Source organism: Buteo buteo, chromosome 2 (genome assembly GCF_964188355.1).
Source record: "Buteo buteo chromosome 2, bButBut1.hap1.1, whole genome shotgun sequence".
Lineage (NCBI taxonomy): Eukaryota > Metazoa > Chordata > Aves > Accipitriformes > Accipitridae > Buteo > Buteo buteo.
The window spans coordinates 78321005-78443933 of record NC_134172.1 but is presented as its reverse complement, the minus strand read 5'-3'; the positions used below and the strand labels follow the sequence as shown (position 1 = coordinate 78443933).

Here is a 122929-nt window from a genome sequence, read left to right as displayed (position 1 = left end):
CTTTAGGTTTTATTTTCTGTACTGAAGGGCAGCACTGGGGTGGTCCTTCACATCTTCACCACTAACCGAGATGCACTGCACCGTCCTGCTAGAGAAAGCAGAGACACCAAATATTCAACGGGGGGGAACAGCAGGAAATGCTCTCAGGTCTGTAAATACTTGAGGGGGTGAGAGATGATGTTCATGTACAAAATATTTGACCAGCCGCATCCCACTGACCTCCTTTGGTGCTGCTCTTGAAAGGGATTGGCCGGAGTCAGAAATGGTTGATCTTTAATGCTCCAAAAATACATTCCCTTTCAAAGCCTCTCAAGTGGAGAAGCATCCAGGCTGCCAAATTTGGTCCCCACTCCCAACTCCTCATGGCCTGGCTGAGTGCAGCTCTGGGGTGTTCGTTTAGGTTCACCCAAAGCTATAGAAGACAGTAAGGATGAAAGGTGCCAGGGCCATGGCACAGGGGGGTGACGGAGCGTGTGTAGGGGGGACAGCAGCAGGCTCTGTCCCCAAACCTTCTCCTAGCTGCTCCGTCCCCACTGTCCCCGGCTTGCTGCCCCGGCTCCGTCTCATCTCTCGCCTGCTCTCTTCCCTGGGGTGGCCCAGCAGCAGCCAAACCCTGGTTCTGCAGACCCCGTCGGGAGCCTGGAGCCCACCTGGGGCACCTTCCATTCCCACCCAGAAGCCGCTGGTCACTTCGGTGCTGGTCCTAGCTCAAGCAGATCACTGTGCTACACTGACATCGCCCTCCTCCTGCAATAAAGGATCTCTGTTTCCTTTTTGTGAGCTTGGGCTCTTCTTAGGGTTGCTTTCTGCTGTATTTTACATCGTAGTGCTCTGGTACTTCATCCCTTTAGCAGGTTTCCTCCTTTCCCAGCTATGGATCCGGAGCAGCTCACCAGTCTGCGTTTCGGGTGGTACTCTTTAACCAGATCTTCTTCTTTTGCAGCTCTTGGCTGATGTTCGCCTCTGTACGTCTGGGAAGAGCCAGTGCCTGGGCCGTGCTTTCTCCCGAGACCAACAGCACAACATTGGCATGTTTAGAGTAAATTTTGATCCTTCCTCCTCCAGTATCACCGTCCTTCACGCCTGCAGCCTTTCCTGGCCATTACCCAGGGCTCACACCAGCCCCTTTAGAAACAGGCAAACCCATTTTTCTTTTCAGTAAGACACAAATAGAGACATTCCCACAGTGCTGGTCCTTCAAAGTCTGATTTAGCTCTCAGTTAAGCTCAAGCCTTTTTGCTACAGCACCTCAAACTACTCAGCATTTAAGAGAGATTTAGCTGAAATAAATCCCTCTGTTTGCAAAGGTTTTGTTTTCTTCAGAACCCAAAGAAATTGCAGGGCTGCACGCAATTCCTTTGTTTCATGCAATCTGTATAAATAGTGCGTGCAATGGAGCTACGCTTGAAAAAGGGAGAAGCAACAGTGAAAATATATATAACTACTGAAGTCTGGGAAGTGTGGTTTGGGGTTTAGTCAGGCAATTGGTAGTTGTCTAACGATTCAGGCCACATTCGAGGTTTAGCTAGGTTAAATACGGTAAGTCAAGTTTTGCTCTCATTTATGCGGAGCTCGGGCTGACACTCCAGCGGGCACAGTCTGGCCCTTTCTTTCTGGGTGAATTAACCCCACCTCTGTTCCCGTCCCCCTCGGCTCGGGAGGGATGGAGAGCTCGCCTGTGTTTTGCTCCTGCTCCAATGCTTCTTTTTGGTTTTACCTCCAATGTCCCGGATTTGCTCAAACAGCTCAAATTTTGGAGTCCCACGCAGGGCAGCGCCTGGAGCTGAGCTGCAGTTGGGGTAGCGGCAGATCTCTGCGATTGCTTCCCATTCGAAAATAATAACAAGGAAAACTAGGAGGACCCTGGCGAAACATTCGCAAAAGGCTCTTAAGTAAATAAGCATCTTGCACGATATTTGAATTTATATTAAATTGCTTGTCGTGAGGAGCGATGAGGCTGTCAATAAATTAGTTTATATTAGAAGCTACTGGAAGGCAGTTAGCAGCGTTTAGCACCACCAAGCCATTCCGTGAGCAGCAGTGCTCGTGACGCCTGGTTCCTACCGACCTGCGAGCCGTCAGGGTCACGCCGGTGGCCGTGCATCGCAGTGGGCAGCATCTTCCTGCTGCGACACCCACGGCTGCCCTTCCCACCTTCCCACCCTTCCCAAAGGGAAAGTGGCTCATTTAAGTGCAAAAACCCTCTTGTTGGTGTCAATGACACATGTATAGGTGATGGGTGTCCACCGTGGGCATTTCACAGTGGTCTCCGCTCTCTCCTCCTGGGTTTCTCCCTGCTCACTCCGACTTTTCTCCTCTGCCCGGAGCAGCCTGGCTGGCTGACGTGACCTGTAGCCAAAATCCCGGTGCTGCCCGGCCCCAGGCAGAGCTCGGCCGCGGTTCCCAGCCCTTCGGTTCCCGCAGGATTTCCTATCTGGGCAGAGCCGGGGTCGGCAGGGAGGGGTCCCGCCGGGCACCCCGCAGCCCCCAGCCCTCGCCCTGCTGCAGGAAGGGCTGCCGGCTGCGCAGGGTGGGGAAAGAAGGGGAGAGGAGGAAAATGGGGAGTCACAGGGGGGGGAGCAGCCAGATATGGCTGGGATGGAAACGTCAGGCGGATGCAGCTCCGGGCCAGGGCTCGGACCTGCGCCCCGGTCACTTCCCTCGTGTCGCCCGGCCAGAGTGGTTATGGGAACCCAGGGATGAAATTACAGCCAGGGAGATCCAGCACCTGAGCAGGGGCCGGGCTGGCTCCGGCAGCACACGGCAAACGGGCGGCGGAAAATCCTTCCTGCAGCCAGCCGCCCTGGGGAAGATGTTTCCTCTTCTCTGAGCAGGCAGGGCAGAGCCCAGCATCGCCCCGGGGCCGTGGCCAGGATGATATCAGGTCCAGAGGAGTGCGGGGGTCTGGGGGAAGACGGGCTCTGTGTCCCCCAGAGCCTGACTCTGTTACCAGGACACCAGCAGTGATGAATGCAGCCTCCTCTCCGCTTGCCTTCGTCCCTCGCGTGTGCTCAGCCCCATGCGGGAGGCCTCTCGCCCGGCCGTCGCGTCTGACCCCATTTCAACCATTGGATGGGAAAATAGTCACTGTCTGGATGAGCCCTGAAGCCCGTCCTGGCCGGAGCTGTGTCAGCAGCACCGGCACCTGCACCCAGGTTTGGGGATGCTCCCAAGCAGAAGCAGAAACATTTTCTTTCCCCCTGGATTTAGTAGTTCCAAACCCCTCCAAAAATGCCCGTGCTCTCTTCTCAGCTCTCTCCTAAACTCAACCCACTCGCTTTTACTACTCCTCCGGGAGTTTGTCCCTGTAATGCATTACCTGCTCCCTGCATTGCCACACCAACCCTGAGCTTCAACTCCTGCCCTCAACTGCTGGAGCCGGCACCGGTTCAAGCAGCCCCGTAGTGCCTGCCCTCTGCACCCCTCGGTCAGATCCTGCTCCATCCTTGCTTTTCCCGGATCTGCCGGCATAACCTCCCCCAGCGCCTGCAGCCGCCGCCTTGCACCGTGTTCCTTCATCCCCAGCCTCCGACGTTTTTTTGGGGTGCAGGGAGCGGAGCTGCCCCGGCAGACGGGAGCTCCCGGCCCCCCTGGGGTCATGCCAACCTCCCAGGTAGGGTGGGAACACCCTGGCCCCGAGCCCCCCCCGGGCATCCCATGGGCACGGGCAGGGCTGAGACCTGCGGGGAACTGGGGAGGTCCTGCCGCTGCCGGACCGGGACCCTCGGAGGGGATGCAAGTAAACCCCAAACCCCGCTCTGTTTTTCCCTTCCCAGGCTTGGGTTAGTGAGCAGCAGACGCTGTGTGGTTTTGGTTTAATCTGCAGGGAAATCTTCACACCTTCCTTTGCTCTTTTCCTTGCCAGCCCCTCCGCCTGCCAGCACGTCACCTTCGCGGGGGCAGCTGCCCATCTGGCGGCAGTTGCGGCTTTTTTTAAACGTTTCCCTCCCTCCCTCTTCCTCCCCCACCCATGCAGCCCCCTCTGCTCCTCCTCTGCTCACCCTCACGGGCACCTTTGCTTTCTCTGTGCATCTCTTGCTGGTGCAGCACCGATACAGCTCAGTGGGACAAGGGAGGATGGAGGGATGCTGCGCCGGTGCCGGTGCCGGCTTGGATTTCAGCCTCCCAACCTCCAGCAAGGACAGTTACATCAGGAGAGATGCTCCCAGCCTTGCACACACGCGCGCAAACCCTGCTTCTCTGCCTGGGGCTGGAGGTGTCTCTCCTAAGGACAGGGTTAAGGCAGCAGACACGTTGCCTCCTCTTTCTGCGAGGGGTTAGAAGGGGTATAGCCTGCATCCGTGCAGATGCGAGCTTGTTTATTCTTACCAGATAGTTTGATGGCTTTATCTGATCACAGGTTTTCCTGAGGAAGGAAGGGTGAGTCTGAGTCACTTGAAAATGGGGGCCCTTCATCTCTGGGTATGACTGGTGGGGCCATGGATACTCACAGAGCCCCGGGGTGAGATGTGCTCCCGGCGCTGGCGGCTCTCCAGCTTTCGCTCCGCCGCGCTGGGTGGGCATTGCCACGGTCATTAATAAATGCGAATCCATTTATTCGCATTATTCGGGAGGGGAGGGGGATGCTGCGGTGTGGGTGTTGGAGGAAGCGCCCAGGACTCGATGCCGCGGAGGGAAGCGCGAGATCATTTACTGTGTCCATGCTGTGCAAGGAGGGGAGCTGCTGACATGATGCCCCCGGTGCAGAAAACACCATCACAAGCAAATTGAAAACAAGAGATAAAATCTAGCAGCAATTGATAAATTCAGCTGAGAGACAGGTTCATGTCCTCCTAGGAGAAAACCCAGATAATTAAACTCCCTTGTTCTGCTAATGCCTTCGGTAAGGGGCTGGAGGAACCAGCCGCTGTGAGCTCATCTGCTCCTGGAGTGCCGGAGGGCAGAGGGGTGCTGGAGGGGCACCGGCACCCGGCTCACCGGGAGATGGGGAAGGGCAGCGGGTGGAAACAGCTCCGGCTCCTTAAAACCAGGGAGCTGGGCTGGGGGCTGCAGCGAGCAGGGGCCGTCCTCTGCTCCCCAACCCCACCCGCACACCAGCATCCTTCCCGGCTGCCTCTGTGTCTCAGAAAACAAATGAATTTTCCATACGGTGCCCTCAAAGCACTCGCATTCTGTATTTTGTGGAAACCTGGGGCTTTCGAACCTTTCTGAGCCCAGCCAGGCTCCAGAGAGGGGAGCGGAGCAGGCGATGCCGAGCTGCTGAATGCACACAGAGCCGGGCCCCTGGGGTCCAGAATTAATAGGACAGAGCAGGGGCTGTTCCCTGCATGTTTTATTTATGGGAATCAGGCCAGTGAAGTTCCCTCAGCTCACCGAAATAGTCACATCGCCTCTGCTTTGTGCTGCCCACAGCCGTGACCTTGATAAATGGGTCAGTGCCCGGTCCCTCCGCCCCGCACGCCCAGGAGGATGCTCGTCCCACGGGGGCTGGCTGGACTCCCTCCCCGCCACCCCCAAAACTTGGTGTTGACGTGTCCAAGCACTTCTCATGAGCACCGGTGCTCCTGCCATCGGCAGCCTGCCTCCACTGCTGGCTGGCTCTGCCCGTGGCAGGAGTGACCCGTGAGAAAGGACCCACGGGAACTCCACCAAAAATCCCCCAAACACCGAGTGGACACCCCCCGCTCCCCCTTTCCCAGAACGGCACACACCAGGAGCCGTAACCCCGGCACCGAGGTGACATTTGCCTCTCGCACCAAACCAAACCCCTGGGGCACTGGCTGGCAGTGAGGCTGGAGACCCCAAAACAGGAACCAAAAGTGGAGCTGTGCTTGATGTCTTTCTTTTTTTTTTTTTTTTAACCTGCATTTTTTAGCCATTTCCTGATGCCAGATTACAGGCATGGCCTCACCACGCTCACCGCCGCGACGGTATCTCCGCCGGTCCCGCTCGGCAGCCCTGGGGCCACCAAAGCATCCCCACGGTGGTACCCAGAGGGGAGAGATGCTGAGCCGAGGGTCAGATCCTGCCGGGGGGGAAATCCGAGCGTGCTCCCCTGATTTATCCCAAGGAATTGCGGGTTTGCATCCCAAGAATGGGGCGGCAGGAGGAATGCTTCACCGGGCAGCACCTTTGGGTGCTTTCAGCGCAAAGGTGGGCAGCGCCGGTGCTGTGCCGCAGGAACGGGCAGGGGTAACCGGAGAGGAAGCGGCAGCCGAGTGGCACCCATCCCCTCCCCGCTCGCACCCCAGCTCTGCACAGAGCCCTGCTGCAGGCAGCTCAGCACCCTGCCCGCGGCTGGGGGTCTCATCCTGACCCCCTGCCTCCGCCGGTCTCCTCCTGATCTCAGACTGGCTGGGGAAATTGCAGAGTAAAGCCACGGAGCCCAGTGGAAACGCATTAGACTTGCATCAGCGCCGCTCAGGTCAGGATACGGCCGGGCTGGATGGTTCCTGTTAGCAGGGGCTGGGGAGGCCCTGGCTGCCCTTAGGCAGCCGCCTCATTTCCTCCGCCCAAGAACATCAATAAGGTAGAAAATGGTATAAAACACATGATGTGTTTTGGGCAGGCGAGGGTGGGCTTCACACCACGCGTGCAGCATCTCCCTGCTCCCACACCGTCCCGGATTTAACCGGGAGAGATCTGAGGTTCGGCACAAGCGCGGTGATCGCTCCGGGCAATCCGTGTGATTGCTGAAAGCGCCTTATCGATGTCTGTGTTTGGTAATTACGGAGCAAGGTGGCTTTCCCAGGGCTGCCGATGAGTCAGTGGCAGAGCTGGGAGCAGCACAGTTCCTCCTCTCCCCACCCTCCGGCCCCGGCACAGCATCTCCCTCCCCACTTCCTTCCCTCGCCGATAATTAGCCGGGGTTGATTCTCCCGCAGCCTTCGGCTTCGCGGTTCCCAGTGATTTCTCCCGGCACAGCGTTTCCCCGGCCAAGTGCTGGGAGGGAGACATGAGACCCGCACCCACAGCAGCTCCCACCGCGGGAAATGACCACGGGCGGCCCCGGGAGCGGAGAACCGGGAAGGCGTTTCCCAAAAATCCCATGGCTGGGAGCAGTCCGGGCCAAGGGGCAGCGGTGCCCTTTGCCAACACAGGAAATCCTCCCTGAGGCTCCTGAAGCCCAGGGCGTCCGTGGAGCATCTCGGCGGCTCCAGGCTCTGCCCTCCCTGGGTTCCTCAGCCCGGGGCAGCGATGGTGGGTGCGGGCAGGGGGTCCCACTCTGCCATCCCACTCCGGTGGGGGACCAGCAGCCGGGAGAGGCTGCAGACCGGCCTGATGTTTGCTTGCTGTGAAACAAGGGCAGCTCCCAGCTCGGCCGGTCCCCAGGGAGGGTGAGTGGGGACGGAGCCCTGCGGAGCCCGTCAAGGACCTTCGCGTGGCTGCCGCCGGCCGAGGCCAACAAAAGGCTCCGGCCGCCCTTCCTGCGGCTCCCGGCGGAGGGACCGCTTCCAAATTCGCAGCCCCACCCTGACCCCGACCTCGGCCGCTCCGGGTCCTTCACGGCTCTGGGTCCTGTGCAGTGCCAGGACCCCCAGGGCTCGGCTTGCTGGGGCGGCTGAGGCTGGGGCAGGGTGGTGGGATGCCATCGAGCCACTTTGGGATCCCAGGCGCTGGCAGGGTCTGCTCTGCCCCATGCTTTCCCACAGCCCGGATCCGCAGCTGGGGTCATCCCGCTGTGTGCACGGTGCTCCGGGATGGGCAGAGCCCCTCGGCATCCCATCCCACCCAGGAGACATGTGGATGTGACCTTGGCTCTGCCACCTCCCTGAAGATCCCTTCCCGCAGCCCTGTGCTCACAGTAGGATGAGGATGCCGAAGCCCTGCTGCAGCCGCTCTCCGTCCTCTCTGGGCCACCTCCATCCCCAAAAATCTCTCCGATGTGGCACATCCAGGGCCAGGCACTACTGCTGCCTGTGGCTCTGCTTGGCCTGGGGACACACAGAGGGTTTGCCTCCAGCCCCATCAATCCCCTCACTTTGCTGGTGCTAAATTTCCCTGAAAAACAATCGGCAAAGTGTCCTGTAGAATAAAGGGCTGTGGGGGCCAGAAAGGTCTCAATCCCTGGCAGGGAGAGGGGTGAACCACACGACAGAGCATTTATGTTCTCCGTCCCTGCATCCGCCGGTTCAGGCAGGGTGGGATGACCAGGGCAGAGCTCAGCACCGGCTGGGACGGGGGATGTTTCCACCTCGTCCCTCCGCAGCCTCACTCCTCCCAGCTCCCTTCGGGTCCAACTCCATCTCGGTTTCATCGCGCAGGTGGAATATCCCCATTTGGCATCACCTCCTACGGATGCCCAGCGTGCGGTACACGGCACGAGGCTGTTTACCCTTTCCTAAGGAAAAGAAGCATCTGAAGTCTTAAAAAAAAGGCTAAGAATAAATTAATCCAATTAATAAAAGGAGCCCTGTTAGATTATGGAAATTATTTACTGAAAGGGGGAATTTGCCAAGTACAATAAACCTGGAGCAATTTTCTCGCATCTTCACTTCATGGTGGATGGTGTAATTAGCCGTTTGTTATTTTCAGCGATGACATTTTTGTTTCTTAGTAGCTGGGCAGGACTCAGATCACTTCTCCAGGCCCCTGATGTGGGGTTTTGCCATATAACAGCTTCTTCATCACAAGGAGAGGTTTGCCATCCTACAAGCTGCATGCGGGGGATTTGCTCTTGGAAGCGTTGCGGAGATGTGTGTCTACACAGAAGGGATTTCTCCTTCTCTGCTCCAAGCCAGGGTTACATCCTTCCCTGCTGCCTCCCCAAGGACTCGAGAGGCTGTACCTGGAGGTACGTGTCCCCCAGCAGCGTCTCAGGGGCTGGGCAGTCAAATCAATAACAAAAATGATGCTCAGCTCCTATACGGAGCTTTACATCTTCAAAGCCCTTTACTGGCATAAACTCATTAATGGGGAGGAATCAAATTCCTAGTCACACAGGTCCCAAGGATGCAGATCTTGGGGGCAATGGACCGGAACATATTGTAATAAGAAATAGCTGCTGTCGGTGGCCCCGCGTGCAGGAGGGCCCCGAGGAGCCGGCAAGAGCAGATGGAGAAGGGAGGGCTGCGATGGAAACGGTGCCCAGGGCGGGCTGGCAGCATCCTGGCAGCAGAGCCGCTTCCCCTCCTTGCGGCAGCCGGTGGGCTAGGGTCGGGGAGCCGGGCTCCCGTGCTCCCCACGGCTCCCCTGGGTCTCCCAATGCAGCGGAGAAGAGTCTGGCATCATCTCCTCTGCGGCTCCGCTTCCATTTGGGAGCATCCCACCCCTGCCGAGCCCCTCTGTGCCATCCCCGCTGGAGCATCCCGGTCTGCTCCAGTCCCGGCTGCTCCACCCTGAAAGATTTGTTTAACCCAAGCCAGAACGAATGGAAAATTGGGGATGTTCAACCTGGATTGACAGCGCGGGCAGGGATGGGGTGGGCAGGGGGCTGCGAGCAGTGGTGGGGAAGGTGTGGAGGTGAGCGGAGGGCTGCAGCCCTCCACCCGCACTGCATTGCCGTACCCGGCACGGAGCGTGGCGTGGGAGGGGGGGGAAGGCGCCAGGGTGACCCCCTGGGTATTTATTACAACCTGCTACTTCTGAGGTGTTGGGTAGCCCGGGCAGGCTCACGGCTCGGCCAGGTCCCCTCCGCAGCACGTCCCAGCACTGCGGCGTGGGCAGCACCCATGGGTTCTCTCGCCCCGTCCCCCGTCTCCCCAAGGTGGGACCCCCCTCGGGACCCCTGGCACCCCCAGCACTGCCTGCTCGGCCCATCCCACCCGGACAAGGGATGCTTGGGGATGGACTTCAGCCAGGGTGTCCCCTCGGGACTCGGGGTGCGCTCCCACCCGTGGCCCTGGCCTCGTGCCCACGGTTGGGTGGGGAACCACAGCTCCTATTTCTGGTTTTCTCCCTGGGATGGAGGACAGGAACACCCTGACCTGGTCCCCGAGGTCCCCGAGCTCCCGTCTTTGGGATGGGTCGAAAACACCCGTGCCCAGGGGACGGCTGTGCTGGGAACGGGGAGGGGAGGGATGTCCGTCACCTCTCCGCTTCCCCATCCCTCCTCCCTGCGGTCAGGACCCTCCCTGTCCCCATCCCCGTCCCAGTCCCCGGCTCGAGCCGTCGCGGCTCCCACCAAGCCCGTGCAGCAGCGAGACCCCGGGGAAGCTCCTCGGCGTGCGGGGGCGTGGAGGGATGCGGGGGCACGGAAGGATGCGGGGGCACGGAGGGATGCGGAGGCCGCGCTCATCCAGGGTTACCTTGGAAACGGCACCCGAGCCACACGTCCCTGTCACCACCGAGGAACCGAGCCACGGCCATGGCGAGGCCAAACCTTGCTCGCCGGGTCGGGGTGACAGCAGGGGTGTCAGGAAGCCTGTGTCCCCCATCCCGCTCGATGACCGGTGCCGGGCAAGGGGACAAGTGGCCGCAAAGGGGGCTGCATCCTCCCCCCGGGTAGGGGGGCATCGCCCAGCCGCGGGTGGGGGGAGAAAAGCCCCCGCAAGGGCAGCCGGCGGTTCTCCCCGGCAGCCGGATCCCTCCCTGCAGGACAGGCGCTCCCCGCAAAGATGGAGCTTTAAATAAATAACGAGCTGCCGACATCTCCCCGCTCTGCTGGCAGCGCCACACTGGGAGCCCTCCCCAGCGGCCCCCGCGCTCCGAAACGTGCTGGGAATGGGGACGGCGGCTGCTGGGAGCTCAGCCCGGGGTGGGGGGAGACGGGGGAAGGGGGCTGGGGGGACCCTGGCAGGGTCAGCGCTGGCTGACGGCTTCTGCCAACCCTCTCCTCAAAGCCTCCTGTGATGGAGCATCACAACCTCGCATCGAAAATGTGATTTAAATGCTGAAGGTTGGCCGAGGGAGAAGCCCTCCGTGTCTTCTCCAGGGACGCTGGGATGGATGCCGGGATGCGGGCAGGATGCGGGGATGCAGGCAGGGTGCGGGCAGGGCAGGGGGATGTGACCCATCGTTTTTTTTCCCTGATGGAAGATGCTTCATTGCAAACCGGTTTGCACGGTGGAGCGCTCCAGAAGTCAACGCAGGCAGGGGCGCAGGCAGCCGGAGCCTGCAGGCAGGGTTCAGGCAGAGGCCAAGCAACCCAAGCGAGCAGCGCAGGCAGGGAGGAGAAGGACCGGCCAGCGAGCCAAGGAGCCTGAAAGGGCAGCCACAGGCTTCAATTAGCCAACGAGCAACGGCAGGATCCGGCCTTAAATAGAGCCTCCGCGCCTGGCCGGCGGGCAGGCAGGGAACCGTGCCCGCAGGCAGCACTGCCTGGCACCCCACGGCTGCCCGTACCCGGCAGCCCCGGCACCCGGCATCGCTCGCCTGGCCACGGTCCGGGATGCCGAGGGGATGCTGGGGATGGAGGGGCCGAGGGGGATGCGGGTGGGCAGGGGGCTGGCGTGGCCGGGGTGGGGGCTGCCGGTGGGGGAGCGGGGCCGGCCTCTGCTCCGAAAGCAGCCGAGAGGAAGGAAGAAGCAGCTAAAATAAGCAGGTGGGTGGACAGGGAGGAAATAATAGTGAGGCTGATAACGAATTGGCTGGGGAAGGGGGAAAAGAACTCAAATGTCCCCAGGAAATGGGAATCGGCTCCCGGGAAGCAGTGGGAGGTCGTGGGGGGGCAGCGGCACAGAGAAGGCATCCCGAGGGAGGAGGGATTAGGGGGAACCGGGTCTTGTGCTCCCACGGGGGGTGGGTGTGTGGGCAGGGAAAGGGCAGGATGCTCTGCCCGGCAGCGTGGGAAACGCCGGCCAGGAGCGGGATCAGCCCCGGTCCCCCCCTCCCTGCTTTAGGCAAGGGGACAGCGGGAGGTGGGTGCAGGCAGAAGCATTGCGAGCATCCTCGGAGAGTGGGTGGGAGCCCGTGGGTGAGCCCCCCAGGAGGGAAATGCCAGGAAGAAGCAGGCAGCCCTGAGCTCCCGGTGGTTTATGTGCAGGCAGCTGCCAGCTCCGCTCCAGGAATGGCCCTGCTCGGACGTGGCGTGGGGACAGGGACCGAAACCAACCGCCCGGCGCTCAAGAAGCAATTTGGGCTGGACCCAAGGGAGATGGGGCAGGGGGTGGCGGGATGAGAAATACTCTCTCAGGCAGGGTCCTTCATCCCCAGCATCCCGGGGTCTCCCGCAGCATCCCACCTCCCCGCTGTGCAACAAAGAAGGGGGGTACGGGTCCCAGCGAGGGTGTGGGGCCGTGGGACTGGGGTCAAGGCAAACCCAGGTGCTTGTGCGGAGGGGTCGGGGTGCTGGGGGGGGATCTGGGGGGGCCGGAGCCCTGCCACGGGGAGCCGGAGGAGGCGGCTTGGCCGGAGAGCAGGATGCGCAGGGCCGGCTGTCGCTGCTGCCCTGGGAGTTTCCACATTAACCGCACAGTGTTTGCATCTGAGCATTTTCCCCTCGCCAGGGCCGCTGCTGCCGGGGGTTATTTCCTGCCCTTTGCGCTCTCCCCCCACCGCCCCGGCCTGCCCGAGCCCGGCTGCTTCCTCTCGTCCGCCCCGGGGGCTTTCCATGCTGCCAGAAAATAAATCTCATGCTATTTTTAACAGAGGGGAAAACGCCAAGGTCTCCTCCAGCCTGGGTTGCTGTGGTGCTGAGTGCGGACGGGCACCCCCGGAGAGATGAAGGAGGGAGAGGAATGTGTGGGGAAGGATGTGGGCAGGCAGGACAGGCAGGGCAGGCAGGGCAGCGTGAGCCCCGCTTTCATCTCCCTGCCTTCGGGCAGGATTGGGGGGAAGGCAGACTGGAGGGCGCTGGGAGGGGGGCACCAGCTGGGTGCTGGGGGACCACCTTGCCCTGCGCCACGGCCCTTGGCAGCAGAGCCCCCGCCATGGTCCCCCAGCTCAGCACCCTTTATTAGCATCACCCACCACCCCCCCCCCCACCCTGCAGGCAGGCAGGGAGGAGGCAATGGGGGTAGGGGGGGTCACCCCACATCTGCCCCCACCGCCCCAGCTGGGAGGAGATGGGGTGACCGGGAGATAACACCCATGACCGTCCTGGAATGGGGTGGTGGGGGACGATGACACCCATGCAGGGGGGTGGCCAGGGTGCCCACCCTGCACCAGGGCAGTGCCAGCACCCCGAGGGAGCTGGGGACGTCAGAGGGTCCCCTGGGGTCAGGGCTGGGACAGTTGCTGTTTTTAACCCCTGTAAGTGCCTTAGGGAGGCTGCGAGCGGGATCAGCTGGCTAATGCCCGGCAGGGGCAGAGGGGGGCTGGGGAGCGGATGGAGCTGATGATAACTGGAGGGGGGGCACGGAAAGGCTCCCCCCACCTTGCCGGTCCCCGAGGGTGGCTGTTCCCACTGGAGACTGGGATGCCACCGTCCCCTGCCAGCCGTCCCCACGGCTGTAGCAAAGAGAGCCGGGTGAATTGCACTTTCCCATGACTCCAGGAGCTGAGGATTTATTCTTTGCAAGGCTCCTGCTCAAATCTTTTCGCCTGCGGGACCTCCGCCTGCCCCCACACCCCCCAGCCCTCCTGTCTGAGCAGGAGGAGGTCCCTGCTCTCCTTCTCCCACCGGGAGATGTTGTGCAAAGCCCACGACCAGCGGAAACGCGGGAAGAAGAGCAGGGAGAGAAAGAGGAGCTGTTTCCAAGCACCGGGTGGGAGGAGAGCAGAAAACAGGAGGTGGAGGTGAAAATGTCAAATCCAGCTCCCATTCCCCCTCCCAGGGCTAGCTGTGCCAGGGACACGGCAATTGCCGGTGGCTTTTAGTCCTTGCCCCTCATCACGGAGACCACCTTTGCCTCCGGTCCCCAATGTGGCGGTGATGCCCGTGGCCACCTCCCCACCAGTGCCGGTGGCTTCGGCTCAGTGCACACCATGGCGTGGCCATCACCGCTGGCACCCGGGGCTCAGCCTGTGCCGGAGCTTTCTGGGAAAACCTGAGCTCCACGTTCACAGCCCAGGGGCCACCAGCCAGTTTTGATGCCGTTTTCCTACGTTGTGGGGATGAGCAGCGTGGTGCAGCCGGGGTAGCCGGTGGGAAGGGCACCCGTCGGTTCTCTGTGCTGGGAGGAAGGGGGACATGTCCCACCAGTGTCCCCCCAGTCCTGTGGGCATCCCCGGGGTGGCTGGCAGATGCTATGGGGTCGAAGCCCTATGCGGCTGCTGGCGGGGGGCTGCCCGGGGGTGTCCTGCCCGAGCAGGGGGAAGGGGCAATCGTTTTGCTCCGTTTCAGCCCGAGCTGTCAGGGTCAAGCAGCCTTGCCCAAGCTCCTGGGAGAGGGACGGGAGTTTGCAGGGTGTAAAACAGGGCAGAAACCCCCGGGGCTGGCCAGGATGGGGAGGGGGCTGGCTGTGTCCCAGCATCACCCCAAGCTGGGGGTTTCCAGTGCCGGGAGCGGGGCAGCCCCCGTGCCATGGGACACCCACAAAACTTCAGGCTGGGCTTCACCTGCGCCTGCCCCCGGCCGGGCCTGATCCTGCCCACGGGGAAAACCCTGCTCTATGCTCTGGGACTGCCCAGAGCACCCCTGGGGACTTGCCCCGGGAAGGGGGATAACCGGGGTTTGGGGACCATCCCCACCGCAGGGCTCACTGGGATCACCCAGAGTGGGCCTGATCCTGCAGCGGGGACGGTGCTGAGGGGCTTTGCCCGTGGCCAGATGGCTCCGAGGAGCCCTAAGCTCCCCATAATGCCCCTAATTGTCCCACGGCACGGGAGCGGGTGGCCCGGTCCAGCTGGTGCCTGCATCCCCCTGCAGCAACGGCTTTGGGACCTCTGGCTATTTTTAATCCCAGGAAGCTATTTTTGAGGAGAGGCTATTTTCCCTGCCCGCGGCTAATCCTGTCTTGCTTTTCAACCTTACCCAGCTATTTGCCAGGGCTGGGCGATGGGCAGCTCCCTTCCCCAGGGCAATCTGTATCCAGAAGGATCCAGGGCAGGAGGAATTGGGTGGGAAATGCCGGGATGGGGTGGTCCTGCACCCTCTGCCGCGCTCTGCCGGGTCCCAGCGTGGGGCTGGAGCTACTGGGTGCCTGGCATGGCGCTGGGCAATGGCACCACGGTGCCGCGGAGGGGAACGCGCCCCATTTGGGCACACAAGCTGACGGTCCCCCCCCAGCCCTCCCCGCGAGAGCCGGGAAGGCCATCAAAGGATGGGGATGCCAGAGGTGACGGGGCCGCGTGTCCCTCGGGCGTTGCGGGGACCGAGGGGTCCTGGGAGCGCCGGCGAACTGGGACTGAACTGGAAGCAGGTGTCGGGCACGTCCCGGAGGAAAGGAGTTGGCGGGGAGGAAGGGTGGGGGGGTGCGGGGGGCCAAAGGGGGTTGCAGGCCATGGGGGGGGGAAGCGGGGTGCACATCTGGCGGCGGAGGGGTGGCGGGAAGCGTCGCGCTGGCTCGGCCCCCCCTGCCCTGTGCTCGGCCGCCTCGGGGTCCCGGGGGGGCTGTGCTGCTGCCAGATGTTGTGCAGCTGTCTCCGGCGTTTCCTCTTCCCCCACCCTCCCATGCCCCACATCCTCCGGGAAGCTCTCCCCTGCGCTTCCTCGGCGGGGAGAGCAGGGGGGAGACACCCCCCCCCGGCCCCCCGCTCCTCTGGCCCCGGCTTCCTGAGCCGCAGAGTCTGTCTGCTCCCCATTTCGGCTCTTTTGCCGCCGGTTCGTTCCCCCCATCTCCTCTCCCACCTCTCCCCAGCCTCTCGCTCCCTTTTTTTTCTCCTGCCAGCTGCCCCCCCCGCAGCTCCCAGCCCTGGGGGTTCTCTCCCCTCTGCTGCCTCCTGATCCTGGGCCGCATCCTGCTCCCCAGCCTTCTGCCCTGACTGCAGAGCTCGCTCCGCTCCCTGGGGCAGAGAGGAGGGCAGGGAGGCGGAAGCGTCGGGCATCATTTATTGATTTTCTTCCCTCTCGTCTCCAAGTATTTTGCATTTTCCTGCAGCGCAGGGGCTGGGCTGGCTGGATCCTGTCCAGCACCTAACCAACCCCGGCACCACGGGCAGGGAAAAGCCGGGAGAGCCGCAGCGAGCGTGGCCGTGGGCTGCCGGGGAGCGTGGGCTGCGGGAGCCGGGGGAGATGCTCGTCGCTGGCGGCTCACGCCGACTGCGGGACACAGATAGGATTTGGGGATTAAAGCAGCTTAGGGAGCAGGGTTTTTCCAAGCGGCAGATGGTGCTGGATGGATCCCAGGGCGAGGTTAGCAGGGTGGGAAGCAGGTCCCCGAGCAGCCCTGGGCAGGGCAGGGAAAAATCAGGCAGAAGCGGGGAGGAGGAGGAGGATTTTTGCCCAGCCTGTTTCCTGACAGGAGCACGAGGGAGGGCTGGAGGGCCGGATCCTTCCCCCGGCTCCCAGGCATGCTGGCTACCAGCGAGGACATCCCACGCTGATGCCCAGAGCCGCTCACAGCCACGGTGGCAGCTCTTGCACCCCGTGTCTCCCCCCACCGGGAAGCATCCCTTGTGCCCCAGCCAGGCTGGGAAGCTCAAGGTCCCAGGGATGGGACGTGGCTCTGTCACCCATTTGGTCCTTCGGCTCCACGTGTCCCCTGTCCCCATGACTGTACGTGTCCCTGTCAGTGTGTGCACGCTCCCAGGTCACTCTGTGAGTGCACGGGAAGTCCCGGGACCAGAGGCTTCCCCACAGGAACCCCCACATTCCCCTGGGGGGGGAGGTTTGGCCACGGGGATGGGGCTCGTGGGCAGGAGGGTGCTGGCGTGGGGCTGGAGCAGGGCGATCCCTCCTGCCCCAGGGCGCTGGTGGTTCCCAGGGCTCTGCAACGGCCGGAGGTGAGCAACTTCAGCCCAAACGCTGCCAGGGGAATTCCTGGTGACGAGGGTGGAAACGAGAGGCATGAGTTTGGTTCAAGAGAAGATGAGGTGGGGACCGGAGAGAAACCCCACGGCCGGGGAGGCAGTGCTGGCGGCTGGCACGGTGTGCTCAGGCAGCCCCCGGAGCTGCTTCGGAGCTGAGAGCACCCAAAGGAGCCAGGGTAACAAAGCAGAAATTAAGGGACCCATTTCCAGGCGGAGGGGTGCAATGACGGTGCTCCGAGTCTGGCCCCAAAGGAAGCGGGAGGAGGCCAGTTGGATGCGGAGAGGAGTCCGACCTTCCCTGGCTGGGATCTGTCCCATGGCTCATGAGGGCATTTTGGGGGGGAGCAGGGGAAGCCCAGCCGTTGGCCAAGAAGTCACCGGCACTTTCCGGGGAAGAGCGGGACCCAGGCGGGAACCCCTCGGGCAGCCCGTGGGTACGCGGGGCTTTCTGCTCAGGGCAGGGAGGTGGGTTTGGGGACCCCCCCAGGGGATGGCAGGACCCCAACCCACCCCAGGCTGCTCCATGGGACGGAGCCACACGGTCCATGTCTCCGCGCCGAGCGATCCGCACCGGCGGGGAGATGGCAATGTGGGGGATGTTGGGTTGGTCCAGGCAATGAGCGGGGCATCCCGCAGAGGATGCTCCGGATCCGACCCACGGGCCCCACACCTGACGTCTGTCCTCTGGCCCCAGCCGCTGCGCCCACGTCCCCTCAGTTCAGCCCTGCCTGAGAGTCCCCATCCTTTCCCCAGCGGCTCAGAAAGAGGAAGCATCGCCCCCGGCATCCCCCCACCACAACCCGGGGGCTATTTTGGGTTTGGAGAAAAGGGGAAGGCAGCACCGGGCGGGCGGCTGCTGTGGCAGCGGGCAGGCGATACCCCACAGCACGCAGGGGACGGCAGTGGACGGGGAAAGAGGAACGCCAACACCGCCCCGTGCCCCCCGCTCCCGCCCCGGGGGTCGGGGAAAGAGGATCTGTCTCACCTGAAGCGTAAAATGGGTTTTTTTGGGCGGCACGCAAGGGGGGCTTGGGCATCCCCTGGGGTGATGCTTGGGGAGTGACGCTCGTGGGGGACCCCCTGATGTTCCCAGTTCCCAACTGCCACCTTTGTGCTGTGAGACCGCAAGGAGCAAAGGACTAGCCAGGAGGGGCGGGGGGCTGGTGCACACGCCATTTTTGAATGCTGTTTTTTGCTCTTAAGTGTGTGTTTGGTCACCAATGCCCAGGTAAATGCCATCCCGTGCAGCCGCCCAGTGTGGGTGACGGTGAGCGGATGACAGCTCTCCAAGGAGGGGTTGGATCTGTAACCGTGAGTGGGGTCTGGCTCTGCTGGGGAGCCATGGATGGTCGGATGGATGGATGGACAGACGGATGGACGGATGGACAAATGGATGGGCAGATGGACACAGGGATGGACAGATGGATGGACAGAAACACGGATGCACGAACAGACGGATGGCCAGACAGACGGATGGACGAAATGATGGATGGACAGACAGGCAGCACGATCATGCTGCACCCACACTCCGCCAGAGGCCACCCAGCCGTGCCCCTCTCCCCGCTGCACCCCGCGGGCGATGCTGTGCCCCCCGCGTCACCCCAGGCACGGACCCCCTGCCGGGGCCAAGGGGTGGGATACGCTGGGAGCTCGGCGGGGACGGGGGGCACTGCCGTGGGGGGAGCAGGCAGTGCCAAGGGCCAGCCGTAGGCCATCACCGCTGCGTCTGGGTGCCCGTCTGCAGAGCAGAGATAGCCCCACCGGCCGCCCCTCCTGCACGGGGGGGGGGATGCTCCGTTAGAGCCTCGCACCTGGGAATCGCGCTTGGCCGGGCAAAACGCGATAGGGCTCTATCAGTCAGTGCAGGCTGGCTCCCGACGGGGCTAATAGCCACTGGCTTAACGAGCAGGAGCCAGGACTGCTCTGCTGGGCCCTTTCCAGCCGCAGGGAGGGGCGACGGGGAGAGCAGAGCCCTGCCGGCTTTGCAGCGGGCAGGGAAATCTGGGTCAGGGCTTGCTTTAAAAGGGGGCACGGAGCCCAGATCGCGTTGGCTTCCAAGCGAAGCCACAGAGCAGCAGCGCCTGCCCAAGCCCGGCGCGGACGCAGGGAACCGGCGGCTGGGAAACATCGGTGCTCATCCGGAGCATCCCCATCCTGGGAGCTGCGGTGGCCGAGGACACCCATGGGTGCCGCTTCCCACCCACGTGGCCGTTCACGCAATTCCTTGTTTTGCTGGAAAACAGCCGTGATTCGTAACTCGGTCTCTGCCAGGGCTGGAAAATAACATGCTGCCCGGGGACGTGCGCTTTCCAGAGACACGGAACGATGCCCAGGCGCAGGGAGATGCCGTTTGCCTCCCAAACGAGACGTCCCCCCCCTCGTCAAAGCTGGCCCTTTCCCTCCCCTCCGCCTCCGCACGGCTGGAAGGGGATCAGCAAAGGGAACCGGCCCCAGGCCTGACATTTCAGCGTTCGCCAGCAAATGGCAAAAAAAAAAAAGCCCCAACCGAGAGAAAAGCCCAGCAGCAGCAAAAGGGGAACTCGGGGGAGCATGGAGGGTGCGAAGCAGCGGCTGCCAGGGTGAGCGAATGCCTCTGCAGACAGTGCAGACATTTTGCTCCCAAATTACTGCCCAGCCCCGGCAGAGCCGCAGCAGTTTCGAATGAAAGCAATGATCCTCCACAAAGAGAATTTTTTATTATTTTTTTTCCCTTGCCCCAAATGCAGGATTGCTTTCCGCTTCCCAACACCCTACAAGGGCTTGGGATGGGGAATAATTAAGTTGGCAGCATGATGCATTTAATTAAAAGCTAGCACTTGAAGGCAAGAGTGAAATTAGCCGTTGGAGCAGTGGATCTTTGAAGGGCGATCCTCCGTGTCCCCACAAGGCACAGCCTGATCCCTGGCCGTGCAGTGAGGCTGGATTTGGCAGTGGGGTTTCGTGCCTGGCAGAGCTGGCAGAGGCCACCGCAGCTCCCTGCGAGCCACAGCCCTCCTGGCTCCTCCTGCTGCAGCCACCTCTCGGGGCCAGATTTTCAGGAATCCGGGCTCTGGTAAGCCTGGAAAAATCCAGATTTTTCACATGGGCTCAGTGTTCAGCCACTCCCTGGGTTTCCACTGAGCTCAGCTTTGAAATGGGACCTGTGATGCAGCTCCAAACTTCACAATAACCACCCCCCCCCAAAAAAAAACCAAACCCAAAATAAAAAGCTGAGCTGTTGAAATGCTCCCCGTCCTTTCCAGGACAAGCAGACACACAGCGTGGATGGTGGTGATGGGCCGTGACGCAGAAAGGGCATTTCCAGGAGCGCTGGCGAGTGTGAACTGCAAACCCTCTGCTCTGGGCGGCCGAGGCGCGCTGTTGGAAAGGGCTCTGAAAAATTCATGCCCATTTCCCCATTTATATTCGCTTCCCTTTTCACACTTGTCCTGGGCAAGGCGAAGTGACCCAAGTGAAAAAGGCTCTGAAAACGAAAGTAGCTGGAAACGAGACTCCAACCCAGCGGGGTTTTCAACGAAGTGGATTGTAAAATCGATGGAAGCTGAGCAGCCCAGGGCTTCCCCGCGCCCTGACGCGCTTCACAAAACCAAGGCAGAGATGGAGCCGGCACTGCCGGGGGAGTTTTGGCTCCCGCTTCGCTTCCAGCCCCTCCGAAACGACGGGCAGGTTTGTTGCCGAGGGCTGAGCTCTGCCTGCCCGCAGTGGGGAAGGGCGAAACCTCCTTCTCCTGCTATCGCTTCCCCCTTTTCGGTGCCAGCTGCGGGCCGAAAAACTGATTTTTGAGGCGCATCTGGAAGCGGGCGATGACCCCCGTCCCCGTGGCAGGGCAACCGGGGGTGGCCTGGGGGTGCTGGGGAAAGCCCCGGGCACCCCGCAGCCGCCTTCCAACCGAGGCGGGAGCCCCAAAACCAGCGGAGGCCGACGGGTGAGGAGGGCGGAAAGGCCGCGCGGTTCACGATCACGGTGAATTATCGGCGTTCATTAACGAGCTCGGCGGGAGAAGGCCGCCCGGCCGGCCCAGGGGTTACCGGACCCCTCAGCCGGGGCTGACCGGTGGAACCGGGGATCTGAGGGGCCGGTGGAACCGGTCCGGGCCCGGGAGGCCCGTGCTGGTGCTGCCCCCTTCCCTCCGCTCGGGCGAACGGCACCGCCGACCCCCGGTAGGTGCGTGAGGGCTCCCGCCCCCCATGACGTCACCCCCGCCTTGCCGCCCCTTTCCGGGAAGCGGCAGCGGCGGCGGCGGCGGGAGGAGGAGGAGGAAGAAGAAACATGGCTCCGTCGCCATGGCGACGCGGCCGGGTGACGCACTCTCCCCGCGACCCTCCCCGGAAGCGGGTTGGGCTGGGCGGCGCGGCGCTGATTGCGTCACGGGAGGGGGGCGGGGAGAAAGGGTAACGGCGGCTGGACGGGCCTGAGGTGCCGCCATGGAGAGCGCGAACCAGGGTAGGGGCGAGTCTTCGCTCCACACCCCGGGGATGGGTCGTCGGGCTCCGGTGGCCTTGTGGCCGGGGGACCCCGGGGACTTGGCGGGGTGGTGGTGGGAGGCGGCCCGGGGTGCCGCCGTGCGGGGTGGGCCTAGCTGGGGGCAGCGGTTCCAGGGCCCCGCGGTGGGAGCTGGAGGCCCGGTGTGTGTCCCCCCCACACACACCCCCCCCAGCCCGGGGTTTGTAGGTCGCCTGGGCTCTTGTGGGTATCGATCAGGCGGTGCTGGGCCGAGGAGGGGTTTTGGAGGGGCAGAGCTCGGTGCTTCTGTGGCTTGTGATAGATGTTCACGGAGGAAACTCCGCTGGAGGTTTCTCTTCCTCTTTCCGTGAAGCCCCTCGCCTCACCTTTCCCGTCAGACTGCCCAGGTTTGCATAACACGCTTCGCTTGCTGGCTGCTTATGCTGTCTGCCCTTCTGCTCCTTGTCTGTGACAGATATCAACCTTAACTCTCCCAACAAAGGTCTGCTGTCGGATGCCATGACAGATGTTCCCGTGGATAGCGCGGCTGCGGCCAGGACCTCTGCGCCCGAAGGGCTGACTCTTGCTGAAGAGGAGGAGTTGAGATCCGAGCTCGCCAAGGTAACGGGGCACCCCAGGTTTTGTCAGTGGGGGCCGTGTGTGGCCGTAGCTGCTTTCTGCTGGGAAGGAGCAAACAAGAGCAGGACTCGGGGTTGTGGTTTGTTGTTTTTTGTTTTTTTTTTTTTAATTTTGCAGTGGTGTTACCTTTGGACCTCTCAGCCAATTGTTAAAACGCACAAAGCTGGCAGGTACTTCAAACGCTGCGGTATGTTTCGTGCTCTTTCCCAGAACGACTTAATTTAGAGCTCTAAGGAAATAAGTGGGTTTTGATGCTGTGAGCTCAGTCTAGGCTTTTAGCCCCGTTTGAAGCGGGAAAATGCTTTGGGCAAGTGGTGTGTGAAAGAAACTCATTTTTGCTTAGGAAGCTGAAATAACGAGCGCTTAATGTGCTTTCTTTTTCTACCTTTTTCTCTTAAATATTTATGACACTTTAGGCGACTATTTTTGGTGCCTATATGCTTTTGAAGAGCTGAGAGTTTGTAATGTAATATCCTAAATTTTGGGCACCTTTGGGGGTTTAAAGGTCACTTTATCATTTCTATCTGAAATGTAGCTGAAGGTAATTGCAGCTGTTCTTCTGTAGTCCTTTCTTTCATTTGAGAGTCTCGTGGTGGTTCTTTGACTTGCAAGTTTTAGCAAGGGAGGACTTTGCTGCTCTGGGTGGTCACGAAGATCTTGGTAAGCTGCAGTTAAAGCAGAAATGAACCCTCTCTGCCTGGAAAGAACTCCTGAGTACTTTGAAAATGTTGTAAGAAAGATCTCTGAGGAAAAACTCTTTGCTTTAATGACATCAGAAGAAAAGAATCATAAACTAGAAGCCTTAGTCAATAAGGGTTAGCAACTGATTTTTATCTGCTGTTGAAATTACAACGTTAGAAATGAGTTCTGTTAATCTTGGTGCCATTAAGTCACCAGTATGCTGAGTTGTATGGATGTTTTCCCAATTGAAGTCTGAGCTGTAGGCCTCCCGTTCCAGCAACATTCGTGTTGAGTTGAATTGTTCTGCATGCACGTGAAGTTCCTACCTATTCTTTATGTTAACAAAATCTTGCTAGTTTTGAGGAAGGTAGAAAGTTGGCTTAATTTTCAGAATTTTACTAAACCGTCATTTAAGACAAACCTCTGCCTCTCTCTAAGGTTGAAGAAGAAATTGGTACTCTCAGGCAAGTTCTGGCTGCTAAAGAGAGGCACTGTGGAGAGCTGAAGAGGAAGCTAGGTTTGACTCCCTTGGATGGGTTAAAGCAAAACCTGTCTAAAAGCTGGCACGATGTCCAAGTCTCCAATGCGTAAGTGTTGCTTGTGATGCACGTTTATTTAAATATGAGTCTGTAGTAATTATTTCCCAGCAGCATATTCCAGGGCACTTCCAAGTGGCTGGAGGCTTTTGCTCTGATGGGTATAAAGAGTAAAAGGCGCTTGAAAAAATTTAAAAAAAAAAATAAAAAAAATCATTGCTCTTATATGTTAGTGTACACAGAACTTTCCTATCTGTGATCTGAATAAATTGTTGCTGGATGCTTTTTCCCGTGATGTTAGAGATCTAGATCGCCACTTAACTGTTCAGTTTGCCCATTTCTGCCCGTTCTTTGAGGTGTAAGTTCCTGCTACCTCGTTCTGAACTCAGGCTCAGAGAAGCGCAAAAAGCTTAGAGAAGTGCCTGCACTTCCTAGGAAAATGTTCTGTAATATTAGCGTGCATTACGCATAGTCATCTCTGCCTAAAGAAGATCTGAAATTAGACTGACTGTTCCTGAACAGGCATTAAGGGTATGGTCACTGCAGTGCTTAACAGTGCCAAAAGGAAAGTCAAAGAGGTAAGTCTGACCCTGCAGTTGTGCCTGGATGTAAAGGGCTCTCGGTGCCCATAGAGATAGAGATACTGTTCAGTCTAAAAAGTCTTGAGTAACTTAACTGGAATTTGGAATTACTGACAGTGCTACTGCAGAGCAGATTGTTGAGCTGTTCATCTCACTGTTTATTCTTTCCCTTTTCCTCATCTTCCCTCCTGCATCGCTGCCCAATTTCTGTTATTCCTTTGTAACTGAAATCTGTGTCGTTGTCTTCTAAAAAATGAATATTAAAGGTTATATTCATTAACACTTTCTGTTTCTAGTTATGTGAAAACTTCTGAGAAACTTGGAGAGTGGAATGACAAAGTGACACAGTCTGACTTGTGAGTGCCTCGGGCTCCTCAGCAACACCTCCTTGCTCCTTGCTGCATTCCCCGATTTGTGCTGCTACTTGTTCTCACAGGCATTAGGGGTTGATTGGGAGCTGGAGGCGTGGGGAAGCAGGGCTGTTATTAGCAGCATGCCTGGCTTCTTCCAGCTATAAGCATCCCTCAGTTGCAGAGGAGATGAGTAAACATTACTGCTTTCGTCTCTCTCATAGTCTTGTTATCGCAGAAGAAAAATTCCAATCAGTTACCAGACCACATTTTATTAAAAAAAAAAAAAAGGCAAAAAATCAACCACAGTTTCCCTTTAGCTGGTCGTTGGTAGGTTACTCTGTTGTTATCGAATGTCTTATTAGTGAACCTCTGTCTTTACTGTGAAACTATTTCTCTTCTCATCATCAGATGTGGTAGGAATCAGTTTGATTATTGTCTTTCTGTACCGGGAGAGAAGGTGCCTGAAGGCATTTACCTGTAGCTGGAAGCAGGGGCTGTGCAAATGTAAATACATACATCAGCTTTTGAAAGTCACCTGGCTCTTTTCTGTTGATGTATGTGAACCTTTTTGCCGATGTCAGCGCTAGAATGCCATGACTTTTAGTCTTTGCAGTATATATGAGCAGGTAACAAATGCAGACAAAGAACATCTGGCTGCTTTTGTCTCTAGAATATATTCTTTAATTATATTAGACCTCCATTCATATTAGACATGAGTCATTTTGATTTCCTGCTGCATAGCTGAATGTAAGGGAGCCCTTGAATGTGTTCTGCACTGAAGATTCTCTCCCTTCTGTCTTGTGTGGAAGGAGGTGATTATTCAGCTAAGAGGAAGATGTGGATTGGGAGCATCCCGTCATTAGGCAAGATGGCACTGATCTAATTGGGGACAGTTACACTTCTGGGTGACGTGGACTGCCTGTGATCTGCCACCTGCTCTGAGCACTTCTGCATGTTGTCTGAGCTGGTAGCAGACACTTCCTGTAGTATTTGTTCTGTACTTCCAGTGTTAATTCTCACAACACCTAAGGTACTGTTTTGTATGTAGAGAAACGTGATTTATAAAGATTAGAAAATGAAACTAAGTTTAACAGTTTGTTCACATCATGCTATATTGGTAAAATACAGCTTTAGGCGTGGCAGTCAGATTTTTTTGGCCTCAGTTCACTGCTCTGTGCTTTTAATACATAGGTGCCACACAGCGTGTAGGAAGGGAGCGGAAAGTCTTTCAATTCCTGACACCACCTAAACTGCAGACTTTGTTTCTTCATGCTCAGTGTTTGAATGTGCTTAAATAAGAAAGAAACTGGGGCTTAGGTGTTTCCCCGCCTCTCAAACAACAGCTCTTTTCCTTCTGGCTGTGACAGAGAAGGGGGGAAGCTATTGTCAGAGAAATAAAGCCTATGATACTCTTAAGTGTAAAGAGACACTAATAATGTGGAAAGTGTCAAAAGAAACATCTGTCATGAATCTTGGCACCGTATCTAACCTCCATTGTGTTTGTAGATATCTTTCAGCCAGCAGCACACTGGAGGACTGGAATGAAAAATTAACTCAATCAGAAGCGTGAGTGTCTTAACCTTCGGTGTTAACAAATGCTTTCATGACAGTCTTCTGCCACTAATGTCCTGTGCCCCTGCTCACAGTCCTCTGCTTTGACTAGATCTATTTAAACATTTATCTTTTCTAGCTTTCATTCTTTTAACCCAATAAATGCCTCTTCTGGCAGAGGAAGCTTTTCCTCAGGTCAGTATTTGATTTTGTTGTGGTCCAAGTGATACTCTTCAAATGCCTGCCTGCTCTCAGAGGAGAACTGGCTGAAACCACTGGGTAGCTGAGACCTATGCGCCACGCATTGTAGCTTCAGCTGACAAGCTGTGGAATAGCCAGACTGACCTCCTCTTGTTACCCTCAGCGTGCTCTGCAGGGAGCAGGAGCTTTTCTTTCTGCTGTGGTACCTGATGAGAACAAATAGAGCTGTAGTGTCCAAGGCAGTTGTTCTGTCATGTTGGGACCCCAAATGGACTTGAACAGCTTAAACCTCACAGTTGTACTCTAGTTGTTGGCTGCGAAGGTCTCTTAGCCATGTTTTTATTAAATGCCTGAAATTAAATTCTCATCTGGACTAAATTAAGGAAGCATATTGTGGAAGTTGGCCTTTGTCCTTCTCACTGCATCTTTCCCACAGTATATAGGGGAATCCTTTACAGTGATGCAGCGGGAGCAGGTACGTAGTGTCATTTTTTTCTGAACTGATTTAAACCATGGTAAGGTAGGTCTTGGGTAAGCCAGCTTTTCCTGTTCTCTGGAGTGGAAATGAAACTTAGTCCTTTCAGCTAGCTTGTTATTGGCAGTGTTTGTGAATAGAAGGTTTTCTTCATAAGGCAGTTGAAAGATGAGCAGAGATAAAAAGTAGGAGTTTTGGAAAAAACTTCCAAGTATGCAGGTCTACTTTCAGTGTTCCATATATGTTTGCTAGATTAAGATAATGTAAATTGTCATTATTTCACTTGCTAAATAGAATGACCATGGTGTTTATGCTTGCTGACAGTATGACTGACTCCAGCAGCGTTTAATCAGAGTTCCTCCCTGGGTGTGCCTGCTAGAATAGAAAACTTCTCGTTATGTCTGTTTCCTTGTACTTAATAAGCGCCAGAAATGTGGCGGAAGCGTGCTTTTGTATAGCACTTGAGGCCTGAGTAGCTGTGGCATGCTAGTTTTCCTGCTTGCTTTGGCACCAGACAGTGACAATTCATGTTAGCAAGGTAGATGCTGATTAAAATGGAGGGGCGAGGGGGATTGAAAGGTAAGATTCCAGCAATGTTTCAGAAAACAAACAGAATTTCTGCTTCCTTTGTGTAACAATCAGTAAGTGCGAAGAGTCAAGTTGAAGAAATCCAAGGATGAGGTTTTATTCATATGTTTTGAGTTTTTTATGCAAATGCGTCCTCTTTCCTGTTTCAGAGCTTCTCTGCATTATAACTAACAAGCATCCTGACTGAACTGGGAATGGGCCTAACTTGTGACCTTATGGTGCTTCTGTGCACTGCTGAATTTCCTGGTAATTGCCATTCCTGACAAGAGACTTGCCCTCTGCAAGCAGTACATAGACAGGACAGAAATCAGCCCAATCTGTCTCTAGCTCCGGTTTCATTGTAACCAGGATGCACGGTGACTTAGATGGTTTGTGTACTTGGCCAGACAGCACAAACAGTGATTGCTGGATAAAGGCAAGTGAGATGAAGCTGGTATTAATGGATAAAGGAGAATTTGAGGGTGCAGGTCTGGCTCCTCCCTGTCAGGGTTTATAGGAGAGGATGCAATGAAATGTTTGAATGCTACAGGATGAACACCACAGGGCAGAGATAATTTCTGCAGCTTCTGCTGCAGCCAGTTGCCTGTTAGTAGAGCAAGGTATTAATCAGAGCTCATATTTATTATTCCCAGATTTTGATTATGCTGTTGTGCTTTGTACTGGTGCTAAGGGAAGAAGGTGAGTGAGTGTCAGTTTATAGCCATGGTAAACCTGGCCGTGTCACTTGCAGGAGAGTAGTTGGGACTTCTAGGTCAGGGCTGGGCATAGTTAAGTTGCATTAAAGTCTTGTATAACCTGATCCATGGTTGTCACAGATGCAGTTCCACATGTGTGTCTGATGGCAGTTCTGGGTTAAAGAGCTTCTCATCTCAGCTGTACTTTCCTGGCTCTGCCTCCTGTGTTGCAGCGGTGGAGCTGTGTACGTGTGTGGGGGAGCTGTGGATGCAGGACTAGACTGGCGATCTGATCTGGCTGCTGCTGTCTTTTTTGTTCTTTCAAGTTTATATTTTAGCCAGATTGTTTCCTTGATCTAGATTACTGTGTCAGCACAAACAGTTGTTCTGGCATCATGGAGGAGCACACTCAGGCAGAAGGAGCAGCACTGGAGTGCTAGATCTTTGGTTATCTTAAGAATACTGCTGTCAAATGTGGAAAATATAGTTGGGAAATCTCTGGCCTTTATCTGCTGAAGATAGACATAATACCTGGGAGTCTGCAGTGTGCATGGCGTGATGGTGTCCTTTGAGTCTGTAAACCATTCCCGTCATTGCTGCTGTGGTGTTCAGTGCTGATCTCTGAGAGTTGAGTGCCAAGTAGACGTAGAGTCAGCATAACATACTTCCGTAAGCATGGGATCTTTGATGTTTCTGTTAGGCAGCTGTAAATCAAATCCCATGACAGGACTCAGTCAGCCAAGGAGAGCCCTGACTGCTGAAGGCAGGGATTGAGATCCTTCTCTTCCAAAGCAGCTTTGTCCCTAGGGTTCAAACACAGTTACTGCGATAGGAAGGCATGTGTGTGAGCAAGCAGCACTGATGCTGGCCAATTCACTCCTAAATTGTCCTGAGGTGACTGCTTCTTGCAAAAGATTGTGCTGTGGAGAAACAGTATTGAGGCCTTGCTGTTGGGGCACACTCAGATTCCTTTGGAGTCACTAAATTCTAGAGGAATTGGTCTGAAAAATGTGTAGGTTATAGGAATTTTCTTTGCGGGATGAGGGAGGGTAAAGCTGATGTGGTTTTGCCCTGTTCTGCATAAGTCTTGTGTACACTCTTGATTCAGAAATACTTGGCTGTGGTCTTAAATAAAAAAACCCCAACAAACCAACACGTAATTCAGATGCTGTGGTGCTGTCTCACGCACTTCTGTCTGTAGAGAGAGAGATGTAATTAAGTCGGCTGTCATCATGGTGCTTCTAGCCTTGGGATCTCAGGCATGAGAGAGAACATTAGGCTGTTTATAATGCCCCTCTCCTAAATATCCTAGTCAGGCAAAAAAATAATCTCAAGCTGAAATATTTGGAATAAGAAAACTTGGCTTAAATTGTTGAACTTGTTTTCCAGCCTGAGGCTTTTTTTTTTTTTTTTTTTTTTTTTTTTTTTTTTTTTTGTAATTTGAAGAATGCCATAAATCTAGATGTTAACCACCAACTGTGGAATAGCTTAGAGAGGATGAGTTAATGAAAGTGGCTCAGAGAATCATTGTTCCTGAGATTAGTCTCATCTGAAGGAAACAAAGGTTCTCAAGTGTCTGTCTTCTCCAGCTCTGGTATAAACTCAAATGTAATCAGCTGACAAAATACATGCTGTCAGACTTCTTATGTATTGTGGTTAATGGTAACTGATAGGAAACTTCTCTACCAATTTATTTCTAAACCGCAGTTGTAGAGATAATGCTGATTCCTGCATTTCTTTTCTATAGAGTGGTGTTAGTCTTGCCTCTTTCCTCCATAACCTAACGCTACAACAAATGCTTTATCTTCTTCAAGGCTGCAAACATGTTATGGAATAGGTTCCTAGGCTTACTTTCTCAAGGAGACCAAAAGATAGTTATAGAGGAAACAGGATACAATGCTGTGGTATTAAGAGTTTTCACATGGAAAATTGGGTGGTTTGGGGTTTGTTTTGGTTGGGTTTTTGTTGTTGCTGCTGTTGTTGTTGTTGTTTTGGTTTTTTTGGTTTTTTGTTTTTTTTTTTTTTTTTTGCAAATGTTTGTCAGATTTAAGATTGCATGGTCAAAATGGTAAACTGAGTGTATGGAAAGGTTAATCCTACACTTGCTGTTTTTTGAAAACTTCCAGTCTTTGATTATATGCAAGACTGGAAGGGGTTCTTTCAGTGAAGTCAGGGCAGCTCACTAACCTAGCCTCTTTCCTTTAATATGGGTTCCTTTTTCAAAATGGGGGGGGATGCTTCTTGCTTTCAGATACGACCTGTTCAATTTATGGTGTTTTTTTCTATTTAGTTATAAGAAGACCCAGGAAACCCTTTCCCAGGCAGGACAGAAGACTTCAGCAGCACTTTCCAATGTAGGTTCTGTTATCAGCAGGAAACTTGGTGACATGAGGTAAGATTTCTGTTTTGCTCTCTGGTGCTTTGATCTTGGTTTCAAACAGTAATGAGACTTTAGACAATAACTAGGCTCTTTTCCATTTTTCTGCTTAGTTGGCAGCACATTGCTGTTGATAGGCTACCCTCTTCTGTGTGGCCCTGTACATTGTAGTTTAGGACAGATTAAACACTTATTAGAGACTTGTTGATGGGATAAAACCTGTTCTAAGGCATTTAAGTTTGATTTGGCTTAGGGGAACTGGCAGAACGTTTTTAGGAGCCTCCCCCCTTTTACTGTCATATGGTTTTACTGCAGCTTTTACATCATAAGTAAGAAACTAGTATTAAAGTTTACCTTCTCCGTTCATTACTGGATTATACAGGTGTGCCTTCTCAGTGTTACTGCTAAGGATTAGAAGGGGGTCATCACTCCTGTGCTCTGTTATGCTTTAAAATGGGGTAAAGTCTGGATGCTGCATTTCGTGCAGTTTCAAGCCCTGTGTGTCGACTTTCTGTAGAGAAGGGCAGTATGCCTTCCAGGCACAGTTATGTCGCGTTGATTGGAAGATATGAATTGATTCAGAAGATCATGACAACGTTAAAAATTCCTTCTTGTTAGTGGTGGTTATCTAGATTGCTGAAGCAGATGACTGCTGAAGTAATTGCAAATTTAAACCTCTCTGAATTGGAAAGTGGAGGGCTCGTTCCCTTGGTTGCTGGCTGAGGTTCTTGCTCTGTGAGTTTCTCAGCTGTACAAAATTAAAGGCTAGAATTGGTGATTTACTCGCTCTTCAGAAATTTAAGCTAAAGATTGCTTCCCCATTAATGGTGACATCCAAGTTTTTCATGCAGAATACCTTGACCATGTTTTTCTTGGAATTGAGAGCTAATTCTGAATATACAACCTGTCTAGGCTACTAAGGAAGTATTCTTAGAGCTTGTATTTAACATGATTTATCAGACCTTGGATTGAATGGGTAGCTGTCGTTCTTTGTAGGGAATTTCCTATTCCACTGTGGCTGGGAGTATCCAAGTGGTAAGAACTTGTTGGCCTCTGATCACATAGTACTGATTTATTCTACTTCTATCCTCAGTGAGTTATTTACTGTGTTCCTGGAGGGTAATTTTGGGTGTTTTCAGTAGCTCACTTCTCTGAACTTGGCGGAGGACTAGTATGCTTCCTACCCTTTCCAGTATTCAAGTTTTAACTTTTCTTTGCTGGAAACTACCTAGTCTGCTGGAAGAAGAGATTTACGTGTAATCACAGCAGATTACAGATACTGGCGCACCATGTGGTGGTAACACATTTTGCTAAACCGATAAGTAAATTTGGTGCCTGACTTCGGCAGTCTGGCAAGGCTGTTGTGGCAAAGGGATAGGAACTGTGGTTTTTGGACCAAATGGGGAACTCGTGAACCAAAGTTGCCACCAGAAGAAGCTGTTTTGGCAGGCTTGGTCCTGCCTGTTGTCTTTTGGTTGGGAGAATCCAGTTCACCATGCAGCTGCAGAAATGTTTGTGCCATCCCAGGAACAGATGATGGAGGGAGGGGATGAATGGCCGAGTGAAGAGTGCGCCTGTTACTCCTGGTGACAGAGCTGGCCTGACATAGTCGTAGTGAAAATGGGCTGTGTAGTCTGCTGGCCTGCAAACAAGTCAGACCTTTGCAGCAATGGTGTTGCTCAGCATTAATCACCAACTTAAACACCTGCATTCCTTTTTATAGCTAATACTTTGGGTGATGTATTATGAAATACAGGCAGCTTCTGTCTTGTCACCTGGGAATCCCGGCCAAAGTTATTTCAGCAGGATTTGCTTCGTATATGTGGCCCTGTGGGGGAACACAGTAATGATTTTTTTAAGACTTTCAGTTTTTCTGTGTGTATATAAACAGACTTCTGTCTCCTGTGCTGCATTCACGTCTTGATATTTCTGATTCTGAATAAGGTTTAACTCTGAGCATAAGTTTCTGCAGGAACTGTCCCACTTTCCACCCTTGCCAGGTGGAACTGTGAATGGTGATCTCTGATATGTGATCAGAGCTGACGAGGAGTGAAGTCTGTTGTAGTGTTGTGATCACTTCTCTGAATGGGTGGGGATGATCTCTGTTCCCAGAGAACCTCTGTTACAGGCCTTATAGCCTACACTGCAACCTCCATTACCGTACTTTCTTTTTTTTCCTTTTACACTACAAATTCACTTGTAAAGCAGGTTTATTTTCCATCACTGGAAGTGTTGAGATAACAGAAGGGATTTCCGTGTTTAGTCAGCCTTCACCGGTTGATAAATGCAAGGAAGGCATGATGAATGGGACAAACGCCTCCGATAGACAGAGGGCGTAGTCATAATTCCATTAAAAATACTTGGACCAAAATGCTATGAAATACAAGTAATGCGTCCCTGGGTTAAATCTTTAGGGTTGCTGTATTCTGGTCAAAATAATTTTAAATGTTATAGCTGTGGATTGTAAGGAGACATGGTGAACTTAATGCGGTAACTGTGTGCTAACTGTATTAATGCTGTTGCTCTATTAGCTTGCCTTGAGGGGAGAAAATGTAGCTTAATTAGTGGGTGGGATTTTTTCAAATCTTGGCCAATTCAGCTTTTTCTGTTATCTCCACTTACAGTTAAAAAGTAAATTGGCTTTTAGACGTTCTGTTCCTGCATTTTACTGAGTCCAGTAAACTGCAAAATTGAAAGTGTTTTCTTTTTGTTGATAACAGCTTGCTTTGTGGTTTTGTGTCCCCCAATACACTTCATGTTGTCTGATGAAGGTTGCTGCTGTACATAATACTACAAGCAAATTCATTATGAAATGTTAGCCCGAGCCCCAAAGGTGCCTGCAAATTCCTGAATTTATGTAAACTTTAAATCCTTATGAGAGGAGGAAAAGAGTTACTGCTAGGTCCAGGCCGAGATACTGAACAAATGAACCAGTGCTTGTGGTATTGCATACAGAGTAGCATGGTGCATGGACATGTGTTATCTGTGTTCTTCTCCTTTAAGCAAGAGTAAGTGGAAAGTTAATTTATTTCACATGCAAAGACAGCATTTCAAGGAGTCTGCCCTGCCAAAGAGCTGACTTGGATGCATGGGGAAATGAAACCACAAAGCCTAACGTCTTCGCTCTGGCTGTAAGGAAAAGCCCTTGTACTCCTTGCCAAGTACTTCAGATCCTACTTGCTGTGACTGTTTCCTGCTGCAAAGACAAAAATTATACTGAAGTGGAATAGAGCACTGCTTCTGGTCAGAGAAGTTCCTTTAGAGCATCCTGGTAATCTTACTAGTAGAAGTAGGAAACCTTGGTCTGTTGTTTCAGACTACTGAGGTGCTACTGCATTGCAGAATCACACATGGAAATCTGGTAACCTGGTGGGGGATAGTTTGCCTCGAAACCTAAAAATGGGCAACCAGGTTATAGAGTAAACATGATACCTTTTATCCAGATACTCTTATCTTTATTACGCTGAGATGTTTTGTTCTCTGAGCTGTAACTTTGAGATCTGCAGGCTTGGCAAGAAAGTGTGCAGGTATCCATTGCATGTTCCTGTTACAGAAGTTTTCAGCCAGAAGTCCGAGCAATGCTGTCTTTGTATGAGAGCTTGTGGGGGGAAATGAGGGAAGGAAGTGTCTTTGCCAAATTAGGTAGTGCTTGGTAAAACCCTCAGTTTAGGAAAACATACTCTAGAAAAACAAAATCACATGAAAGCAATGGATAGGAGTAGGTAAAATGTTTTAGTTTGTTGTTGCACACCCACTCCTTTCCCTCCCCAGCACCCTGGTTCTAAGTTGCTGTAGGTGCTGTTATTATTCTCTGAAAAATGTCTTAGCTTGGCTTGAGTTAATGAAAAGCAATTGATTTTTGCTTGCTTCTGTAATTTATTTTGAGAGGCTTCCTCCTGGGTAGTTGACTTTGCTGTCCCATGATCCTATGACCATGTGCCTGCTTCGCTGCCCTGAATTTAGTGTTTAGATCTGCACAAGTATCTGACCATTGCTTCCCTTTTCTCTCTGCTGTCCGTGGCTTTTTCCAGGGCTCACCCCTTCTCGCATTCCTTTAGGTAAGACACTCTTCAAGGCTGCTAAAAGAGCATTTGTTTCTAGGCCAGCCCTTGCACATGTTAAAGGGGAAACTGATTATTTAAGCCTTGCCTACCCTTTTGACACAGATTGAGAAACCTTCCACAAACCAATGCCCTGTAATTGACTTTTGTATCACAGTTGCATTTTGCAGTTAATAGCAGTTAAATACTCGTGCTTACAGTCCTGTGTCTGGAAAACTAGTTTTGGGCTGCAGCTGTTAAATAAGGGAAGAGAGGGCTGGCTCTTACCGCTTTGGTTGTCCATAGCAGCCTGTGTGTGGACTGTAAGTGCTTAAGAACCAGGGGTATGCTGCTTTTGCATGGTATCAGTATAAAATTGTCATTAAACTTTTTCCTCCTTATTCTGAATGCTTCCGAGTAGCAGCTACTCCATTCGCCACTCGATAAGTATGCCAGCGATGAGGTAATGTAGCAAATACCCGTGTCTCCTGAGTGGGGTCGGTGGGAGAGCACAGCTGACTCTGTCATTACTGGGTTTTTTGTTCCGATTTGTACAACTGGTTCCCTTCTTAAGCAGACCCTACGCAGAGTATGGGGTAACCACGTCCTGCAGTTTGAGTAATTCAGGGTGGTTTTTTTTACCCAATCTCTTTTTATGGTTATTAGCACCTGTGTTGTTCTTGGACTAAGTGCAGTGTTGCAACTGTACCAAAGTCTAATTGAAATTTGCAGCTTTCAGAGGTCCCTGAAGGGCAGGGATTACAGTCCTCCTCTCGCAATGTACAGCATGGCCATTGCTAATACTGAGAAGAATCCTAACTTGAACCCTCTGTCTCCAGTCTGGAAGCTCAACGCCCTGCCCAGCGTGCCCTCATGGTGCATTAGGTGGTGATCCCCTTGCAGAAGAAACAACTGCCAGGGCTGGATGAGATCCACAGAAGCCCCCTCTCTGTTCATCCTTGTTCCAGATTGATGGAGGTTATTTTATGGGCACAAATATAAAGCGATTCTTTGGAACGAAAATAACTGAGATGAGACTAGTCATCTCCCAGCTCCCAGTGCTCCCACAGCCTAGCCTGGGGAGAGCAGCTCTGTATGAGTAATTACCTGGTCTGCATGCTTGGTACAGAGCACTCCCGTGGAATCGTTCACCAGCAAAGCAGCTTGTCAGGTTATCAAACAATTGATGTGGTTATCTTGCTAGAAATATGAAATCCTCTGATTAATTTATTGCACTGCGTTTATGAGCATTTCCTGATGCAGATGATCACTCCTGTAGCAGTAAAGCTACCCATAGGTACAGGCACGTGGCCCTTTGCCTTCCTGCCTGTGGGATGTGATATGGGAAACTGAAGCCTTTGTTTTAAACCCTTTTCAGCTTTTCCTTTCCATTATTTAAGACAGTGTGCTTTTAGTTGGAAGTCTTGTAAAACTAAGAGCTAGTTTCTTCTCTACTTACCACGCATTGATTCCCTAGTGAACTAGGACTTGTTTCCATCAACATTTTAGCTTGAGCAATTGAGTGGATTGTACATGGTATAAATGTTTTCCTTCAGAGTTTGTATGTAATGTTCTTGTCTGGTGTGCCTGAGAGATTTGTGCCAAAGGCTGTGAGGAGCTGGAAGTGTTCTGGGTACTGCTGTCACTGCATGGGAATAGCCAGAGAGCCCAGTCACGCTGTGCGATTTGCTTTAGTTAAGAACTAACTTGTCTTAATTTGTTCTTTGTTTTTTTCCTCTCCTTTCTTCAAGGAATTCTGCAACCTTCAAGTCATTTGAAGATAGAGTTGGGACCATAAAGGTAACAGTCTGCTTTGTCTTGTAAACATATAGTGTGAAGCCTTATGCAGAAACTTTAATTTCTGCAATGTTTTTCTTGTAGACTAGTATTCGGGCAAATGGCCTCTCAGATATGTGAAGTCTTTGCTACAGTAGGTGACCTTGACAAGGGGGAATTGACTTGGTATTCTCAGTGCTGCTTTCTTGTTATCCTAACTCTCTTTTCTCCTTTCAGTCCAGAGTGGTGGGCAGCAGGGAAAATAGCACTGAAGGCCTCCACTCCCCCTCGGGAGCTGGAGACAAGCCTCCACAAGACAACGCTCCTTTCTAGACCTGCGATGTGGCTTTGCACGGCTGTGCACAACTGTAAGAGCGAGCCCCCGCCCTCCCAAATCTTCACAACAGCAACAACATGCGAATCCAAGAAGGGGCTGAGAGCCAGTCTGGAGAGATCCATCATTCATTCATAGACACTGCTGCTGGATCCAAGTCAAATAAAGAGAATGCAAAGTTTTGTACACAAATAATATTTTACACTAAAGTTTGTAGATTAAATGTATCACTGCTGTCCTTTTGGGAGAGCATGTAAGATGGAGTTTCCTTAAAGCAGCTCAGAAATGCCACTGTTGCAGATGAGAACAGTTTTCCCTTGTCTGACATAACTTGGAACAGATACGTTGCCCTGAGCAGTGTGAGGAGGGCAGCTACTGGAGAAGCCAAGTGCATGGGCTTCTTAGCTTCAGCTTCTGGCTATGTTCTCTGTTCAGGGCATGCCATGCAGCTACTCGGTGAGCTCCCAGGCTTCTCCCGTTACTGTTTTCTCTGGCTCTCATTGGAGCAGTCTTGTAAATGGGGTAAACAGTTGGGTTTTTTTCTGGGCTCCCAAAAGGAAAACTTCACTTAGCAGCTGCCTCGTTGTTACACTAATGCTCTAGCTTTAACAAAACTAAAAATCTTTATTTTTAAATGCAATGAACTTTAAAGAAATAAAGCTTAAAAAAAAAAAAAAAAAAAGGAAGCTTCGGCATTATATTAGGGAAATGCTCCCTTGGACTCTGAAACTGAATTGCAAGCCTTACATCACCTTATGCTTTACTTGTTTATGATTTTTTTTTTCTATAGAGAGGACTGTAAGGGTTATAAAGCTGGATGTTGAGCACTGGAGTTTTGCATCATACAGTAGTAGCAGCATGCTTATAAGCCAGTTCTTGTGTTAAATTCAGTGGTGCACTCCATTTCCTGAGTGTATGAAACTTGCTTCTCCCTTCTCAGTTTATGCCTTCGTTCTTGGAGGAAGAATTTCTGAAGGCTGCTAGCAACAGGGCCAGGTTAAAAAGGCCAAAGCTGTCTCTAGCAATACGGACACTATGTTGGAGGGACTCTGCTCTGCTCTCTGTGGGCTCCTCCATCTGGTACATCTGACTGTGACTGGATGGGTTTTTTCAGTTGAAAGCCCCAGCTCTAATCTTGGTTTACAAAACTGGCAGAGAATCACGGAGCTCAACCAGTTCCCCCAGGGGCTGGATGTTTTACTCTTTTGATGTCCAACTTCATTGCTCAGGAGCTGCAAAATTCCAAGTTTTCTTCTAGACGCCTGATCTTATTCTAGGCAAGGTGCCTCCACATAGAAATACCTAGAGTGAGCAGTTCTGTGCCTTGGAGGCGAAGTGGCACTTACTCAGGTCTTTAGACTTGCTTATGTACATATCTGGGTAGTTTTAGTGGTTTATCACCCTGGAGGGACTGATCCGTCTCTGACCCTTCTTTAGAGAAGCAAGTTTTGACACTTACCTGCTGATTAATCTCCGTTTCCCCCACCCCTGCTCCCCTCCCTCTGCAGACCTGGGGACGCGGGATGAAATATTAGAAGGCAGATGTACTAGGCAGTAGATGGAGTGTAGAGTGTCATTTACTGGCACTCCTTGTTTGACTGAAACTGGCCTCCCTGCGAGGAACAGAGCCAGTGAAACGGGGACTGCTGGAGCTTGGGTATTGAACTGTTTCTCTATATGGATAAATAGTGAGGAAACTTGTCAATAAAGCGTTCCTTTGGGAGAAAATGGGGTGAATGTTCTTGTCTTTGTTCTGTTTAACAGTACTGGAGTCTGCTCTTGGGTGCGTGTTCTGAACTTGTCAGGCAAATACCAACTGCCTGCAGCAGCTTGAGGCGAGAAGCAACTCAAATATTCTGTTCTATCCTATCCCTCTGGCTTGTTTGTCCATTGGCTCTCCGGATGCTTTCTTGTGAAGGGATGTACTAAGTAATATTTACAGTCTGATGTTTCCTTTACAAGAACACCAGCTGGTTCCCCAGACTTACCTGTGCTCAACCAAGGGCTGGGGCGTCGCAAGCTCACGTTTATCCTCCAAGTACCATCACGTTGCTCCCTTCCCAACCGGTGCCGCAGGTGAACCAGACGCGCCTCGAGCTTCCTCACGCTGTTTTCCTGAGCTCGGAGCGTGGGACCGCAGTCACAGCGGTAACCTTGGCAGTGGGGGCTGAGGCTGGAGAAACTTGTAATGTGGAAAAGCAGCAGCTGTGGTGCTGGCTCGGATTTACGGTGTGATACCTCAGGGAATTGGTTTCTTGGAAGCTCTGGCCATCGCTACTGATTTAAACAACATGGTGCAGGGGTATGAGCGACTGTATGGCTGGAGCTAGGAGCTGCTCTCTTAAATTTAAAAGGGCAGCGGAGAGCAGGCAAATAGGTTGTGAGAGAGGCCAGCAGAGCTCTGTAGCTGCTTGGTGTGCTGTGCTTTCAGAGGAAGGATGCCTGGCTAGGTTTGAAGCATCTGCTTGGTGGTGAGGGTTTGGCTTTGTGGGGTTTCAGGGTTGGTTTGTTTTGAATGTTGGGGTTTTTTTGCTACTGCACTTCTGTAGGTAAAACTACATCTCTGCAACTGGTCTGAGAGCAAAGGGGTTGGTATGATACCTGATCCTGGAGGAGAGATGCTGCAGGGAACCCCCCAGGCTGTGGAGCTGGGGCTGTGAGCTCCCCTGCAAGAGCCTCAGGGCCGGGGGGGATGCTTTTCCATCTCCCTAGTCCCTTCCAGTGAGGGATCTTGGGTTTTTTGAAGGAAGGTTAATTAAGCCTTCCCTTCCTGGTTACAGGCTTGACAGTGGTTTTGTTAGTTCCCAGTTTCTAAGTGTGCTCCTGGCAGCTCTCATGGGTGCAAACCCCCAGTTTCCTTCGGGGCTGGCTGGGGACTGCAGTGTCCCGTGCAAAGGATGGGGGAACACAGCTTCCTTCCCTGCAAAAACCCGGGACCAGGAGCATATGAAGCCCCGGCAGCCTCGTGAGCACCCACCTGCTCTGTTGTAACCGGGGGAGACAGCTTTGACAGCAATATTCCTTTTCTGTTCATCCCCTGCCAACAGCCTCGGAGGGCCAGAGCTGTTCAGAGGGGCTCAGGGGCAGTCGGTGTCCCTGGATGGCTCTCCTGCTGCCTTGGAGCCTGGAGTGGGTTTGTCCTGCAGCTTTCCCAGAGTCACTTCTCTCTCCTCCCTCTTTCTCCTGTTGCTTCCCTTAAATGAAACATCCTGGTATTAAATCTATGCTAACTAGGCCAGCACACGAGACCCATCAGAGTTGGGATCTTCGCAGGCAGCAACAGAGGCAGCAACCAAAACAGCGTCTCTTTCCTGCTCCTCTGGTTTTACCGCATGATTTTCATTTTCTTTCCTTATCACTGAGGACTTGCTGGGCCTCCTCTGACTGCTGCCATGTGTCGGGGGGGGATCTGTGCTGAGCAGACGTTATCAACTGGGGACGTGGTAGCTGACGAGAGGCTTTTCCCACAGTGGTGCCTCTGGTGCTGCCGCCTCCCCAGGAGGATGCTCATCTCTCCCCAAAGCTCCCGCTGCTGCGGTTTGTCTCTCCCAGCTCCGTGGTGTAAAGTACAGGGCCAGGTGAAGCAGACAGCCCGTTTCCAAGCCAGGTGCTCATGCAGCAGCATCTCCGCATGGCCAGATCCCGCTGCTGGCCTCGGCTGCTGTGGCAGTGGGCAGGGCTGGATGGGTCGGGGGGGATAATTTAGGTCCATAATTGGGTGAGTACCCAGCAAACAGGAGGGAGCTGAGATTCACCAGGGAAGGGAGACCAGCAGGTGCTCCTGAGGAAGCCCGAAGCCACGTTTTGGGGTGTGGAGACACATGAAAGACTCAGCAGTCATCATCCTCCCCTGCCAACAAGCACCCAGGGACAGGCTCACCCTCTTGGCTTGAAATGAAAACTTCCCAGGGGATTTGGGATGTTTGTCTCCTGCCCATGAGGGAGAGGGTAGGAGCCCTCGTCCCAGCAAAGCACCAACTCCTTGCTCCTGCATCACTGGGAGTTTCCTAAACCCCAAAGTTTAAGGTGACGTGCGGTGGCCAGGCAGTGCGGCGTCCTGTACACTTGCTCTCAGTTTGCATGCCGTAATCGCCTAGCTTGGAAAGGAGAGTTGGGAAAGTCCAGCGTGGGGCACTGGAATACCTGAGCCATCAAAAGGAAAGCTGCATCACTTTAAAGGAGAGGGTGAGCACCTACACCCAAAGACGGGACAGCTCGGGCAGAGGAGTGCAAGGTGTGGAGGCTTCATCGGGAGCATTGAAGGTGGCAGGAAGCCAGATCGCTCCATCCCACAAAGTGGGAACAAGCAGATAAAGAGCAGAATCAAAAAGCAACTGACTGCAAAAAGTTATAGGGAACAATTTTTCCATGCTGGCACCATGTCGCGACTCTCAGCCGAAACCATGGCAAGCATTTTTTAAGGAATTTGACATTTATGCTCGTTAGAGGGGTTGCACAACTGCTCCAGCGGCCAGGAGCCTGCGCTCATCCCTGGCTGAGCGGGCAGTGTCCGGAGCCAAGCTCTGGCCCAGGGCTCCCAGCCTGGGACCACTTGCTGCATCCCTGTGGGTCCAAGCAGCTGGGGCTGGCCCTGCATGGGTGCTGGGGCGGCTTCAGCATCTCTTCTTGGGTGCAGACTCTGTGCAAGGCCGGCGCCGGGGACCCCCACATGTAGCCGGTGTTTTGGAGGGGGAAAGGTACCTGCTGTCCTCTGGAGCATTGGTGCCGGAGCAGGGCAGGGGATGGCGACTCGGCAGCCACCGATGGAAGCCGGGGCTTGATTAACGCACGGGTGCATGATTAACGGTGATGACTCTTGGCAAATGGGATTCATCTTTGGTCATTTCTTTGAACGTGAGTCAGAGGCGGCAGACGGGAAAGGCTGTTAGAGCAGCGCGGGGAGGTCACAGGCCAGCGGGGCCGTGCCGGGGCGGTGGGAGGGATGGCTGGGATCAGCTGCGGTGCCCGGGCAGCGTTCCCACACCGGCACTGGGGTCACCCACTCCGGGATGCATTGGATGAGGGGGAAGTTGGCTTTTCACCCACCGGTGGGAAACAGCAGCGTTCCCCAGGGAGCACCTAGGAGCACCAGGAAACTTGAGCAACTGGGAAAAACACTCAGGCTCTAGATAAAAAAAACCTGTTTTCCTCTAATTGTAAGTGCTTGTTTGTTCATTAAAAGGAACTGGTACCGTGCTCCCGGGGCACGCAAGAGCCGGCAACCCGCCTGGGGTTGTGCAGGTGGCAGGCTGTGCGCAGCACCCCAAGAAAAAGCCCAGGTGATGAAGGTGCTGCAGGCACCCGATTTAAAACCAACGTCGGAGCCCGACCACCCCGCACACAACTCAGAAAGCCAGCAAACTCCCAAGTCTGCAGCCCAAAGGCGATGTCCTGGTCCTGTCTACTGCCCTGCTGCAGCCTCCTCAGCCCCGCTCCAGCCCCTCAGCCCCACTTCAGCCTCACTTTAGCCCCCTCAGCCCCACTTTAGCCCCCTTCCAGCTTCCTCAGCCCCGTTCCAGCTTCCTCAGCCCCGTTCCAGTCCCTCAGCCCCCTTCCAGTCCCTCAGCCCCGTTCCAGCCCCCTCAGCCCCGCTCCAGTCCCTCAGCCCCGCTCCACCCCCCTCAGCCCCGCTCCGGTCCCCTCAGCCCCCTCAGCGTCAGCGCGGGAACTGCAGCAGCCTGGAACCTTCCTTCATCACTCCCTGGTGGTCTAGTGGTTAGGATTCGGCGCTCTCACCGCCGCGGCCCGGGTTCGATTCCCGGTCAGGGAAGCTCTGTGTTTTTTGGTTTTTTTTTTTTTTTTAAATTATTTTTAATTTTCCGCCGCGCTCTGCCCGCTTTTCGCCGCCCAGCACCCCCTAGGGCCGCCCCCTTCCCCTCTCCCTCCGCCCACGTTGCGCGCTCCACGCACACCGCGCTGCGGCCGCATGCCCGCGCCCCGCGGGGGTGGGAGAGCTGCGCGCAGGCGCGGTGCCTTGGCCCCTCCCTCACCCGCCGTCGGCGTCGCCGGGTCCCGCTCGGTGTCTGGCGGCGGCGGCGGCGGTGGCAGCAGCAGCGGCTGAGGTAACGCCGCCGCGACCGGCGGCCTCTCGACGCCGGGAGGAGCCGCCCCGCATCCTGGGGCCGCCCCCGCCCCGGGGCTGACCGGCCACCCACCCCCACACACACCCCACCCGTGGGGCGCAGGTGAGTGAGGCGGCGGGGCCGGGCCTCGGCGGGCCCGGTCCGCGGGTGGAGGCCAAGATGGAGCTGGTGGTGCCGGCGGGGGCGGAGGGGAACGGGGGGAGGCTGTGAGGGGAACGGGGGGCGGGAGGAGGAGGAGGCCGGGGTGTCCGTCGTCCCCCCCCGCCACGGGAAGCTCCAGCCCGGGGCGGGGGGTGCGTGCGTGGAAATCCCGGCTCCCCTCCTTCCACCCACATGCGCATTCCTCCGTGGTGGTTGAGGGGCTGCGTCCTCTGCCTCTGAGCTGTAAAGATTGAGGGGGGGGGGGGGGAACAAACCTACAAAAAAAACCCAAACCAAACCCCAAACAAAAGGCCTGGAAAGGTGAATTCTAAATGAAAGTCATTCGTCTTATGTGTGAGCCGTGATTCACGATGACTGGGTTTTTTTTGTTTTTTTTTTTTGCTGGAGGGAGCTAGGATGATTTTAGCTTCCCCTTCCTTACGTTGTTCTGCTTAATTTAAAAAAAAAAAAAAAAGATGATTTGTAACTGCTCAGATTCTGATGTGCTTAATGAATGACGTATTAGCAACGGGAAGTAAATCCAGCCTTTATGATGAGAAACTTGCAAAGGCAGCATAATTCTATTTATTTGTGCAGTGTCTTCTGGTTCTCAAATTAAGAATTCCGGTCAGGTAATTCTGGTGATACGGAATGCAACTGGACGAAACGGAGACAGCAAATTCACAGATAATGCCTCACTCTTGCTGTTATGCTTTATCTATATCTTGCTGTTATACACGTAGTGACACAAAGCCGTTGACTTTATTACCGGAGTATATTACACTGATGGAACCGTTTCTCCCTTGGAGAGCAAGGTGAAAGCCATCTGTGTGACATAGAGAGGAAAGCTAAACATTTTTGTCTTTTTTAGGTTTGTTTTTATTGGGGTGTTAATTTTCCTGTGCTGTGAGATGTTGCTGTAGAGCTATCTACGCTTAATATTCTCTCCTGCGGTAAAGCTTAAAAAAAGGCATAGATTTGGTACATCATTTTACACCGGTATGAAATAATATAATTCTCCTAGCCGACGTCTGACTAATGTCCTCATGCTAGCATATCTTAAGGACATGGAAATGTTATATGTGTGTTTAAATACTGTATTAGTTTGCTGCTATTGAAGCAAAAACTTGTAGGCCGCATTCACCCAGTGGCTGACCGGTGGTGTTTCACCCATTTCATTGGGTAAATCAAGCTATCAAAAGTATGCAAATCTGAAAGGATTTCCTTTTGAAATGCGTCAGGATTGTACCTATTTAAATTCTTGAATAGTAGCATCCACTTTTAAGTGGAATTTATTCTTTTGACCGCAATTTCAGTAGAGGCGTTTTTAAGTTCTAAGGCGTCTGTTGGTTTCGGGCTGCTTAGGATCAGTGTTTGCATTTTTGTTTGCTTTTGATAGAAAATGAGAGAGTCCTAATTTGACTAAGAGATCCCGAGAAATAGATGCCAAATTAATTTGCATTAATGAACTAGGTCTAATAATTCAAGTACACTCTGCAGTGGGAGGGAGGAAAGAGGGGAAGCAAAGGCTGGAGTTGAAGAGAATTTCACTTTAATATATAGACTGTAGGATGAAAAGAAGTTTATTTTTATTGAGCAGCTTCCTGTGGTTTTCTTGTCGTGCTCTAAGGACTTTGAAGAAACTTGTCATGATGCTGGCCATGCAGAATCTGCTTTGCAGATAACCCGGCGTTTGGAGATGAGATTTTTCAGTCAAACAGCTTTTTATAAGCATAAATAAATGCTTCTTTCCCTCCCTCCTTTATTTCATCTTAGTGATTGTTCATGGCATTTAAATGAAAGGGGACGTGCTGCAATGTGTGATTTTCCTCCTAAATTTTTGATGTATTGTATTGATAAGGCTGTAGGTTTAAAGCGTTGGTGAAGCCAAAGTAGAGATTTCCCAACTTCGCTGTGTGCTATATTTAACTGTCTTTTATCAGTGAGTGTCTGCAGAAAGTAATGTCTTGGTAGTATGTTTTGTCTCATAGCGTAGACCTTATATCCTTGTTGCTTATTCCCGAGAAGTATAAATACTCTTTCAGTCTTTCCTAAATGCCAAGCAACCCACCTCCTGGTCAGTTGGTGGTGTGCCTTGTTTTCCAGCTGGGTTGCAGTAAGTTGATGCGGTTTGTGGCTGAGGTGGCAAAGGCACCGGCCTGACCAGTTATGAAGTTATCCAAGGCAGTTGGAGCTGGCCAGAGACTTGTTTTGCAGCGGATGATCAGAGCAGGAGTCAAAATACAGCTGTGATACAGACAAGCTTTTCCTACTGTGTCTTATGAAGGCATCTGTCCAGTCAGCGGTGGTGTTTGGATCTTCATACTTTGGAAAAAATTGAGCAGTACCAGCATATGACTTAGGAACCTAACGGTAGGAACGTTGATTTTGAGACTTTTGGCCTGATTTGCAGGTTATGCTGTTAGGGAGGTGGTAGATGTCAGCAATGATGCTGTTAATCATCCTATTTCTTCTCTTTGTGAGCTTCAAGAAGAATTTTGTCTCTGGTTAAGCATTTTGATAGTGAATACTAATGGAAGCCTAACTGGATTACTTAAGAAGTCATGTTTAGGTTAAATGTAAAAGTTGCCAATATGACTTTTTTTTTCTTTTTTTTTTTTGAATTCATGAATTCAGTTGCCAGAATATCCTCTCTGGGAAAGTGGGCACAATTCAAGACTGGGAGGTGGTTCTGCAAATCCTGTCTGTCCATTGAATGACTTGACTTGTAATAACAATGCTGTAACTGGCCTATGATAATTGCTGTATTTCCCTCTTTTGATTGGTTTGCCAGTGTTTTCTCCTTTTTAAGTACCATTAATGTTAATAACCAGGTCAAAAATACTTTTTTGGTGTGTTTGGGAAGGGAAGGGGTTAGCAGAACTTTTTCTGCAAAGCTTATACGTAGGACTGAGTGCTCCAGTACCCTCCCCAGAGCGTGCAAAATGGCATCTGCCAGCATTTTCACTGCTTTCCCATCAAACACATGAGCATGGGGATTAATTTAAGGTAATTTTAATACCCTGACTGATTTCCTTCACAGTTTGACCTCGAGCTGTGCAAGTCCTCTTTGTTTGGCTTTGCTGCTTGCAGTTCTAGCTCAGGGCTCTGCCGCAGCTCTGCTCATGGCCTCTCTTCTTCTCCAGGTTTACCTGCCTGGGTAGAAAACGAAGCAGCGCTAGAGAGGGATTGCCTCTGCCTGGGAAGACGTGGCTCTTCGGTCGCTCTCCACTAGTCTGAGGAAAAGATGTTTTCAAGGAGCGGGTGTGTGCAGTTTGGCGAGTCGCTTGGTTTCTGTGAGGTGACCCCCAACTTGTAAGCAGATGGCACAGAGGGCTGCAGTGGGCCAGTCCGCGGTCTCAGGAAATAGTTGTGTGGCCACCTGTGCTGTCAGACAGATGGGTCATGGCAAAATGCAGAGGGATGAGGAACATGGGTAATGCTGAGGATCAAAGTGAAGTGTGGCACTTTTTTTTTTTTTTTTTTTAACATGAAAAATCCTTGTGCTTCAGTAATGGAAGTAATTTGAATTAAGCAATATTGGTTTAGAAGTGTCCATGTAATATTTTTTGCATATTTAACTCTCTAGCTACCTGTCCTGGCCATCAAAGTTCTTCCACACATTCAGGATGTTTTGGTGACTGACTGGACATTTGCAAAAGGAAAGACCTGGATGATAAAAAGGAAGTTGAGGAGTGATCTTGGTGCACCTGGTCAGTGTCTGCTGTCAGCGGGTTGCCAACACTTATAATCTCGCCAGCCGTTTGTGAATTCTCAGCATTATTTTAATGTATTTTTTATTCTTATAGTTTTGTTACTATGTCAGCTACTATGTGTTGATGCTGGTTGGTTACCCAGTGACTGCTTTTAATCTTGAAAGACAGGAGTTTGAATGGTGTTATATCTTAAGATTTACTTAGAAGTTCAGTTGAAGTATTTTCTTAATAAAAACGTACAAAGCACAATTGTTAGAAAGTACGTGTTTTAGCTTTGGAGGCACTTTGTTTTCTATTTCAGGCAGTGTAAACTGATACAAAAGAACTGCATTCCAGAGCAGACATTCCTTGAAACATTGTTTAAGTATTTTAATGAAGTGATAATAGCTACCAAAAAAGTAACAATTTTTTGTATGTGCATAGAATAGCTAGAAAATAGTAATGGTTGGTGTTAAATTGTGGGGTTTTTAGGGTGTTGTTGATGTGTAGGTTTTTCTTGGGAAAATGTGAATAAGATTGCTTTAGCATACGTTGAAATTTCTTATGTCCTGGCAACTTCTCCTAATTGCACTTACCTTGTATCTGCATTGCACTAAAACGTGCCTTTTTAAAGTCCTTTTCTGCCTTCTTCAGTAATGCTGAAATGCTTTCAGTGCCAGCACGTTGTAGGGCCAACTGTAAAATTTCAGTACGTTTTTCTTCCGGGTGCAAGTTTTTCACCCTCTCATGCACACATTGGTAGAAAACTGCAGGCATGTGGTACGCAATGGTATGGTAGCTCCCACGCAAACAGAACGAGTCTTCTAGGCCCAAGTTAACTTAAATTAGCAGCTGCTATCTCCTCTTTCATAATCTGCTCAAGGATTTTGTAACGAGAATAGAGTTTTTCGATGAAAGATTGTTGTGTTGGGGTTGGGTTTTTTTTTCAATATACTTCAGTACTGTGATCTAAACTTTGGGTGAATGGTTGAGCAAACAAAAACCTAGGGGCATTTAGTTACCTCTTATCAAAGCACTGCTAATGAACATTTTTTTTTTTTTTTTGTGACATGAGATAAGTGTGCTTTCATTAACTGGTATTTTTGTGATGGTCTGATGGCTTCTGACAGATGAATGATACAAGTAAATAGTTCTGACGATTTGATTGCAATGACGGGCAGTATCTAATACCAGCGGGGAAAAGTTGATAGAAGAGCACAAACCAGAGATCGAGCCAGCACCTCCAGCTTCTCCCTGCCTTCCTTCTGAGTTTTCTCTTCCCTCCAAGAATATATATTTCTCTATCTGTCAAGAATCGTATTTTAACTGCTTGCTCTAGGAACACTGGCGTACACCATCCTGCTTTTGCTTTTGTCACATGGGACTTCACAATCCTTACTTGGTTTCATTTGTGTCTTACTAAAGTTGTGTTAGGTGGCAGCGGTAGGGATTCTGGAATGTTTGTGGCTTTTACAGGACAATCTGTAGATAAAGGGAATGTATGGGACCTATACGTTGATAGTATTTTGCAGTGCAGATAGGAAGAGTCCAAAGTTTACTGATGTCATTACAGTAGCCAAATATGCAGTTACATAAAGCAGAAACTTGCACAAGTTTTCTGTTTGCTTCTCCCCTTTTATGTCTCTAAATTTTTGGCTGTATTTCAAATGAAAATGTTCTTTTCCCTTCCATCTGTCACTACGTATTCTATGTCTTAACAGGATTTTCTGTTACTGTGATGGTAATATCTTAGCAATTTTATTTGTGCTCAGAAATAGTTTGTAATTTTGTCACAGTTCCAGTGCATGGTGTGTAATGCAGGCCTTTGCCTAGCCTGGGTCAGTCATTGAAGAATTTTCCTTACGAATCTGCTTCTCATGGCAGGAGGATTTAGGGACACTCACTGTAAAAACATAATTAGGTTTAAAGCTGTTTGTAGAGAGGAGGGGGACTTGGGAGCCTAACTCCAAATGTTTTCATGGGCAGTTACTAGTGACAGTAATGTCACTAGTTACTAGTGACAGTAACCTAGAACATGCCAGGTGCAGGAAATTTATTCTACCACGACTAGATTGCTCTAAGTGAGAGATTGATAATTCCAGGTTGCATCTAGCGTTACTTGATGGTATGCAATTAAGGGATTTTTTTTTTTAATAGAAAATACGTTAAGAAATGTCTTAATTTTTCTTTACTTCTCTGTAGTTACAAGGTCAGCATGAAAGTTGGCAGTCCTGCTTCTGATATTTGGAAGTACGAGAAGGGGGATCAGCGGACAAAATGGGACGTGTTAAGATCCTTGTTCGGATACTGGAGCATGGCAGTGTGTCTTCGGGAGACACGTGACGTTGTGATAACAGCGGGTGGAAGGGGAATAAAATTAATGAGTGTTCATGTGCTTTTACAAAGGGCATACGGGATCCCTGTGAAATCACCTAGTATCTGCACAGGGAATTGAAGCAGTGCTTTCTTTTTTAAGTTCTGCTCTAGTTCAGGTCCATCAGGGACTGGCGTTATTCTGATACAGTTCCAGGTCAGACTGATAACCACTTTGATCTGAAACAGTTGGACTGATCTGATAACGCCTCAACTGACTTGATCTACGTGACGTTTTGGGCAGGGGACCTTGCCACATAGTGCGAGCTCTGGAAGAGGGTGAGGTGGTTCAGCGTGCTTGGTGGGACCTCGGTGGGAGCAGGTGCCTGTTTCTTTTCCTTCTTGCCTGCATGGTTTAGCTTTTGCCGCTCCTAGATACTCTGCTCTTCCCAGCAGTCCACTGGCATCTCCTCGCCTGCCCCTTCTTGAGCAGGAGGGAAGGGACCACAAAATTGTTCGGTGCCTCCATTGAAATCTGAGGTGAGCTGTTTCTTGGAAGCTATAACCAGACATATTTTCTGTTCTAAATTGAGTTAAAAAAAAGGATTCAGTTACTGTTCAGAGCGGCAAATTGATTTAAGTTCCGGGTTAGGAATATTTCCATCTGCTAACTAACAAGCTCTGTCGCACAGGGATGCTGCTTCGCTGCATGTGTACGATTCTGATGTGTGTCTCGAGGAGTTATTCTGGTCTGAGTGGCGAAAGAAAAATAGGATATGAACCATGTCTTTTCCTTAGAAAATTTATTTTACCATCGTTGTGGTTTGGTTTGACAAAACACTAGTAAGTCTGTCATTCTTTTGAAGGCTCTAACTTTAATGTTGGGAAATAACGTTCTTGCTTTGAGTAGACCGTTTTTATCACAGAGTGAAGTAAATGCATATTGAACAGAAACATTTTGCCTCTATGGTAATTAGTGAAAATATTTATCTTCCTTAATAACTGTCTCTTTCTTTTCCTACAAAGTTCCCAATTTCCACACTTGCTTACTTCTTTCTTGTTGCACTTTTAAAAATTGCTTTGGCACACCATTTGCTATTCACAATTAACTTAGGAAAACCAGGGAAACAGAGTTAATCAAAAGGCGTTTGGAAGGTGCATAGTTATAATTTCCCAAGCGTACCTCACTATTTCACTGAGTGGTTTGGATAACAGGGCCAACAATCAACATGACTTTATTTTTCACTACTGGTCCTGAAAAGAAATATATATTGGGTAATGAAAACCCAGCATCTTCTGTAGTTGTCCTATAATGTGTGACTTCTTGCCCTGGTTTCCTGCATCTTATCTTAAAACCACGTTTCTTCCTGTGACTCATTCTCTTGATATCTTCCATATAAAGCCCAGTTAGTCCCTCTTGCATGTTAAAAGTTATCTTTCTATGATGACTTTTAATTTGTCTTTCCTTGCTGTTTTGAGGCTGTTTAAATATGTAGATGTATAAATATTGTTTAAAAATAACCCTAAATGAGGAAAGGTGCTGTTTTGCAACTAATTCTGTTCCTCTTAAGGGTCTTCAGGAAGGCATACTCTTGGTTTGGGGAGTATGTGTAAGAGTAACACTGGCTTAACACTGCATTGGCGGCATCATGTCATGTACACAGGCCATGTATACAGGCATACTGAAGAGATGTGTGTCATGCTCTGGTGTTGTTAATTAAGATCAGAGGGAGGAATAAAAGCATCACAGTCACAAAAACTATACGGTTTTCTGGCTTTGTTCTCAGTTAGTACTTTAGGTGGAAAAAAGACCAAATGTGGTAATTCTATACTTTACACTGAAACTAAAAGGCATGTGTGTTGGGAATGGCAGTGATTAAATTATGCATCAGTATAATAGTGGCCTTTTTGTTGTAAGTCCTCTGAAGTGTAATTCCAGTCTGAAAACTTAGTTTTTAAAATCGATATGCATTTGATGTTCTATTTCTTATTCCAATTATAATGTTAGAAAACTCAGTTACAATTAAAGTCTAGAACATATTTTTTCCTTAAGTGCCAGGTTTGCAAACTAAGTCTACGGTCTGAAATTCAAGCTGTGTCTTTTCTTGTTAATCACTAGTGAGTTAGTGGGAAAATCAGTAGGACAAATACCATTCTCAGTTGCCTTATTATTTCTAAATTATGGGCTGGCTTTTTTTTTTTTTTTTTTCTTTAGGCAGCCACAAAATACTGTTGCCAGACTGAATGGCAGAACTGAGGACATACTTCATCACACAGATTGCAGAAAGTATGCAGAGTGAGAGAACACTGGAAATAAACATCAGTATGGTTTCTGTAGGAGTAGTATAAAATAAATCTTTTTGTTGGTGAAACCACAGTGTATAGTTAGAAAATACCAAAGAGTTTATCTCCTGTAAGAAAATGTTGGTTTAAATTAAAACCACTTTTAATCCAACCCTGTGATTTGTTTGGATATTTCTAGCCAAATGAGCTGGGTGGAGACAATGTACAAAGTCTTAGTCCTGAGCACCTCACAAACCAGACTGACTCACACATGTGGGTTGTATACTGGTTAATATATTCCGGGCGTATTATAAGAATATAGTTAAATTAGTGGTGCATTCATAGTGACTTTCTTCAGTGCTGTGAAAACTTTTGGATCGCTAGGGAATAAATGGTGCCTTCTGCTGTGTTTTACTCTGTGTTTACCTCTGGACATGGGCTCTGTTTTAATTGACCTAAGAATAAAACAAAAATACTTGCATTGAAGGCATGCCCCTCCAGCATTGCCCAGCCTTCAAAAGAAAAGGCATTTTATTGCATTTTCCTGTCAAAACGACAAGTTAAAGTTTGAGTGATACAAGCTGTTCTGGTCAGTTCAGATTTTATTGTGAAAATCATAAGTCTTAACTGCTCTTATGCTTCTAAATGTCCATGTGCTGGGGACCTGAATGGGGCGGATATGGAACTCATCTCTTCATGCCTTTTAAACTGTTTTCTGTAACGTCTGACACTATCCAGTGAGGAGGAGAGTGTTGTATGAAGATGACTGAAGTGTCTTGCATGTCCAAAACATATATACATTTTTGTTGTTGTTGTTTGTATCAATTAGTTCAGCAAATCTATATTTATGACTTGCCATTTCACCTGCAGTTTTTGTCATGTCTATTCTACCGCTATGTGTTTGTGCAAGGATAGTTCTGACTTGCAGAATGGTAGGGTACGCTTTGAGGTTTTGCAATTGCTGTGGGAGTGTCGTCCTTACCTCAGATGAGGCTGGCTGTGGAAAAAGCAATTTGTGGTTTCTCTGGCAGTTGATAAGTTTCATTTGGGGCAGAGGTTTACCTGGGGGCCTGGAGATGGTCTGCCTGGGGGGTTTGGTCTGCTTGGATTTGTGCTCACTCCCTCACAGTGATCAGAGGGTTTTTATCCTACAGCCTGTGCCCCGTTTGTCAGCAGGGGACCGTTATTCCTGGTGATGTCTTGGTTTGGGTTTTTTCAAAGCTTAACTGGATGGTGCAGTTTGGTGGCAGGTAGTACTCATGTCAGTATTGCAGCTTGTTCCCAGCACTTCGGTTCATGCAAAGAGTCTGGTGATCCTAGGGTGGAAAAGAGCATGCAATTTAAAAAATGTTATTGGTGTGATTCTAATTTTAATCTGTAGTTTCTTGAAAGCAGTGGTTTTGGGGGTGGTTTTGAAAGTTGTCAAAAATGTTATTTTCAACCTTAAAACATCTTTTACAACACCGATTGCTCTGTCCTGGCATATTTTTCTTAGCTGCAGGACTGCAGGAGCGACTTCCTCTTGTGTTTGTGATGTTTGACTAACAGGGAATGGTGACAATCGGTGCGTTTACACCAAGGACCTGTCACTGGAAGTTGCTGTAGCTCTGCTGACCTGGATTCCTGAGCTGCTGTCATGGCTTGTAGCGCCTTAACGTGAAGCTGTACCAGCAAATTGCTCGATTGCCAGATCTGCATCAGAAAGGTTATGTCAACCAGTACCTCTTCAGTAGAACAGGATGTTATTAAAACTCGTATTTATTGGCGTATGGATGTCCTTACTAGGCATGACCACTTAGCACAGTGGTTGATCACCAATACAGCTCTTCCCATCTTTGACTGCTGTGCTGGCTTTTCTGGCTGAAGCTTGTGGTGTTGGATGCAGCCTTGTGATTAGGAAAGGAAAATGAGTGGTGGTTTGTTTTTGGAGTTTTTGTTTTGTTTTTAACATTTCTTATTAGTATTCAGTCTCATCTGAAAAGAGACGAATCTGTTGTGCTGGTTTTGCCTTTTTTTCTTTATGATCTAATAAAGAAGTCTTTGAATGTATGTTAGAAGCCCATGTTCTCTGTTTTTTATGGGAGGAAATTAAAATGTTATTTTCTTTGGCAGTTTCTGTGAGGAAGTGAAATAGTGAAGTCTCCTCCCCATGCCCCACAAAACCTGGGGGAATACAGTTAAGCAATTAAGAGAAAGGATTTTTAGATATGCTTAATTTTTAAACTTTTGCAAAAGACAAAAGTCTTTGGAACTAAAGCCTTCACAGCTTGACTGAGTGGATGCAAGTGTTGCTTGAATAATTATGCATCTTTTTCGGCTGGGAGGACCTGATCAGATACATGAGGTAAAAGTAAATTGGGGAAAAAAGTTTCTTTTCTGCCTGTATTATTAAATAAATAAGATTAATTTTTAAATTGTAGATTACTAAAATAATAATCTTATAATTTGGTAGATTACTAAAAACTAATTACGCTGTCAAGTAGAAAGAAAGGCGCTGATGTTACAGAGACAATTACGTTGGATTCCCAGTGGTTGTATAAAGGCATTTTAGCTTTTCTTTTCCTGAGCTAGGTGGCTTGGAGGGTGGTTGTTTCTGGAAACTTGGCTTTATAAATTCTGCTGTTCCGTTCTGCTTATTTTGCTTCTTTATTCATAACTTTTTAAAAGAAAGATTTGTGTGCTTGGTGGGGGAAGAGATAACTATTAAAGAAACAAATGGCAGAGATTAATAACCTGAAAACAGGTAAAGTTTCTCAAAGGGAAACACCAGACCTGATCATTTTAGATCAGGTTGAAGATATGTGAATTACCTTCTGCTGTTGGTACAGCCTGGTCTTCATTTTTGCTTTTTTACCCATTAAAATAAACTATTGATTTCAAAGTCATTAACAAAAACTGTTCATGATTGAAACTGCCAAGAGTGTTTATTTGACAACAAAGCAATTCCAATAATAAATTAGTTGCAAAATGTAGACCAAAATTATTTCACAATTTGTAAAACCATACTTTTACATTATTTAAATTTTGAGGAAGGGGAAGATCCTTATTTACCTTTTTCATCTGCCTCCACAATTGATAGCAAAAGAAGATAGGAACTTTTTTTCCCCTCCATCTCCTGCTATTGCAGATGAGTACAGAGGGTAATCTTCCCCTGCCCTGCCCTTCCAGATTAATTTCTGATAAATCTCTTTTTCTTTCCCTTTGCCGACCAACTTGTAATTTGAAAGATGTGTTCATGTCTGGGAAGGTCATTGCATCATTTCTTTTGCCTCTTGGACTGCTTATATGGCTTTTCTACATGTACTCTGTAACCTCACTTTGCCTGGTCAAAAAGAGGCAACAAAAACTGCCTGTGCTGTAAAAAGCTACTGCTTAGACCAGCATTGTCTCCTTAACCTGTTGCTAAAGTTGTTTTGCTTTCCTGTATGTTTATTGTACAGTTACTGCTTCATGCAACAGAAGACTCATCCTAACCTACCGAAAGTGGCGAAGCATTTGGAGCAGGCTGTTGAGAGGTCGGTGATCACATTTTGACAATTGATCTAGTTTGCTGAACCTTTGTCACATGAGACAATAGGCATTTTTTCTTTTATTGCTGTTTAAAAGCCTTTAGTTGTCTTACCTACAGGTGTGACATAATAGTATAAATCCCATTTTTATGTGTATAAACCCATTTGTTTGTTCCAAGACTTTTTCTATATTTTTAAAGGTTTAATGCTTTGACTATATTGGTGTCCTGGTTTTGGCTGGGATAGAGTTAATTTTCTTTCTAGTAGCTGGTACATTGTTATGTTTTGGGTTCAGTATGAGAATAAAGTTGATAACACACTGATGTTTTCAGTTGTTGCTAAGTGGTGTTTAGTCTAAAGTCAAGGATTTTGCAGCTTCTCATGCCCAGCCAGCAAGAAGGCTGGAGGGGCGCAAGAAGTTGGGAGGGGACACAGCCAGGGTAGCTGTCCCAAAGTGGCCAACAGGGTATTCCATACCATGTGATGTCATGCCCAGTATATAAACTGGGGGGAGTGGTGGCTGGAAGGAGCAGAGGAACTAAGTGGGCATTGGTTGGCAAGTGGTGAGCAATTGCATTGTGCATCACTTGCTTTGTATATTCCAATCCTTTTATTATTATTATTGTTGTTATTTTTTTCTTCTTCCTTTCTGTCCTAATAAATTGTCTTTATCTCAACCCACGAGTTTTACTTTTTTCCTAGTTTTCTCCCTCATCCCACTGGGTTGAGGGGGAGTGAGCAAGTGGCTGCGTGGTGCTTAGTTGCTGACTGGGGTTAAACCACAACAATTGGTATAGTCATTAGCAATATGATTTTATTTTTATTGATACAGTTTATCAAGTATAGCCCACCCATTTGGGCTCCCATCCAAATAGAGCTGCACCTCTGCATTGATGCTTTACAAGAAGTTTAAAATATTTCTTCTCTAGAAGAAATGAGTGACATTAGTATCACTCTACCCACAGTAGTGAATGTTGTGGGTTTTCTGATTTGTTCTAGTGAGTTTGCATGCTATGAGTAGTTACAGCGATTCAAACACCACATAGATTTATGTAGAGAAAAAATTAGAGTAATAATGAGGCAAGCAAACAGAACTACTGTTTTTTCATAAATTTTTAAATAGCTGAGTAAGCAGATGTAGGGGTTTTTTTATAGCCATATGCAGTTTGTAACACATGCACTCTGCCATACAAACTACTGTAATGCCATAAACAATAATTTAATTTTGCTGAAGAATTAAATAGGAGCAATGAAATCCTAAGTAGAGAATCCACTAAAAACCCCAGGGTTTTAGAGAGTAGTTCTTCTAGTTGAGGAGAGAGGATAGAAAATGTGACTATAATACTTTACATTTCTCCCCCCCTCTGCCCCCAATATGGAAAACCTTTGCTAGGTTTGAATCTTACTCTTGTATAGGCTACAAGGTCACAAGTCTTTATAACAGGTTGGTGAATCAGACTTAAATGGCTAAATTTTAATCTGCTAAGCTTATTAGAGAAACAACACTTGTACCACTGTAGTTAAGTTTGTCACAAGTTTCAGTGTAACCTCTGTTTCAGTCTTAATGATGCATGTTAGATCAATTTAGACTTGAATTTAGCAGAGGAGTTGTGTGGTCCCAGATTTCATTTATATAAAAGCTCTGTGTTTCTGTTTTTTTAAAAAACTCAAGAGAATTTAATGAAGACTTTAGCAGTCTTCCACTATTAGAGACCTATATTCTGTTCCCAAGGCAAATGAATTTGGCCATAGTAAGGTTCTTTTTTTCTGGGAGAAAGGTGTATACAGTCGAATTAATTCCCTGGATACTAGGTTACCTTTCCATCAGGGTTTATATGTTAAAACAGAATGGTTTAATGGATATGAAATTTCTCATGTGACCTTTATCAAAAAAGCTAGAAACCGAATAGCAAAACTTAGCTAAAAGGCTTTGTGCTATGATAGAAAAAGTATAAGCAACACCAAAACACTCACTCTTGGATGCTTTAATGAAATAGTAAATGTTAGTGCTTCAATTAATAGGTTAAAAATTAGTATTTCAAGACAGGTAGGGGAATGTTGATGAAGAGTACTTTAAAATAGTAAGTCTTCTGAGTGCACTTATTAGCCAGTTTGCTTTACCTTCAGCCTTTTCACATAATTTTTCCAATACTGATTCATTTTGCAAGTGGTGTGAGCAAGTAAGGCTGTGAAAATAAAGACTTTGGAGTTTCTGTTTTGTCTATTGATTTTTTTTTTTTTAATTTTTATCTTATACACCTTAGTTGCAGCATTATTTCTTTAAATACTTCGCAACTATAATATAGTTCATGTATATGATGGGGATGGATTATGAAGGAAGGTATCCTAAAGATACTTATCTCTTTTTGTTAGCAGCATATGGAGCAGGATGATGACAATTCTGTTAATAGAACTGTTAAATAAAAATGGTTCTCCTGCACCTGTCAGAAGACGTTAGGGTAGACAGAAGAAACAGATGTGCTTTTTATCAAAAAGAATAGATCTGAGAACATGTCTGACTTCTGTAAGGAAAAGGTAGTATATATCTCTTGGTTAGAGGAGGAAAAGGTGCTAAGCACTACTTATGGTCACAGTATATGGGGAAAATACAATATTAGATAAAGCGGATCCAAATTTGCAGGACAACTGAGGCTAAAAGAGCTGGTTTTGGTATGCGCAAAATGGTTGGAAGAACAGGCAAACTTCCTAAGTGTATTTCTTCATTAGTGTTACAAAACTTATCACAATTTTAATGTGTTGCTGAATTTAGTTTGCATTCATGTAGCTTTGCTTGCTTTTGTTACCTTCATCATTCTTTAATCTTGTCTTCTGATTTTCATACTTACATATGGATTCTCTGCCTCTCAAACAATTGCTTATTCCCTTCCCCAGACTTTTTTCTTTGAGTTTTTGTGGTTTTTGAAACAGGGTAACATCCATTAATCTTGATTTTTAAATGCTTCAGTTTGTTTTCCGGCATCTGTCCTTTCATTTTCTCTCCTTTTGTTTGTATTGTGAATATCATGTAATAAGGAGGGGAGATATTTACAAGTAATTACAAGCAGGGTATTATGTAGAGCTCTGGGTCAGTGGATCTGGCCTGTTGAATAATGAGATTGGATGGGTAGATCAAAACATTCCTGAGTCACTAAATTAGAATTGCCAGTTGCAACAGAAACCAAGCAAGCAAAACCCCAGAAAGGCGTGCTGCGGATGGCTACTGTGCTAGGAGGGAGCACACACGGGAGAATGCGGTGAGGAAGGGGTGATGTGGAATAGCTGCTGCGGGTTTCTCATGTACTTAAATTTTTATAAGTAGTAGTTTTCTTTGGAATTTATTTTGGTCTTGTTTGGTTATTTCCAGCTGTAAATCAGGCTTTCTGCTGTTAATGAAACTTTGTAGTGGCATAGCTGAGAGACTAAAGAAAATATTGCTGCTTGCATCCATATTAAGATAAAAATACTTTTCTATATATTCTGAGTTCTATATGTGGCTAGGTATTATATATATATATGGTGTAAAAAGTAAAGACTTTTCTTCTGATGGAATTTTGACAAGGCCTGGGCTGGAATCTTGTATTTGAACTATTTGAAGCTTCTGTCTGCACATCCTTGTATTTTCATTTACTTCATTATATGCCAAATGCTGACTTTAGCAGGATAGCTCTTTTTGTCAAAGGCAAGCAAGTATAATCAAATCTCCGAAGTACATTTGGACTTGCTTTCTTCTCCTGTTTCACTCTCAAATTTCCAGCTGTGTACATCCATAAATTGAGCATACCATGGCTGTTTTTCAGTTTGACTGTCAACATTTCTGAAGCTTAGGTTGCTGTCTGAAACAGAATTAGTGGTAAATTTAAAGGTGGTCTTCATTTAGGTATGAAGGGAGAGCTGATTTAGGAAAAAAATAAAATACCGTGCATCTGAGATTGAAAGAGAAGATTTACAGTGACCACAGGCAAAACTGGTGGACTTGTCCATCTGAATATGTCTGTTCTAGTCCCTGATGTCCTAAGAGCCTGGCCATAATTCTGTTTGCTAACCCCGTTAACCATCCGCAGCTTTCTAAAGATTGCTTTAAAAATGTTCCGTTGATGATTACTTTGTAATGAAGGAAGTGGTGGGCAGGGAACCTGGAAGGTTTTATAGCTTCACGAAATAGGACATTTTGCATCTGAGAGGTAGTCTAGCCTTTAATATTGCACACGCTCTGTCTGAGTGGGAAAGTTTAAATTCTGGCTGTAGCTTGTGCACTCCATGCCTTTTATTTTTCAGGAAAAGTCTTTTGGTGGTATCTACTGAATGAACTAAATAGATCCATCAACAGTAGGCTGATTATTTTCTTGATGGTTGATTCATTCTTACTCATTTATGGATATGCTGCTAAGATCAAGCAGCTTCTTACAGATTGCATAAAACAAATTCTGTGGTTAGTAAAGCCAACAGCTTACTGGGTGTATTCCCAACATCTCTCTTTGCCACACCAAAACCTTCCAAGTTTGTGAAAGGCATACTTTTTAATTGAATGGGGAGTTTATTTCTCAAGTGCATTCAGAGCTTGTTCTTTGGAAACTGTTGAAAGGGTTTGGATGATGATTAAGCGATGACTTGCCGGGTAAAAGTTGCTCCAAAGTTCCACTCACGAAGTTTACTGTTTGGTAATCTAACGCATAAGTGACTTTGATTAAGGACATGGATTTCATGTATCCTATACCTGCTCAGTCAGAAAGATATTTTAATCTGTTGCAGTGATTTTTTTCCCTAAATTTTTCAATAGCATCATCTAGCATTTCCTAGGCTCCTCTTGCCCATTCATTCTCCTCTTTTCATGTGATCGGTGATCCACAGCAATCTGTCTAACTTTGCCTTGACCACTGAAAGAAGGGATTTGTGTTGCTGCGTCATCTCAGGTTCTCTTCCTCCTTGTACACTGAAGGGAGACCTGTTTCTTCTTTGGGTAACCTGCTTCAGGATGAGGGAATGTGCATAGGATAAAACAGTGGGTTTCTTGATGGAAATTTGTCCTGGCAAAATGAGCTGGTATTGCTCTATAGTTTAAGCACAGGAACCAATGTTGATGCCAGGTAGAGTGGCATTAGAAATGGCATAGAAATCAGCTTCTCCATGTGGTTGCATGTCTTAATCTTACTGGCAGTGCTGTTAATAACTTGTGAAGAAAAGTGCTGTACAGACAATACTGTTTTTCTATTGACATTTTTAATAAATGTACATTTATTTGTCACGAAGGCGTCTGGCATTTGAATGCCACTAAACATCTCTGGGCTGTTGTGAAGTCTTGCTCTGCTGTGGTTCACCTTGCCCCGTGCCTGTGCTCGGCTGCAGCCTTGCAGGGTGGTAGAACAGGCTGCGCGCCTGCTGCTCTTGTGCCGGAGCTTGTGGTCTGCTGAATTAGCTAAGCTTCTTTAGCAGTTTCTCTCTAACAACATTACAGATTATCAAGATATGAAAAACACACTTCTCTTGTTTTAAGTACAGATATTTCACAAATGCCTAAGCTGAAAAAGTCCAAAGTCTTAAATAGATAATGGTTATTAGAGTTTCTGTACGACTGGTATCTTTATTTTAGGTAAGTGTGTGCCTTTCACATGGTAAAAGGTTTGGGAAAAGAGGCTGAAGCTACAGATAAAAGCACAGAGCCCTTGTATCTATACTTTCAAATATTTGTTAACTTACTTTGACAGCTAATCAATTCTGAAGATAAATATTTACATTGTGGCAACTTACTCTAGTATAAAATATTTTGGACAGTAGACCCACTTCTGTTTATTCTGGACTTTCACATCAAGGCAGTGTTTGAGTGAAAGCATAATGGAAATACTTGAATGCAGCCTTTAAAATGTATTCTCTGATGCCAGCTGACCGTGTTGTAGGAAAGTGTGTGCCTATTAAATACATCCAGACTGTAGCATGCCTCCCCATTCCTGCTGGCTTCAATACTTACCTGCTTTAAGTGAAAATTCTCTGTAAGTATAGAAAGTTACATTTCTGTTATTTCACTTCCATCTTGCCTTTAGCATATTATGAAGGATTGTCATAATAAAATAATGGGATGACAACTTTGCAATGAGCCCTCAACGTATGAGTTAGTGAACAACTGATTTGCTTTTGTTTTGTCTTTAGGAGATTCAGTTTTACAGGTGTGTGGAGGCTGTTACCTCTTACCTTAGAATATTCAAACTAGATACCAGGTAAGTACTGTATTTTTTGATTTCTTGTAGTGAAAAAAAAAAAAAATCCACTCATTTAAATGCAAAATAAAGCCGAGGAAACAAAGTTCAAAGTTTCTTGTAGAAATCTCTAATGCTTCACGAAGCCAAGCTTAAAACGCCTCATATTTTTCCTGATAATACATTCTTGTTGTCCTGGTTTCAGTTGGGATAGAGTTGATTGTCTTCCTCGTAGCTGGTACAGTGCTATGTTTTGAGTTCAGTATAAGAAGAATGTTGATAACACTGATGTTTTCAGTTGTTGCTAAGTAGTGTTTAGTCTAAAGTCAAGGATTTTGCAGCTTCTCCTGCCCAGCCAGCAAGAAGGCTGGAGGGACACAAGAAGTTGGCACAGGCCACAGCCAGGACAGCTGACCCAAAGTGGCCAACAGGGTATTCCATACTATGGGACACCATGTCTAGTGTATAAACTGGGGGGAGTGGTGGTGGGGGGATCGCCGCTCAGGGACTAACTGGGTGTCGATCGGCAGGCGGTGAGCAATTGCACTGTGCATCATTTGTACATTCCAATCCTTTTATTATTACTGTTATCATTTTACTAGTGTTATCATATCATTATTAGTTTCTTCTTTCCTGTTCTATTAAACCGTTCTTATCTCAACCCATGAGTTTTACTTCTTTTCCTGATTTTCTCCCCCATCCCACTGGGAGCGGGGGGGGGGGGGGGGGCGGGCAGTGAGTGAGCGGCTGTGTGATGCTTAGTTGCTGGCTGGGGTTAAACCACTACACTTGTATATATTTTGCTCCTCTCCCCTTTAAAAATGATTTTTGTCACCCTAGAAAAATACCAGATTGTGAGAACAACTCTAAATGAATCTGGGACAGATGGACAGGATGCAGAGGCCAGTGGTGCTATTCTGTTTTTGTGATAAATCAATATTTACTAAGGCATTTTCTGGCTTGGTGTTTTTATTTAGACTTACTAGTAAACACTGGTTGAGATAGAATAATCTAGTTTAACACCTGTAGTTAACTTTCTGCACTGGAAATCTTTGAAAGGCTAGTAGTCTTAAATTTAACTGACATTATGTTTTACCATGTAGTCAGTAACCAGAAATGCTTTGTGGAATACAAAGCTTTCCTAAAATACTGTAGTGCTTCCTAAAGTTGTACAATAAAGCATCAACTAGACATAATTTTTGTAAGAGCTGGCAAAACATCGTTTCCAAGCTAGGCTCTTTAATCATCTGCTAATATGCTCTTAAAACTCTCATTGCAGAGGGCTTGACAATGTTACAGATAGTTTGTATTAAAGACACTTGCCGAGTTGGTACCTCAGGGGTGTTGGGCTGTGCTAGGAGAGCAGCCTACCTCTTTTCCTGTCCAGCACTTCCAGAACGGCTTTGAGCTTGTCTTTTTCATTCCTCCTGTTTCCTATTTGTCCCTTTTGAGGATTTCTCTATTCTGTGTTACTGGCTACATATGGAAAGACTGGGAAGCTGTTTTGTTCTTCTGGTTTCAACCAAACTTGTTGCAATTTGGATAGAGAGTATCAATTAAGCTTAATGACCTTCCATTATCCTTTGTCTAGTGGGTAAGTATCATTTACCATGTCAGGAGGTGGTGGATTTTGCCCCTTACAGTGGGATTTCACTTTTTGGAACAACTGTTGACAGCCAGATTCCCTACATTGAAGACAGACACTTCACTAAAGTTGTTGTGAACAGCATGTATTTAAAGGTCTGTGCACTGGCAGATGTGTTCAGGACGTGATTTTTTTATAACTTTTTTTTTCTTTTTTAGTAACTTAAACTTAGGACTATGCAGATATTAAGAAAATTAAAATTCTGGTGAAGATTGTACCCCAATGTCCTGCTGCAGTAGTGTTTTTAAAGTTAACATTGTTTGGTTTCCTTTGCCCCTTCTGATTTTTATCAGTGGAGCTGAACAGCCACAACTCCTTTCAAAAGCAGTCTTTCCTACAGTGAGGAAATAAAGTGAGCAGCTGTGCCTTTGTGACTTACATGGGAAAATGTACAGAATTAATTGGAAATGTGAAAAGTGATATTTTAGGCAACTTGGTACTTTACAGTTTCCAGAGGTTTGTTCATGAATAAATACTTAATGCTTCAGCCTTGAAGTGAAATGAAAAGTACTGCTGTTAGCCTGCTTCCGGGTGCTAATGACACTGAAATATTGTTGATACTGTCCATCGAATTAGCTGTCCATCCATTTACTGGTGCAAGGCGGTTCTTTCTAGCAGGGATCTGACTCCTGTGATCCTGTGTTGTTACAAGCATCTGCTTCTTGTGCAAGCAGTGTCAGTAACCTCCACCCTCCATCCTGCCCCACAGCTAAGCAAGTTTTCTTGGAAAAGTTGATCCCCCCTCGCTGCCCCTTTCCAGTTAAATTCTTTGCAGCATCTTGTGGTGGGGTCAGATGAAGTTTTAGTCCTCCCTCACTGCTTCTGGCCACCTGATCTGTTGTCACCCTTTTTGGTGCTGGCATTCATTGGGATGTTCTGTGAGTATTTAATTCCCTAAACTGGCAGAGAACTATTCATTTTTCTTGGCTGTAATAATAGTTTGCCATTTTAATGAGCTAAATGCCACTTAGGAGAGGGTCAACAGACCTGGCAGAAACTTAAGGTCCCACCAGTTCCATGAAACTTGATAGGATTCTTTTGGGAAACTAAAAAGAAAATCAGTCTTTCTAAGCTTCAGTTTACTGTTGGTATATTTAAAATGTTAAGGCTGGCTTCCATATAACCTTTCAGATTTAATCTAAGTCTTTTGAGCAAGGTGGTACCAATTATACTTACCTGGTCATGCTGAAAATAGTTGCGTTTTCTGGTAAAGCTGACTAACGCAGGATGTTCTGGTACACAGATGGTTAAAAACTGTGCTGTTTAATCCCGAGGATTACCTTTCTTCAGAGCCTTCTGACAGAAACCTCTTCAGGGCATCCTGCTTGGTTAGAATATGTAGCAGATGGCTTGTTGCTGCTGAATACAACACTTTTTAAAAATACAGAGCAGCTTTCACTATGGCGAATTAGAGCCACTTGTAAAAACAGTAGGATAGATAATATCCTGGTTTATGAAGTACTCTGAACTTAAATAACTTGCACCTTTATTGTCTGTTTCATATTTGAAAAGCCAAAGGTTGCGTTCCTAGTAATAATACTCTTCTGTTCCCTTAAATAACAAGCTTCCCAGATGAATTCCCATTACCACATTGTCCTCCACTCTTCTGCCAAGGCCAGCGTGTCCATTTCATACCAGTTTTGAAAAACAGACACCCCATTACACCAAACTCCAGATACCCTGAACTGTTCAGATTGAAGCTATTAAAGATTGTAGCAGTGTGGAATTTTATTCCTATGCCTGTCTTTATTCTTGACAGGCAGCCTGCAGACTGATAGACCTCGCCTGGATCAAATTAAATTCATTTTTATTAAACAAATTGGCCCTAATTTAACAGTGGAGATTTTATTAAGCAGAACATAGCGTATACCTGTGATCTGCAGCATCTGTGCACCAAGGGCACGTTGGATTGATATTAAAGGAAGCTTGTTACACCGAAATAGAGCTACAGACTTTAAACAACACAAATGTTCATAATGTCCTCGAAGCTCCAGTTTAAAGCAATGCCTTTGGAAGAGCTAAATTAACATGTACAATCTCAACCAGGATGTTGGTTTTTTTTTTCCCCGCCCCGACTTCAGATTAATCCCACAGGTCCCTGGCAAAGAGCAATAGCGATAGACACACTCCCCTTAGCTGGATGCTGCTAATGAGTGACTGACGTGATAGAGCTGCAGGAGGGTATCCTGGGAGGGCTGCGGAGAAGCGGTGGTGGTCGTGGTTGGAGAGCAGGAGAAGCTGCACGGGGGAGCCAGGGCAGCGGTTGGAGCAGGCCTGTACGATTAGCTAGATTACCAGATAGACGTCAGGATCATCAGTCTTTGACCTCAGCGCTGGGACCGCTTGGGTGGAGGGGGCTGGGAGGCTGCGGCCAGGTTGACCCATAGCTGTGGATGGGAGGAGGCTGCCCAGAGGGTTGTGCCTGGTGTATTCCTGCATGTGGGATTTCTTGCCTGAAATGTATTTTTTTTTTCCCTGTCACTGAGTCAGATTGTGCCCAAATAAATGAGTTGTTTGTATTGTGTCTTGCAGCACTCAATAATTTTCCTCTCACACAGAAAATTTTTGGTAGCTTAACATTATAATTTAAAAAAAAAAAAAATTCTCTCCCTACCCACATACTCACCTTCCAGATTTGGGGTGTATTTTGAATTCTTAGCCAAAGCATTAGAATTTAGACCTATAATTACTATTAATAATAACTTATAGCTTCCTTATTAGGTAGCTTAATTAAACTTACCAGAGCTGCTAAAGACTTCTTGAAGGAAATTAGATGAGAGTTTGCTAGTTTAGCCAGTGTATTCCAATCAAAGAAACTGGACATAGTGCCCAGTGTTAAACTAATCTAAAGTTGCGGAGGCCAAATGCAGAAGAGTAGTTAACAATAGGCTCTGGGATGAACAAGAAAGCTGTAATGCCTCTATCCACATCCTTGCCACCTAGTCACACTTGTACAGGCATGACGATACCCGTGTGTTGGTACAAACAGAACTGTGTTTTTTGTGAAGCGTATCAATGGTATGAGGTCATATCAAGAACCAGGCAGTGCAAGATGTCATGTCTGAGAGTATGTCTTTCAGGTAGCCTTTTAAAAGCTGAAGTTACTAACTTTGTTATATAAGGCAAAGGGTTAAATTAGAAAAGTCTGGTGCTTTAAATATCTTTTTCAAAGACTACATAATCTGGTGTAGGCTAACTGTAATGACATAATCCAAAAATAGCCAATAGTCTTCTCCTCAATGCTCATCCTTGCTGCAGTTCTGCAGCTAAAGAATGGCAAATGCTAATCTCCTCAGGATGTTAGAGGACATAACCGTATCTGTCTGTGACATGGCACAGGAGAGACCTCTAGGGTCTTTCACGTTTGAATTTGGAGCAGGAGGTTAATCCACGTTCAAGTACCATGATTTTAACTAGAATACATGTTAAATGTTTGATCCACAACTTTAAATTTCAAGAGGGGAGATGTCCTCCTCTCTAAGCGGGCAGGCATTCCCTCTTTTGTAGTAGGATGCACAGGCCTAGTCAAACTGGATTTTGTCTAAAGGATTCTGCTTGACCTGGTGTCAGTGATAAGATGGGAGGCTGGGGTTTTGGGAGGTATGTGGAGGTTTGGTTTGTTGGTGGGTTTTTTGTTTTGTTTTGTTTTTTTAATATAACAGAATGTCTGCAATTGAAAATGCATATGAAATCACTTACCCCTATGCAAGTGTGGCGCAAAAAGGCAGCCTCAATGTAACAGCAACCTCTCTGTTGTCGAGTTGTTTTTATAGGTATTATCACTAATAAATAAAACTAAGAAAGAAGATGAAGTAGCTTTAGGGATGTGTTATGTAGTACACAGCTATGCCTCAGCTATTTATTTTGGTTTTTTGGAAAGAAGAGTTGAGTATATACAGTAGTGATTCTAGGGTGCCTGGTGTTGTGCTGAAAATGTAATACTTGTTTTTCGCTGATAATTCACTGAGTTTTGTAACTTTTTAACTTCCGCATATTTTAAGAGCCTTTTCTTTTCAAAGCCATTTAATCCTTATAAAAGATTAATTTTCACACGCAAACTCTGGTTTTAAGGATGATTTGATTAATGAGGTCTGTGTTCTTCTTTGTTTAAGTGTTTCTTAATCTCTTTTTGTCAGGGGCCAGTTTTCTCTTCAGGTTAGTTCAAGATGGCAGACCAGAGGCAACGTTCGCTCTCTACCTCTGGAGAATCGTTATACCACGTGCTGGGGTTGGACAAGAATGCCACTTCAGATGACATCAAAAAGTCATACAGGTAAAGGTTCATGTTTTACACCTGTTGCCCAATAGCACAAATAGCTTTAATTAAGTGTTCAGCAGATTGCCTATTTATGTATAGGCTCGAGTTGATTTATTTAAACCTTTTTCAAGAAAAACTTGTAAGAAAACCAGTGAAGACATGGTTGCTTCTTGCAAAAATTGGTGTGAAAGCATGCCTAGGCTTCAATTCTCAGATGTGCAGCATCATTCTGAAAGGTCTTTATCTAAAGTTGATGTATTGGCTTTGTGTGGCAAGGTTTTGGTAGGGGGGGGCATTACAGGGGTGGCTTCTGTAAGAAGCTGCTGGAAGCTTCCCCTGTGTCCGACAGAGCCAATACCAGCTGGCTCTAAGACGGACCCACCGCTGGCCAAGGCTGAGCCAATCAGTGATAGAGGTAACGCCTCTGTGATAACATTAAGAAGGAAAAAAAAGTTGCGGGACAGACAGAAACGGCAGCTGGAGAGAGGAGTGAGAACATGTAAGAGAAACAACCCTGCAGATCCCCAGGTCAGTGAAGAAGGAGAGGGAGGAGATGCTCCAGATGCCGGAGCAGAGATTCCCCTGCAGCCTGTGGTGAAGACCACGGTGAGGCAGGCTGTCCCCCTGCAGTCCATGGAGGTCCACGGTGGAGCAGATCTCCAGCCGCAGCCCAGGGAGGACCCCACGCCGGAGCAGGTGGGTGCCCGAAGGAGGCTGTGACCCTGTGGGAAGCCTGTGCTGGAGCAGGCTCCTGGCAGGACCTGCGGATCTGTGGAGAGAGGAGCCCATGGAGCAGGTTTTCTGGCAGGACTTGTGACCCCATGGGGGACCCACGCTGGAGCAGTGTGCTCCTGAAGGACTGCGTGCCATGGAAGGAACCCATGCTGGAGCAGTTTGTGAAGAACTGCAGCCCGTGGGAAGGACCCATGTTGGAGAAGTTCTTGGAGGACTGTCTCCTGTGGGAGGGAACCCACGCTGGAGCAGGGGAAGAGCGTGATGAGTCCTGCCCCTGAGGCGGATGAAGCGGCAGAAATAACGTGTGACGAACTGACCGTAAACCCCATTCCCCGTCCCCCTGTGCCACTGGTGGGGGGTAGGTAGAGAATCCAGGAGTGAAGTTGTGCCTGAGAAGAAGGGAGGGGTGGAGGGAAGGTGTTCTGAGATTTGGTTTTATTTCTCATTACCCTACTCTGGTTGATTGGTAATAAATTGAGTTCATTTTCCCCAAGTTGAGTTTGTTTTGCCTGTGATGGTAATTGGTGAGTGATCTCTCCTGTCCTTATCTCAACCCACAAGCCCTTTGTTATATTTTCTCTCCCCTGTCCAGCTGAGGAGGGGGGAGTGATAGAACGGCTTTGGTGGGCACCTGGCGTCGAGCCATGGTCAACCCGCCACAGTTGAACGGAGTTTTAAGACAGTGTGATCAGAGTTAAATTCTTCATGTCATGTAGCCTTGTGTCTGGCTTACAGGGATCACAGATGTGCAGTACTGCCCTTTTGTCCATAGTTTCCAATTCTGGCACAGTGGGCTATAGATAAAAGATGCAAATAGGGATGAAGACTGAGTATCAACAATGACTTTTTTCTAAAAATCCATTCAAAATTTCTTATTCCTTGTGGAGTTACTATTTTAAAGAGGATTTTTTTCTTTATTTCTTTTTTTATAGAGTTAGATGCATGAAGTGACTTCATACTGACCAAATAAAAACAAAAAAAAAAGTCCTGTAACATCTTCTCTTTCCACATTCCCCCAAAATCTGCTTAAAAGCTATTGCTGTTTCACCTTAAGCATGAGCTGCAGTCTTGCAGACTATTTGACTAGTGGCAATGTATTTAACATTACACTAGGGGTCAGTAGTAATCTTTACATGAGGATATTCTTTTTCGAAGTTGTTTTCTTTTAGTCTTTAAAACTTTACCAGAACTTTTTCCCTTTCAAAGTTACATATTAATACTGATGGCAACTATATGGTGAAGTCGATGAATAAACTGGTTCCACAGATTCTCAAAAATAAGCTGTGTCTTCCTAAAACCTTTAAGTGGAAGTTTGAATCTGTAATCTTCAAGCCTTAGCAACTGGAAAATAATTTTACTTTCTTGGGGGAAAAACTGCAACAGTTTTTCCTTTGGAGGAATAACCCAACTAGATCCTAGGGTGAAATGGCGCTGCTTCAAACTTACCTGAACCTGTATCTAATCTTGTTTCCTCTGCTGCACCTTTACAAAAGGAGGACTGACCACCTCTTGTTTTCATTCTATTTGAACATTCTTTGCTGGCCTGTGGGCTATGGGGTTTGTGTACATGTAGCAAACCGGAAATGAAAAATATTTATTTATTGCAGCCTAATAGTAGCTAAGCCCTTCCCTCTAATTATAAAAACTGTAGTTTTCAGACCTTATTGAGGCTACGGCATTAGTGACAGCTGTGGACGTTATTTACTCGAGCAGCATCATTCACAGTTTGAGTGTTTCAAGTGCTCACTCAATTTATTGTTTGAATGTTGTGATATATTTACATGCGCATCCACATGTGTGCTTGCATAAATCTTTATTTTATGTTTGTCTAAACATTTCCCCACTGCAAAGTTGACATGTGTAAACATCTGCAGGCTTCTAGTGTATTTCTCAAATATGGGACTTTGTGGTAATTTTCTGTAGGAGGACAAGTACCTTTTTTGGTGTGGCATACAATTCTGTATCATTTTTCTACTTGGGAGCACATTTTTTCTGTTTATAAGGAGGTGTTGGCCAGTTATTTCTACTGATTTCTATAAATAGCCTGGGCCATGTCAGAACTAGCAAATTTATCAATGCTTAATCTGATTTTTTTTGTGCTATGCTCAAAGACCTCTGGGGACTGTAAACTGCTGTCATTTAGCTGTAAGAGATGTAGCATGATTAGGGGAGGTACGTTGTGATTTCCTGGTATCTCGAAACTCTGAAGTGTTTTCTATTCTAGCAGGCCATGAACTGAAAAGTACTTTGTTCCTGCACAGGAATTGGTGAATTAACCACAAGTGATTGTCTGTTCTATTTTTGTGTTTAGATGCTGCGGATTAGCTGTGGTAGCTTGCTTTTATTTAGTGTTCGCTACGACATCTTAGACTTGTGCTGTGTCTTTTTTCTGTTAGCTTGGCCTTTGCTTTAGCAGGAGCAAAACTTACTGGTGGAAATTGCTGGAGCCGAGGGGTAAAAAAAGGCTACTACTTTCCTTCAATGTTTCTCTTTTTTTCCATTGGATTTCTGAGGGCCAAATCTAACAGTCTGAAGTCAATCCTGTGAATTAAGTTAGACACTGCTGTAGCCTTTTGTTATCATCTAAGGAAGAATCATCAGTGAAGTTGAATCACAGATGAAGGAAACCAACTGGAACTTGAAAGTCTCCCTTGAGTGACAGGCTATGGAATGAAAAAAAAAAATATCAAAAACCAGGAACCCAAATAGCAGTTTTTAATCTATAACGATCTCTTTTCTTTTTCTGCAGGAAACTGGCATTGAAATACCATCCTGATAAAAACCCTGATAACCCAGAGGCAGCAGAAAAATTTAAAGAGATCAATAATGCACATGCAATATTGACCGATGCCACAAAGCGAAACATTTACGATAAGTATGGTTCTCTGGGTCTGTACGTAGCAGAGCAGTTTGGTGAAGAAAATGTGAACACGTACTTCGTGCTATCCAGCTGGTGGGCAAAGGTAAATAAAAGCGCAAAGAGGAGTTATCCTGGATTGGCATTTAAAACTCTTGAAGAGCTTCATTTGATAATTGTTTGTTTCTACTTTTGGAAATTGCTGAATTTCTGACATCTGGTAATTAACCTCTTACTGTGTTGCCATCTCTAGTTCAGAAGTATTTTTCTGTTACCTTTCAGTGATTCAGGCCTAATAAGCAAGACTTATATTACTAAGAGAATCTTGGACCCTTCTAGTGGATTTAAAAGTGAGGAGGATGTAGGGGGTATTCTTTCTGGTAGTATCTGCTAAATGATTTTGCAGAACAAGTCCTGACTGTGAACTTGAGCTAACACAGGAGATCCTCTTTAGAAGTATGCTTACAAAATTACTCAGAGGCTTCCCTGAACAAATGTCACTTCTTCAGCTCTTCTCTGATGTGAGAGACTGCAGGTTATTTGTTCACTTGCCTATCCTTGTTTCTCGTGCAGCAGAAAGAGCATCACCAGTATACCAAAATTACACTGCAAGCTCATGTTTCCTCACAAATGCATGCAAAAAGCTGTTCAAAAGTATTGCATGCATGCAGTAGACATAACAATTATTGTATAGATGCCTTCTAGGAGTCTTCTGTCAGTACCAAGGAATTGCTGTATTTTACTGAACTATTTTTAAGCAGAATATGCTTCTGTCTTTTTAAGTAACACATTTTAAAATCACCACATTTACTCAAAAGTGCAAAAACCCTGTATGTTGCACATTTACACATTTCTCATACTGAAATTGTCCAGGCTTTTGCATTTTGGAGTTCATGTGATTGCAGTCTGCTTGCGCAGAAAGTAGTAAGTAAAAGACAGCGTGACTATGAAACTGAAGTATGAAATCATAACTGCACCAGCTTACTTATTTAGTGACATGATGTTGTTCACAGTGCTTTATGGGTGATTAAAACCTTTTCCTAGTCTTGGCATTTCATTTCATGGGTTCATTTTTCTACCCTTTGCCAGCATTATCTCCACCTCTTGATTCCCCTGCAGTAAGAGAATAGTTTTATCAGAGTGCTTGTTTGCTATTTTTCAAATAATTTTTTCAAACAATTGTGCAGTGACTTATATGAAGATTTTAATTTTGCCCATTGTCACTGTGATAAGCACCTGGCAGGCTTGACTAGCTTTGAGTTGCCTTGCTCGCATGTTGGTAGCATCTAACCTCAGCACCCCAAACTTCGGTATGGTGAGCTTTGCAGCCATGCCTTCGACCTGCGTAGGTCGAAGTCCCTGCTGTAGCTACATCGCGACCTATGCATCAACTAGCTAGCGTAAATCTTTTCCAGGGTTATTTATGCATGCTACAATATGTCCTAAACTATTGTACCTCTGGATTTTAATACAGATACGCTTCTTAGACCTGTATCTTCTTCCAGAGGTAGCAGAATAGTCCACTTTAAACCTAAATTGTAGGAATTCTTCGAGTAAACCAGGTTGGCAGTATTCACCTGAGTATAAAATGTTGGGAGCTGCAACCATATTTTGCACATATTTTTAAATATATCTTGGTGATGAAGTATAAAACTAGCTAGTAAGTTCTGTGTCTACATTGCTGTATTTTTGGTCTCTGGTTCCTGTATCCAAGTCTCACAAACTCGGTGATCGTGGCGTGGTAGGCACAGGTTATGAATATTTCTTTGTCTTCTGTCCTCTGCAGGCCTTGTTTGTGTTCTGTGGGCTCATCACAGGCTGCTATTGCTGTTGCTGTCTGTGCTGCTGCTGTAATTGTTGCTGTGGGAAGTGTAAACCTAAACCTCCTGAGGGTGAAGAGCAGGAATACTACGTCTCTCCAGAGGACTTGGAGGCACAGTTGCAGTCAGATGAAAGGGGTAGGTAAAAACCCTGTGAGATTTCTGGAATAACCGTCAGTCTCTGACAGAGTGCTTGGTGTGCTGGTTGAGGAGCTGCACTTGCTTTGTAAAGATCAGCACAGGTCTTGGCTTGTAGATGGTGGTGAGGGAATACTTGTGACACAAGAGTTACGTGGGTGACGCCAACACCGGAGATACGGTTGCTGAAAACTCCTGGAGGGTCTTTGTTGAACTTGGTGGGGTCAGCTTCAGAGCAGTAGGTGATGACCATCATTTAGCTTCTTTCCCGCGTCTCTGGAGTAACATACCAGCCAGACACATGGGATTATAGAAAGGGGCTCTTTTACCCCAAAGGATGGGGGGTGTCAAGGTGGCTTTGTTAACTGTGTCAGATGTAAAGGAAATGGGACTGCTACCCTAGCAGCTATATCTAATACTATTAATGAAGATATAATGCTATTCCTGTAGAATTAAACCAATCGTTTAAAAAATTGTAGAGCCTTGTGTATGCTCTGATCATGTTTTTAACAGGCATTGCTGAATGGTGGGCAAGGATCAGCTGCTTTTACATGAAGAAGGAAATATAAAAATGTTCCACATGTAGATTTGAGTTGAATGGTATTGCGTGTGGACTGAAAAACAGTAAATTAACATCATACTCTTAGTGGAGTGTAAAATTGTGTTATCAAAGTGTTGTAGGGAGATGTAACTTATGCTTGCCAAAACATACAATGCTGGGTTTTTTTCCTTAGTGTGCTAAGCCTTTTGTCTTCGCTTTTCAGAGGCCTCAGACGCACCTATTGTGATACAGCCAGCATCAGCCACAGAGACAACCCAGCTCACAGCTGACTCTCACCCCAGCTACCACACTGATGGATTTAATTAAGTTAAGGAAACACTGTAATTAGAATGGATTAAAAAAATACATGGCCAACTCAACACTAGATTCATGAACATTAGAAGTAGAGAATGGGGAGGGGGAATAATTCTGCCACAGTAAGAAGGCAGCTTTCCAACCTGCCGAAAATATTTTGTAATCCCTTCAGCCTTTTGTCACCTTTCAGTGTCGTATCTTGATGATACGTGAAGTGCTGTAGCATGCAGTATTTAAAGCAGTTTAGCTACGGTCTTATTTGTTTCCTTTCTTTTTTTTTCCCTGTTGTTTTTTTTTATAGCATGTATGGAGTTATGTTAAATGTCTGTGATGTAATGTATTGAGTTGTCACAATATAAGTGTGATGGAGACATTCTGCATTTTAAGCAGTGGTACTGGCCTAAAAATGAGATTTAAGGTGTTTCACAGAAGCCACCATTCTTCCGTACAGCTGAGCTGTCAAGGACCTTTAAAAGTCCATTATTTTCATTTGAGTGCAACAAACCAATTCTTTTATTCCTCATTCTATTCCTGCGTTGTTACCTAAGCAAGTTTACAAAGCCAAGAACCAAAAAATGCCAGTCCTACAGAGCTGGAGTTCTCTCTAATGCTGGTTTTCAGCTTAAATAAATCTACCTTGACAAATAAAAAGGGAGAGTTTCCAATCTTTGAACAGTAAATTGATGAACAGCTCTTTATGTGTAAGGTGATCTTCAGTGACAGTATAACCGCGATCTGTAGTTTGCCACAAAACCAACTGTGAATGGGCTTATTTGGTGGTGGCAGTGGGATTTTAACTTCAAGCACAATTCTGTTTTCGTTTGAGTTCAGTCGTTTTCCTGAAATGCTAAAGACCAAATCGTGCAGCTTTTTTTTTTTTTGAACGCATGAGAATCTTAAAGTGAAATTTGTTAATTGGTTTTCACTAAGCAAGTGAGTAAAATGCAGACAGTAGGCAACAGCATAAATGTTCTAAAAAAAATTGGTTTTAAAAAATTTGTTCTAATAATTTGAGATTTTAATAGACAAATGGGGTATTACGTGTCTTTTTTTAAAGCTTTTATAATACACTAGCCCTTTAATTTTCTCATGAACATCTTTGAGGAGTACTTAAATGGATTTTTAAGAACAAAACACCTTTCTTTGTGTTTATATTGTATAATTTGCACATTGTCTTGCATTTAGACTTGTTTATACCAGTGTTTTTCTCTTCCTCAGAACAACTATGGGGAAACCATTGAAAGGTTTCCTGTACTATTGTGAAACCAAATCATGTTTGAATACTGCTCTGGTAACTGTGGTTTATTGAGGTTTAACTGTTAAAAAAGCATTTTAGGCAGCTACTGAATTGCTGGTATATTTTGTTGTTAATAATCCTGCTTTAGGTGATACAAAATCAGGATCTAGAACAGCTACCAGAGAACCTACACTTGGCACTTTTAGCAGTTAATTACAGCCTCTTTAATTTTGATCTTTATGGTTTTGTATCACAATGCCTCTACTGTCCTTTGTATCCCCTGTCTCCCCTTTTCATTTTTCACCTATTTCTGTTGAGAGGCTATTTACAGCTTTCTACCCTGTGTTTGCTGCTCTCTTACAAGATCCAGGTGTTATTTTTGAATGGGGTAAAGCACTCTCAGTCTGTAAGAAAACCAGCAGAAAAGGAAGGCGACTCTCCTGCCAGAGAATCATTCAGAATATATTTTCACACTATCTTTGCATGAGCCAAAAATGATGGAGCACGTAAGATCTGATGTGAAACCGCGTTAAACATACTGGGTAGAAGAAAATGTTCTTAACATGGTCTCAATGCTAAGTGAGGGATGTTTGCAAAATCAGACTTTCATGTAGCTGTAGGTACAAGCACATGTTTGTTGCCTGCATGTGAGCTTGTTGCAAATAAGCATACTTGTGATACCACATCAGTCCCAAAAATTCAAGAAGAAATGTTACTTTTAATTAACTGGCTAGATTTCAGTAGCACACTTAAGTCATTTCTTCCTCGTTGATAGTCCTTTTAGACCTGGAACTTGGTGGTTTACTGGAAGATACTTTTAACTTTTTCTGTCTGGAAAACTCTCTTGGGTGGCCTTGAGGACAGTTGTGTATGATTTGGCTTGAGGTCCTTATTTAATTAAAGTCTTTGTTTGACCCCTTGGAATGAAAAGCAATTTTTTAGGCTTAAAAAAATAATGTCACATTGGCTGTCCTTGTAGATTTTGCCTGAAGCCTGTTCTTGATGTTGAATTGCACGCTGGAGTATGCTTGAATATCTGCAGGCTTTCTCCCCTAAAAACTCACTGGTTAAAATTGCCCTTATCTGTGCAAATTATGTTCTTGGTAAAAAAGAAATAGTGTTAGGGGGTTTTGGGGGCTTTGTAAATAAGCAAAGTTGGTCAGAGTGACTTGGTAGAATGAGGGAGAGGCTGTTTCCATTGTTTGTTGTACTCTGTGCCCCCGTGTTCATCTAGATGGGTAACACAAAGCCAGTTGTTTCGATTGTTGCTCTGCTGTGGAGCAGCTGTGACCCCCGAGGCTGGGGGCTGGTTGTCCGTGTTAAGTTGGAATAACACTCTCTTTTTACTTAACCCCTCTGGGCTACTTCCACTGAACTAGAAAGGCTGGCAGGAGGTTGTGGCTCCAGGGGGGGCTGTAATGCACCTGGAGTCGCTCCGCACGCTCCTGACATCAGAACGGAAATGTGGGCAGCAAATGAGGGTTAGAGGCGATACCGTTACCTGTTGTTTCGCACTGCTTGAGAAGAGGTTACATCCAGGATAAATTGGCTGGTTTAGTTCTTCGCTTAGCAAGGCATGAGTTTGAAAGAGACTGCTTTCCTTTCAGCTGCATCTGTGGGTGGTGTGTGAATAGTAAATTAGTCTGTATGCTGTTATACGCCAGAATGATGTTAGATACTCCAAGGGAAACTACTCTAAGATCCCAGTTACAAGGAATGACAGGAAAACACATTTTTAGATGAATATTCATGGGTTTTAAAACTGTTTTAAGTTTGCCCATGTTACTCTGTAATCTCTGAATTTAAGATTATTGTGTATTAATGTAGTTCTTCTTGAAGTATATAAGAAAGCTATTTAAACATTGCTTCTTTAAAACAAAACTTGTGTAATTGGAAGATAAGTAGGTTAAAGTCCACTTTTTTTCTGCTCTTGTAGGTGAGGTACAAGAGTAACCCAGGCTCTAACATCAGTTGCACTTCAAAATGACCAAGCTGAATCCTAGTAAATGCAAAGTTGTATTGGAAATAATGGTTAAAAATCTGGCACAGAAAATCACTCAGCAGTTCTGAGCTTGGGCGGATGGAGCTGCAGTGTCCCCACCAGAACTGCAATAGCACAGCATTGCAGGCACTGCAGCCCCTTACCTGGCTTACATGCAGAATGTTTCCTTCCAAAATTAAACCTGAGCACTGTTGATCTCTGTTCAGCGTGTTGCCAGAATTAAAACTTGAGCTTTGACTTTTTTTTTGTTTGTTTTGTTTCTTAAAAGTTGTATCATTTTTTACAAGTTGCCTGAGACCTCCGTTTCCGTAGTTCAGCCACCTCCATCTAGCTCATCGAACCTCTTCAGCACCAATTTTCTTAGCACTTGTAGCTCCTCCTGACGAGGAGGAGTATCGGGGAGAATCTGATCTGGAGAGCTTCTGCTGGCTGGCGTTTAGGACCACTGACTTTATTCCCGATCTGTGTTGCGTGGAGAGCCATTCGTAGCTTAGGGTGAGTAGGGAAAGCTACTGCCTCGCTGCAGAGAGTGCTCAGGTACCATCCCTCCTGGCTGCGGCCAAGCTGCTGGAGAAGGAGGTGGTGCTGGACCTGCAGTGCCCCGTCCTCCCTGGGGATGGGGAAATCCCCAACGCACTGTAGTACAACCAATTGTACGCTTCACTTGAAGTGAATGAAGGGGCATTGCACCCGTTAAATGCCAGTTTCATTTTGTTAGTGATGTTTGTAGGAAATTCTTAAATATTTATCTGTATATAAATTTGTTTATGTAAACCTCAGTGGCGTCTGATAGGGTGTAGATTTCTGCTGATTCCATGCAGTGATGTTTTAGAGCCATGTTACCTTTTTAGTCTTATTTTTAGATTTGTAATATTTTTAAACTGCTTTAGATATTAGCGCTCATAGTGTTCTTAAAATGTGATACTCTTTGAGATTTGGGTGAGCACAGCCTGCAGTCTGAACAGAAATGCCCGTTGAGGAGGAAGGCTTGAGCACGGTACTGAGAAAGACCAAGTCCTGCAGTGGATCTGTGGTCAGGGGAGTACAGTCTTCAAACCCTTCGTGTCAGCCTATAAACACTACAGGTGTAACCAGGGCAGGAGCCCGACTGGAAAGATATTCCTGTCCCATCTGTAAAGCTGTTGTGTTGTGTGGTGTAGAGGGACACCAGTGTGCTTTCGGGGGGGTTATATCAGAGCGTTTGTATCGTATACACTCCTTGAGAGAGGTACCTGCTTTTCTCAACTAGTTTGTGCCCTTCGTCTGTCTGGTGCCCTTCAGTGTTCTTGACATTTCCAGATAATTTAGGAAATGTGTTTGTGCTGCGGGTTTTTCCTACCCGATGCAACTGGGTATTGGCATCATTTTTAACAGGAGATTCTTGCAAGGTGGTCAGGGAGGCTTTTGCAGCCCCCGCCTCGTTAATAATTCTGGATGCTGTTTAAATACGCATTAATCTTAGAGCACTGAAACATAACCCCCCCCAGTACAAGTGTTTATAGTGTAAGGTTGGTATAAACTTAACATGCTTAATCATTTGATGCCGCTTCTCTGTATTATAGTGGAAATCATCTAGTTTGTAGTGTATCATTACACCAACAGCTGCTTTAAGTATCTTGAAAGAAATGTAACTGATAGCTAACAAGGTGGCAGGAAATTTGTCAGTGTTCAAGTCCTGCAAGAACCATGGGCTGCTCCTCGTCCTGCGCTGGGAGGCTTACGTGCTATCTGGGACTCGGCAAGACTGAAATTCCCATTTCCTTCCAAGAAGATGCTTTCTTTACTGTGAGAAGAAACTGTGTGAGGGAAGCTGTCTGTCTTTGACGTTTGCACAAGCCAAATGCCGTCAGTCTGGAAGACAAACCTTCATTTGGAAATCAAATGCCAACATTACACGCGCAGTTAATTTTTTTGTTAAAAGGATAGACGCTGGGAATTTCTGGTGGTTATATATATATATGTATATGTATAGAGGAAGCTCTTATATAAAATGGCCATTCATTCTCAAGTGCTGTTGTCTTCTCTGCTCCCTTTCCCCCACAGCCAGCCATGTGGGTGTAGTCTTGCAGGCTGTGAGCGGTTGCTTGTCATACCCTTCCAAAAACTTTAAAGATCTACTTGAATTCCGCGAGGTGCCCTTTGTCCCCGGCCCCTCCGGCTGGAGCTGGGCTTTGCCTGCTCTGGCTTTCCTTCGGAGGAAGGGAGGGAAACCTGACGGTAACAAGGAGGGCAAGGGGCCATCTCTGGAATGACTTGGACTTGTGCAGGCTGGTACGTGGGGTGTTTTAAATGTGGTCGATGTGCTCATCGCTAGAGGTGTGATAGAACACATTGATTTGGGTTTTTTTCCTTATACTCGTTTTCACCACATTGTACTCTCCAAAGTGGGACTCGGTGAGCTCACAGAGCAAGGTCCAAACCCGCGGTGTAGCTTTGGATTGCAACATCATGTGTGTGTATGTATGTATATATGCACATATGTATATATTTATACAACAGGTGTGCACCTAGTACTTGCTGCTGTTTTTTCTTTGGTGGTAAAAACGTGAAATTTGGCTCGAAGTACTGCTATGAACTCTCAGCCAGACAAGCGGAATGTTTGAGTGTTGTGTGTCCAGAATTGTGCTTTTTCCTTTCAGCTGCAGGAAAAAAACCCAAACAAGATCAGTCAGGTTAAATGACTGGTGAAGGAAACGGTGGAAGGATCCTGTTGTATAAATAAACGGGTAGTACAAGTGGGAGAGCTGTGCTGTTTGAAAAGGAAAAGCAATCTTCTGTTCCCAAGGTCTTCCCTCCTTGCTTGAGTGAGTTTACACTTGAACAATGTGGCGTGTTTGCACGGCCTGCTCTGGTTACTCCCTTTACAGTGCTTGCAGGTGGGATTCATAAGGACTTGGAGTTATTGCAAGTCATAAAACTGAAGTTAGGCAGTGATCTGTGTAAAGGCAGAATGATTGTGGCCAATGTATGTGTGAGTACCACCAAATCACTTCCAGTCATAGCAGGTCGAGCCCGCAGCCGGCCCTCCTCGGCCCTTTTGTTCCAGGAGCTGTTGCCTGACGTACAAAACACTGGGGGGGGGGTGTCTGTGTGTGTGTGTTCTGCTTCACGGCAGAAATAGGGGAATATTTGGGGGGGGATTCCTTTATCGCTTACACATTTGAAGTTCTGTTTTTGTCCGTCACGGTAGATGAACTCTGAGGTTTGCCAAGTTCCGAACACTTGATGTTTCCTCGCCTGGATGTGTGCCGCCTGAGCCCATCACTGTCATTCCTTCCTTCCACTCGTCCCCGCCTTCGCCTGCTTTTCTGGGGCTGGGTGTGGATGGTTTGGTTTGTGTTATCGCAGACATCCGAGGCGGTTTATATTCATTTTGCATGTGAGCAAGGCCCTGAACTAAGTAATTCATCATGGGGTTTGGTTGTATTGGCCTCTTTATGAAGCCTGAGGGAGCTGAGGACGCTGGGAGAGAATGCGTTCTGCATTTGCACTGTACTTCAACTCGGGCGGGGTGGGGTGGGGGGAGTCCATCTTTAAAAAAAGAAAAAAAAAATTGTAGAAAAAAAAAACCAAAACCAAACCACAATCGAAGTATAAATGCATCTGAAAAGCAATTATAATATAGACATATATATATTTTGTTATGTTACTAAAGGACCATACTTTGAACTGTATGTAAGTAGATGTGGCTGTTTGAACTTTGTGGATTGTAACACTCGATACTACTGAGCTCCTGTACATACACGCAGTTACGGCAGAAGGAATTATTTTATGTTTTAGCATGGTAATTTGTGTATTGTATGTCCGAATATAAACTAAAATAAAGATTGCTAAGTTATCTGAAACCACTGTTGTAAAATAAATGTTTTCAATGCAGAAATGCACATCGGCTTTTTCTTTCCTTATCTTAGCTCGTCAAAGAGGAAGGGTCTGCGCGGCCCGAGGGGGACGTGCGTGGAGTTGGGTGGGACGTGGGAGAGGTCTCCCGTCTCCTGCTGTCCCTTGGGTGGGCACGTCGTGGTGCCCGGCAGCTCCTCGGCTCTGAGTGTGCGGATGGATGCGGGGTCCCTGGGGCAAGGACTGCAACTGCTCCCTCCTCCCTCCTGCCACCTCTCGTGCCTGCTGTGGGCTCCCCGGCATTTTTTGAACATTAAAGGCCAAAGCCCGTTAAGGTGATGCTGGACTGTGGCAGGTATTTGGGATGTAAATACAAGTTATAGTTGCCAGGTGGTGCAAGAAATGATTGCAGGGTGCTGGGGAAGGGGCCAGCTGCTCCGGCCTCAGTGGAGGTCTGTCTGTTTGCAGTGAAAATACACTTTTCTGAAGAAGCTCACATTGTCGGAGACTGGTTTTGCTTCCTGGTGTTGCTGGTGGAGAGAGAGAAGCAGAGAGGAGTGAAAGACGTGCCGAAAGCTGCTACAAGACTTGTTTCCAAGCCAAGGTGGGGACTGAGGCAGCGTAAACCTGAGTCCAGCACCAGTGGCTTCCATTACCCGTACGGCTTCCCTGGGATCACTCGTTTTGAAGAGGCTAATTCCGCTTTTGATGGAAATCCACCAGAAGGAGGTAAGCACGAAATTATGACGTTTCAACTCCGCGCGTGCTCCCCGGCAGGACTCACGGTGGGTACAGCCTCGGCATAGCCGGTGGGGGCTGTGCCGGGTCCTGCTCCAACCCCTCGCCTTGCAGGATGGTTCACAGGGGGGCAGCTGCCTCTGACCGCCCTCCGCTTGTGCCAAAGCCAAACCATGTCCTGGAGCCACGGCCGCAGGGCACGTCGGTGGCTTTGGGCAGCTGTGCCGAGAACCGAGGAAGGGCTCCCATCACACCGTGCCCTGGTGAGGGTTACTTGTGGCTGGGGATGCCTGGCAGGAGTGCAGGCAGGGCACAGCGAGCAAAACGCTCCTGCTGGCAGCCTGAGGTTGGACACATCCATGCCCAGCAGGGACAGTTTCGGATGCCTTTTGCTGGGAAAACGCATCCCGTCATCAGGCACCTTCTGGCCGCACTGTCCTCGGGGCACTGGGCAACTGAGCTGGGGGCTTGCTCTTTAGATAAAATGACATTTTTGAGTGGAGACTTCTGGTTATTTTTTTCATTGTTGCCCCCCCTAACAAATTAAACCCCTTTACGTGTCACTTTGAGGTTTATATCACGGGCTACTTGGGTGTAAGAATTTCATCCTCGCCCCAACTCGGGATGAAACCCAGTACCCACATACAGCCCTTCATCGTGGGCAGGCTCCGGGCTCCCACCCCGCAGCCGGGCTGCTTGCTGCCGTGGCTGAGGCCCGCTGCTGCCTGCACACCTTTGATTTCCCATCGCTTTGAAATGCTAAATACAAACAGTGGCCGCTGTGCTGATGGCCAAAGGATGCTCTGCCTCTCTGCCTGCCAGCAGCGTGTCCTCGGCTCATCCCGGCTGGCACAAGCTGGAAATTGCGCTCTTGGGGACCCTGGGAGTGAAGTTTGGCACCGCGTATGCCAGCTCGGAGGGGCCAAGGAAGCGCAGGGTGCAGAGGGTCACCGATGAGCGGGAGGAGATCCAGAGCCTCTGGTCCCTCTCTGGGCTCTTAGGGACCACCCCGAGCCATCCTCCGAGCTGAGGCCACGGCACCGCGGAGGAAGGGGCTTCAGGGTGGTTGGGCAGGGGAGAGGATGCGGTGACACGGAGCCGGAGCGATCCCTCGCTGAAGCCCAGTGTTTGGCTCATCAACCGTGAACTGCTGTGGCCTCACTTGGAAAAGGTGCTGAGGGGCAGAGGAAAAAAGCTGCTGGGGCAGAGAAGACCTTAGGGAAAGCCGCCAGGCTGGGGGGTGCAGGGTCAGGGTCAGGCTGTCCCCTCTCTGATGTCCCTGGGGTGCCAGAGGTCCTGTCTGTCCCTGTGCCCACCCCTGGTCAGTCACCCAGGGCTGGGATGGCTGAGCCGGCCTTGGGGAGGTGAGGCCGAGGACCCTGCGGTTTGCAGAGGGCCCCCAGGACGCTTTTTCTCCTTCCCCCAGGAGATGCAGCAGAGCAAACCCTCCCACCACGATGGTCTGTGCTTGGGAGCCTTCCCCAAACCCAGTTCAGCTCCATCTTGCCCCAGTGCTGCTTCGCAGCCCCAAGCCGGCAACACAGGCAAGGGCTGGCAGGCAGCGGTCCCCGCACAGCCCGCGATGGCAACGGCCGCTCTGAGCACGGGGCTGTGTTTTTGGGAGGGGGATTGAGGTGATGGGGGGGTCCATGCCTCAGTGCAGGACACAGCGTGAGGAGGGAGGGGGCCAGGACCCCCTGGGGCGGCTGTGATGCTCTTGCTGCTGATGCACAGTCAGGAAAGCTGTTACATGGATGCTCGTCTTCCTCTGAGAGCCACCAAGCTCAGGTTTCGTTAAACCTTGTCCCAAACCACCAGCTGTGACACTAAAAGGCGCAAACTTGCTGCGAGGCCAGGAAGCGGCGGCTTTCGGAACCATTCGCAGCGATACTGGAGGAGGAAAAGCCTCGGATGGGTCTTGGGGCGCAGCTCCCAGCCTGGGGCTCGGAGCAAACCCCGTTTGTAAAAGCCATGTCTGCCCCGGGAGGGCTCTGTGGCCGGAGGACACGGGGCTGCTGCGGCTGGAGCTTGCTGGCACCCACGGACGGTGCCGCGTCCCTGACTGGGCAGGAGGAGCCACCAGTGCCTGCCAAGCCACCGTCCCCAGTGCAGCCCCCCATGGATGGACCCACACACCCAGCTGTCCCCCACTCGTGTCCCAGGCCACCTCCTTAGCGCTTGACCTGCCTTAGGCTGCTGCCGGCACCCGGCAAGCAGCAGAAATTCTCCTCCTCCTCCTGCCAGGTCTGGGGGCCTCAGCTCAGCTGGTCCCAGACCCCCCCTCCTGCCCCAGCGAGGTCCCAGCTTTCCAGAGAGGGTTAAAAGTGCTTCTGAGCTGCTCCGGCTGCCTCAGGCTGTGTGTAATTGCCTCTAGTTTAACAAACTGTTCTTCCCTTTCCTTGCAGTAATTACTGCTTTTATATATTCCTTGCCTTTTTTTCATAATGGGCGAAAATGTACCTTTACAGAAGAAAAAAAAAAAAAACCTAGCCCACAAAGCGATCACAGTGCATTAGCAGTGCGAGGAGAAGCTTCGTCCCGTGTAACCACCAGCTTCAGAGAAGATCAAACTTGGTTTGAGAGACTCAGGACTGCTCTCCAGGATATTTTTGGTTGCCGGCACCAGAGCTGCTGCTAGCACAGCCCTGGAAGAAGGATGAGGGACCCTCGAGTGCCTGTGGGATGCCGGTGTCTGGCTGCATGGGTGATGGTGATGGGCGCATGGGTGATGCTGATCACTCGTGGGTGATGACAATGGGCTCACGGCGATCACTCACGGGTGATGCTGATCCCTCACAGGCTGCTGATGGGCTGTGGTGGGACACCACCACCCATACCACATCCCAAGCAACTCAAGACCCTCTTGCAGGACTGACCGTGAACCCCTCTGCAGCACTCGTTGCCCCATCCTGATACCGGGAGCTGTTTGTGCAACCTCACTTCTTATTGTGCAGCTGGTGGTGGTTTTTCACATGCACGCACGCGTGTGTGTGTGTGTCCACGTGCTCCCACGACTTCTGAGTCGTGCAGCTCCCGCCTCTCCCGCCCGAGGAACGAAGTTCCTCGGGCGGGAGAGGCGGGAGCTGCACCACTCAGAGCGCTTTATGCCGGCGCCTTTCACCCAGGGATGAATCTAGGATTGCTCCGGTGGTTTTGGGGAGACCTGGTTTGGCTCTATGGGTGGTGGTAGGGACTAAGCAGCTCTAGGAGGGGAGAGGATGCTCGCTACCCACAGTTGCTGCAACAGTGGTATGTCAAAGCATTCCCAAACCCTGTGTCTGCAAAGGGGATGGATCCGGAGGGCTCAAAATCAGGGATAACATTCCCCCCCCCCCCAGGGGGGAGAAGCAGAGGAAAGGGTCACCTTTGCCAGCCCTGCGGAGGGGGGGGAAGCGCAAGAGGACGGCAGGAGGGCGAGTGCGAGGGCAACTTTAATGCACAACAGCGAGAGCAACACACGGGACGCAGCAACGGGGACCCCGCCGGGCAAGGGGGGGGCTCCCTGGGCACGGCTCCAGCCCCTGGCTGGGCAGCGGCACCCACCCCCCCACCTTCCTCCCATTCTCCGCTCTGCCATGGCCGCTCGCTATAGGGTCGGTCTTCTTCATTCCCCCCCTTCCCCACCCCCCCGACCCTCCTTCATTTTCCTATACTCTGCAGCAAGAGCTTATTGCTGAGTGCTTTCTGGGCCAGTCTCTCCTCCCGGGACATCTCCAGGAACTCACGCAGGAGGTGGAAGGTGAGATCCAGCGAGTTGGGTTTGCCATCTCGCCTTTTGCCGGTTTGCAGCGCCCGTGGGGTGCGGGGGGCCAGGGTGGGCTCTGCCCCTTGGGGCTGACACAGTCTTTGTGGCAAGGGGCCGGTATCCGGGACTGGGGATCGCTGGGCTCTTGGCCAGGGCTCCCAGGTGGGTTGGGGGGCCAGGGTCAGCCTGCGGGATGGTCCCCGGGGCCACTGCAGGGGCGAGCAGGTCTCCGAGGGCAAGAAGAGCAGGACGAGGACGGAGGCAGCCGAAATCATCCTGACCCGCATCGCAGCCGCTCCGGGGCCAGACGCCTGCAAGACAGCCCCCCCCCACCCCGGACCCCCACATCCCCCCCGCTGCTGTCAGGGGGCACCCGAGGGGCTTCACACCATGGGGGTGAGGATGAGACACCCCCCTGGGGATAAAGCCCCCCCCCGGGATGGGACCCCTGAGGATGGGACCCCCACCCCTGCAGATGGGACCTCCCCTCCCCTGTCCCTGGGACAGAAACCTCCCGGGGACAAGCTGGAACCCCCCCACCCGGGGCTGGGACACCCCTGCTCCCGGGAAGGGACCCCCCCCCCCGGGGCTGGGTATCCCCCCAGGCACGGAACACCCTTGGCCTCTAGGACGGGACCCCCCCCCCCCCAGGATCTAGAACCCTCCTCCTCCTGCCACGGGACCCCCCCCCGGGGGAATGGGATACCCCCCACCCCGGCCATGGGATCCTCACACCCCCAGGACCCGACCCCCCCCTCCCGGGGCTTGGAACCCCCTTCCCCGAACCGGGACCGGCTGGGGCTCGGGGGGGGTGCCCTCCCCGGCTGCTCTCACCGCTCGCCGCTCCGCCCGGCAGGACAGACAGGACAGGACAGGACAGACGGACAGACCGCACCGCACCGCGCCGGCCGCCCGCCACCGCGCTATATAGGGGCGGCGGCGGGACCCACGTGACCGCGCTATAGCCGGGCGCGGAGCGGGGGCCGGGGCGGCGGGAGCTGTCCGCGGTGCTGAACGGGCGGGGCCGGGGGGGGGGAGCGGGAATTTGGGGGGTACACGGGGGTACGGGGGAGGTGAGGGGGGGTGAGGGTTTTAGGGGATGTAGGGGGGGGTCCTGGGAGGGTGTGGGGGGGCATAGAGGGGGTGAGGGGTGTTCCTGGGTCTGTAAAAGGGGTGGGGGGTCTTTGGGAGATTTGGGGAGGAGAGGGGGGGTGTACGTGCACATGGTGATCCCTCCACGTGTGACAGAGGTTACTGGGGGTGCAACAGCACCAACCGGCTGAGCCCCCCACTCCCGCGTCGCACCGGGACGCAAATCCAGGCTCAATCCCTCGGAAAACCCCACGGAGGGTGGTGGTCCCTGTGGGGCCGTGGGTGCCCGTGGCAGAGGGGCATGCCGGGGCGCACATGCGTGTGCGGGGTCAGAACTGAGCTCTGCACCTCTTCATTTCCCAGGGAAAGTTTTCCCCGTCAGTGCTGGCGGCTCCTTCGGAAGTTGCCCGGCGAAGGCAGCCCCAGCACCCTCCCCAGCTCCTCTGAGTGACCCATCTCTTGGTATCACATAGACGAAAACTTGACTTCAGAAGCATAAATGAGCTTCTGGAATGCGATTTTCCCCCTTTGGTGGAGTACCAAAGGCACGTTCCTTCCCTGGCCCGGTCGCCCAGCACAGACACACACCTCTGGATGCCAGTCGGGGCCCGAGGGATTCCTGCGTGTGATTCATTTGCCTTTTCCTCCCTCCCTGCTGGAGCTTCCATCATTCGGCACTTGGAGCTCGGCAATCACTTCATCTTGCAAAAGTGCTGCTGCCTCTAAAATTAAAATTCCCTCATGAGGAATAAACATTTCAAGAGAAGGGGGAAAAAAAAACCCCAAACAACCCACATTAAATAGAACTTAAATGAATGGCAAGAACCACCCCCATCCTCCTCCAGGACAGGAGCCACCCAAAAAATGAGGGCTCTGCTGCTTTCTGGAGGGTCACTGAAAAGGGCTAAAGGGATCTGGGGGGAGCAGCAAGCTGGGGGCTCCCCTGCACCCCCTCAACTGCAAAATAACTCCTAGCAGAAGCAAAGTGGCTGTTGGGCAGGCGGAAGCGGGGGGAGCATTTGCCTCCCACTTGCTTTGTGTGCGGTGCATTTTCTAAGTCCTTTTCTTTACTGAATCATCAAGAACCGCTGCAATTTCCAGTGCTCCACCTGAGCCTGCTTCTCCCGCTGTCCCCTGAAGCCTGACCCCGTGCCACAGCTGTACCGGGTGCTGAGCCTGTCCCCGTGCCACGGCTGTGCTGGGTGCTGGGCCAGTCCCTCCGGTGCTGGCAGGAGCCTGCGGCTGGGGGCTGCTGCTGCACTGCTTGCAGCTCCCAGGGCATCTCCCAGACCTGCTGGGTGCTGAGGGCAAATGTGACCCTCCCCAAATCCCAGGAGGAGAAGGAAGCGGCTCCACCAGCCCTGGCTCCGGGGACTCCCAGCATGGGGGAACGGAGCTGCCTCCCCTGTGCTGCCCGGCTGCTTGGGGGGGTCCCAGCATGGTTTTACGTCTCCTTAAAGTCGGTTTGGGACTCAGCGGGTGCTGGTGCTCCCCTGCCTACCCAGCCGCTCTCTGCCATTTGCTGCAATGCATGTAAGTGTGTCTGGGGCTTATTTTTACATAGGCCAAGCACGGGGACAGGTGACCCCAAATGTCTCGGGGCCACGGGAGCTGAGTCAGCAGAGCCAGGCACCGACAGCCAGGGAGCCCTCGCTGCAGGGGCACCCCACGTTTTGGGGCTGCTCTACCCTCCGGCTGCAGTGGCTGTGCTTGGGGGTCCCAACAGCAATGATTTTGGCTGCTCCTCTGCACGTGGGGCTGGGCTCTCTCTGCAAAACTCTTTTTGCCCCATCTCCTGGGGCTGCTCTGCAGAAGTAGCACTTGGGAAGGGCAGGGGCTGTAGGTGGGGGGAGAGCTGCAGCAAGAGGGGCTGACACCCAGAGCATTACCCGTGGGGGTTTGGGGGCCACCCTGGCTCAGGAGGAGCGAGCCAGCGGATCTGGGCAGGGAGAGCTGCTCCGGCACTGACACCCTCACAGCCAGGACCAGACGCAGGGAGATGCTGCTCAGTTCATCTGTTACCCCCATGGCCGGCACTGGGGCTGGGAATGCTTTAGATGTTTTTTCTTTCAGTCTGTGTGCTTTAGGATTAGTCATTTAATTGTAGGAAAGACAGTGAATCCAACAAGTGCATCTTGTACTCGTGTTTTATTTAGGAAGCTCAACTTGGAAAATTAAAAATATTTTTTTTTCTGCTCCCTTCATAAATTACTGACACATTCAGCACTGAGGGGCCCCGCATGCTGTCTGGGGATTCATTATCGTCACTTTTAGGGATGTCATTGTCTCTTCCTCTAGTCAGGAGTGCGAGGAATGATGTGTTAATGATGCTTTCAGGAATGCCAAATTCACCCCTCAGCTGCGCTCATTGGCTCGCAAAGGCACGGATCTGGCGGCCTCGCAGCTGTAGGAGTCAGAGAAGCTCCTAATTAGGCACTTTTAGCACTCCAGCAAGTTGCACGCGGCAGCCGCTGCTTCGCCAACCGTGACAGCTTCGGCGCTGAAGTGTGGCCAAGCTTCCAGCAGCTTCTCCTGAGGAACGGGTGGGATTTGCTGGCTACTTTCCTCCCTTTTCTCCTTGGGGACTGGCACCCGCCCCGGTCCTTCCCCATCGTCACAAGCAGCCATGCCAGGGTTCACACGTGTATCGGTGAAAGGCTGCAGACAAAGCTCCGGTGCCCGTCTGCTCCCCACCATGCATCCGCTCTGTGCTGGGTGGAGGGGGTGGCCGTGGCCCCGGTGGGGGCCGGCGCTGCCCATCCTGCTCTGGAGAAGGCATCTCACGGGCTGACGAACCTGAGATTGACCCTTATGTTTCACCATTCTCAGGTTAGACAGTCCTCGAGGTGCCCCTCGCTTGGGCAGCCGCCGAACCCCAAGCTGCCCCGTCCCCCACATCCCGTGCCCCACGCCATGTGCTCACCCAGACCCTCCAACCCTTGAGGAATTTGGAAGAGAAAGCAGAGAAGCAGCCCCCTGGCTCTGCCTTCCCACAGCGGCACTTCACCTCCTCTCCGTCCCAGCTCAACCCCTGCGCTCTGCATGGAACAGCCCCTTCCCAAAGAGATGCTGGTGGGAGGCTGTTTTCCCCTAGGGATGCCTTGATGCACAGAGCCAAGGCTGTTGGAGAGGGAATGAGATGTTTGGCAGGGCTGAACCCCTGCCTGAATGCCGCCTGCGCCAGGCTGGCAGCTTGCCCTCCATCCTTTCCCCGTCCTTTTCGTTCCCACCATTGCACTTTGCTGGGGTGGCTCACGGCAGCACCCGGGACTGTTTCAGGGCTCGGCATCCCAAAGCGGGTGCTGAGAGCGGCAGGAGGAGGGATGTGCAGCCGTGGACCAGCTGAATGGCTGTGTCCATGGGTTAAACAGCCAGTGGTGGATATTTTTGTCTGTTATCAGATGGCACTGGGACTCTGGTTTTACGGTGGGGTTGCCTGTGGGACCTGCCTGATCCTCCTAACATTCCTAGCCACCCGGCCCTGCACGCTCCCATGTGGGCTTTGAGCCATTTGGTTGAAATTCCTGCTCAAGCCAAACTGCTGCAGAACACAGGCATCTCCTGATTGCAACTGGACCAGCCAAAGGGCTTTGCTCCTCTAAGGAACCGGTTGTGGCCCTGCAGGTTTTGCAACTGTGAAGTGCAGGCAGGAGGAAGGTTCATGCCACGTGTACAAGACTTGTCCCTCTCCAGCCACCGAGGTGAATGGCAGGAGGTGCCCAGGGCCTCTGAGAACACGAGCTGCATCAGACAGGGACCAAGAGAGAGTGATCGGTACAATCTCCAGTTGAGCCATATGCATGGACTTAGGAAGGAGAAGCAGGGATGTTCACAGCCACCAGACATGCCTGCCCCGTGCCATGTTTCTGAGCAGCCTGGGCTGCACGTGGTCCTGGGTTCAGTGGTGGAGAAAAACTTCTCCCTTTACCCTGATGGGAGCAGGGAGGAGGGTAACCACATGAGCGCAGGCCCTTTGAAATCCTGACCCTACTTCTCGGTGGATATTTTTTTGTTTTTGAAAGAAAGGAGGTGCATGCCTGGGCATGCTACAGCCTCTTGGTAAGCACAGGACGGGGGCTGTCCGGAGCGGAAAGGCTGCGCGCCTGCTCGAAGAGGCTTTGGCTGCATTTCAACACATGTAATGAGCGGGGGACAGTCTCGGAGAGGGAGCACGAGGTGCAGCCCAGCTCCCCCGGTGCAGAGGTCTGCGTTTGGCTGTGTGGGGCAGAGCACCAGGCTCCATGAACCCAGCGGGGCTGAAATCACCCAGTGCCACTGTTAAACAGGGACACCGGGGCTCAGGGCTGCAGTGCCCCAGGCCAGGAGCATGCAGAACCACATATATGGGGCTGCAGGGGACCAAAAGGGCTGGGCTTGGCATGGGCTGCAGGGTTAACTCTGCCTTAACCATTTTTGAGAGCTGCCTGTTCCTGTAAACACCGCTAATGGAGAGTCTGCCTGCACCCCAGGAAATCCTCTAGCACCTCATTATCTTCAAATTGTCTTCACGTATAATGCATTTCCCTTGCTGCGATTCCTTGGGCCATCAGCATCCGAGGCAGGGAAGAGCAGATCTCCTTCCCCTCCGCAGCAGCCGCTCCCGTGGTTGCAGATGGCAGCACCTGTGTGAGCGGCAGGAGCGGCAGAGCATGTTTCTGCGGGGGCTGCCCTGGATTTTGAAATCTGGTAACACAAAAATCTTCTGTCCATCTCTGCAGGTAAGGGGTTTTTTTCCCAATTCAGCTTCCTAACGCTACGGGATGCTGAAAATCACTTCTCTGGGGAAGGAGATCTCTGTCTGCCCTTTCTGGCAGTCTCATGGCAGAGAGATTTGCCGTAAGAGTGGAAAAATAAATGTTAAAAGCTCATCAATTAAAGTGAGTGAACTAACTACAAAATCAAAGGGAAGGATTTTTCAAGTTTGGCACTGACAAGCTCCATGCAAGAGCTGAGTGGGCCTAGAAAAGCTGTCAGAAAAAGGCACAGAGGAATCTGTGATCCATTTTCAGCCCCTTTCTGGATTTCTTGCTTCGCTTGGGTCCTAACACGTTCCCACGTGTATGGTATGGACTTAACCAGGTGCATCTCTAGGTACCCCACATGCAGCGAAGGCAATGTGCTTCAATGGAGCGACTCTAGATTTGCCCAGGAGCAAAGGAAAGAAAAATCTTTCAGGCAGGAACTAAGGGGATTGCAGAGCCACAGCACAGCTTTTTCTTAACGAATACATCTATTGCAAATCTGTGATCGACTTTGGGGGGGTTTTAAGCTTTGCATTATGGGCTTACAAAGACCAAAAAAAAAGAAAAAGCCAAATAGAATTAGTTTCTATGAGCACGGTTAAGTTTTAGTAAGTTTGGGACAGAGCAATGAAGTAGCAGCAGACTCCTCCCGACCTCCTCCGCTGTGAGAAGGAGCCGAGCAGAAACGCTGTAAGGACTTCCAAGAATAATTAGAAATCACTTCTGCAGGAGGAAGAAAAAGAAGGTGCAGGGCAGTGCCTGCCTTACCTGTGAACCCATGTTGTCCCCAGGGAGGCGAGGCAGAGGCTGGATCCCCTGCACTGGCTACCCAGCCCTGGCCCCTCTCGCCTGCTCTCCTCTACCCTGCCACCCCCACGCCAGCTTTTATGGCCTTTCTTGTCACTCGACTGAGTTGAGCCGGGCTACAGCGAATTGCCACACTTTCTGCTGGCTTCCTGTTTGTTCATCGTGAGCGTCTGTGGTAAAATTTCCATTACACACTGGACAGACAGGGCGGCAAAGAGAAGTGAAGCAAAAAAAAAAAAAAACCACCCAAAGACCCGATTCTGTGTTTTAGTGGCTCTCTTGACTCATTTGAAAATGAGAAAGTGCCTGGCTGCTGTTAGAGAGAGGGAAGTGAGGAGGGATGCCCTGGCTGTGGGAGCTGCAGAGCATCCTCCAGTGCCTGGGTCCAGCCTGGGCACGAAGCTGCTCTGGGTTCCCCACTCCCTGGCCCTGGGGGGATGGAGGGGTCCTATTCCTCAGTTCAACAAGCAGAAGACCCTCATTTTCACCCCACCCACCAAAAAAGCGTGTTTCCTAAATGCTGCTTTTCTGAATGGAGCCAGAGCACAAGGCAAAGCTCGGTCCTGCCCTGACTGAGGGCTGTGGCATTGTCTGCATCCCCCTCCACCCTAAAGCCACTCCAGCTCAGCCAGCAGGTCCTCCAACAAGGCTAAACCCGGACTGGAGAACAGCTCCTGTGTCTCATGGCTTTAAGAGAGCAGATCTGGAGGGGAGTGATTTATTTTGATCGTTCATTCATCCTTGGCAGAAGAGCCATTTTGGCCGTAGAACTGAGGAAAGCAAAGGAAAAGGTGGAAAACCACCTGCCATGAAAATACGGATGCTGCCAAAGGACCCAGGCTCATCTGAAGCAGCGTCCTTTGGTCCGGAGGAGCACAACACATTTCTGAGGGGCTGGAGCAGCGTGTATACACGACAGGACACACAGCTGCGGGGCAAGCTGTGGTCCTCTCCTCCTCTGCAAAGGGTGATTTCCATCGGCCGTTGCAGAGTCCCTGACAGCTCCTGGGCTGCTCCAGCCGTTGTTTCTCCCTCGGCCCCACCAGAGCCCTGGGTTGCCCCTGTCTCATCCTGCTGGGCCCTGCTTTTGAGGGTGTAAAACACCCCGTGTGCTGCTTTCTGAGCTGAAATGGGACTGCGCGGGTGAGCAATGGTAATGCTGGAGGGAATCTGGTGGCTCAAGGACGTGTGGTTGGTTTGCTGCCTTCTTCAGCACCCCTTTCCAGGAGACCCTGCACGATGGCAGAGGGGTTGTGGAGCTGCAGCCCAGCTTTCCCAGGCTCTGTGTGTAAAGGCTGTGTTACCCCTGGGCAAAGCTCTAACACCGGGAGTTTGTTGCAGCCTTGGTATTTGTATCTGCATCCTTGGCTGCAGCACACTGCATACATGTCCCTCTGCACCAGCAAAGGCAGCGAAGAGCGCGGGAAATGCCACAGTACCAGCACCACTGGTCGGTGCCAGCCATTTGAAGGGTATATTTAGCCAACCGAGTCACATCACTTCCCTCAAACACGGCTCAGAGTGCAGGTCGTGGTGTCGGCACGGCTCCCCGGTGCAGCAGGCTCCGGGTCCTGCCATAGCGAGTGGAGATCTGCATCTTGCCCCCAGCTCGGGCTCGCCTGCAGTCCCTGGGGGACGAACACCCGCAGGGAGGCTGGTGGGCCCATCTCCACTGCAGGTTCTGCCCTTGCAGTCTCACCTCTCGGGGCTGTTTTTTTCCTCCCTGTTTGTGTCAGATGAGGGAGTTACCCCAGCCTGGGCCGCTCAGGGACGAAGCGGTACCTGTAACGAACTTGTTAGCATGGCTCAGCGAGCTGCTTGGAAAGGCTGCGCTGCTCAAACCCTCCTTTTCTCTTATCGCAGCTATTGTTTGCATGAGAAAGGAAGGGAGGAGGGCACTTGCATGTTCTTTGTTTTTTCTTTCAGTTTATTAAAAGCAGAGAAGGAATACTGGGGATCCAAGATTTCTTCCTCTGCTCTCATGTGCGTGTTTTAACACCCGTGCTTTTCCCAGAGCGCAGCTATCTCCCGCAGAGGTGCCCTGACTCGGCAGCGGTGGGATGCACGGCACATCCTGGCACTGCAGCGACCTGTGCCCTTGGCATGAGCCAACCTGCTACTACCCCACGGGGAACCCCACGTCTGCAGCCTTCACCCATGGGTGCTCCACACTAAACCTATCCTTCCCCAGCACAGCTTGCGATGCTACAGAGAAAAAAATGACAGTCAGTTAAATAATGTGACTCTCTCAATAGCTATCTGTCTTCCCAGCTGTGGTGTGCAGGCATGCTGCTGCTTTTGTACCTAAGGCTCTGCAATTTATCAGTAATACAAAGATATTATTTCCCATTAATTAATATTAAAACAATTGTGGCAGCAGGGAAGATAGATGAAACAGCACAATTTTGCAATCGTATTTGCTGGGCACTGGGAAATGAAACAGCATCTGAAAAAGTCCTGAAGCCCTCGCTGTCGCTTTTCAGGGATGTTGTACTGAGTTTCAAGGCGCATTATAATTTTACTGGCTAACGAACTGTGTAAAACACTAGGGATAAGGCTTAGAAAAGAAAGCCAGATGATCTTAGACTGGCTGCTAAAAACTACCAAATGTGTGCGTGCAAAACTGTGACTGCCGGTAACCAAACTACTGCACCCTCCAGCCCGCTGCGACGGACCCCCCCCAGACATGCGACACGTGGAGAGAGCAGCCCCGCGCCGGAGGCCGGTACGGATCCACCGTGGTGGCTTGGCCACGGCTGAAATTTGGCACTGAGCATTTCAGTGACAAGATACTGCTCTCCACCTGCACAAGGCCAGCGATAACAGCAAGGTAATTGCACAGCCCTGCTCTGAACGTGGCTGAGGCATCTGTATCCGTGGAGCTCGTGAAGGACTCCCAAAACAAGGAGAAGTGTCCCAAAACAGGGAGAAGCTTCCCAAAGTGCTGCACCGTAAAATCCCAAACGCTGGAAGCTTGAGACACGGACAGAGCAGTGGACCCCAGGTTTTTTCTGTGCTTTGAATCTTTTTATTGAACTCTCTCCCAACCTTTTCCCTTCTTGTTGCAGTTATTCAGTCTACGGGTTAATGGCGTCAGATAAAGCTTCAGCATACATTTGTTGAGGTTGAATAAAGTCTTTCAAATGTCTTTGATTTTTATAAATGTCTCTGGGGTGAGTGAGCTTGACCAAGGTTGCTTTTGGCGAGAGACAGTGCGAATTTCACTTAAAGTGTTGGTGAAAATGTTTCCAGTGGCACCAGGTAAACAAGTTAGTGCATAACGTGTCAGATGTATTGTCTGATCACCGTCGCAAATACTCCTCATATAACAGCTTAAAAACACCCCATTTTCCATTGCTGTTTTGATACCGACTTCTGAAAAACCGCCTCTGTTAGCAGAGCAGTGTTTTTAATGCAAGCCCCGCCAGCGGTTATTTGCAACATATTTCCTCATTTATAATACACAGAAATTAAACTTTTTTTTTTTTTTACAGTTGGCCAAGATTGTACCCTGCAGAGCTGTGGGCTGGAGGGTCCAGAGACCCGTGGCACCTGCTCTGCCCAGAGCCAGGCATCAGGAGGTAGCAGCATGCTTGTCAGTGCAGCCCACTCCTGCAATGAATTGCCAAGTCCTCAGATGAGTGGTGGGGCAAGGACGCAGGTTTCAGTCCACAAGTTCTGCCTCTTTCTGTACAAATAAGAAACAGGTGGGTAGCAAGCTCGAAAGGAAAATGAGTCGTTTATTCTGACCTGATTGCTCACTGGGTTGCTTTCCAGCTCCACCAAGCCTACAAACAGGGCAGCCACCAGCCCTGGAGATACCTCAGACAGTTATCTCAGGCTGGCGGCAATGAGATATTTCATCTGTTTCAAAGAAAACCAAGCCCATCTGCTACAGAAAGAGAAAATACAACCCAAAAGTTCTCCTCTCAGGTGCTCCTGCCTCGAAACGAATGTGTTTTCTCTTTGATGGTCAAGCAGATATTATTCTCTCTTTTTTGTTTTTTTTTTTAACCGCTCTGATCTATTTTTAGCAGTGAGGGGATGATGTTCAAAAGTCTTCGCTGCCGGTCAGATCAGCTGTGGTTTGGGTTGCTCCGGACTCTGGGAGGAAGTCAAGCAAAGCCGGTCCTGGCGCTGCACTGGGTCTGCAGGTGCTGCCGAGGGCAGGGGTCCTGTGGTGATGCGGTGGGACCCCGACTATGGCAGGAGGTCCTGCAGCCGAGCCTGCAGGCACCTTGCGGTAGCACTAAATCAAATGCCTTTGGGAGTTTTTTTTGGCTACTCCAATGGGAGAGCTGGAAGTGTGGCGTTGCCCGGGTGTGTAACGAGAAAAAAGGGATTCCCCCACCTGCTTTCTCCAGTATCCCCGTGTTTTGGGAAGAGGCTGTGAGGAGAGCAGCTGTGGCTGCCCCAGGGGTGGCTGTCCTGCAAGGTGTCCCTGTGTGTTCCACGGTCTTGGCCGGGCTGGTCAACAGAGGCAGCAAGCTGGAGCTGGAGCGGTGCGCAAGGGAGGGCGGCTGCCGCCTCTCCTGGTCAGGGTCTGGGGAGCACCGCTCTCGGCCGTGGCAGCCGGGCACCGTGCCACGGCTTGACAAACCACCACACTTGCTTTTTTTTTTTTTTTCCACTTTTAAAAAAAAAATGGCATGACCCCCATGGGGCTTTTTGGGCTGGTGAGGAGAGAGATGCTGCCAAGGGCTGCAGCAGCCGTGTGGGCAGCACCGGCTGCCCAGCTGTGCTGCAGCCTCACCGCCGGGGCTGCCTGAGAAAGCCTTAGATCGATATCTTGGCAAAAAAAGAGTGGTTTGGTTTTTTTTTTTGTTCTCACTCACGCTGCCCCAGCCTGCGAGCGGCCAGCATGGCCGGCGCTGGGGAGCGCGCGTGCCTCCTGGCCAGGAGAGGCAGAAGTGGGGAGGGGAGCCGCCCGCCTCCCACGCAGTGTTTCCGAAGTGGTGTGTTAGCCACCGGCAGTTTGTCACGAACAAAAGATAGTCAATCTCGTCGTGCTGGTAATGGCGGGGTGGGGGAGAGGGGCCTGGTGGCCCCTCCAGCCCACGGCCACGGGAGGCTGAGGGGATCCAAGATGGCGCCGTGGCCCAGGGACAAGGGCAGCGGTGGCGGGGACGGGGTTGCCCAGCATGGAGGCCGCCCGGCGCGGTCTTCGCTGCGAAATTTGCCATCGCCACCTCCAGCAGGGTGCAGAGAAGGAAGGGAGGGGAAGGCGCCATGTTTTCAAGTGGCGGGAGCAGCCCGCCCTGGGGGAAGGGTCGGTGTGGGGGCACGGGTTTGCTGAGGTAAAATAAGTCTGCGTGGAGGCAAAACCAGGGTTTGCCGGGGCGAAATGTGGATGCGCTGAGTGAAAAGGTGGATCTGCTGAGGGAAAACATGGGTCTACCGAGGAAAAGCATAGATGTGAGGGAAAAAATGTGGACCTGCTAGGGAGAGCGCGGGTCATCTGGGGCAAAATAGGGTTCTACTGGGGAAAGGTGCAGATCTGCTGAGGAAAAATGTAGATCTGAGGAAAAACGTAGACCTGCTGAGGAAAAATGCAGATGTTCTGAGGGAAAAATGCAGATGTTCTGAGGGAAATTATGGATGTACTGGGTTAAAATTGTCCTGGACACAAAGATCTCGGAGACCTTTGGGCTGTGTGGTCCCTGTCGCCGTGCTCGTGGGACAGGGTGTGGGTCACCTGGCCCTTGATGCGGTGGCAAGGGGAGCCATGCCACGCTCCGCCGTGCCGTCATGGGTGTGCCAGCCGCAGGCCATGGGTGCTAGGGACTGCCAGGGTGCGTGGGTGGCATTCAGCAGCCTGGAAGTGCTGCAAAACAAGACGTGGCGGTCTGAGGCTCTGGTCATGCCTTCTCCTCCCCACATCCTTCATACCCCGATTTTTGTCTTCCCCTCCCATGGCTGAGTATTCTACAGCTGCTGTCCATGCCCGCCACAGGCTCACTGGGGCCATGGGATGGACCACGGGGACAGGACACCCTCTGATGCTCTACATGGTGGGTCACAGCTTCATTGCTTCTCCATCCACATGCCTCCCTGGGCCACTGCCTACATGTTACCTATCAAGAGGTGTTATCAGGGGCACAGAGAGGCTGCATCCATGATGTTTCAAGATTGGGATGAAGGATGTTGTGGGAGAAGAGGTGCTTTGCCCCGCCGCCCCCACAAAGAAGTGTTGTGGGATCTTCACCTCCGTGGTGGACCTTGGGGGCAAACCCTGCTCAAGACCCACACGCTGTCTTGTCTCCCTCAAGGAGGCCGATGGCACTGCTCAAACAAGGTCTGCTGGAGCTTCCTGCATGAGGGATAATGGTGGCATTCATTCGTGGGGTTGAGTGCCGTCTAGGAAGAAGACACCAGGATCCGCCGGCACTGAGCTCCTGCACTGGTGGCTGCAGCCCAGAGGCAGGACTCTGGGCACAGACGTGCTCCTCCATGGGCCTGGTGACGCTGCTGTCCCTTGTCCCACTGCTGCTCACCTGGTGCCCCAGCCAAAAAACCCTGCGTCTGCCTATCCTCCTGTGTTTGTGCTTATGAGCTCTCCTTCCACCTACGCAAGGAGCTATTTTTAGCAGACGCTAATCAAGTGTCAGTGCTGGCTCTGAGCGTGGCTTTCAAGCTGAGGGCTCATGCTTTCGCCCAGCGCTCGCAGGAACTCGGGCGTGTGTTTTCTTTTAAATTTAGTCGAGAATTTATACAACATGCTGGAAAGCGGTAGCAGTTATTTTGGGCTCATCACACCTGAGCCCACACCGAGTTATCACCAGGAGACTCTCCATTTTGGCAAGGGCCTGGCAGAACACCCCCCCATCCAACCCTGCTCTCCTTGCTGCCAGCAGCACCTGCCTGCCTTGCCTAACCCCTCAGGAGCCGGCTCGGAGCCAGGGACACCCAGCCGAGGGGTAGGTTTGCTCCTCTTGGCCCGTTTATCTCCAGCAGAAGGATGTTGCATTGGTACTTTGAATCACGCAGGAAAGGAAAATATTCTGTGTTCAGCCGCAGGGGTCACAGCCTCCTCTGATTAAATCCACCTCACAGGGCTGGCCGGCTCCCCTTCCGCTGAGGTTACTCTGGCTCGCTAACAGCTTCCTGGAGACCGTTACGAGATCTGCTCCTCACTGCGTCTTGAGCAGCTCTGATTCAGCAAGAGCGAGCTGGTATTCGGGTGAGCCGCGTTTCACTTCAGCTGCTGAACTGAAAACAAGGGCTTGGTGCTTCTTAAGCTAAAGTGTGATGCGATTCCCAGCTGAACTTCAGCTGTCTTGCAGACATTAAGAACTGCCTCTCCTCTGGTACCAACCCTTTACTTGGGTCTAGAGCATGGGATTTCCTCCCCGTTGCAAGGTGGCAAGAGGAAGGAGCTGGGGAATGGGAGCGGTGGGTTTTTCTCCTGCTCACAGCCCTGCTGCAGGCAGGAGACCTTGGTCTGAGAGGGGCTACCCTATCCTTGCAGAGAGACGGCAGGGTGCTTCACCCATCAGGTGAAAGCTCCCTCCCTGCCTCGGTAGCATCAGGCAGTGAGTGCATCCCTTAGGGCAGGCTCTCCCTGGGGTGTAAGAGCTTCAGTGTTCACTGAAGAGAAATGACAACCAGCTGCCTGTAACCAGCACAAAGACAGAGCCGTAAGAACCGCTCCACGGCTGCAGGATCAGCCGGCTCCTCAGCAGCAGGGGCTCAACCTCCCACCATCGCTCCCAGCATCTCCCCTCCCAGGGCAGCAGTCCTGAAGGGTTGCAAATCCTTTTGGGGATCCATGGAAAGTGACAAAGAATGGCTCCATTCAAGAAAACCAGAGAAAAAATTTAATATTTTCCTTTATAAAATATCTCCAATAAGTTATATAGGCAAATCTTTAAATTAAAATAAATTAACTCCGCTCTATGCTGGGACACGCGACCGTCCACAAAGTCAAACTAGGATTTGTGTTTCTTTGAAAAAATATGCCCTAGATCTCCAATGTAAGATTTGAAAAAAATATCTATGCTTGGTGAGGAGAAAGGAGAAATCTGCAATGGACAGAGGGGTTAAGGTGCGGTGCTGAAGCTGCCTGTCGCCAGTGGCATCTCCACATCCAGCTAAGTGCTAAGAGCATCTTCATCGTCACTCCAGTCGGGAGGAGCATCCGTCCCAAAGTACCGATCACCAAAGTTCCCTGTGGGGAGAAAGAGAAAGACGCAGTCACGGTGCAGCTCTGCAGGGAGCCCTGGGATCCATCCTCCAGCCTGCCCTCATCCCAGCAGGCAAGGAAAGAAAAGCAGGTTTATCCAACAGCTTGAACAGCTCTAAAACTCGTGTAGCAGCAAAACTGGAGCAGCCTGGAGTCTGTTTTAGCACCCGGTGGCAGGGGTGTTTCCTGGCACAGCAGAAGCGAGGACAGAAGAACACAGTGAGCTTGTTTTGGATGAGCTTGTTTAAGGTGGCAGCTTAGGGAATGAGGTGAGCACAGGTCTGCTCCAGCTGTCCCAGCCCAGCTTCTCCACCTGGGGCCGGAGGAGGCTCACGGCACGTGGAATGGCTCCTTCTGCCAACGAGGCTACGTCTGCCCGACAGCGCTCAGAGCGTGCATGTCGATCCCAACGCCCAGGTGGCAGCAGGACCCAGGAAAGGCAGTGGGTCCCTGGGTCAAATAAGGCCAGACCTAAGCTGCTGCTGACAACCAGGGCTTCACCTCCTCTGGCAAGTGGGTCAGGAGCACCGAAAATCCCCCTGCAACAGCTCGTTCCTACCTAGATACTCACCAATGCCAGGGATTATCCGGAAAAGGTCATTCACCTTCTTGTCCACAGCTGTGGTGATGATCTTCACCCGGGGGAAAGCATAGGCGACTGAGTGGACACCCATCTCCGCCATAAGCAGGGAGAGGAGGAAGATCTTGTCTTCTGGGACATCATGATCCTACAGGAAAGGGACAGAGACAGCTCGGGGTAAGGGTGTCTAAGGCATGTTATGGCCCATGGCTCCACGGAGTGGCACTCGGAGCACTCAAGGGCCTTCCTGAAGCCACACTTTCTCCTCCCCTCTCTGTGGCCAGCTGGGGTTGCTGGGCACAGGACCAAGAAACCAACTCAATCCAGGCTGTTAACGACACAAGGAAGGGGTGACTTTGTCAGCGCCTGGTTACAGAGTCACCCCAGCTTGTGCCGTCTCCCATGACACCCTCCTTCGCAAGGAGGAGCCAGTTTCAGCGCAAAGCCCCTCAGCATGGCTGCGGCTGGTGTTGTGCACGTTACTTGGGAGAAAACCACCCGCCCTCTGCAGCGTGCCCCGACGTCCTCCGTACCAGCAGCACCCGCACTGCCATCATGGCTGCTGCGCCCGTGGAGACCGTGCAGTCCATCAGGATGACGTGGTCTTCGCTGATGTCCTTCGGCAGCCGCAGGTAGTGGAGCTGGGCAGGGGGAAAGAGAGATCAGCTTAGAGGCTGCAGGCTGAAGGCGAATGGAGCAAACCGAGCCCTTCTCTTAGAGGGCTGAAGGATCTTTCATGCATCTTTATCTCTGGGACCCCAGCTGTCAGCTTGGAGCCAGGCGCCGGTGCAAACACTCGGACAGCAAACCAGCCCCTGCGTGTACAAACATGCCGGCAAAGCCCACTTCAGAAGCTTTCAAAGCACTTGCTTTCTGAGCACTTATCCCCCGCCGAGATCAACTCTCGGATCACTGAAGAGCTCTCAGGAAATACCCCAGTCACCCCCTGCCTGCAGGCTAACGCCAGGAGATGCCCTCGGCAGCCCAAGGCCATGGGCTTTACCTCCGGCTCGCCCGTGTTGCAGTTGGTCTGGATGAGGATGGTCCCGATGCGGACGTCCTTGCACACCGCTCTCAGCGCCGGCTCCATGGTCTCGCCCGCTCGCAGGATAGACACCCCGGTGATCTGCAGCACACCGCGAGGGTGAACGGGAAGGCAGGGGGTAGGAGGTGCACACGCACCACCCCAGTATGGCACTGGGTCTTGACAGTGGGGGACTCTAATGGGCAACCCCAAAGCACATCCCTTCCAAAAGGGTTGTGCCGCTCCCAGTCCAGGCTGGCTCCCTCAGTGGGAGGGCAACACTGGCACAGCGACATTGCTGATGGCACCCCTGGCCACCGACCTGCCGCCTGTCCCGATGACACAGGGTATGGTACTCATGACAGCAGGCACCAAACCCAGGCCTGAGGGAAGCCCCGAGAAGCCAGGGTTGTCCTTCCCCTGCATCAACGGGGCTTTCAACGTAACCCCACGGGGCAGGTCTGAATAGTACTTTTTGCTTCCACTTACTTGCTTCCCGCTGTATGTCCTCCCTTCGTAGTCCTGTCCCTGAGGGGTCTGCACTGTGCAACTCTACAAAAACCACGTGAGAAGCATTACCAGGGGCTCTGACGTGGCTCTCAGAGGAGCCCTGGTACCGGGGAGCCAGCCAGCTGCAGGCAGGTCTGAACCCTTGGAAACCGAGGCTGGACAAAGAATCATCACCCAGGGCCACGCCATGGCTCCACAGCCTAGGAGAGCCCTGTCCCTTTTTAATCTAGGAGGAAAGGGCTGATACACGGGGAAGGCTGGAGGAGCAGTGCCAGGACTGTCCCAGCTCCCTGGTAGTTACGGGTTAGGAATCAGAGAGGAAACACGGCGCCTGCTGCCCACCCTCCCAGCTACACCCCTGAACCCACCTGGAACGGGAGCAAGGAGAGCGCGTGCTCAATCAGCAACCGCATCAGCCTCTTGGAGTAGAAAATGAACTCATCTCTGCTGGTCTCCTTGTTTCTAGAGTGGAGGGAAAGCCAACGTAAGCTTTGGACCAAAACGTGGCCCGGGAGATGCTGACAGAGGTCAGAGTGCTGTGTGGAGGTGGGCAGCCCCTGCCCCTGCCTGGCTCTCAGCATCTTGTTTGCAGGGAGCTCACCAGCTGAGCCTGGAATTGCGGTGGCAGTTTTAAGGTGAAAAGCAGAAAAATTGTTGGCAAGACCATGGAGCGCTCACAGCACAGCTCCTCTACACAGGGCCAACCACTGTCTGCCCCGTCCCGTGTCCCCAAGCCACGAGGACGGGGCGCAGGTGGGATTTGGGAGTCCAAAACAAGCCGAGACCACCCCACCCGGCAGTGAAGCCCCATCCCACTCCAGGAGGCCATGGTGGCGGGGGCTTTACCTGATGATGGTGTGCATGCCCCTCACCTGAGGGGTGCTCTTCAGCACACTGAGGGTCTGAGGAAGGGGGTGGCACTGGTGGGCTGAGGCCAGGGCGGCCCTGAAAAGCAAAGACATGGTCAGAACATCTCAGGGCAAGGCTGTCCGAAGGCTGGTGCACAGCACATGGCCGGAGCCATCCTCCCAGATGTCATCTCACACTGCAAGTGCACACCAAGGCCATCCAGCCGAGCCAAACGAGAGGCCAGCCCTGCCCGCTCCCCCACGATGGCAAAAAGGGACCTGCTCCCACGAACGGGGCAGACAGCGGGTGGTCAGTGGAGCCAGGAGGACCTCGCAGCCCAAGGACCTGCTGGGCAGCTGACCCGTGGTTGGCCCATCTTGGTTTCCACTGGTTGTGAAGAAGGTGGAAAAAAACCCCCCAAACCTTCTCCTGGTCGGGAGTCTTATCTGGTGGTGGATTCTGAACTCACGGGGTGACGAGGAGCTGTTGTGGTTGCCTCTGACCTGCAAGTGCCAGATGTCACCAGGAACGGGACAGGCAGCCAGGCTGCAACGAGACCATTTCAGAGAGCTCCTGGCCCATTCAGGGATAGTCAGATTGACACCAAATTGGGAACAGCTTGAAGACTTTACGGCTGGACAGGACTGGCTGTGTGTGACTCATCTCCACATAACTAATAGGGTTGGGAGCTATTCTTGGATCAAGGGAACACCATTCATGGAGAAGCGCACAATGGAGCCCCATTAGTCACCTCTCTCTTTGAGAGCGGCAGTAATGAGATGAAGGTCACATCTATTTGGCTTCCACAAGGCTGGGCAGGATGGACAAGCGACTTTGTCTGGGAGGAGGGCTGGGGTCCGAAAGCCACACGTCAGATCACACACGTGCCAGCAGCTGCATCCCGGTCAGAGAGATGTTGGGGAGGAGGAGGAGAGAGCAAACAAACGAAAGCACCAGGTGATTAAGACTTCAAATCAAGCAGAAACCTGGATTAATTGCACACACACAGAGGCACACAAGCAGAGAAGAAGACAGAGCAGATGACTGGGTAGGAATGGAGGAGGGCAGAGCTAGATGACTTGAGGCCTCCATCCACATAGCCATCTCCTGGTCTTGGCTGACCAACAACAAACGAGACATTCCCAAGGCCTGTGGGTACTTAAGGGCTCCTTCTTGCTTTTGCCAGCTCCAGTCCCGCGTAGCAGCAAAGAGCCCCTACGCAGGGAACGCTCCCGAGAGCCGAGACAGCTCGCGGCCATGCGGAGCGCATGGGAACCGGTTGCGCTCCCATCGCAGGCTTGCCTGCTGCCGGCAGAGCCCGGCCGGTTTGGGGCCAAACCTGGCACGCTCCCGCTGCCCGCAGACCCCACCGTCTCTTTGGGACAAGCAGCCCTCAAGGCCCCGGACCTGCCGTTAGTGAAGCGAGCTCACTCTGTTAGTCACCGCAATTCGGGTTAGCTGGCATCGGAGATGCTCCCACGTCAGGGCTGAGCTGCCGGCAGCACCCAGCAGCTCTGTCCCCGCAGCCCCCCCTTCCTTCCTCCTGCCAGACCAGGCTGGGGGACAGATCCTGGGGGCACAGCCCTGCCTAAATCCCTCCGGACCCCAGGGATGCAGACCCACGTGGCGGGTGAGGACCTGAGCCCTGCCTTTGCAGACGCAGGTGCCTGCACAGGGGCTGCCTGCTTCTGGCGGGGGGGGGACAGAGATCAGCCCCCCAGCAGAGAGCCACACACCCACTCATGGCCCCAGCCGGGTTTGCCGAGGTGACAAACCACTGTCACCCAAACCAGAGGAGCTGTAGGGGTCGTAGCCCACAGGGCTGTCTCCCACCCACCAAGGCCCACCCAAAGGCACACGCCTGAGCTTGCCACGGGCAGCTCTGCCCTCCATCACCGGCAGGTCCGTGTCACGGCATCTCGCTGTGCCAGCTGGATGGGCAGCCCCTCTCCTGCCGTGGTCTCTGTGGTGCTGCAGGTGAGATGCTCCCGGCTCCTGCTCCCTGCCGCAGATGCCAGCGAGTGCTCCTATCCCCGAGAGCAGCCCCGCGTTCCTGGGAACACCTCCCCTGCACCCCAAACTGTCAACAAGCCCCTGGGAAATGCTGTCAGCATTTTGTCACTGAGCTTTCCGCACCTTCCTCTGACACCTGCGCAGGGGCTGGTGCTCAGTGCAGGGACAGAGAGGTCTGGATGCAACCCTGCTCGGACCCCTGTCTCTGACAGCCCAGGGAAGCTGCTCGGTGCTGCGGGGGTCCCAATGGTGCTTTCTGGGGGAACAGTGGCAGGTGCCATTTTTGGGATGGGGATAAAGATGCTCTCTCAAGTCCCCCCACCCCAGTTTGGTTCACACAGCCCCAGCAAAGCAGGACCCTGTGAGCTGTGTGCCTGAAGACCCCCGGCCCGGGTTAGTAACGTGGCTCACACTGCACAGCTCTTGCCCCCATTCCCTGGCGTTAGTGTCACAACCAAAATACTGCCGTTAGCGTTTGTCTCCTCACATATCCCAGCGCAGCTTCCTCTGGTCACCAGGTGGGAGGGATGTTCAGGGGAGACAAGACAGGAAACATGAGAGTTTAAGGGGAGAGGGACAAACATGACATGAAACAAAGGAAAAAGGACTGTCGTTAGTTAAAGGGGGAAAAAAAAAGCCCTAATTGATCTATGGCTCTTGGACCTGCCTGGTGCCCGGGCCATCGCCATACAGAACCCAGAACTCCTCCCTTGATGACCAAGTCATGTCACAGCTGCTCTCCACGGCACCGGCTCCACTCCTGGCTCCATGGGGTGAAAGCTCCATCTGCTCTCACCGCCGCGGAGTCACGGCAGGGACACTGACCCATCTCTGTCCCAGGTGGTACCACACTGCAACACCAGCTGCAGCTCTCGGAGCCCGGAGGGAAATGCCCAGCCCTCGCCCAGGGCTCTGCTGCAATCCCAGAGCAAGTGAAGGTGCTCAAGGCCAAACTTGCAAAACCTTCATCCCACCTGCCCCGCACCCCACAGTGCAAACTGCTTGTGGGTGCACAGGGGTGCCCACCTCCTGGCACGTTAGAGGCATGATCTGCTGAAGCCTCGGAGAGCCTGGAAAGCCGAGAGCACTGGGAACATAGGGAGAAACCTGGCTCTGAACAGAACATCACCGCCACCGGGAAGACCTTCCTTCCCCCGAGTTCACCTGGACCTGCCCTGGGATTGCCGTCCCTTGGAGAGGGGCTGCAGGTTGAGGCAGAGAGAAGAGCTCAGCCTCTCCAGCAGCCTCCCCGCTACAGCCACGTCGCTTGCGGTGAAATCCCTTGCCCAAACCTGCCGGGAGGAATGGAGGGAGTGGGTCTCTGCCACCATGACCTGCCCGCAGCCTGCCTGCGGGAGCAATGTTCCCTGTTCCTCCCCCTGCCAGGCAGGACCGCGATGGAAAATTCAGACGGGCAGCCATGAGCACGTCAAGAAAACGTCTCACTTTGGAAACTTATTTTTTCCCCCCAGAACAAAAGCTTTAAAGGGAAAAAAGAAAAAAAAAAAGAAGAAAGAAAGAAAGAAAGGGAGAGAGAAAGGGGTGACCATCTCTCAGGAAGGCTTCAGGGAACATCCTCAGCTCTTTGTTGAGCATGCTATCAAGCAGGAAGCAGACAAGAGACATCCAGCTACAAAGGAGCTAATGCAGTCAAGGCATTTCAAACACGTACAGCAGCTGGCTTTCACGGCTGACATTTCAAACAAGGGCTATTAAACTGCGCCACGGGCTGATATTTAAAGACACAATTGGCAAAGGGCATGCCAAGCTGATCGAGACCTTGGGGGTGGGGAATATTGATTGGCAAGGGGAATTCAGCTGAAAAGAGCACTGGCTCCTAGAGCTGGGCTGGTTGCTGAAATAGCATGGCAGAAGGGCTGGAAAACGGGCTCGGCTGAGAGCACGGTGCATTGGCAGGCATGGGCTCGCTGCTCTGGCTCCTGCTGCTGGACTCGAGCAGAAATACTCACCTGGGAGTGCCTGTACATAATTGCATCTCCAGCACATGCACGGTTAAACATGTGGGAAGCTGGACAAGAAATATCCCAACTGCAAGGACGCTAAGGTCTGACCTGCGCTCTGAGGGAATACAGAGGAAGGCAATGATGCTCCTCAGCAGCCAGCAGTTACAGGAGGAAAACAAGGCTTGAGGCTCCAGGGAACGGCACCACTTTCTTTAAACTCCTCAGAATTCACCCATTTGCTCAGCTGAGAGCTGGGGAGACGCACTCCCTGCCCGTCCCAGCCACCCTCTGGGACAGGAGAGGCAGCCCAGGGCCAGCCTGGAGCACTGGGACCAGAGAAGTACCTCGGACTGGGGCCAGATCTAAGCATCCAGGTTTTATTCTACCAGCTACAAAGGCCTCGCTGCATCCCTACGGCCGCCAAAAGGTGGTGACATCAAAACAACAACCGTGACATTTAGATGAAGCCATTCAAGACAAGAGGATAGGGAATTGTTTTAGATGAAAAGCCCCGTTTGCCAAGCACATCTCATTTGACACACGTCTCCCCATCTACCTTGCTCCTCTTGCGAGTGCAGAGCTGCAGAGAAACTGATGGGAAACCACAGCAGCCGTAAAAGCACTGGGACTCCAGGAGCATAAACAGATTTTTCTGCAGGAAATTTTTTCCAGACTTTCTGGCAAAGTCATAAATGGAAACCACGAGCCTTAAACAGAACATAAAAATGTCTGTGGCTGTGGTGATCACAGAGTTATTTCTGGAGGTCAGATTTACCTTTCCAAACTCGCTATCATAAAACTACTAATACTTTCTCGACATACTATTAAATACCTGATTTTTAAGGTGCACAAAAAGATCACCTGTACTGAGTGCCACTTTGACTAAAGAGGAGAATCACTGGAGAGAAAGGAAACTTTTAGGGGGGGATATATATATATATATATATATATACACACACACACACACACACATATACACATGGGCATATACACATATATACACACACACACATTAGTCTACTCTCTAATGCTATTCCTGCAATTTTTTAAAGCAACACCCTTCTCTCCACGCCAAAGAGTACCTTCCCACCTGGACCTCCAGACATACAGGGAAGCTTATGCTGTTTGTATGGAAATGTCAGGCCCCATGGTGTTCAACAAGCAACCAAAAATAAAATAAAACATCCAGTTGCCTAGTCTAGGAAATGAATGGCTTAAGCAGAAATAAGTAAAGCAGAGTCTTTTTCCTGTTCGTCTTAGGTATTTTAAAAGCTTGTTGTATGCCAAATGTAAATTTTAGGGTTACTTAAGTGTCTCCATACAACGACGGAGATCTAAATGGAAACCCATCTGCAGTAATGCATCCCCTCTGCTTCCCTTTTTAGGGATGTGTATATATATATGCATTAAGCTGGCTGCTTAATGGAAGCAGGAGGCCAAGGTCCCATCTGGATCCACATGCTGAAGAGGTTAAGTAAATCAACGTATACTTTACAGCATCCCCCTGCAGATACTGAGAAATTAGAAGTCCTGCTCGATTAGGGCATAAGTATTTTCTCAGTCCCTACGCGGTTGCTGTGTAGTCTTTAGACACTGCGGGAAAGCGGGTACCTCTCGCCACGCCGAAGCTGCTACGCTCCTTCTGGGTGCCATCAGGCTTGCAGCCGAGAGCCTCTGCGCGCGGCAAGGGATCCAGGGCTCCCACCGCCCTCGAACCGCTTTGCTCAACCTAATAATTGATGTTTAATGATGTTTAATGATGTTTAATCATCAGGGATGGAGAGTGGCTCTGAACAACTGTTCGTCTTAAGAGGATGAAGGGAAATAAAAGAGAATCCCAGGATGCGAAGCCTCCCCTCCTGCAGAGATGGGGGGGGACCCCAGCTAACAAACCTGGCCCTGCCCCAGTTTCAGGGGTCTGCGCTCAAGCTGGTGGTACCCTCGCAGGACGAATACACCCCTGGGGAGCAGCCCTGCCCCTGCTGGTCCCAAACCCAAGGACAAGGCGACCTTTCGTCAGCTTCGAGCGGGACGAGACCGTGCGTTAGGTGAGCTGTCGGTCTCGACTGCAGGTCAGGGTTAGGCCAAGCAGTGCCTGGCATTGGAAATGCCTCGGGCTGCACAGACAGGACAGAGTTAGGGGCTCTTACCTGACACTGAGTTCACGCTGCGGCAGCAACACAAAGACACAATGCAACCGGTATTAAGCATTGTCAACACCAGGGTCGTTTCAAGATAAAAGAAAAGGAAAAATAGGAATATTTTCCTGCATTCACATGTAGCCTTTTCCCCTTCTTCCCCTCCCCAGGTAAATGAAAGCCCCCCCCAAGCCAACCCCTCGCCTGGCTCGCAGCAGCGCCCTGGGCAGGAGCTGCCGTGTTTGCTGGCTGCAGCGTCCAGCCGCCAGCTTTCCTGGCCAGATCCCAGGGGCTGGGAGAAACAGCCATATCCCTCCTCCTGGCCCGTGCCCCACGGCAGCGTGCCCTCCTCAGCCCGGTGCTAGCGATGCCGCCGGGGCTCTGATCCTTGCTCCTGTGACCTAGGGTTTAGAAACCAACATCCCGACCTGCCAGAGCTTAGTAAATCCGGGCAGTCAGAAAGCCCCGAGTGCCGCCTGCAGCCCTGCGGAGAGCGGGGTGCTCTGGGAGGGGGAACCTGCCAAGACGCCTTTGCATCAGAGCGGTCCCTCCTGAGCGGGCGCAGGAGGCACGATGCTGTCATGTTCCAGCTCGCATCCAGGGCCTGAACGGCTCCTGCCGTCTGGGAGCTCAGAAAGACCTGCAGGAATTGAGCCCTTTACTTTCAAGCGCGTCCGTCTCCAGGTCACGCCCCTTCCACCTCCCAGGGCATCGCTCTGAGCACCTCTGCAACTTAAAACATCAAAGCTACAAACGTGGGGCGGGAGGAGGCTGTGCTGCTCGGGGAACAGCAACACGCAGCGGGGTCATTTGGTCGAAGGGTCCCAGGCTCAAACCACTGGTGAGGACTGGCCCAGGACGCACAGAAGACGACTTGTAAAAGCCAGTGATGGGGAAGTGGGAAGTGATGGAGCATGTGCCTGGATCGGGGCTCAGGCTGGGGGTAAAACTTGACAAGACTTTGGGTTTTGAAACCCATGGGCTGCACCCAACACAGAAGCGGAAAAGTGGGCTCTTGACTGGAAAGACTGTGCAGCAGTGCCTGCAAGGGGGTGAAGAGGAGAAGCCAGAGCCAGAGAGCTGAAGTATTGCAGGGTTTGGGGCGATGCCAGCCCCAGGAGGGCTGCAGGCAGGGAGGGCACATCACTCAGATCCCCGGAGGATAGTTGGTGTCCCCAGACTTTCTCTCCCAGGGAGGGAAGCTTGCAGAGGAGCCTTGCACTAACCAGAGCACAGGGATGAGGCAGTCTCCTTCACTGAAAAGGAGGGAGCGTGGCTGGGAGGGCTTCATGAGGACAGCCCCGTGGCTCACACACCTGGAGCACGGAGGGAAGCCAGGCCATTCCCACCTTGGCACCCAGAGCACTGCTTCCCGCAATGCCACCTCTGCACAGGCAAGGTCGACCCCACCATTGACAGCCGGGGGACCAGGCAGCTCTTACCTCTTCCAGCTGGCTGTGGACATGCTGAACGATCAGGTCAATAGCCACTGTGTTCCCGCTCCCTGGAGTGAACCAAAAGCAAAAGAGAGACAGTCCGGTCAGGGCCACAGCGCTAGCAGTGCCTGACGTGTTTCTTCCCCAAGCTCCCCACTATGTTAAAAACCAGACTGTACCCCAAACATCCCTTCTGTAGCAAAGCATCATCCAGCAGGAGACATTCCTGCTATTATTAAATTCTTATTTAGTAATCTATTATTGAATACCTGGAAGTCACCTCTAGCTTTTAAATTGCTAAGCTGCAGGAGCTGGTAGGGCAGGAGACTGGTTGAGGGAAAAGTGCAGACTTTCCCCTAGGAACCTGCTTTCGGCCAGTGTTTGGAGACACTCAACTGGAGGGACCTTTTCTTTGGCATGGGACAGCCACTATTCTGTCCTCGCCAGCCGGAGGGCGGTGGGACTGGCCAGCAGAGCTGAGGGCAGAGGGACGGGGTCTCTCAGGTCCCACTCAGGACTGAGCCACACAGCAGCTCAGGGCTGCCCTGGGCAGGTACCTCGAGGGACAACGATGTCGGCCAGCCGCATGGTGGGCTGGATGTACTGGTCGAAGGCGGGCTTGACAAACTTGTTGTACTGCTTGATGACACCCTCGATGTCACGGCCGCGCTCGCTGATGTCCCTGCGCAGGCGACGCACCAAGCGGATGTCCGAGTCCGTGTCCACAAATATCTTCAGATCCAGGAGCTGAAATGAGAGGGGAGGGAACAAACCCCACCAGGTTAGGTGTGTAACTCGAACCCACCTTCTCTACCAGCCACAACCAGAAGGCTGAGCCCTGCGCACAGCACAACACCAGTTTAAGAGAGCTCAGCTCAGCTCTGCTCTGGCCTGGAGGAAGCTTTGCCTCTGCAGTCCCTGAACTTGAACCTGGCTGGCACTGCAGATGCTGCAGCAAATCCCTTGCTGCCACCTGCCCCTTACTCTCATGCCCCCTGAGACCTGTCCTGCTCCAGACCCCGTCTCCACTTCTAAGCAGCTCCAACATCTTGGCTGGATGTTATTTAAGAGCGAGGAGGAGACAAGAGAAGTTAATGCTCATGACACAGACCAAGAGGCTTAACCCAGGAGCGCTGGCTTGTTAATGCTGGAAGGGAGCCAAGCACAGCAGGTCAGCTCATGACACTGCCCTTAATTGCGAGAGACAAGAGCAGGGATGCTCAGAGGAAGCTCCTGGGGGATTTACCCAGCTGTCCACTGGAGGTCATCGTTGCTCCAGGAAAGTGCAACCCAAACGCTCGCTTGGCAGGAAAGGAAACCTTCTAGACTGAGCTTGGCTAAGTTTGTGCATGGCTCAGTCCCTCCTATAGCATTTTTCATGTATCCAAATAATTCCCAAGAAAACCTGAAGTGCTGGATGAGTCCACCCTAGGAACACCAGGCTTTGCGCAGTAGAACTACATCAGACTTTGCTTCTGGCTGTGCAAGCTGAGGCATGCAGCGCGGAGGTGGGCTATTTCCAGTCATATTTATGCAGCACCACTGCCAAGGACCAGGTCACCACTCAGCTCCTAGTTCCTGGAAACAAATGGCTGAGATCAAGGTCTCTGCTTAAACGCTTGACCTCTGCCGGGGGCTCTTCCCCTGCCGCTGCAAGAGTCGAGGACTATTTCTCCTGCACAGTGAAGTGCTGCAACAGCCGGTGTAACCTGGCAGAGAAGGTCATCTCCCTGCTGCTGAACATCAGGAGAAAGCATGCTCCCACCATCTCCCCCCAGCTGGCTATGGGGTGGAGGGCTGGTTTGTAGGGGTGATGTTAAAGCACTGTGGGAGGAGAGGGTCCCATCCAGCGGTGTACATGAGCCCCAGGGCACCTGGGACTCTCTTTGTGCTGTGACATAAGGCTGCAGAAGAGGGGGCTGCAGCGCTTGTGCCTGTCAGGCTTCTTTAGAACCGATTCTAAACCCTTCCTCACCTTCAGGAGCTCCTTGTCCGCGAATGCCATGATGCCTTCAAAGATAATCACGTTGGCGCCATACAGGGTTTTCTGTGGAGTCAAAATGGATGTGGTTAGACACAGAACATGTGTTCAGAGATGCCCCATCCTGGGGAATCTCTCCGGGTTGTTAGCGACTGCGACAGCTCGCCCAAAAAATGTGCCCTGAGCCAGCCACAGAGCAGAGGGCGACTGCATGAGTCTGACGGCGAAAGGCAGAGACTGGAGGGGTCCAGTCGGCACTCCCCTCTCCTGTCCTGGCGGTCCCCTCACCTTCTCCCACTCCCCTCAGTGTCCCGTACCCATTCCTTCTTCCGGCTGTGGGTGGTGAAGTCGTAGATGGGGATCTTCACGCTCTTGCCTTGCTTCAGCTTCTTCAGAGTGGCGATGATGAGGTCAAAGTCGAAGGCATCGGGATGGTCAAAGTTGAAGTCATTGCTGGCTGCCTGCTCCTGCTGCTGCTTGGTCAACACCTGCCCGTAGAGAAGAGGTTAGTGCACGTGGCTGTCCCCACCGACAGCCTTCCCTCCCCACCGCCGTGCCCAGCAACCTCTCCCCCTGCCCCAAGAACCATCTGAAGGGAAAAACATGAGGCTGTCACTAAATCCACGTGGCATTTCCCCATCAGAGGGTTATGCCAAGGGCCACGGCAGCCCACGAACCCTGCCAGGACAACACGCAGCCTCACCTTGTAGAAGGAGTCCATGGACAGCAGAACCACCCAAGGGACATCGAGAGCCTCAATGATCATGGTGGCCACCGTGGTCTTCCCAGAGGCACTGCCTCCTCCCAGGCCTGCCAGGGAAAAGGGGATGGAGTCACCAACCCCACAATCTGCCTTGCCCATCACAGACTACAGCCCAGGATCCTGCTCCGTTGCACCAAGTTGGAGGAACCTCCAAAGAGGGAGATTGATAGGTACTACAAGAGATTATCCTTCAAAATGTCAAATGGCACATACTATAACTGCCAGCAATGTGCACAGCAAAAGCTGGGAAACCCTTCGCTAGATGGTTGTGTAACAAGGGGAGAGCTGGCATGAGAACCAGCCTAGACTAAATCCCTGGGAACTCGTGACAACCCAGGCAACAAGAGTTGAGGGAACAACAAGCAGAGACTGTGGTCTGCCCAGGGCCTACTATAATCCACCAACCCCATCTGCAAGCTCTCAGCTTCTGCCCAATCCTACAGCTCACCCAGTCAACGCCGGACTAACCACGGGGACTCCTCCTGCTGCTGCCTGGGCTAAGCAACTCACAGCCTGGAATCCGGAGCCAACCTCCAGTTTCCAAGGAGGTTGTAGGGCAGGAATCCCCCCAAGATCTTCTGGAAAGCTACCGGGCATGCAGCACCGATGCTGGCCATGCTAGCCTGCACCAGCTGAAGCGTAGAGGTGGGACAGAGCCTGGACATGCGCTGCCTCCTGCCTACCTATCACGAAGGCCTCTTTGGACTGCGTCCCATGCTCGTTGTACCATGGTGGTCGGCCAGCCGTGTAGATGGTCCTCTTGCTGGTCCGCAGCAGGGGTGGCTCAGACTTGCACTGGCTAGTGGTCCGCTTTCGGGGTGGCTTGGTGGAGCCCACTGCAGGGTACAGCCGGTCCAAGGATTCGGCACTGCTGTTGCTGGGGATGGGAGGGGAAGGAGCTCGGTTACCGCTGGTGGGGAAGGACCCGCGTCGTTCCCGGTGCGTGGGAGCAAGGTCTCCGGGGGATCCCACGCTGTATGGGTGAGGGATGTGATGGAAGATGGGGAGAAGCAACCACAGCCCTGCTGCAGCACTACCAGCACCCACACCTCCGCAACCCCACGCCACGGCCAACAGCAAGAAATTCTCGCACAGGATCACATTTTATCCTGGGAAAGGTGCAGCACGAGCATCACTTCCTACAGCCCTAATGCCTGGGGAATGTCTACATTCTATATACATTCCAGTGAGCTCTCAAAAGCACTGAGGGGTGTTATTACAGAGGGCAATAACCTGTCCTGACATGCTGAGGGACCCTTCTGGGGGATGAAAGCTGAACACACGGGCTTACAGCTCAACCGTTCTTGTCCTCCCTATGCACAATCCCTTTCCTCTCCCCACTTTGAGTGCTCCACTCCCACCCAAACCTCTAGTTATCCTCACCCTTTAGGCCTGACACCCCTGGGGACAAGCCTGCGAGCTGGCCAGAGGCGGCCAGCGGAGCTGCCAAGCCATTCGCATCTGCTCTGCCGCGTGAGCTGAGCGAGCACTGAGCACAACCCGAGCCCTGGAGCTGCTAAATGCCTCTTTCTTATCTCCCCTGCCACCGCAGCCCTGGGGAGGGAGAGGAACAAACCACCCTCCGGAGCCCTTTCGAGCTTGGCAGCAGGAAAGCAGCGGCTGGGAGACGATAAGTGGCCTCTGGCCAGGAGATAAGCTGCAGCCACGCTCCGCGGCCAGCACGGGGATGGGGAGGATTATTTATACCAGCTCCTGCTCCTCCCCACTTGCTGTTTTTGCCGCCTCGGGAGGGACGTCTCCTCCCTGTGAGAAGGTGCAAAGGGCTCTCCCTACTCAACGCTTGCTCCTCTCCCCAGCTGTGACTGGGCTGGAAACGAAACCTCTGCAAGGTCAGAGAGCCCCGGGCACTGAACGCTCCAAACCCAGCACTGTTTGGTACAGCCCAGCCGAGCTGGTGGGGCTTTGCTGCCTCTCTGTTATTTTTTGCTCTTGAAAGGGCTTAAACTACAGGGCTTTACAGATTTTGGTTTGATTTTAAGCTGTTTTGGTATGAGGATTAATTCCCTTCCCTCCCCCAGCCCTTTTTAGAACAATATTAGATAAAGATCAAAATTTGAGACCGGCCATCTGCACGTAAAGCGACCCGGCAAACCCCCTGAGCACGGCGGGATCCCCCCAGCACGCCGTTCCTACCTCCCGCGCCGGCACATCCCTGCGGAGCGGGCAAGGAGACAGCGATTTGCCTGGCTTTGCTGAACCTCTGCTAGCAAAAGGCAGGCTGCAGCTCCTGCCCCCGCGCCAGGACATCTCGCACTGATGCCGACCCTACAAGTGTGCACCTACAGAGCCCCCCCGCAAGACCCTCAAGCCATCAACATCCCGTCCCTTGCACGAGCCCATCGGCACACACGGCCAGCATCGAGCACCGCCGGCCTCCGGCTCACCCAGGAGCCGAAAACACCCCAACTATCACTTTTAAAAAGCAACGTCAGGAGGTCAGACCCACCGGGAAAGCCTTCTGGGGTTTCTTTCTGTGCAAAGATGGCTCCTTCCACCACAGAGGCAGGAGAAGCAAACCCAGACGGGGTATTTCGGTCTCCTCTCCCACCAGTGACGCTGCAGGAGCAATTAGCCACCGCGCGCTATTCCCAGAGCGGGGCTGACATCAGCCGACGATGCCGGTGCATAAACAAAGTCATTTTGGCTTGATAAAAGCAAGAGATGACAAAAACACAGTTGTTTACCAGAAAATAAAACAGTTCCTTTCATCTGTGTCCCAGCCCCTCTCCTGGGACTGCGGTTACTCAAGAGCCGTGCCGCCGGCGCTGCCGCCGAGGGCTGCTGAGCCGGTTTTCCTCCAGGGATACACGCCGGTCTCCATGCGGCAGGCGAGCGTTTAGGGATGCTCTGCTCTTTGGCGTAAGGCAGTGCCAAGCTCTCCTGTGCCAACCTCAGCCTGCAGATACCGTGTCCAAGACCACGATCCACACGCTGCAAAGCTGACCGAGGTCACGATTCCCGAAACGACTCCGAGTTGGGCAAAACTCTGGTTTTTGGAGCCGGAGCAGAGCCCAAGCGAGAGGCTGACTTCTGCAAAGACTGCTACCAGCATCTTTGATTAGTACCAACATAACCCAGCTCCTGGCGGGGACGAGAAGGTTTGCACCCCGACGGCTCCGGCTGTGCCCAGAATTACAGGCTGTGGTCACAGCAGCTCCGTGCCGGGGATCGCTGCGGGATGTAGGGACACACGGGGGGACAGGACAGCGTGGGGACAGCCCTCGGTGAGAAGCAGAGCCATCGTCCCTTGGCACGCCCGGGGCTGCTCTTGGATGCAGCACTTTAATCCTGTTCCAAGAGCTGGCCTGCTCTGCCTCTTCTCGTCCAAACACTTCTGGACTTTCACCTAAATTCTGATTCTATAGGTATCTATCTATACCATCTGTATCTGTACAAGGTAGATATTCTACACCTCCTAAATCAACGTTTCCCATGATCTATCTCAGATAAGCACGGCCGTGGGGAGGGCTGTGGGACTGTCCTGGAGTTCTGCAAAGGTCATGCATTTTCTCCTAATGTTACACTTCAAGTTTTGTAGATGTTTTCTGCGGCTGCCTTTGCCAGGAAGGGACTCTCCTCCCCTCCAAAGGAAGGGCTGATCCCAGCCGTCTCGCTTGGCCATTTCTTCCTATCACTTTTTAAAAATTCCCTGCAGCAGCGACAAAGCCCATGCAAGGCCCCTACCCACAAGATAAAGCCCCCAGAGGAAGGGGACTCTCTATTTATAGCTGAATTTAGTGCCATTGCTCTAACCAAAGGACAGTCCTTGTCCCACGCAGACCCTTCCCAGCCTTCCTGAGCAGAGCATACCCCCTGGTTTCAGCAGCACGATGCCACAGCAAGGCAAATATGAAAGGAAACATGTCCCTGGGCTTGGTAACCCCCGTCTTGCAAAGCCTTCCTGGAGGACTCAGCTGCCACCAGCTCTCCACACTGTCCTCAGCTTTTGGGGACGCTTCGCCTTCCCTGTAGCTGATGCAGCCTCGCTGGAGCCTGCCCGCATCCCTCTGTCAGGAGGATGCCCGGCGGTGGGGTCTGCTCCCCAAAAGGGCCCTCCAGCCCCGCAGATGTGCTGGCACAAACGAAGGAAGAGTTTTGCTCCTGCTTACCCCAAGCACAAATTTACTGGGGTAAGAGGGACACCCCTCTCCCTTCCCCACCGCCGTTCCCATCCCCACCCCTGTGCCCTCCGTGCTAAGGCTTTCTGCATCCCGCCGCCCTCCGAGACCCCCGACCGTCCCGGACCCATGCTGGGCTGGGAGAAGAAAGGCAGCAGGTCCCAAAAACCAGCGAGGAAAACTAGCAAAGCCCCAAACCTGAACTTGCAAGCCAACAGGAGCGCTCGTCCTCAGCACCCCATAGACAACACAACCGACCGAGCGCTCAGCCCTCCAAATCCCCCTGCCAAGTCCCCCGCAGCCTGCCGAACGGCGCCGGGCTGGCTTCATCCCGTATCCCGTGGGAAGCTGATCTTTCCCCCAGCTGCTGCCTGCGCTTTCGCAGCCCTCAACCGGCTGGGAGCAGGGGACCGGGACTGGGACACTGGGACCGGGGCCACCGAGGGTTCACTCCAGCAAGCAGGGACTGAAAGCAAACAGATGAAAAAACAGTAAAAACCCACCCAAAACCAAAGTAAAGGAGGAACTCACCCACCGTCCGGCCCGAGGGCCCAGCAGCCCGATATGCGGACACTGGAGAAGGCCGGGGGGCTGCTCATCTCCACCCCACCGCGGAGCAGGAGGCGATGCCGGGCAAAGGGTGTCACCCCCTCGTCCCTGCCCGCGTTTCGGCTCCTGTCCCCCAACCTCCCGGTGCTACCGTGGCGGGAGGACGGCCGTGCCAGTGGGGGTCCCCGGGCGAACCTCGGTGCAAGGAGCCATGCACGGGAACGTCCCCGCCGGCACGGGGACCGCGGGCTCCCGAGGGGCCGGGGCGAAGCAGACCCCCCCCCAGCAGATCTGGGGGTTCGGGACTGGAAGATGTAGAAAGAGAAAAGAGCGCGGCCGGGGGAGTGTCTTTTGCTGGGAGCTGTGGAGCGGTCAGCACGCATAAGAGGATAGCTTAACCTAGAGATTACGTTCATTACCTGATATTAATAGCACTGGCTTGATTAAAGAAAAAGCGGGGGGGGTCGGGGGGAGCGAAGTGACACCTCCCCTCACCGCCCCCTGCACAGGCAATAAACACTGGCCCCCCCCGGCACCTCTGCTCCCTGGGACCGGGGCTCGCTCAGCTGCCTCGGACTTTGGGGGCTCGCCGGGGCGGTGAGGAGGGCAGATCTGTCGCCCACCCGGTAAGTACGCGACCGCAAACGCCGGTTGAGCTCCCGGTACGGCTCCCGGCACTGGCGGGGAGGAGGCTGCTGGGGGGCAGGAGGGGACAGCCCTGGGGCAGCGATGGAGGGGGTACCCAACCAGCACCCCGCTTCCAGTCAATGGAGCCGGCTGGGGCTCGGGGCAGGGGTGCTGCTGGCCGGGCTGGGGTTTTTGGTGCGGGATTCATCCCCCTCCCTTAGCTCCCAGCGGCAGGAGGTCTGGCTGCGAGCCCCCCCTGGTGCTCAGCTCCCCGGGGAAGAGCTGCCCCTCGCCGTCCCCTCGGCCCCGGAGTAAACAAGTGGGTGAAACTCAACACTCCGGGGCTGCGGGTGGCTAAGAATATCCCGCTGGCTGCTCGGGCCCTGCAATCTGCTCCCTCAGCCTTCCCCCTGCCAGCTGCCCGTTGCCCCCCCGGCCATTCCGGCTCCTTTCCCAGCGCCAGCCTCGCCAGGGAGGGCAGGGAGCCCAGGCATCCAGTGCCCAGCAGCTTTTGGGGGAAGCCGGGCAGCAGCTGAAGGGCAGGATGCCCAGCAAGGGGTGGGAGATGGCCGGGCACTGTGGCAAGAGGGGTCCCGGCCGGCTCTGGAGCACAGGGACCGGGTCAGAGCAGCACCCACCGCGCAGCATTTGGCTGCTGAGGAAGGGAGGAGGTAGCGGAGGACACACCAAAAAGGCCAGGCAGGGAGCAGCAGGCAGGGTCTGCCAGGGACGCGGCTCATCACGACGAGGTCCTGCGGTCACCGAATGAGCCCCCAGCCCTCCCCGGCACGGCGAGACGAGAGCTCGGCTTCAGCGCACCCACCTCCGAGGGGGTACGGGGAGGATGCTCCCCCCAAACTTAGCACCAAGCAGGGCTGAACATCTGAAGATGGGGCCAGAGATGGGGAGAAGACCCCTTCCTCCTCCTCCCCGAAGCACCGGGGCTATTCCACAGGCGGGGGATACACGCTGCATCCCGGTGTCCTCAGCAAACCCCTGCTGAAGATGGGGGGCACCCAGCATGGCCACACCGGCCCCCTCCTGCTCCTGTCCAGCAACGAGACCCGCAGAGGAGAGCATCACCCCGAAACACGTCTCAAATGACTACAGCGCTGCTGGAAACCAGGGACAAGGGGCTGGTCCCCAGACAGGGGCTGCGGGAGGAGAGGGACGGGGATGGGGTAACCTGTCCCCAGCTCGAGCCGCGGCTGCTGCCCCGATGACGCCAGTGAAGTCAGCGATGATCAAAGCAACCTTTTCCATCCTGTGATTTCAGCACAGACTCCCCTTTCTCTGTAAAAGCTCTTTCAGAAGTTTAAAAATAAATTTCTCTTCCGCAGCGATTTCTATTCTTTCTCATTAAAGAAGCAAAAAAGAAAAGGGACAAGGAACTTGGCGGTGAGGAGCCCTCGCCCTCGCCAAGGCGACATTGTTCCTTATCGCACGCTCCCCGGTGCCTTTTTTCCTGCCTTTGTTTAAAAGCCCAAGCGACAGGAGCAACTGTCCCAGCAGCTCACCCAACATCCCAGCTGGGCTCCCAGGTAGGATGGGAATCGCCCGCACCGGCTCTGAACCCTGGCAGCGACCGAGCCTTCCTCCCAGCACACGCTCCTCTGCTTCCCAATTCCCTTCCCGGTTTCCGAGCTCTCGCACAGGCTGACACTCCTGGGTTTTGGACTTTTTTTTCTTCTAGATGATTTTTAAGCACGAATCCCTGCTTTGTAATCACAGCCTCCAGGAACTGGACTTAAAATTGGGAGAAATAGCAGACCCCATGAAGGCTGGGGTCCCCTTTTCCTTCCAGGGATGGAAAGCTGCTCGGTGGGTTTTCCTTGGGATTTAAGGACAGAAGCTGAATTGCACGTGGCTTTTCCTGGTTTGGTCGCTGTAACCCGAATATCATCAATAGACCCGTGTAAAAGCTCAGGACACACCAAGCCCACAGCAGAGAGGGGTGGCTGGCTCCGCGGGAGAGGGTCCCTCTCCCAGCTCCCACCCCTGCGAGCAGCACCCATGGGTGCGCGGAGGCCAAACCTGCTTCCCTCCATCTTCGAGCGTGGTTTTTGTTGGGCCTGACCTGTGCGGGCCAGCCCTGAGCTGGGCCTTTCGTGTCCTATGGCATCTTTAAGCTGAAAGCGGTTGCGCTGCAACAGCCTGGTGCAAAACCCTGGGGCCCTACGCCAGGAACCCCCTCATCCAGGGACCAGGGTGAGACGGGGCCGGATCCCACCCCCCGGCGAGCGAGCCAGGCTGGAGCATGAGTTTCGTTCAGGGAGCGCACAAGGAAAGGCTTCAGGGAAGTCCTAAGCGTTGGGATGGAAGAACCAGCCCATGGGATGGAGGGACCCACTCATGGGATGGAGGGACCTAACCAAGGGATGGACAGACCCACTCATTGGATGAAGAAACCTACCTACCCATGGGATGGAGAGAGCTGCCCGTGGGATGGAAGAACCTGCCCACGGGATGGAGGTATCCACCCACGGGATGGAGGAACCTACCCAAGGGGTGGAAGAACCTGCCCAAGGGGTGGAAGAACCTGCCCAAGGGGTGGAAGAACCTGCCCAAGGGGTGGTGGGATCCACCCATGGGATGGAGGAACCTACCCAAGGGATGGAGGAACCCATCCAAGGGATGGAGGGACCCACCTGCCACCCCATTGCCCATGGCTCCAGGGGTGCTGAGACACTACCCAGCGACCCCGCCGTGCCGTGCCCGTGCCGTGCCCGTCCTGCAAACCCATCGAACATCACGCCCGCTTCTCCCCAGCCTCGCACCAAGCTCTGCCGCTGCCGTGCCCTGACGAAAGCCACCCCGGAACAGGACGGAGCATCCCCGGGCAGCTCAACACACACACACGCTCCCTTCCAGCTCTATTAAGGCCTCCGATTCCTAATGACAAAAGGACAAACATTTCCCTCTTCAAACCCAATTATCTCGCTGCTATTTATACAGACCGAGGGCTACGGGAACGGCGTGGTCAGCCTAACCGCTGGCTCGCTCCGCGGTGGAAGGGGCTCGGTTATACAACCCGGTTACTCATCTCCCACCCGGCCGGCGTTACTCGGGGCAGCTCCTTCCTCCCCTGCTCATCCTCAGCCTCCCCGCTACCCGCCGCTGACTCACAGGAAGGGCAAAGGCAACGCCGTCACAGGCAGCTGCCGGCTCCATATTTAGTTGCCGAAACGCGAGGGCTGGTTTGGCACTGACTCAGGGGGAGCCGGGGTCGGTCGGTGCCGGTACCCTACAACCGGGGATGCTCCCATCCCTATAAACCAGGTTTGTCTCCGCTCCGGTGATGCTCCGGAGCCAATTCCCGGGTATTTGGTGTTTGGGAGTGGTCACGCTTCCTGAGGATTGCAGTGAAAAAGGGAGCGGGAACCCGCGAGAAAACCCGAGTGGAGGGAAAAATAAAGCCACGAATCCCGCGTGGGGGTTTTTTTTTTTTTTGGTAGCAAACTTGCGGGTTTTTTTCCCCCGCTCTGCCAGCGCCTCGCGCTCGCCGGAGTCGAGGCACGTGCCGGCTCGTTTGCAAACGAAATTCCGCTGCGAAATTAAGGCCAGAAAGAAAAAGCCGGGGGGGGGGTGGGGTGGGGTGGGACACACATGCCAAAAAGGGGTGGGGGACAAAAAGAGGGGGGGGAAGCAAAAAGAGAGGGGGGAAGCAAAAAGGGGGGGGGGAAGCAAAAAGGGGGGGGGGAAGCAAAAAGGGGGGGGGGAAGCAAAAAGGGGGGGGGGAAGCAAAAAGGGGGGGGGAAGCAAAAAGGGGGGGGGGAAGCAAAAAGAGGGGGGGAAGCAAAAAGAGGGGGGGGAAGCAAAAAGAGGGGGGGGGAAGGGGGGGGGAAAGAGGGAAAAAAACCCCAAAACCAAACAAGAAATAAGCGCAGTTTGGAAAAAACCCAAATAATAATATTGGCTACGTGGTTCCCTGCGCTGGGAAGCGTCCGCGGCGTTGCTTGTCGGGATGGGAAGAGGTAAAGGGGTTGTGGGGGGTTTTTTTTCGGGGGGGGGGAAGGAAGGAGCGATGGGATCGGGGAGGCCCCACTCGCGGAAGTGGCATCGTGGGACGGGACCGGGATTCGCAACGCCCCGGAGCCGCCGGTTCCCGGCGGCTCCGGGGCGTTGCGAATCCCGGTCCCGTCCCGGGAGGGGTTGTAACGGGGAAGGATGGAGCCCGGGTTGGGGTGAGGGGGGGGGTCCTTACCTGTCGTGCGGCTCCACCGGAGCCCCCTCGGCCACCGGGGCCGCGGCCATGGTGCTACCGGGGAGAGGCAGGAGCGGGCGGGGGAAGCGGCGGGGGCGGTTCTGCCGCTTGGCTCCCCGGGACTTGTAGTGCGGGGATGGGGAGGGGAGGGGTTTTTTTTGGGGGGGGGGGAGGAAGGGTTTTGGGGGGGGTAAGGGGGTGCTGGGGGGGGGAGGTGAGTGGTTTGGGGGGGGGTGGGTGGGGGGGGTGTTGATGGGGGCTGTGGGGTGGGGGTGGGGGCTGTGGGGATGGGGGGGTGCTGTCAGGATGGGGGGGTGGTGTGGGGTGCAGGTGGGTGGTGGGGGCACGGGTGGGTGCTTTGGGCCTGGGTGGGTGCTGTGGGGTGCAGGTGGGTGGTGGGGGTGCTGTGGGATGCAGCTGGGTGGTGTGGGCACTGGTGGGTGCTTAGGGCACGGGTGGGTGCTAGGGAGTGCAGGTGGGTGGTGTGGGCATGGGTGGGTGCTGTGGGGTGCGGGTGGGCGGTGGGGGCATGGGGGGGTGCTGTCAGGATGGGGGGGTGCTGTGGGGTGCAGGTGCGTGGTGTGGGCACGGGTGGGTGCTTAGGGCACAGGTGGGTGCTATGGAGTGCAGGTGGGTGGTGTGGGCATGAGTGGGTGCTGTGGGATGCAGGTGGGTGCTTAGGGCATGGGGGGGTGCTGTCAGGATGGGGGGGTGCTGTGGGGTGCAGGTGGGTGGTGTGGACACGGGTGGGTGCTTTGGGCCTGGGTGGGTGCTGTGGGGTGCAGGTGGGTGGTGTGGGCATGGGTGGGTGCTGTGGGGTGCGGGTGGGTGGTGGGGGCATGGGGGGGTGCTGTGGGATGCAGGTGGGGGCTGTGGGCATGGGGGGGTGCTGTCAGGATGGGGGGGTGCTCTGGGGTGCAGGTGGGTGGTGTGGGCATGGGTGGGTGCTGTGGGGTGCAGGTGGGTGGTGTGGGCATGGGGGGGTGCTTAGGGCATGGGGGGGTGCTGTGGGGTGCAGGTGGGGGCTTAGGGCATGGGTGGGTGCTGTGGGGTGCAGGTGGGTGGTGTGGGCACGGGTGGGTGCTTTGGGCCTGGGTGGGCACTGCAGGGTGCAGGTAGGTGGTGTGGGAGCTGTGGGGTGCAGGTGGGTGCTGTGGGGCTCCGAGTGGTGCTGTGGGCACGGGTGGGTGCTGTGGGGCAGCTGAGCAGGAACACCCATGCCTAAGCAGCTGAGGGGTGCAACACACAGCACCCCCACCGCCACCCCGCAGCTGCCAGCAGAGCCGGGAGCAGCGGGGATTTGGGTGT

General features: G+C 51.3%; 3 protein-coding genes, 1 long non-coding RNA gene and 1 other non-coding gene across 31 annotated transcripts; 4 read left to right on the top strand and 1 right to left on the bottom strand.

Moving 5' to 3' along the window:
• Nucleotides 1-21017: 21017 nt before the first annotated feature.
• TPD52L2 (TPD52 like 2) lies at nucleotides 21018-37669 on the top strand. Of its 11 annotated transcripts, XM_075021346.1 has the most exons (11): nucleotides 21051-21135; nucleotides 21611-21756; nucleotides 22894-23042; nucleotides 23869-23928; nucleotides 25432-25491; nucleotides 29705-29806; nucleotides 33823-33849; nucleotides 34253-34294; nucleotides 35583-35631; nucleotides 35713-35761; nucleotides 35845-37669. In XM_075021346.1, exons 1-10 carry the CDS (start codon nucleotides 21117-21119, stop codon nucleotides 35746-35748), a joined length of 690 nt encoding a protein of 229 aa, XP_074877447.1. In that variant the 5' UTR covers nucleotides 21051-21116; the 3' UTR covers nucleotides 35749-35761; nucleotides 35845-37669. The 11 variants fall into 11 exon arrangements, with proteins under 11 accessions (XP_074877431.1, XP_074877447.1, XP_074877422.1 ...); XM_075021330.1 differs by lacking the exon at nucleotides 35713-35761 and having other exon boundaries at nucleotides 21018-21135; nucleotides 21638-21756; XM_075021321.1 differs by lacking the exon at nucleotides 35713-35761.
• Nucleotides 37670-41560: 3891 nt separating this feature from the next.
• Nucleotides 41561-77707, top strand: DNAJC5 (DnaJ heat shock protein family (Hsp40) member C5). Of its 6 annotated transcripts, XM_075021277.1 has the most exons (8): nucleotides 41563-42126; nucleotides 52005-52161; nucleotides 53897-53971; nucleotides 60107-60174; nucleotides 65935-66071; nucleotides 69541-69754; nucleotides 71435-71606; nucleotides 72371-77707. In XM_075021277.1, exons 5-8 carry the CDS (start codon nucleotides 65965-65967, stop codon nucleotides 72472-72474), a joined length of 597 nt encoding a protein of 198 aa, XP_074877378.1. In that variant the 5' UTR covers nucleotides 41563-42126; nucleotides 52005-52161; nucleotides 53897-53971; nucleotides 60107-60174; nucleotides 65935-65964; the 3' UTR covers nucleotides 72475-77707. The 6 variants fall into 6 exon arrangements, with proteins under 6 accessions (XP_074877397.1, XP_074877407.1, XP_074877378.1 ...); XM_075021257.1 differs by lacking the exon at nucleotides 52005-52161; XM_075021266.1 differs by lacking the exon at nucleotides 41563-42126 and having other exon boundaries at nucleotides 52033-52800.
• TRNAE-CUC (transfer RNA glutamic acid (anticodon CUC)) lies at nucleotides 41640-41711 on the top strand. The gene has a single exon. It is a non-coding gene; the product is annotated as a tRNA-Glu (tRNA).
• Nucleotides 77708-98456: 20749 nt separating the features above from the next.
• Nucleotides 98457-121705, bottom strand: UCKL1 (uridine-cytidine kinase 1 like 1). 12 transcript variants are annotated; one of them, XM_075021192.1, is made up of 17 exons: nucleotides 121622-121705; nucleotides 112786-112979; nucleotides 112043-112149; nucleotides 111657-111827; nucleotides 111334-111405; nucleotides 109916-110105; nucleotides 109365-109426; nucleotides 107935-107951; nucleotides 107396-107513; nucleotides 104308-104327; nucleotides 101805-101903; nucleotides 101327-101420; nucleotides 100938-101000; nucleotides 100428-100550; nucleotides 99958-100065; nucleotides 99416-99572; nucleotides 98457-98829 (listed from the first exon to the last, which is right to left on the bottom strand). In XM_075021192.1, the coding sequence occupies exons 1-17, from the start codon at nucleotides 121669-121671 to the stop codon at nucleotides 98753-98755; spliced, it is 1722 nt and encodes a 573-aa protein (XP_074877293.1). In that variant the 5' UTR covers nucleotides 121672-121705; the 3' UTR covers nucleotides 98457-98752. The 12 variants fall into 12 exon arrangements, 8 of the variants coding, with proteins under 8 accessions (XP_074877293.1, XP_074877253.1, XP_074877315.1 ...); XM_075021152.1 differs by lacking the exon at nucleotides 121622-121705 and adding an exon at nucleotides 116773-117172; XM_075021214.1 differs by lacking the exon at nucleotides 121622-121705 and adding an exon at nucleotides 114570-114728.
• On the top strand, nucleotides 117283-120845 carry LOC142027312 (uncharacterized). The gene is made up of 2 exons (XR_012649089.1): nucleotides 117283-117416; nucleotides 118373-120845. It is a non-coding gene; the product is annotated as an uncharacterized LOC142027312 (long non-coding RNA).
• Nucleotides 121706-122929: the final 1224 nt, after the last annotated feature.

Bases quoted from the DNA above. Each gene is read 5' to 3' on its own strand.
- TPD52L2 (XM_075021321.1), top strand. The intron at 33,850-34,252 runs GTAAGACACTCT...GCTTCCGAGTAG, and splicing joins CCCTTCTCGCATTCCTTTAG to CAGCTACTCCATTCGCCACT. The intron at 35,632-35,844 runs GTAACAGTCTGC...TTCTCCTTTCAG, and splicing joins ATAGAGTTGGGACCATAAAG to TCCAGAGTGGTGGGCAGCAG.
- DNAJC5 (XM_075021306.1), top strand. From the start codon at position 65,965: ATGGCAGACCAGAGGCAACGTTCGCTCTCTACCTCTGGAGAATCGTTA. The intron at 66,072-69,540 runs GTAAAGGTTCAT...CTTTTTCTGCAG, and splicing joins GACATCAAAAAGTCATACAG to GAAACTGGCATTGAAATACC. The intron at 69,755-71,434 runs GTAAATAAAAGC...TGTCCTCTGCAG, and splicing joins TATCCAGCTGGTGGGCAAAG to GCCTTGTTTGTGTTCTGTGG.
- UCKL1 (XM_075021152.1), bottom strand. From the start codon at position 116,840: ATGAGCAGCCCCCCGGCCTTCTCCAGTGTCCGCATATCGGGCTGCTGG. The intron at 111,406-111,656 runs GTACGGGACACT...TTGACTCCACAG, and splicing joins ACAGCCGGAAGAAGGAATGG to AAAACCCTGTATGGCGCCAA. The intron at 99,573-99,957 runs GTACGGAGGACG...CCTTTCCTGTAG, and splicing joins TGGCAGTGCGGGTGCTGCTG to GATCATGATGTCCCAGAAGA.